Source organism: Dermacentor silvarum, chromosome 10 (genome assembly GCF_013339745.2).
Source record: "Dermacentor silvarum isolate Dsil-2018 chromosome 10, BIME_Dsil_1.4, whole genome shotgun sequence".
Classification (NCBI taxonomy): Eukaryota; Metazoa; Arthropoda; class Arachnida; order Ixodida; family Ixodidae; genus Dermacentor; species Dermacentor silvarum.
Genome location: NC_051163.1, coordinates 9,519,299 through 9,663,477, shown reverse-complemented (window position 1 = coordinate 9,663,477; position 144,179 = coordinate 9,519,299). Strand labels below are relative to the sequence as shown.

Genomic DNA, 144,179 nt, shown 5'->3' with positions numbered 1-144,179 from the left:
CAGCGGCCGCATTCCTATGGGGGTGGAATGAAAAACACTGGTATGCTTATATGCGTAGTTACGTGCACGATAGCAAACATCAGGTCTCCAAAGTTAATACAGAGCCTTCCACCACGGCGTCTAATCAGCAATGTTGTTCACACATGGTAAACCCCCTGAATCATTGGATCAAGATGTGAAAGCAGTGTCTTCCTCCGTTGTTTCTGGAGAGCCGGAAGATATATGTATTCGACGACGATTGGTTTAAGGCGCATTATATACAGCTGCTTTTATTGCAGAAACCACCCATGTATACATTGTTCTATATACGGTCGACTTCCTGTTAACTATGTGTTCCGGAACTCCCGTCATTGCGTTAGTGTCTGAGCAGTCGTTCTGCGTTGAGTGCTACATTCGAAATAGCTCCAGACGCTCCGTAAGGCTCACTACTGATAACTGTTGCGTTCTCATCCTTTAGTAATCAGCAGGAAAGTTTTATTTTTTTTTCTGTTACTTCCTTCTTAATCGCCCGAGTCGTTATATCGCTCTGTCTTCATTTGCACCCTTCCTGCCATAGCTTTTACTTACCCGGCGCTCCCTCGACACGGCCGCTCAGAGTTCCAACAGCCACTGTCTATATATATACAGAACAACGTGCCCGAGAAAGGCAGGGCGCGTCGCGTCGCTGCGAAGCGATCATCTGGGTCAATGCACGCCGCTCCAGCAGCGGCGCGCACGTGACTCTCACGTCCAAATTGCACGCCCGAGACCGCACCGCGCGTCCAAACCAGGGCGCGAACACAGCTCCGCCACTCAACCGCGAAAGCATCAGCAGAAACATGCCGTCGGCTCGCATGCGTCGTAAATTCTTCTGCGGCTCTGATTTATGGCGATCCCCTTTGCGGCTTCTGCGGAACCCGCTTCGCGCGGCTTTTGCGCTCCGCCTGAACGAGATTCGTGCAGCATTATAAAAGCCGGAGCTGAGGTTTCACTTATTGAAGGACTGCACTCACATAGCTGCGTGCGCGTGTGGGTGTATGGTTCGTGACTGCATGGTATCCGTGCGCTATCCAATCGTCATAGCCGAACATACTGCATTAAAGCGAAGCTTCCTTTGTGTTTTGCCCGGTATTTGGCGTTTTTCGTCGTTTTTTTGCCATATACATGTATATTGGTGGATAAATATAGACAACTTGGGTCACTGGGTATATATGTAACGAATAGACAACTTGCTGCTCGCTGCTGTCTGGCCTATGTAGTAGACAACTTGGCTCACTAGGTATGCGGAGGAACTTCGGCAGCGGGTAGGTGAACATTCTTGGCTAATCTCCCAGAATTTATATGCACTGCGAAATAAGGTGTTACGAAGCCTTAAATGAATTTAGATACGTGTCGCGCTTCTCTGTGCACACACTTATCATCCACATTGGTCTTTCGATAAGCATTATAACTAGCCTTCGTTCTCGTGACGCAGACAGCTAACAGCGTCTCAGTGACATCGGTAGCATCCCTTACTGCTGATACCTCACTAACTCAATCAAGCTTCGAGTCTTTTAGACTCCAACGTCCAGTTGGATATGCCGCGTTGTTGTTCTCCCGAACACCGACAGCCTAAAGATCGAGTTCGTTCACCTCCAACCGAAATAAAGAAAACAAAATGAATTCGGTGGCACCCATCTCCCGATGACTGTCGACGGTAATGTTTTTAGCATTGAATGAATATAGCAATGCAACGCATTGCTACCGTTGAAACGAGTTATGTATGAGGCGTGTGCTGCAGCGCGAATCCTCTTTCGTGCTTCCCTAATAGTCAGCGCCATCTGGCACTGCCGCCGCGAAGTCTGGGCGTGGCCTCCGAGGTGTATAGCGCAGGTGCGTGCGAGAAACGCGTCACGTGGTAACCGGGCTCTTCTCTCGCGCTTCTTTCTGGACACGCTGCGCCATCTAGTGGCATTGCCGAGAAGTCCACGTGTGGCCTCCGAGACTAGAAGCGTGGGGCGCCTGTGCCTGCGAACGCTGAGAATCGTTCCCTCGCTTGCAGCACACTCAGTGGCCCATAGTCAGTGACCGAAACTAGGCGAGACGTTCATTGAAGAGCGGCACACACCCAGTGCATTAATGTGCAGCTCGCTGAAGCATTGGGTTGAAAGGCGTTCAATGAAAAGCGGTGCATGCCCAGTGCATTTGTGACGCAGCCTGCTAATGCATCGGGTTGCTGTCCTCGAGGAAACCTTGTGACGTGGTTTCAATTCCGCTCAGTAACAGAAAATTTTAAAGCATCATTTTTCCTCATTGTAGAGCGGCAGATTTCCCAGTGGCATAATATCTATAGTTACACAAGTTGGCATCGAAGAAGTTCATTAAAGAGCGCTACACGCACCTGCGGGTACATAGCCAGTGACCGAAGTTGGCATTAAAGAGGTCCATTGAAGACCAGCACAGGCCTATATAGTAGGCCCATACCCAGTGTGCTTCAAGTTGGCTTTAAAGGGTCTTTTCGAACAGTGGCACCTACCAAGTCCCGCATCTACAGTGACCCATGTCGGCGTGAAGCACGTTCATTGAAGAGTGACACGTATGTACACTGTGCCACGCACTCCATGAATCAAGTTGTTGCGATGGTTGGCTTCGAACCCTGTTCCCTCAGCAGAGCAGCCTGATGCTTGCAGAGCTATATCTTCCGGGAGGTTGGACGGTATTAATCGAGGCTGCGCATAATTGCCGCCCCGTCGTCTCTGAGCGAGGTGATCCAGTCGTTTAAGGTCCAGAAAAAAATTGTTCTCGTGTCGTGCTGCTTCCTCTAAGCGCATGGACTGGCGCTTTCATTTTTCGCACCCTCCAATCGTGTAGCCTGGATTACGCACCCTTTCGTGCTACTGCGTGCGTGAGCAACCACTTGCGTAACTGCGCGTTGCTTTTTTTTGCTTCTGCATTTGTTACAGGTTGGCGCTTCAGGGTGTGCCGGCGGAACGTGCGTACCTAGTCTGGCGTCGTAGCTTATTTTCCGCAACGCCGCACCGCACCACCCGGGTTACTGTGGACCTGTTTGTCACATAGATAAGCGTTCCATAGACCGCTCCTTATTTGCAAACAGCGTGACGTCACAGCGAGTGCCCCTCCCATCTGCCGCACCTTCGAAGTGGACGCTAGTTGGCAAAAAACGTTCATACGATCTGTTTTCTTTGCATAACAGCGCTGCATGTATATCAACTGCCGCAATCGTATTTCCGGTATATTGCTATTTTTTTTTAACTGACAGCATCTACGAACTGTTCTTAGAAAGTATAATCGTCGCCGTTTTAACGGCACAACAGCGCAGCGTTGTTGCCAAGTGCACGATTCGCTTAATACAGCATGTCGTGATGTCGTAATAATGTGCCTATTCTGTCGATCAAACAGCCATAAAAAATTTTACTCCTCGAAAGCGAACATTTTACAACAGAATATGCACATTTTCACGGTGCCGAAATGATACTTCGCTTAAATGACTGGTTTTGGAACAAAAATTATATTTCATTGTCGTGAAGGTACGCCATATTTACACTGTAGTGTAAAACGATACACAAGATGAACTTCGTCTACAACTATTAGCCATACCCCTCACGGCAACTCGTGGGGCCGTACCCATTGGCGGCGCCTAAATTCACATGAGGGAGGAATGCAAAAACATAAGAAACCCCAGGTGGTCAAAACTGACCCGGAGCTTTTCCTTAGTGTCCCCCATAAGCCGCTCTGCCGCTTACGGATGTTAAACACCATAATTTCATTTTCGGCCCTTTTCGAAAAGTACACGAAGAGAAATTGCTCTAAATCGTGACGCAAACGGTTGCCATACTGAAAAAAGAATTTGAGCTATTCTCCATACACCTCCGCCAGCATACGCGACAGATTCTTCATCCTTGTCTTCCTCAGAAAGCCCTAGAGGTGAAATCAAAATGGCGGAAGGTAACAAACACGACTGCAGCAGTATCCACGTCTTTTGATAATATTTTAGTCAATAACTATTGTCTCGGTAGCGATCATAATTTTGTGCGTTGTTTCTGGTATGCTTAGGGATGTATTTATGTCGGCAAGTTTTGCCTGTTATTTGCACATAGCCCACAGCACGCCATAATCTGCGTGTCCTAAATATAGGACACCAGGGCTCAGTGGTTGTCAAAGGCACTACATGAGTTGAATGTACAATGAAGACGCTATTGCTTGTAACAGCTTCCGATTTCTTGTGCTGTTATTCCAGAGGCGCTAAGTCAGCCTGAACTTATGTACTCAAGGGTAAGGGGACTTCTATAGCGAAGTCTCTGTGTATCAAGGGCCCAAATAAGTTTGCTACACTATAGGAAGTGTGCATGTTTGAGGTAGAAGACGATGACGATGTAAAGCAGGATATACAGTTGGCTTTTGCAGGCTAAGGGAGTGGTAATTGCTGCACAGCAGACGAAGAATTCACCGTCTCTGGCTAAAATGCATCCTACAAAGCGACTATAAAGTAGATGGAGGCCATTGAAGTGCAATGGTGAAGGAAGTGTGCTTGTTGGAGGTAGAAGACGATGACGATGTAAACCAGGATACACATGTCCGGAACTGAGGCAACAACACCAACCGAGGGGTCGCAGCGGAGCACCAGAACAAGAGGACCATCACAGCAGGCTTTTAGAACGGACTAGCGCGTGCCATGCTTACGCATCGAGCAAGCGCCGCCCAACTTTATTTTCGTCGTCTTTCGCAGCCGGCACCAAGGTGCCGGCCGAGAACGCTGACCTTAGCTTCGCCGCGTTGCGGCGTTGGTGGGCGCTACTCACAGTTTGCTTTTGCAGGCTAAGGGAGCAGTAATTGCTGCACAATACAGGAAGATTTGGCCATCTATGACGAAAATACATCCGATAAAGCCACTATCGAGTAGATGGAGGCCATTCAAGTGCAGTGATGAAGGACGTCTGCGTGTTGGAGGTAGAAGACGATGACGATGAAACGCGGGATATAGTTCACTTTGTATGCGCCAAAGTTTAGGAAACAAGACAAGACAAGACTAGTTCACTTCTGCACGCTTAGGAAGTAGCAATTTCTGTACAGTAGAAGAATTAGCCATCTATGACAAAAATAGATCCGACAAAGTGACTATCAAGTATATAGAGACCATTCAAGTGTAATGATGAGCCGTGTATACCGAGCGCGAACAATATTTTTGAGGCCTTTGACGCACAAGAACCACTGTCAAATCGCCATAATGCCGAGTTTTTCTACATTTAAATCTGTGATACAGCTGAGAATAATATGCAACTTCGAAATACTTCGAATTGCTTTCTACAACCACTAAGCCCTGGTGTCCTAGATATAGGACATGACGCCATATCTCATACTGATGTGGTACTCTGAATATAATAAATATTTTTATGTTTCTTAGGCAGTAGTAAATGAATACAAAACGATGAAAAAAATTCCGTAAGTTAAAAAAATTCAGGGCTGAAAGGGCTAATTAGTCATGGTCATGTGAACGTACAAAGCAAAATCGTACATAAATACATAATCCCTTACGCGGTAACTCGCCACGCCTAATGACTCCAAAGTGCCTGCTGCCTCCCTTTGCTGCCCTCAGTAGTAGTATAAACTTTATTTTGTACGAGATGGAGTTTAGGGAGGAGGGGAGTGGGATGACCCATCCACTTCTTCCTCAGGCGGCGGCCAGGCCTTGCGCTTTGGTGGCGTCTTCGGCCATCTGGACGACCCGGAGTTGGAGATCCAGGTCTGAGCTGAGCAGTGCAGTCCCCCACTGCTCTAGGGTATACTGACGGGAAGGGGAGGCAATAAGCTAGTGAGTTTTCTGGTCCTTATCAGGGGACATGCCCATATGATGTGACGAAGATCGGCTCTACCTGCGCATAATTTGCAATCTGCTGTATATAGCCCAGGATAGAGGTGACTGTACGTCAATGGGTTTGTGAAAGTGTGCATCTGTAAAAGGTGCAAGGTAACTGATTGCTTTTTATCAAAATTTTTTGTGAGCGGCAGGTTAATGCCTCCTGCCCTGGCAGTTAAATTGTAGGATTTCCTTGTAGGATACCATCCAGTCCCTGCCTGAACGGCGGGGGGATTCGAACTGCTCATCGCAAGAGGTTGTCGTGCGGCCGCGGATGGACAGTTCTCGCGCCGCACTGTGAGCAGCTTCCTTTCCCGGAAGATCGGAGTGCGCCGGTGCCCAAACGAGTTGCGTCCATCAGCGCCGGGTCTCGGGTACCCTGGTCAGAATTTTGAGGGCTTCAGGCGAAATGCGCCCTTTCGTGAAATTTCGTATAGCTGTCTTTGAGTGGCTGACTATGAATTTGGCTGCGGAGGAAGCGTACGCCAAGGCGATTACGACTTCCTCCCCGACTACTGTGTTGTTCCTTTGTCACAAGAGCGCGTGTGAGACCCCACACTCTCGACCTCACTTATAGGTGACGTTGGCATCACAAATGCTTCTCTTGTTAGACCTCGAAGCCTTCGAAATGAGAAGTGACCTAGAAAGCTCCGCAAAGTTATCCATGATTCTCTACCGTGAAAGTGTGTATGGCCGGAGTCTAAGCGAAAGCAGTTTTACACACTTATTTGCTACGAACGAAGTGAATTCTGCAACAGCAACGCCAAATTCACTTCGAAGTGGCGGCCAGGGACCGCCGCCATTTTTTGAAGCTATTTACGTAATCCACACAAAGTCGGTAACGTTAAATATCCAAAATAGTGTGCGAGCGCTAAACGTTATGGGTCGCTTAGCGCTTTGTATATGCGTGCTCATTTAGAGCCCGCCATTCTGCTAACCTTGCTATTAGGCTAAACACGATGAAGTGAAACTGTCTAATGTGGTTGTTGTCATTTGCGTTTAGCTTTCGCTTTCTTCTGTGGTGCTTTCATCATCATCGTCGTCATCGTCATCATCCTGTTTTAATGTCCACTGTAAGACGTAGGCCTCTCCCACCAATTTCGAATTAACCCTGTCTTGCCAGGTGCCAACTGCGGTGCTTTACACACTTGCTTCATTAGCTCAACTGTACTGGAATTTCAGCTCTCAAGAGGCTGGCCATCCGAAAATTGTAGCCAAGCGAAAACAGCAAGAAAAATGCAAGCACTGAAAAAAAGCAGAAAAGAAAAGAAAATGATTCCTGCATGTGGTGGCTGTCGTCTTTCTTCTGAGCAAATGTGTCCCGTGTTTATCTAACGGCTGCGGAGAAAGACGTGCGGAGTAAATCGCTTCCTCCAGGAAACCCGATTCCGTAACCGGCACAGCCTTCCTCACCAAGTTTTCCAGGACCCAGTTAACAGGCTGTCGACGGTCCCGTTAAAACAAACGGCCGCGGTAACTCCTCAGTACTATACACCGCACGTACTTTTCTACGTGTTTTCTTTCTTTTGATTCATTTCCTCCTTCATTTCAAGAAGACGAACAACCCTCGCTTTCTGTTTTCGTAGTGCTCGCACTGCAGTCGGATTCTGGTAGGCAAAAAAAGGAAAAAGAAAGAAAGGAAAAGCTGATGAGAACGAAGACAGGTTCGGGAGGAAAAAGGAAAAAAAAAAAACTGGGTTTAGGGGGTTGGAAAGGGTGAAGAGGCGGAGTTTGGAGAGACAAGTGGCGGTTAAGGGACAGACGAGGATCTTAATCACAGTCCGTCGTGCGTCTCGAAGAAAGCGCTAAACAGCGGGCGCCAATTTAAACAACTGCTCGAAGGAGAAAAAGAAAAAGAGAAAATAAGATGGATTATAAATCGAATCGGCAGCGTTTCTCTCGAGGCTGCCGCGGACGTCTTAGTCTTGAAAAGGAAGCGCTTTGTTTCCGAACAAATCAAATTAACGACGGCGTGCGCTTTGACAGGCGCCGGTACAGGGATATAGCAGCGTACTCGCGGAAGATTTTGCTGCACGTAAATTCAGCACAAATGTTTTTGCTTTGTTCGTAGTGGGCGTCTAAATGGTAGCACCTTAGACGAGAGAAATCGATAAATGGGCCAGAAATGAAAGAAAAAAAAGGTAGCGCGCGCGTAGAAATAAAAAAGTTGAGAGAAATCAAATGAAATAGAGGAAGAAATACAAAACAAGAGCTGCGCAGTCCGTTTATATAATTTACGAAGAACGAATACGTTGCACGGTTGCAGGAGGCACAGTGCTCCACTTTTCCCGCTCTTCCACTTCACTCTCGTAGCTGAAAGCCAGTCAAGCTGACTATAGTTCGGCTTATTTCCTTGGCTCGTCCACTTCTTGCGCTTATGTGCGTTAGATTTTAAATAAACTTGAAACTTTGAATCCGAAGAGTGTTATAACTTTATACCCGGAATTACAACCCTTAAAAACAGAATTTAAGGATTGCTGCATAACTACTGAAGCTGTCTGATGCGTACTTCTAGTTCATGCGCCCGATCATCGTAGCTGTACCGACGCTTTTCGTTTGTCCTGCCAATTCATCGAAAATCCACTTCATTCAGCTTCTGTCACACTAACTCATGAGGGCTGATGCTACAGCTTCAATAGAACTTGTTCTTGGCCTAGTTGGTTCTTGGCCTAGTTGACGCTATAGCTTTAGAACAAAAAAAAAAAAAAAGCCTAATATTGCACTCGGCCACGCAACGCTTGAAACAGCGAAGCTGGGCGATCGTAGCCCAGCATTTTCCGGAAGTACGCGCGAACTTTTCATCTTATTACTCATTATACTGATAATTTTCTTTCGCGCATCTCAGACTTACGGCCGTCACTGCGCGTTGCATAGCGCAGCAGGCAACACCGACACCGCGTTCCAATGCCACACCGCGTTCCAGGAGACTCGCTCCGTGAATGCGTCTCTCTCTCGCTCTCATAGCGCGCAAAACCTCTTCACCTAGCAGAGCACGAGCGTACAAATGCGCCAACTGTGGACGAAGACAACGACGCTCGAACGCAATTATATTTATTTATTTTATTTCAGACATACTGCCAATCCCAACGGGGATTTTAGCATGAAGGGCATACATGTAATAAGTATATTGCACAGGTGTAAAAAAGGTTGAACATGTCACAAATATAAATTGGGAGTAATTACAAAAGGGTGTAGTTGCGCGTACAATGATTTAACAAGCACATAGATTATAACATGTGTAATGAATGAAGCAATTATTACGGGAGTTACAAAGTGCGCGCCAAGTTGGAACGCACGTAGTGAATGAATATGTCATACAGGATTTAATCAATGTCTTTATACAGAGGAAACGGTAGGGTTAGAATGCTACAAATAGTTTATATTTGGGAAATACGTAGGTAGTTTTCAAGAAGTGATACGAATTTATCTTGGTTATGACAAATAGTTATATAAGTAGGCAGACTATTCCATTCCCTTATCGCCTGCGGAAAAAAGGAAAACTTAAAGCAGTTTGTTTTGAACCGGTATTCCTGAAGAAAATGGGGGTGTTTATGACGTGAGGGTCTAGTTTCTGGGTTAGATAGGTATTTGGTGCTATCAATACGAAGCGCATTGTGAAAAAGTTGAAACATCATTTTCTGGCGTGCGAGTTTGGCGCGATTTTGGAGGGTTAGCATTCCGGCTTTTTGCATTAGTTCGGTGGGGGAATCAGATGTGCGGTATTTGTTAAAAATGAACCTTACCGCTTTTCTTTGCACGCTCTCTAGTTTATTAATTAAGTTATTTGTAGGTGGGAACCAGACGATGTTAGCGTATTCAAGTACTGGTCTAACAAATGTGTTATATGCTAGAAGCTTTGTTGGATGCGGTGCTGAATGGAGGCGCCTTTTCAGGAAGAATAGCCGTCGTAATGCAGATGAAGTTACGTGATTTACGTGTGCCTCCCACCTCAGGTCATCTGATATGATTAGTCCGAGATACTTGTGTTCTTTAACTGCGGTTAGTTGGGCGTTGCCGAGTGTGTAAGAAAAGTCTGATATAGTGTTTTTCCTGGTTATTCTAAGCAAAGCTGATTTACCTATATTTAATGTCATTTGCCATTCCATGCACCATTGTGATACTGATTTTAGGTCGTTTTCGAGGGTAAGGTGGTCATTTGGACAGTTTATTTCTTTATATACTATGCAGTCGTCAGCAAAAAGCCTAATGTTAGTATTAATAGATGCGGGTAGATCATTAATAAAAATAAGAAATAAAATTGGGGCCAGGACACTACCCTGAGGCACACCTGATGTTACTTGGGTTATTTCAGATTTTTGGCAATTAATTTCGACAAACTGTGTACGGTTTGTTAGGTAAGCACTGATCCAGTCACTAATTGGTCCTTTACCTAATATTGATTCAGTTTTTATAATTAGTTTTTTATGGGATACTCGATCAAATGCTTTGGAAAAGTCAAGTAAAATGAGATCTATTTGTTTTTGGTTGTCAATTGCTTGTGATACTTCGTGTATTAATTCTGTTAATTGAGTTACTGTAGAAAAACCTGCGCGGAAACCATGCTGGAATGGTGATAGAATATTTTTTTCTCGACGTAGGTAGTAATGTGTTTAAGGATGATGTGCTCAAGCAATTTGCATGTTGTACTGGTTAGTGAAATAGGACGGTAATTGGAAGCGTCTGTTTTGTTACCTCCTTTGTGAATTGGGATTACCTTAGCCATTTTCCATTCGCTTGGGAGAGAACATGTTGTTAAAGATTTGTTAAATATAAGGAATAAATATTTGGCCATCCATTCAGCATACCTCCTTAAGAATTCATTAGGTATGTCGTCAGGTCCAGCTTTCTTTTTGCAGTCTAGTTTTAGCAATAAATTAAAGATACCTGCCTCATTTAGGGAGATGGTATCTATTCTATCCGAACTATGTGAGTAAACATGGCATGGGGTTGTATCGTCGTTTGTGAAAATTGATTTAAAATAGTTATTCATTAAGTTTGCTCTTTCATTACTTTCTTCTCGAGACATAGTATTGCCACTTTGGCTTTTAGGGCTAAGATAGTTCCAAAATTTTTGTGGTGATTTTTTTAGGAAATTAGTTAGCGTATTAGAGAGATAGAAGGTTTTTGCGGCCTTTATTTTTGATTTCATAGAAGTGATTGCTGAAGTAAGGGATAGGCGAGTTTGGAAGTTAGGTTTCTTTTTTAACAATTTTCTGAGTCGTTTAACTTTGCGTTTGGCGTGTATGATTTCGCGGTTTATCCAAGGGTTGTGCTTTTTGGTTCGTTTTATTTTAGTAGGGATGTAACTTCGAATAGAAAAGAATATGATGCTTTTAAATCTCTGCCAGAGCAATTCGATGTCAGAACCAGGTTAGCAATCTGTTCAAAAGAATGAAATTCACATGAAAGGTGAGCGACAACGCTAGAATCATCGTCATTTTTAAAATCAGGATAAGTAACCAGTGATTTGAAAGTTGCTAGACGGTCATGGACTGCGATCGAACATAGCACTACCTTATGGTCTGAGATACCATCTAGTAGTTGGACATCAACTTTATCTGGAGGAAAATGATCGGTCAAAAATACTAAGTCAAGTATGTTCGCAGAAGTACCTTGCACACGAGTAGGTTGTTTTACAATTTGGTAGAGGTTTAGGGTTAACATAATATCGAAGATTATATCAGATGAGGCGGATTGATGTAGCATCGTATGCCAGTTGATATCTGGGAGATTGAAATCTCCTACGAGTATTAGTCTGTTTCTAGTGGCGTAGCGACACAGGTATGTGTGCAAGGATGTTAAAACGTCTATGTTTGATGAAGGACTTCGATACACGCAGCCGACCACGACATGGCTGGAAGAAAAGTGAATTTTGCAGAAAACTGCTTCAACCCCTTCAACGTCGGGAAGGAGCGTGAACGAAATGTCTTTATTTATTAGGATAGCTACGCCTCCTCCTCGCGTTTTCCTATCTTTACGTAAGATGGCGTAGTTTGGCGGCGCTATCTCGAAGTCCTTAACATCACTTGATAGCCATGTTTCTGTTAGAGCGATAAAGTCTGGTTCAAAGCTGAGTATAAAAGATTCCAGCCAGTTTAGTTTTTGGTGGATGCTGCGAGCATTTATGTTCGCAAATTTTATTTTGTGCGTTAGCGGTTGCGTGGACGCAAGGTCCGCGGTTCTGCTTCGGCGTTTTTTTGGTGGGAACTCCGGAAAGCTGGTCGAATGCAGTTTGATTCCTCATCCCAGCTGAATAAAGCATTGTTAATTTTTAGTTTGTCGTATACCAGAGAAACCTTGTCACCGGATGCTTTCTTTACTTTAGCTGCTTTCCACAGGTTCCTTCTGATTTCGCGAACCCGGGGCGAAAAGTCTTCTCTGATTGCGAAGGGTGATCCCTTAAGTTTGGAGCAATTTTTGAGTATCTTATTTTTGTCACGGAAATCTAACAGTTTCAATATCACAGGCCGCACCTTGTTTGTGGTCGCTTTACCCAACCTATGAATTCGCTCTATGGCTACCGGCCCAAGCTTAAGCACATTACGTATTATTTTTTCGTTAATTTCAACGTCAAGATCTTTTTGGTTTTCTCTGTCGTCCTCTGGATATCCGTAGACGATTAGGTTAGAACGTCTAGAGCGGTTGTCTAGCTCGTCTAACCTTCGTTCCAGAGCTGTAACGGACTCTTGCAATTTGCCAAAAATATTCATACATGAGGCAATTTTTTCATCAAGGGCTGTCATTTGGTCTAGTTTAGTTTCGATGGAAGCGAGCCGAGTATTTTTTATTTCTTTGACGTCGTCAGCGAGTTGCTGGATTTGTTTAGAAATCAGGGATAATTCGGGCCCGGGGTTAGTTTCTACATCCCCACAAAGCAATAACAACTTATAGAGGTGAGGTAACACTTGGCAGATTATTTCACACAGTAGCCATGGGCACGGCAGCAAGATCAAGCAAGGGTTATTCGAGCGGATACATGTACCGAAGCGTTTGCTTACCTGTACGATGTAGACAAACGGATTAGTATGCTGCATGTCAGCACTGCTGCCGTGCCCTATGGTCCGTGGAAAGTTGCGTCCGCTTTTTAAGCTCCACAGGATGGATTCCTGCAGCGCCGCCGGTGATCCAACGTAACGGCCGTCCACCGCGCTGATTGTCGACGATGTAGGTGGCATATTAAAATTTTCCTTGGTGTCGATTTGCATCTGCGCAGTCGATGTGTCAGACGCCTGGCCGGTCATCGGTTGCATGGCGTAGATAAGGGCTTGCTGATCCGAAGCATCGTAGTCTACTGGTATCAGCAGCAGGGTGGCGACGATCTGTACGATGTAGACAAACGGATTAGTATGCTGCATGTCAGCACTGCTGCCGTGCCCTATCTATATGGTTCGCATAAGTGCATGATCTGCAGGTGTGGCTGTATAGCCTATTGGTTACGACGCTCGCTTTGGGACCGGGGGTACGCGTGAAGTCCCGATATAAGAAAAGTACCGCCATCCTTTGATCAACGCCGCTTCTCTCTCTCTCCTGTATCTCCGATTGGACGATGATAGCGCGCGCTTTCGCTTCTTTATATTTTGTTTTAACACGAAAGTGTTTTATGCCGGGGTCCACCAAGACTTCACTGACGTATTTCCGTCACGGAAATACGTCAGTGAAGTCTTATGTTCTATGACGTATTTCCGTCACGGAAATACGTCATAGAACATAATACAAAGAAAGAAACCAGAAGAAAAAGTTCCACAAACATGCAAAATTTGGAAATCGAACCCACGACCTCTCGGTCCGCGACGATAGATCGCCGAGCGTTTAACCCATTGCGCCACAAACGCATTTGCAGAGAGCTACACAGACGCGCCTTATATATCTAACACTCCTCCGTGTACCCGCGCTCTTGCTCGGGGCGGTGCCGCCGCCTACGAGCAGAAAAGAGAAGTACTGCATTATGACACTAACGCGCACCGACAGTGAACGCTTCGGTGGTCTCAGCACTACGACGCCTCGATGCCAGCATTCGAAGGGACGCTGGCATCAAGAAGCACTACCAACGCCACCTAGGTGGCGTTCACCGTACTCAGCACAGCGGAGCGTGGCCTCCGCAATTAGCTCTGAAAATGTTTCTGAAGTTGATCGCGGAGGCTGCAATTACGACGCGCTGTACGCGCTGATTTGACTCGGTGACGATTCAGTTACGTGCTTTGTCTTGCGCGTTGTATTAGTGTGTCAGTTACGTGCTTCGTCTTTCGCGTTGTGCTAGCGTGTGCAGCGTAGTGCAGCTTCCATATGCACGACGGTTGCTCATGATCATCGACGTTGGTAGTCGTGATGGAGGAGACGTGCCACCAGGCGTCAGCGTGGGTGCATCAACGCCTAAGGGCGCTTTAGCCACAAAACACCAATAGACATTATATATCAATGTGCAATAAACATTACACTACTTCTGTGAAGACACGTTTCACTTTCGTGTTCTATACCGATTCCTATATAAGAGGGATCAACCACATTTTTTGTTTTTTCCGCCTCAGCGCCATGTCAAAAGTACCTCTGCGCAGCCGCAGTTGCCGGCGCCGGGGGCGGCGCGCGCCCGGCCTGAAAAATTCAACGTAGACTTTCTAGGGGCGCCACCGTCGACTTGCTTTCGCAAGCAAAAAGTAAAGAAAAAACCGAGCGCTTTAGGAGAGGAGACGGCGGAGGGGAGAGTAGATGGCGGTACTTTTTTTATATAGGGACTTTAGGTACGCGGGGTTCGAATCCCGCCTCAGCAAGAAAGTTTATTTTCTTTTATTTCTGAGTAGTTTCTTGCTACGCACCACAAATTACGGCTGGCCTGAACAGCTTCGCTGTTAAAAGAATATGCAAGTCTATAACACAAGTTCATCGATTTGATACCAGTTCTGTGAACATTAATCTGTGTAACGCGTCATTAAGCGATCACCTCTGAAATATTTAATAACTTTTTTTTCTTAAAGTGGCAATGTAACCATGTATTAACACTTGGTATGTTTTTGTCTGTCTACTTTATTTTGTATTTTTCAATTGGCTTGATTGATTGAGTTGTGTTTGATTGCGGGAAGTGCTGCTTTGTTGCTGTTTTTTTATACTGACTGTTTAGGCAAGTTTATAAAATGTGCTTTATTGCCGGGACTTTCGTTCACATCACCTGATGTTATCCTATGATCGCTGAACAATTTATTGCTTGTGGAGAAGCTGGCGACAAAATAGTTGCCAACAGTTCCGATCTCATCCAAATAAATTATTCTCTCACGCGCCTAAAAGCAAGGAACCGTCTAGCCCAGAAACCACAAGACTGTGCCGCACGGACTATCGCCTGATTGTTTCCGACACGTGAGGAGTACGTAAGTATATTAATGTACACTGTGCTCACTAAATGTGACGATTCTCCGTAAAACATCTTATACGGTGGGCTTATTTACGTGGAATACCGCTGAAGGCTTAGTGCAAGTGGGCAGTCCCAGAAATCTTTGATAAGAAAAGAAATCAGACACAGCCTTGGCACGGTGAAAACAAATAGGATAAACCGGAGACGGGGAGTACCATTCAAGACATCTTAGAACCAGACATTCGCCAAGAGAATAACGGCGATCGAAAATCAACTCCGCCACGGGTGCGCTTCGCTTTAGGTGAGCTCCGTTGAAGAGAACGAAAACGATAAGGATTATTGAGGTAAATAAGCAGGTAAAAAAAAAAAAAAGATTGACGGCGATGAAAATCAAATTGAAAAGCTTCCATCCTCGTACGGCACTTCAATTTAGGAGCACTTCTTTATGGCTGGCGTTCTTTAATAATAAGTTTAATAGTTTAATCGTATCTTTAAAGATATAGCATGACAAACAAACTATTGTATTTCGTACCACTCCTGAGGAGAAGTCCCGGTGGTATGTCAATTGTGCTAAAATAACCATTCCATTTCTCGAGCACGAGCCTAAATATAGTCCACAGAAATAACGCAATGAACAAACATCGCAGCCAGTGTGGCTGTATGCAAGATAATATATATATATATATATATATATATATATATATATCAGCTTATCTAATACCTCTATTTAACGGCAAAAAATACACCTGACCGCATTATTCGCCTTATCAAGACTCCTGTGTAATAGGGCGAATGTGTTTTCATTTGCAGTCGCAAATGAAAACATTCGGCTAACGTTTAAGAGTTCCGGAGACATTAGTTTTCCCACTGCCTGCCCTGTGGCTTACCAAACGCACAGAAGCTACAGCTTCTTCGAAACCGCCAAACCTACGACCATTTCGTGATGTGATAATCTTGGTTAGCAATCAACACGGACGACGTGAATCCATATGGGCCAAAAACCGACGTGATAGCTGAAAGTCATCTATTGAACTGCAAAAAAAGAAATCCCTCCCGCGCATGCCACAAAAAGAAGAAAAGAAAGAAAGGAAGCAAGAAATAAATAAATAAAAGGAAGAAACAAAATGAAGCGCTCGATGCTCGCGCATAGCGGCTGAGCATACTGCAGCAAGACACATGTTGTGTCAAGCCTGGTCCAGCGCGCTTGCAATAAAATAAATCGGGATAGTTAGTGAGGGTTGACCGTAGTGAAATGTATAGTGAGGGACACTATACAGGGTCTTCACACCTTCAATAAAAACTTGGAGGATGCTTAAGCTTCGCCTTTAAGAGCAGAACGCGATGGCATTATCGGGACCCATTCGTATCGCATCGTTCGCATACCGCAAGTAGGCTTCATTCACTGCTACACGGAACGTAGGAAAGCCAGCTTACAAAGACCAAGCTTACACCTATCCCCTTAAAGTCGGCTTCACTTTTAAACTGAAATGCATTGCTGGAAAGACGTTTTTCCAGGGGCAATATAAGTGGTCTTATATTAAAATGTGAAGGCCCTAGCACCTTTTTTAAATTATTTTATTAATTGTTTGCGATTGCCCCGACGCGCGCAGGTCTGGTAGAAATGTTTGAGTTTCCTCGTAACAGAATTAGGTTTTCTCGTACATTCAAATTACAATACGACGCCGATTGGTAAACAATCCGACGGCGAATGCGACGCTGAATGGTAAAGTCGTACTTTACCATTTTTCTGACGGATTTCACTGTGGGAAATTCAATTTTTGCTCACCAAGACCTTGCACCACGTGGAGGGCCTGCGCGGTTGATGTGAATTGGATGATTTTCTCCGCCACCCGCGATCACACGCCGGTTGCCGACGCCGGATTTTTTGCGACACGGAGCCCTAAACGCTATCGCGTTTGAGAGTGCTTCCACTACTGTGAAGATGGAAGCCAGCGAAGCTGTGACTATGGTGGGTCTGAAGTAGTGAATATTGATATAGTGAGTGTATTTATTAACATTATTTAATTATATCGAGTTTCTTTGGCATGTTCGTCAAAGAGCAAGGACACCGGCGTCTTGTTTTCGCCCGGTGCGATGGCCAAGTGGTGCGTTTGCTGCGCCAAGTCCACCCCATCGTCATAGACTAGCGTATGAGCCACAGCGTTCACAACCGCGGCACACTGCTCGGCATAGTCAGGATTAGAGCACTGCACGGGCCGTTTTTTTCTGCCCGGGCCCGGCCCGGGCCCGTTTTTACGTTGGGCTGCCCGCCCGAGCCCGACCAAACGCTTTATGGCGAGACCCGGGACCGGCCCGGGCCCGGAAATATTCTACGTTACCCGCCCCGCCCGGCCCGGCCCGCCACCCCTTTGCCTTAGGCCCGAGGCCGGCCCGAGACCGGCTCGAAACCGGCCCGAACCCGGCCCGAGACCGAAAAAGATCACCGCACGGCATTAAAAAAAAATAAAATAAAGAAGAAAATGAAAGGAAATTATTCTTAAGGCATAAATACATGTCATATGCAATTATGAACACCAGTTGAGCGGTGTGAACGCAAATACCAGCGCGCAAAGTAGTACGAATGACCCTACCGAGCAGTATCGCCAGCAGTTTCCTACGGCGCGTCCTTGATGCGGCCTGATCCACTTCTATCGCAGAGCCGCCACAGTATTTTTCCACGTCGGGCGCCTCACTGCAAAGCATGCGCCGCGCCAGCCACTCGTCCCACTCAACGGTATTCAAGTACACTATAGCTACAGTGCCTGGAATATATTCCAGGCACTGTACTATATATATATATATATATATATATATATATATATATATATATATAGCCGAAGCGCAGCCACCACCGGTCGTGAGCGCAGCGCATGGATGGAGTAAATGGAGAAAGAAAGCTGCTCGTTCTTCCATGGTGCAGCGTAATGCGCTGCTGCTAGGCGGCCGGTTGAGAACATGCGTGCAATCATGGATGGACGCAGTGCCATATTTCAGCTGCGTGACGAATTATCTTACCATTCATCGTTTTACCAATTCGCCTTTGAAGAATCAGCAAGTCGCGAACCCGCTTTCACCGTGCTTAAAGCATTAATTACATTGATTTAGGTAAAGAATACAATGGCATCCTTTGGAGTGAGGCGACTTCGGTATTTCTGGACTTTTACATTCTGTTCAAACAGCGCAAAGTACGACGGAAGAAGAAAAGGGAAGTACACAGGAGTACCACTGCTAGATTCCAGCTGCGCCGGGGCAACATGTTTTTCAGAGTCCAGACGCGCGAGGATAACTCGCTGCACGTTTCATGCACACAAACAGAAAGTCCGAGCCCGGCCCGGGCCCGCGTCAAAATACCCAAGCCCAGCCCGGGCCCGGGTCAAAAAGCACATGCCGTGCCCGAGCCCGGCCCGAGCCCGTGAAAAATCTGCCCTACCCGGCCAGGCCCGGCCCACGGGCCGGGCCGGGCTTGGGCTTTCGGGTAAGCCCGGGCCCGTGCAGTCCTCTAATCAGGATCCTGTGAGATCTCTCCCGCTCCTGCTCTCGGCGGCTCATACCCACATATCCAATTAACGCGGGTATGAGCCACACGTGATTTCTTTCTTACCTCCTTTCTTTCTTTCTTGTCCCTGGCTCATACCCGCATATCCAATGCGGGTATGCACCGCACGTGATTTTATTATCGTTAATCGAAATCAAAACACTGACCCTATAAAAAAAGTTTCTGTAAACTGATGCCTTTTAACCGGAGATCATTTAGTCAATGCATTTAAGCATTACTTTACAGACACTGATTCCTATTCATCACAGAGCTCACCATATAGATTTCAGTTCCCTGCAACTATGGACGCAATTTTTTTTTTTTCATGCGACTACCCCTGCCAAGGTTTGTTCAGTTTTTCTCAAACTGAAAAATTCATGTAGCTGCGATGCTGACGGCCTCCAAATAAGACCTATCAAACGTGTCATTTGTTACATTGCACCGGTGTCAGCGTATATGTATAACGTATGCATAACATCAGGTACCTTTCCTGAAAAAATGAAAATCGCAAAAGTAATTGTGTTATATAAGAAAGGTGACAAGGTCGATATTAAAAATTACCGCCCGATATCTATTCTCCCGTAGTTTTCTACAGGTCTTTAAAAAATCATTCTTATCCAATCATTCTTATCCAGCAAGAAACATAAACTAATCACAGACGCTCAATACGGTTCTCAACGAGGTAAATCAACAGAACTAGCACTTGTGGCACAGAAAGAATATGTACTGCAAAACCTCGAAAATAAGTTACTTGTAATCGGTCTATTCATAGACTTCCGAAAAGCGTTCGACTGCATAAATGATGACCTCTTAATACGTAAGCTTGAAAGAAATGACATCAGGGGCCTTCCTCTTCAGTTACTGACATCCTACCTTAGAAATAGGCAGCAATATGTGTCTATAAACACTAGCATATCATCTACACGACCAATACAAACGGGTGTTCCTCAGGGAAGTATCCTTAGTCCATTTCTATTTAACATCTACATAAACGACATAGTTCTTATCGAACGAGAAGCAACATTCAGAAACTACGCAGATGATACAAGTCTTTTTTTATCAAACAACTCATATACAGGCCTCATTGGTGCAGCGAACAATCTCTTATTATTGCCATCTTGTATGAGGCCTAACATCAGCTTCCAGTCTCTCTAAAATACTACTGATGGAAAAAAAAGATAAGCGCTATTGCAAACCTGCCATACAACTCACGCACTGAAGGTCTTTTCACCAAGTACAACATAACGAAAAGTCATCATCTCTACAAATGAACTCGCCTACGCACATACTATTTTCAGGTAAAAGATAGAAGCAACTTAATAACAAATATAGCAAACTCAAAAGCGAATACACCCACATATGACACGCGCAACCATGAAAAATGGCTCATCTCTTTTTTGAGAACAAATTACGGCCATCAAATGGTCGCAAACACCTTACCGCGGCTACTAAATTCTTATCTAAAAGCCGGCATTGACATCCATACCTTGACACCATCGGAGCTCATCTGTCTTGCGTAAACTATCATTTAAATCACCGTGGTACAATGAAACCACGTGTATTCGCAGTGTAATAAAGTGTAATTACTCCATTTAACGATGTAACGCATTGTTTGTTTTTCATTTCTGAAAGTGTTCTTTGCCACCGGTCTGCCAATATGTAAAGGGGGCCAGAGACCATTCAAGGTGCCAATAAGTAGCTTTTACCTTGGCCCCTCCATTTGCTTGTAAATGGGCCCAAAATAATAATGAATGAAAATGAAATGAAATTAATCGGGACCTAATTGACGAGAATGTCATGTTATTGATGTCATGTCCTATCAGTCATATTAGTCATCTGCTTTCACACCTGTGCTAAGGCACAACTGGCGGGAACCGCCACGCACATGGAACCGAAATACTGATGATGATAGTTTTTTCCGCAATCGGACACGATCCTGGGGGAACTAGCATTTAACAGCTTCCCTGTAAAATTAGGACAGAGAGTAAAGGTGCATCATGCGTAACCATAAAGCGCGAAATACAACGGTCACTGTATTGTTTATTGTTTATTGCATGTACAAAAAAAAAAACGGGCTTACAATTATATTATATAGAGTATCAGGAGGTCCCAGAGTAAGAAACTGCCAGGGGGACCTCCTATCATTAGTGGATACATAAGAGTATTAGAGCAGCAAGAAGAGGGCGAACAAACAAACACAACAAAAAAGGGGGGAACGCGTCAAAAAATACAATTCGTAGGGAACAAGTTGTAATAAATAGAAAACAATTAGATAGGTATTAAAACAGCACTATACAATAATATCACAATAAATAATCAAACGCAGGAATATCTAGTAATGCGTAACTAAAAATTTCGCTCTTCTACATATCAATGAACAATCCAAATACAAATTCTTTTACAGAAATATGAAGCCTAACGATACAATAATAGAAGTAATGTAAAGAAAATATGATTATGAAAATGTATTTATGACAAATGAAAAGATGGTTCTGCTAACAGTATTCTTTTCATATTGTGTTTAAAAAATTGCAATGAAAGAGATGACTTAATATTAACAGGGATGCGATTCCAAAGTGAAATACTATAGAAGCGAAGTGTAAATTTTCCATAGTTGGATCTGATTTTAGGTAAGACAAGATTATTGCGTTCTGAAAACCTAGTATTATTTTTGTTCATGAGGTTATCAAAAGGAAGGCTGTTTAATGATATCTCACAATGAAAGAGACGAAATGTAATGAGTGACAAGTTGTGATAGAACAGATGTGTTCATGTGAACTTCTTTATGTGTTACATAAAGAACTGTAGCAAGGAAGGCATTGATGAGTGGTTACTGCTTGCGATGCGAAAAGAATAGTTCGTAATGGTGGATCATAATGAACTGTACTGCAATACAAAATATTTGACTATCTGTAGAAGGTCAAAGCGTGAAATGGACTCCATAACGGCGTTCAGCGTACAGAACTGTAGCACGAAATGCTTTTGGTAAAATTAACATAAGGAAGCCCAGCCACTTATAATTATTCTGGAGCCCCTCTCACTTCGGCGTCTCTTCTAGCAAGATTGTGGCTTTAGGACATAACACCCAGTATTTTTTTTTTCAATTGTGATATGCGACATACTAAAAAGGGAAGCCATGTTGCACTGCTGCAGTCGACACGCGCTTTGGGAAGGCACGTGTAAACATTTATCGGTTCCGTGGACTGTTCTTCTATGATCCGGCAACATATAATGTAATAAAGAAAGATAAATAAAGCGTTACACTTGCTCCACCCGAGCTTAAACGAGAGAAGGAAACGGAAAGGCGACTAACCCGGAAGTGAGGACCGATCCAATAAAGCTGAGCCAGCCACTTCGCCTCAATATTGGGACATCGCTCACAAGACAACCAGTCATTCGCGATCAGGAACAAGTAACGCACTGCGAACAAAGTACGCGTTCCGCTTCCGAAAACAATTCCGCGCGCGTTTACAGGCGTCCCTGGCGAACATATGGTATCCGTGAGAAACTGCGTTACTTGCCGAACGCCATGGGCGGTGCCACCCTTTGTCTTCTGAGATGCACTTGTCAATGTGCCCTGCCTTCTTTCCCACCGTACGCATTTCGAGATAGAGCGTAGCCGGTAACGAAGCGTGATGTCTTCCGCGCTCTAAGTGCGCTTTTTCCTGCTCGAGTGCAAGTGTTCTCACAAGAACGCGATCATCGTGGCTAGACGACTTCCTTCCTCTTTTGAGAACACCGATGCCTTCCGGAACATTGTTCATTGAGCTGCACCCCCCATACACACAGCAAACACACGCCCCAAATCTGTGGCATGCCTACACAAACACACCCACCAAAACTGTCTCCTGCTCTAATACGTTGTTATGGCTGCTGACATAGTACCCATGTTTGAACAACATTTTATTGGCAGTAGAGATTTGTCTTTTTAAAGGTTAGTCAACTCAGTTAACGGAATGCCATCATCTGTTAAGAAGCAACATTTTTTTTTAACGGTAGTGATCGGCTTCAGGCTGACATAAACAAATTCACAAGTTAAAAATCGAGATAGCTTTTTCAGTCAAAATGATTGTTAAACCTATGACCTCTCGCGGCCACAGTACCTTCGAATTACTTACTGCGCATGTGCGGTCACGGGGCTAGTGTTCGTTAGCAAAGTGCACCGTCAGCAAGTTGGCTAAGCTAGCATGGGGGAGACGGGCAGTGAACTAAACTTAATCCTTCTGGCTTTGAACAATATTCTGATTTATTATATTTAACACTTTTGAGTTCAGTTGTAAACGCGTGTGTAGAAGTGGTTAGTTACGTTAGTGTTGCTTAAGTTGGTGTTATCTTCTATTACTTTGAAACAGCTAGGGATTCGCGTAAAATGTTTGAGTGCGTTTGTGTGTCTGCATGTGCCTCTGTGTTCCCTAATGAAACCTTTAACAACAGTGGAAGCGATTGTGAACTTGTTAGTCTTCCTTTTTTTGTTTCATCTGTTAGCATGAATTAGGCCACTGCTGCCTAATAAATAAAAATAATATATAGCAGAACCTACGAGCAAGGTATGGAGTTGAGCAGCAACAGAGGTTGCAACACCGAAACAGGCTATCTGCATTGAAGTAGAGAGTTGAGTATAACGATGGGGGTGAAAATTTTACTGTCTTTGTTTCTCAAATGACGGCAGCAAACGTGTATAACTAAAGTCACCACAAACTTCAAAACAAGAATAGAAAGTTTTCCTTCCAGAAGTACGGGGTGCTTGCGAAGGTGAAAACGCCTGTTGTACCCCGAAGGCAGATTCCGTGGAATCAATTAATTACTATACTCCCCCCGCTCCGGACGAGTGCGGGAAGAGTTGTGTCAGGGTGAGATGTTTTCCTCGCGTCTTGTCGCTATTTCCTGACGTGCTCCGAGGCGGCATGATCAAGTTAGTGAGAGAAAGAGAGAAAAAAAAAGACATCTAGCGTACACCGGCTGGCGCTACCTTGTGCCGGGGGAGGGGTAAGAGGGGTTGAATGGAATTATATATAATAGAAAGAGACACAAGCAATATATATATATATATATATATATATATATATATATATATATATTGCTGCGTCGAGCCACTTTCATGCTTCAGTAAAGTTCACGAACGTGATCAAAATAACTATATATTTATAATTATTTTTATCAAGTTCGTGAACTACCTGAAGCATGAAAGTGGCCCGAGGCAGCAAAATAGGAGCCTACAGTAATCTTCGTAACTGCCTAAATTAAAAGGAAGGCACCATATTTTCGCGGACAGCAGTTCGGATCCTTAGCAGCAAATCCAAGCACGCGCGCACGCACGCACGCACGCACGCACGCACGCACGCACGCACAGAGAGAATGAGAAAAATAAGCCGCCGAGCACGTTTATACTTCCGAGAAGCGCTTCAGTCAACAGCGAAGCGTTCAGAAATTAACGTAAGCTCCTTAATTAAGGAGGAGTGACGCTGCTTAGCAGTATAATTATGAGTACTTTGCGGAAGCACTAGGTAAGAACACATATGATTTGCACATGTAGTGGGTGTTTTATGGAAGCTTAGGTGAGCGCAATTAGTGCGTTTACTTACTTCGGTGGTGTGGTTCTGAATGCAAGAACGCACATACAAAAAAGGTAAGTCTGGACAGTAGTTCTATAAATCGACTGCGAAGCGTTGGCTGTCTGGAAATCGCACTGACTGCCCCGTAAGCTGATAGCGACAAATAATTTATGATAGTGCATTTGAGATTACGAAGCCGCCCTATTCAGAAGGCGATGAAATAAAAAAAAAAAAACGGAAAATATAGCTTTTGCACTGTGATTTCTTTCTCTTCTCTCTCTCTCTCTATCTCTATATTTTATTTTTCCGCGAGCGTTGCGAGCTCGTATGTTAGTAATTAAAAATGTGTACAAACGTGCTTTGTGTGGACGTTACACAAAGAGAAAGAAAGAAAAGTTTGATTATAAAAAAGCCGAAAGATCAGCTTGAGGCACATTCCTCTATAGCCAGCTACTCTGCAATGGGAGAACGCGAAGAACGAAAAGAAGAAGAAAAAAAAACATATTCATGATAATGACGACAGAGGGAAGAGGCAAATTATATAACGCGTAGGTTAGTTTTATTTATGGAATTAATTAATTTATTTATTTATTTCAATACCTTCAAGGCCCAGGGGGCGTTACAGAAGGAAGTGGTATATATAAAAAAAAAGTCATAATGCAGCAAAAATAAAACAAATGGTATCAGCAACGAAAAAACATGTTTAAGCGAAATACAAGATCACATTGGTAAAAAGGTAGATTAGGCAAATACATAGTTTTCTGCGGCAGTTAAAAAATGACGACGTGTCAGAAATATAAGCAACACAGGCGGGTAGGTGGTTCCAATGCTCGCCGTCCTTGCCACAAATGAAAACAATATGGTGTACACAAAAGAAAACATTATCGTATACAGCAGTGAAAAAGTAAGTTTAGGTAAAATGCAAATCAGATTACGAACAAGACAGATTAGGCGAACGCACAGTTTTCAGCAGCAGTTTTAAATAAACACGTGTCAGATATATCGGCAACAGAGGTGGGCAGGTGGTTCCAATCGCTAGCCGTCTTTGGCACAAAAGAGTTAAAGTGCGCATTAGTTCGGCAATATGGAATGCGTACCTTATGGCGATGATCTGTGCGAGGTGATATGAATGATGGCTCAGAAAGAAGATCCTCTTTTAGCTGATGATTGTGGTAATAAATCTTGTGAAAGGTTAGCATTCGCGAAAGTTTTCTACGAAGGGAAAGACTAGGAAGGTTCAAGGTACTTTTCATTGCCGTTACGCTAGCAGTGCGGGAGAAGTTACATAACATAAAACAGGCACTGCGATTCTGTACCGATTCTAATTGATTAGTTGGAGTTTCGAGGCCCGGGTCCCACACAGAGCACGCGTACTCTAATTTCGATCGCGCTAGGGTTTTGTACAGTAGTAGCCTTAATGAAGATGGAGCCATAGAAAAATTTCACCGCAAGTAACCAAGCATGCGGTTAGCATTGTTAACAATATAATGAATAAGCGGCTGCCATGAAAGATTAGTAGTTATATGAAGCCCTAAATATTTATAAGTCGTCACTTGTTCAAGTACAGAGCCTGAAATATGATACGCACTAAGATTCGCAATGGCAGAGCTGTGTGAAACACGCATAACCTTACATTTGTTAGTATTCAATTTCATGAGCCAAGTGTTACACCAACTAGATACCTTATCTAAATCACATTGAAGTATGGATGGGTCTGAAACAGAAGTTATCACTCGGTAAATGACGCAGTCATCTGCGAAAAGCCTGATTGTGGAGTTAATAGAATTTGGCAGATCATTAATATAGATCAGGAACAGTAACGGCCCCAGCAGCGAACCTTGAGGCACGCCTGAGGTAACAGAACATGGTGAAGAATCAGCGTTATTAGCAGTTACGAATTGAGTTCTATTACGCAAAAAGCTCTCGATCCATAAAGGAATGTTAGGGTCAATATTCAGTTTGCTGAGGTTTAAACAAAGTAGTTGGCGATTAATAACAAGGTCAAATGCTTTCCGAAAATTCAAGAATATACAGTCAATGAAAAGTCCCTTGTCTAATGCGTCAGACAAGTCTGGGTGAATGAAATAAGTTGCGTCTCACACGAAAATGTTTTACGGAAGCCATGCTGATGAGGGGAAAAAAACAATAATTTTCAAGGAATTTAACCAAATTAGAATATATGACATGTTCAAACATTTTACATAGGATGCTCGTTAACGATATGGGTCTGTAGTTTGTGGCACAATGAGTATCACCTGACTTGAATATTGGTACCACCTATACCCACTTTCCAGTCTCCGGGCAACTGTCCTGATTCCAAAGACTGAGAAAACAGTGCAGACAAGTAAATGGAAGAATAAACATTTGTATTCTTTAAAAATTTATAATTTATGTCGTCAATTCCAGAAGACGAAGGAACCTTTAGATTACTAATAAGACTTTGTACACCAAAACTGTCAATTAAGATTGGGTCCATTATCGGATTCTGCACCGGATGAAAACAGGGGAGGGAAACAGATGACTGTTGAAAAAAGGCCTTAGAAAAGGCGTCATTGAGCACTTGGGGACACTGTGATGGAGGAATGGCTGTGCCGTTGCTATCGTTAAGAGCTATTGTTTTATGCTTGGGACCAACAATGATGTTCCAATTTTTTTTGGCATTATCAGTCAACAATCACGGAAGCGTGCTGTAAAAAATACGTGCTTGGCGTCTTTCAATGCTTTTCGGTAATCGGAAGCTATGGCATGATATAAATCCCAGTGATAAGAACAGCCGTTCATTTTGGCTCTACGAAAAACTCATTTTTATTGCGATAGCAATTATATGGACACTTCAACCGGATTTCTGCCGTCAGCGTCGCCGTCGCCGTCGCCGTGAGGTTCCGTATAGATAAAATTTTCGCCGTGCGCCGTATGCCCCAGCGGAAGCGTGCGGGGACGCGCGCTATCACGGAGAGCGAACGCACTCAATCCCCCACGCGCAAGCAAGGAAGCGGAAAGCCAGCGCCGGAGGGAGCAGGGGGGGGGGGGGGGGGGGGGGGCACTTCTCTGCCAACAACCGCGCTCGTCGCTCGTCCGCACAGTCTCTTATCTCCACACGGCTCTGACCTTTATGCGCATTCGCCGCTCAGTTTCCGTTGAAGCGATAGACCGCACGTACCTGCGCGGGCGAAGGTACGTTGCGCTGCCAGCGTTTTGACAGTCGTTGGCTGCAGTCATTCAGTGTGATCTATTCATGTTTGTTTGTGCGCGCTCACACCACGCTTGTTCATTCAGTTAGTAATAGTCGGGCCACATTTTCCAACGCACGCTACACATGCAATGCTGCCCGGGTCGGCAGTGCAGCGCTACAGGTGTGTGCCTTCGCACGCGCTGCCCACGGTAAGCGCTTCTAATCAACACCACCGTTTCACACGCGCCTTCTCGTGGTCATCGAGTCTCTCTTCATGTCGGTCTACTTACGCCGCAGCACACCTGCTTACTTAATCAGCTCATGTTTACTACAATTCATATTGCTACCAAGGCCGCTCACCTTACTTCGTATGACATTGCTGTGTTGCTATCGCATTCATTGCTTCGCCCCTAGGGCGAAACTGTGACACTTTTTTTTCTACTTAAAAGGTGTTTTAATGAGGCAGTGAACCATGGGGAGCAATGCTTGCCTGATATGACGCGTATCGGTATGTATTTTTGCACGAGAATGTGAACCTTTTCTTTAAAAAGGCACCAATTTGTTTCCACAGTACAGTTAGCAAAGTTTGGCATGTACTGGTCTAAAAAAGTTTCAATTTCTGCATTATCGAAGAAAAATCTGCTTTCGAGTAATCTCTGATAATTTTGGGATTAGGTCGCATACGCATCCGTTTTTAACCTCAAATTGAATAAAAGAGTGGCCACTAAGACCCGGAAGGAATGTCAATGAATGAACTACATCGGGAGACGTAATTGTATAATTACCACTAGCACGCAGGCCGTCTTCAGGCTGGTCTGTTTGCAGCCCGGTGCCGTTGAGCAGTTCTCGGTCCCTATCTGGAAATTTAATTCCCTTGACACCGCCATGGCTGACGATGAGAATGCGCGGCAGACGGGGTGGGGGAAAATCAGATTGGCCAGTTCACACGGTTTCAGGCCGTGGACTTCAGGCCCAAGTGAGAGAATGTGTGAGAGCCAGTCGCTCCAACCCGAAGTCTCCGGACTTCCCCCGCCTGAACAATATCTCGAGCAAGATAGAAATGAACGGTGTATAGACAGGCAGTGAGGCTAACCAGGGGTAGTTCTGGTTGGTTTCACTACATTTGGGGAAGGGTAGTATGCGGTCAAAGGGAGAGAGTGTAAGGTGGCAAGAAAGAGACAGAAGCACCAACAAAGTATACACCACGTATGCTTACAGCGGTAGCAGACGTTGTTCTTAAAGTTTAGCGCTATAATGCCGAGAAGCAAGGGATGTGCACAATGCTCGATAGACTGGACAATCGTCTGCACTATCAGAACAAAAACTTTCTAGGCCAGTACTCCTAAAGGAGCTGCGCACAGAACGCTATGATTGTGCTGGTCAAGTATTTCGAAGAATTGGAGAGCAGTTATATACGGGTGGAGAAGTCTCCAGAGATAAACGTTCGTTACTTGAGTGAGACAGGCAAATCCATGCGGATGAGAGCACGTGTGTCACCATCGGAAAAATTTTTCTTTTTTTCTGCTCCTTAAATGTCAGCTGCCTTCAGCATGGCACTTGGCCAAAGCGAATGGAACAATACGACAGCTCCGTCTGCTATCGCTACTGCGAAATATTTCAGGAAAGCGTCTCAGTGTAATCGGATATGCATTATTCGGCCAATTATTTTATTCTAACACCGGCTACTCTACAACTACTCTAACCACAGAAAGCGTAACGTATCACTTTCTATAGGCGGTCTTTAGTACCTCCAAATTGCGATTGAAGCGTTTTGATACTCTGGGAGAGAAGTTTATTTTGGATACGTAAAACAATTCCCAATTAATAAATTATTGTACTCTTGTGTACGTGAAAATTAGACTGACTGAAAAAATTGATTGATGCAATTAACGTTTGACTCAAATAACGTTCAGTTGTCGTTTTTTTTCTTCGTATGAATGACCATAAGAGAGGTGAACAAGTTGTCCAAATTTTGTTAATGTGGAGTAGTGTTTTGGCTTTGCGGGGTTCACCCACGCTAACTTAGCGTTGCGTGAATATTCAATTCTCACCAAACCACGTGAAACCGATGTCCAGTAACGCCTACTCTGAGCACTGGTGTTACCTGCTTATTCATATTTCAATCAATGAAACGCATGTGCATTTTCATGTCAATGACTCATTCGATGACGTGTACAAGCCGAGTCATATATGGGTGTGCGTGCGTAGACAGTCATTTTGCTGTGTTCGCCGAATAGCCACAATATTACGTCATCCTGACGTATAGACAAAAAAGGATCACAGGTTCGAGAAGACAGCATCGAAGTCTACAACGATGCAGACTACCGCGCTGTCTAGCGAGCAGACGACACTAACAAGTGGTATACAAATGGGGGTTGGGGATGGAATGAAGTGAAGAGAGTGGTATTAACGAGATTTGTGATCGTGGTGAAGGCCCGTAGGTTGGGATGTCAGACCTTCAGAGGAAGCTTTAACTCGGGAGTTCCTATATAAATACATTGGAATAGAAAAATAGCTTTTTTTTAGGCAACCCTTATACCGATTTGGATGAGGTTTATTGCAATTAAAGTAAAAGTAATATTAGTATAGTAACTTCACCAAGTAATGTTTCAATTGACGTTTATCAGCCTTTATGAAAAATTATAGCAAATTGGTAAATTTCATTAATCTCAACTATTAAGTATATAACTCTGTAACTCGGTAATAATCAACAATATCAAAATGCTGTAAATCTCACTTAGTTACACATTTAAGGCGGACAAAATTGATGTAATATACGCAGCTCTAGAATATGCCATTAATTTGTGAGTAGGACTTTTGCGAAGCTCTCGTAAATATTGTGAAAATTTCACGCAAGCTGTTAATTTATCACATTTCTCTGCTTGAGATGGATGCCCTTACAGATGCCGTTTCAGAAGTTCGATATCTTTGATGCAGAGTTACAGATTCGTAAACTGCGCGCTTCTGGGTTTTATAGCTTGAGAATTTCCAGCAATCTTTTTTTATTTTTTTTCTAAGTGAAAATGGTGCTTCCTAAAGTTCCTAGAATATGACTTCCTGTGTCAAACGCAACACATTTCATTCAAATTCGTCTAGTGGTACTTGAATGAGATCTCTTCTGCATGCACATATATTTGGAAAGAGAAATCCGAGTTCACACTGAGTTAAGGGTTACTTTTAAGAGGAAGCGCTGTTTGGGCTGGAGGCACCATCGTGGGAAAACGGCGAGAGAGAGAGGGTAAAAAAAAAGAGACATGAAAGGCAGAAAGGTTAACCAGAATAACTCTCTGGTTAGGTACTTTGCAGTGGGGAAAATGAAAAGGGTAGAAAAGATGAGTATAAAACAGAAGATATCAATAGAATCGGCTTGGAAAAGTGAAGCCCGTAAGACGTCAAACTGCAGAGGTCTATGTTGAGTAGCCTGTTGTGACGCCGATGTGGTATGGTAACACCATACCCTCAAATAAAATGGGCGAACAAATATGACTTCTTAATTTGTATGTGTTCTCAAAGGCAAATTAAAGGGGATCACCTAGTTTACCTTAGCGTCAAAAATTTGATGCCAAGGTAAGAACAATGTTCAGGCCAGAGTTCTGGCCATGATCGTGTTCGAATCCGTTGGGTGACGCAGTAAAGATACCGCATTCCTTAGACGTTTAGTTAGACTGCTTCACTTGCTAAAACGAATTGGAGCACACTTTACATACCAAAATCTACATGACGGTTCTACACGATGGTTCATCTCCATCGTGTACATTCACTTCCCATACAAAGTGGAAAATCGAACATTGCTCCTCCGAAACCATCGAGACCTTCTCAACGCTGCTACAATACCAGGTTGCACAACCTCTATGATGACGCTGGCTATTCACAACACATTTCATCAGTATATGTGCAGGTTTATTCTTACTTTCTGTCTTGTTGCACTGTCTAACGAGTCAACGGATCATCATTTACATCATCTCCAGTGCTAGCGAGCAAAACGTGCGGCGTGGTACTTCGCTTTCTATAAAAGATGGAACGAAAGCAACGGGCCAACAGCGGTGCTTCATGCATTAAGGAATTACCAAGCCAAGTTTACGTGTCCAGTAGATCGGTTGCAGAAACATAAGGTTGATCATGAAAGTTCATCGACGGTACAACAAAACATGTAAGCAGAAGACGACGCACACATAACGCACCCCCTCCTTTAATATAACGAAAGGAAACGCCCGAATTACTTTCAAAAGGCCGCAGAGTTGCACGCCCCCATAAAAAAGTGCTGAATGATCCGACATTTTTTTAGGGGAGAGCTACGTGTTACACCTAAAGATGTGAGATTAGAAATCATGTGTTCCGAAGTATTGTTATTTTAAAAATAATGTCGGCGTTCTCTCTATTCAATATCAAGCACAACCAGTCCGCCTCAATCAGCTCTTGTTCAGGGCTGATTGCATGGTTCTCGCGTCTTCTGAAGATGCTTTTTCAAGAAGGAAGCTGAAAGGAGAAAACATCTGAAGCTCTGAAGACAATTGTCTCGTCGCCGCAGTAAACGGGTGGGCGGTCTTTGAAAGGACGCTGAAAAGGAGCGACCACACTCTCTCTCCCAAGAAACCGAAGGGGGCGCTGCATCAATTGCTCGACGACGAATCTCGCGGCCACTGACCCAGTGCCTAGTTTCGCAGTTTGCTCGCAGATGGCGTCACACGTTCCAAGTTGGCGGGCAAGACCGGCTCGGGGACGCACTTGCCCACCGTGGGCTTGCCCGTGCTGCGAGCGCGTTGTGTTGCAGACGACACACGCTCGGCGCCAAGTGCGGTGGTTCTTGTGTGTCGTTAGGCCGCGTGCTCCGTTGCTTTGCTCTTGATTCGTGCGGTGTAGTGGCTGGTGCGGGTTTTCAACTTGGCGCCTTCGCACCGGTACGAGGAACTGCGGTGCTGAGGAGGCAAGGATGCGGCCTCTCGTTCGGCTTTGGATACTTTGCGTCACAGGTGAGCCGAACGACTGTTTGCGCCGCCTCCTTTCAATCGCGCGGCCGGCTATGAGTCGCACGTGCGCGCTGGTTCTTCGTCCGAGCGATGAGAAAGCGTTGACATTTGCAACATTAAATGAAAATAATAAATAAAAGAGAGAACGATACATTTACTGGACCAAAGAATCGTAAACGAAGTGTCCATAGTGATAAAATTTTTATTTTTTAATCATACGCAAAATGCACATGAGATCGCCAGAGCAGCAGCGAAACAATCTTTTACACCTGGCTTGCGAGCTGAAGCGTTTGTTACGGGCGCAGAGAATGACAGTCAATTTTTTTCACTTTCGCACAGAGGGTCGCAGGGAAATATTTCTTTGCTACCAAAGGTTATTTGCTACGTTTTTGCGATCTTGCTGTCGATGAAGTAATACGTTTGGACGTTCAAGTTTCGAATAAAGCGATAATAGTGCAGAACAATTAAAATCGTTTATTGATGCGCGTAACAGCAATTAGACATGAACAGATAGGAATTGGCAAGAGTATAAATAGTACTTAAAAACATTCGAACTGCCAAGAAATGAGTCGTTTATTAGCACGAACTGAAGCAGAGATCAAGGCAATTATGAAGCCGCCCCAACCATCACAAATGACAAAAAGCTCAGTTCACCAAATAAATTCATTGATTTCGGAAATTAATTTCGGATGACTTTTTTACTCACTGACCGATATTTTAAGTGACTAACGTTGCGCAGTAGCACTATTCGCTTGTCAATGCTAACTCTTTAGAGAGCAAAGTAAAGAGTCGGGAGAGCGCTTATTTTGGGACGTGTTGGTTCTGAGACATAAACAACGTCAGAACACACAGGAGGAGGACACATTCCAGACGCAAGCCAAGCTAAGGCGCACGCAGGCCCCTTGATATAACGTAATAAAAGTAAGAAACGGTGTAACGTATCAGTACTGTATTATGGGCGCTGAGGCATGCCGTAATGGCGGACAACTACGGATTAAGTAGCTATTACCCTTAGGAGCTATAACTTGCACCTAAACCTAAGTACATGGGAAAAACGAATGTTGGAGCTTTATTGGACGGGAAAAGGACGTAAAACAAGCTTTCCGCTGCACAAGAGCAAGCTGGGGTGGAACTAAAAGCTTTATAAGTTGGTAAAGATTCATAATCGTAACTGAGGCGCCCGAAAACGAAGCCCTATACACGACAGACGCGCCACCGTTTTATTGTTTCTCTGTCTTCGCCTTTTACCAGTCAGTGGTAATTATGCACCTCTACCAACTATCCCCGCTTTCAGTCAGCAGATATGTCATTTCTGGTGACTTCGGAGAACTCGCTATGCATTATTCGTGCAATAGAAAGGCAAGAGGTCTGAAAGGGAAATAGTGCGAAATAGACAACGACGAGAGAAAGGGTGACGGCTAGTACTTCTTTCACTTCAAATAACAGAGTAATTTCATCTATGTCTGATTGCTCAAAAACACTCTACTTTTCTTATATTTGCGTTAACTTTTTTAACTTTGTCAGTGCATTTGAATAATGCGCTTTACCTTTACCTCACGTTTTCTCGTCGGGTCTGTTGTGAGTATGCACCGCAGTCTATAAGATTGTCGTCTTTATCATCATCATCATCATCATCATCACCATCCCCATCATCACATTGCTTGTACTGTGCGCCTTGCAGATACGTAAAACCAACTCGCCGAAGCACACCCGTTTGCGGAAATTGCGGTGTTTCGCTATACCAGAAAGCGCGCAGTACCTGCAACCTTGGATAACTAGAGCGATTGATTTGATCAACAAAAGCGCCTGTGCCGCGCAAAGAGTCACGAATGACTACGCAAGGAGAATACCATATTAATTTTCTGAAATAATACGTGAATCGGTTCAGGACAGTGCTGATAGTATTCGAAATCATTCCAATAACTCGAAACTTCTAGTCGTTTTGTACATCATATCTTTTCCTCACTAATATGATTATTTTGGTAATTAGTGTTTTTAATATAGTTTGTTTAATTTTCTTTTTTTGTGATACATTCACATTTAGGCATAATTACGTCCCCTCTGACCACCCAGTTAGAAACACAGAGTTACACCCATACGTAAATAAAATTATGCGTACATGAAGGTTATGCACAATTGATGATGTGCAGAAGTGTCACTACACGACAGAAGTGCAGTATGGCCAAGTTGAATTTACAAGTGTAATGTGCGCTATCATACATGACCGCGACTAATGCGCTGGGCATGCTTTTCTTTACCACTAAATATTTATGCGTGTGTGTTAGTTGGCCTAAGAATTTATGAAAACTAAAACCGATTTTAGTAGACGCACGTGCTTTTTAAATTAATAATATAATGCAGACGAAAAAGGGCTAATTAATATAACTCACGGTCTTATAACATTCAGCAATGGTAATAAATGTCCCTAAAAATTACAGACACAGCGATCGGCTGTGGAAGTGGGCGACATAAACGCTAACAAATCTGACGATGTACGTTTCCAAGAAGCAACCATCTCAGGTGTTTTCTGTGCCTCTTTAAAATAATAATGAACACTCTTCAGGCTCTCGGACTAGCACGCTCCAGGTGATTGTCGCGAACTCCTAATTTTAGTTACCGACGAAGTCATTTTCAATCAGCTGGTTCTCACCAGGTGGCCTCAGCTAAGAGGCCCGGCGCATGATCAGTGATAGTGATGGAGAACACCTGGCAATGGCGGGTGCCGTTGGCTTCTTTAGATTCGGTGTGGAAAATGTTTACACGACTGCCTTGAGGGCGGCGGCGTCCGCGACATGATATCTTCGAGGACAAGTGCTATTTTGTTTTGTTCGGTATTGCGGAATTGTTTGAAGGGATAGAGAAAAATCATTCAAAGAGAAAAAAAGAATATTACGTTTAATTACATTCATAAATTATGCTTCTACAACAGCAAAAGCGCCATTGTTACGGTGGCGTTTGAAGAGGCTTGATGAACCGGACATTACGTAGAAGGATGGCGACACCGTCCCCCGCACGAGCCCACCATGACGTCACGAATTTTTAGGGTGACTATTCGAGGCTAGGTGATTTTTTAATCAGTGAAAATAAACTAAGGAGCTCTCACTGAACTCGGAGAGCCTAGAAAACCCTTGCCAACTCCACAAAGGCCAAAATACGACAAACTACGTTTAACTCCATGACGTCATACTGATGTACCGGCGCTGGAGGCTTCTGTGCGAAATTAAAAAATTGAAATGGAAGCTTGGCCCTGAATTTGTCTTCTATAGTAATCAACTCGCATAGCAAATTTAAAAACGATAGAGTTTTCAAACAATGATTTGTGACCCTAAATTAATTTAGTGTTTCTCTTTATGTCCCTTTGATATAGCGGCAGCTGGGGACATTTGACTTGCCTGCTATAGTCCAGATGATACGGGTGGCATATAAGATTACGCCTTGATACATGGTATATACGCACACGCACACAACCCACAAAAGCACACATTAGTAATTAACTCATGTCTAGTTAGTTAACTAACTAGAGTGTGTAGTTGTGGTCAGTGACGAGCACGTTTATTATTCCTGTGGTTCGTCGAAACTCTTTCTTTCCGTATTTTCGTCCCTATGGTCCCATTTCCCTACGTGGGGTAGTGATCCAGGGCCCGAATGCACAAAAAATGCTTATGCGCTAGAATGTTCGTAACAGACAATTCCAGGCAATCCGGATGTGGGACAAATTATTACCGAATCTGGTTTCCCAATGACGAAGCGCATTTAAGAGCGAAAAGTTTTGTGAATTTGGTCCCAGATTATTTGTCGCGATTAGCCTGCTTACCGTGCCATTTACTATTTTCTCTCTCACTCTCCTTGTCGAACTGGCTCACTTTTTCTATTAATTTCCAACAAGTGACACGTCTTGAAGAAAGCAGACATATATAAATAATGTATGGTGTCCCAACTAACGTTTGCGAAGCTGTTGAACTAAAAGAAAATGAGTAAGAAAACATGGTGCAAGATACGATTTGAAAGGCCTACAGTGTTCGGTTGTCAGAACGCTGCATGATGACCGAACCCCGCAGATCTTAAATTGTATCTCTCACCGTGTTTTTTTTTTTAATCTTCTTTTTTGTTGAACAGTTTGGTTAAGGTTACAGCTGGGACACACGGTATACACGTTTACCCGAAGATTGCATATGCTATCACTAGTGTAAGTCCCGCTCAGCATTTCCTTTGTTCTCAACAACGCCTTAAATATATAGAAAAGGATGCCCCAATATGTATGTATTTCAGTGGGTGACGCAATAAATAACAGTTATACGGAACTTCTTTCTGGGCTCGGATGTTTATAGGGAACAGGTAACAGCAGTAATAGCGCAACTTGAGTGTCACGTCGAAAAAAAGAAACCGATGAGAAAGAGAGAGAGAGAGAGAGAGAGAGAAAAGAACGAATGTTAGCGCTGCACCCTCAACCAGGTTATTTGCCAGCATAAGGACCTTAATACCATACCATACCATAAGCCTACAATGCGTGCACATATAGCTATATGCACACAAGTTGAGCATGAAAAGAGTCCGTGCCAGTAAAGAAAAGAAACAAGCTTCGCAAAGAAAAGTTATTCAGACGTATCCCTGATAGAACCGGTGTATCTCTCTCTCTCTCTGCTTTTCCTCCATGAAAAGTTCCCGATGGTTCCGCGCTACCTAATGTTTGCTTCCGTGCAGAATCATGATATCGTCAAACAGAATATCTCATGGTCATACTTTTATATATCAAACACGAGAACGCGAATTTCTCGTGTTTCTGTACTTTTCTGGTTGTATTAGCGATACGTCTGTACCACTTTTCGATCGCAGACAAGTTTTTTTTTTGTATTTGATTCCTTGTCGGGATGTGTGTCTGTGACCTGAGGGCATGCGCGCGAATGTGTTCAGTTTCTGTATGGGCTTCCGCCGTCGGATAAATGAGATGATAGCGCACACAGTCCTCCACCTTTTGAAGCGAGCAGATTTCTCCTCTGGGGCCGGATGCGTTTTTCTGTATCTGGCCGAATGCGCGTGCTCGGAAATTTCGCAGTAGCGAAATAAACACTAACAATGCAGTGGAAGCTTGTGCGTTTTGATGACATCTAAAGAACAACAAAACAACATCAACTAGATAAAAAACTGAAATATTTGATTGACCCTTAAGAATATTTGCCTAAGTTCACCCGTAAAAAAGTTTTTGCTGGTCATCCTAATAGTCTTGTTGGTTCATCCGATGCATATCAGTGATAATATTGTGGTGTGCGAAAGCTATTCGCGTATTTAAACAAGCAGCTTCAATTATTTCTGCATAATACTGTTTCTCTATTTTTACCTGAATGTGCACGCACACTCCTTAAAAAATTAGCAAATAAATTGGCAGTCTCGGCCGCAGGCGAAGCATCGAAAGATCTAGCAAGGTTTTAGTGTTGACGTCGAGCTCCTCACGCGGTGTTCTAACCAAAGGTGGGCGCGACATGGCGCGACGTGATACAATTGCTGCTGCAGGACCCTGGCAGGTAGGAAGCGTGTCGCACCACTAGCGTTATGAGGAACACCACCCTCGATGGTGCAGGAGACCGAAAGAAAACCGTCGGTGTTTGTTAGCGCATAATTAAAGGATTGGATAGATTAACGTTTACCATTTCTTCAACTCAGATCAGTGAATACATGTACCATTGCGTGGTATGCGCGAAGCTCAGATACTCCTACCGTGGCCACATCCGTCACTGGCACAAAAAGCGATTTGTGCGCTAGTACACTATTTGAAGTGCACCAGTTTAAGGGACCGCTTATAGTGCCCCGGTGCATCGTCCCACCTGCACTCAGTGCTCACTGCCTTCCTTCTTCCCTCTTTCTATTCCCCCCTTTCCCTTACCCCCAGTGTAGGGTAGCAAACCAGATGCTCGACTGCATGGTTGACCTCCCTGCCTTTCCTCTCCTTGCTTTCTCTCTCTCTCTCCTCATCAGGAACTCCTTGCGGGCAACGCTCGTGCGAGCAGCGCAGCCAGAACGTTGCCCTGTCTTAGGCAGAGCCGATTGACGGGACAGTCACGTTGAGTCCACTTGGCTTTGTCATTTTTGCAGCCAAACGTATTGCGCGTCTATGGAGGCCTCCCAATCTTCCACGCACGGGTCGCGCATGCGTTGTCGATATTGTAGAAGAACTATTTCCAAACCAAAGAAGATCCGGACACCCGAAGAAGAAGCCGCTCATCTTGAAGCGTATCGCGCGGCCAAGCGAGAATCTGCGCGTCGGCGCGAGCCAATTCGGAATACCTTGCCTTACAGCGCTTAGCATTTCCTAGCAAAACTTAGCCAATCCTTGTAAAACCTGAAAGAACCTAGGTCGATCACCAGCTCCGCTGTTTACTCCAGCCTTGCACCACTAGTGCAAGCTGGTCACGTTTTTTGTTACGCATAAGTTCTGACCGGAAATTTCTGATAGGACGAAAGCTTCCGAACATGGCACATCGCTGCTGAAGCTTACATTTGAAAAATTTTACCGTGCTGCATACCGTCCCATTTGCGCAACGGCGCGATTTTTGCGACGTCTTAGTCGTAGGATGTAATACCGGGCCAGCGCAGAGAGGTCGGCACTTCCGCATTTACTCGTTTGCCCATAATTAGCGCGCGGCCGAGTGGAACCATAGAAACTGCTCTTTGCACGCCTCACATCTCTTCAGGCTCACTGACCGCTACCAGAGTATGGTGAATTATTAGCGCTTTATATGGTGACTTCGTTCCACATTGCCTTGATCTATTCATGAGACGTTCCATTGGCAGCGGTTGGTTAATGAATGTAGACAAATGGCACGGTATACTGTAGCTATAGGGATAAACTGTTAGCAATGAGGCCGAAGACAAGAGTAATTACGCGAGACAGATCAGCTGAAAAAGAAAAACATTCTAGAATGATGCGCCACGATTCCCTTAGTATATATAAAGATAACATTTATTATTATCAAGAGGTCTTAAAGTAAAGCTAGAGATTAATGCACACCTCGGTTCGTTAATTTATTTAATTTATAAGCACTGTTGGGGACAAAGCTAAAGCAGGAATGGAACAGGGAAAGTACTCGTACGTCATCTAAAAACATTGAAAGCCCGATCAAAATTTTGCCGTTTGTGAAATCGGGTAAATATAAAATTTTCACTAGCGTTAGTAAACTTGGATATGAAGGGCTTGAAATGTCACAATCCGTAGAACGGTTGTGAGCGGTAAGAAAATTACGCATAGAATTTTTCTTTTTGAAATCTACGCTTCTTCGCGTAGAGCCTCCATAATTAAATAACTGAAAGTCGAGACTCCGATGTTGCATACTACTGCCAACAGAAGCAAAGACATCTTGGCTTTTTAATGAATATTAATGCGCTGCAAGAACTGAACTAAAGAATACATTCAAATCTGCGACACCGAACGTCTCGCCCTTGCACGACGTGAGCCCATGGTGTTTGAACGCATAGTTTCCTATACCCTGACGGGATACCGAAGCGCGCTGCGATATACCGTGGGATTTTCTCGAAGCAGCCTTTACCGTGCATTCATGCGGGTCTGCGTTTTCTTTGTGTGGTCATCGTTCGCCGTGAGTGATGCTGGTCCGTGGTCGGCGATGAATGACCACATTGTCCGGTCGGTATTGCAGTCTAGGCAATCCATTACCGCTCACTCAGAACGATTCCCTCGTGCCCGCGTACGGAAAACGGGAGAAGGTCATATCTCTCCGGGCCTTTCGAATGGAATAACCATGTTGTTGTGCTAGCTTGGAGGCCGTCAGCATAGCCACCTATACCTTGCCACTTGATTTATTTTGCGCTGCTATTGCCGTCTCGTACGACATTTTATTTGGGCAGCTTGCAGATATTCTATCTCAATATAATTGCCGCAGAACCTCTGTAGAGATGTTATGCACTTGCGGCCACGCATCCACTTTTTCTCACGATTGACCGTATAAGTAATAGCTAACAGCCTATTTGGAAGTAACCTACCTTTACGTTCATAATAGTTACATGAACCTGGGAAAAAAAGAAAAAAAAAAACATTTGAGAGCCTATGGAAACGAATAAATCAAAGGGAATACACTTGTTAACGAAGTTCGTTTGTAGACAGTCCTTATAATTCCAAGGAGATTGGCAAGAGAAGTCCAAAGAGATTTCCAAAATCGATAAGATTAGTAATTTTAGAAAGCCATTCTATCTTTTATATTACATTTGGCTCGATTTATCAATGAAGCCTAAGTTAATATACTACAAGAAATATCAGGTGCTGCTTGAACAGAAATGGCAATTCTCGAATACCAAAATGACAAATCTTACCGACAGCAGAAACTTGGTACCCTACAAATGTCGTTACAGAAATTATGTTGTGTGTTAACTGAGTTTAGTTTGCATTTAATATACTTTCCGTATAAGTTCAATTATTTTTTTGCAAGGGTTAGCCAGAGAAGGCGCATAAACAAATTACGGGTCACGAGGTCACGCTTAAGCTATCGCGCCAGCTAATTGGGACGTCATTAATATTTATAGCACTTGCTTGGATCTAGGTAACTGTGTAAAAATAAAGAAGGCTTTTACTTCATTTTGATGGTATGGAAGAGTAAAGTTTCGAATTATGAAAAATTCAGCGCACAAGAGGCCTAAGTATGAGAAAATCAGTCGCGTCACATTGATCAGTACTGCGGTTTCGCACGAAGATAAAATAAAAGCCATGGCTCGGCCGTCATTTGTTGCGCTTGCAGCCACCTATTCTTGCCGCATGAATAGGATTACAATTTGGAAAGAACGCTTTGCGAGCAATAACTGCTTTCAATGTCGTTTCTTAACGGTTCTTTAACAGTCATCGCTGAAGCTTGCGACATACACAGACAATCACTTTATGCACCAACGCAGCATACGCATCTGAAGTGGACAACGTTTTACTCGATGTCATACTTGCACTGATTTACCTTTCAGAGGAATCACGTGACTATTTAAACACGGACGGACTTCAATTTGCAGATCGCTGCCGCTAATAAGAGTTCCCGAAGCTTTCATCGGTTTAGCGAATATGTTTTTTTTTTTGGTCCCATTTTGCAGTCGAACCATATCGAAACAACTGACGAGCTGAACCCAGTTTATTACGGTGATTTAACTGGAACGAATTACGAAACATATTAGATCGAATGCTGTGTTATATGCAACAAGAGCAAGAATATCTGCGTTGGCATCAGAGTTTGTGTGCGCCCCGACGGCGCGGAATTTAATTTTTCGCGGGCTACAAATCTTAATCGGACGACAGAACTGGATCTCTTACTGATATGTTACTTCCTTTTTTTTTTCCCTCCAACACCCAGCCGGAAATGAACTCATTTATCCGAGCGAGCAGAGGAACAAAGAAAATGCGGACGGCGTGTTCACCACTGTAACGGCAGGAAAACTAAGCGTGACGGTTGGCGGACACCGCGCGGGCCTTGCCTCGTTGTGGCTTCGCGCAAAAGCATTTCGGTAACGAAGCGACCAGCGTGAGGCCAACTATTTCGCAGTGTGCTCCGTGGAAATGCCGCCAGCGAGTGCGAGTCATTTTTGAACCTCTACACTCTAAACATTTCACACCTTTATGGGGGAAGTATAAAGGGTGTTTGGTTGTTTCATGGCTAACACCCTCATCTTTAAGAAGTAAGATCAAATTGTTGTCGGGAACCAATGATGGCATCTTGTTTCCCGACTTTTTCTTGCAAGTAAAAATGATGACAGCTGTACGTGGCAGGCGACATAAAAAGTGCATTAAATAAACTTTCATATCTATCCTTGTGAGATTCTCCTGTTGCATATTTCTGTGCGCCCAAGGCTGTCAGAATGATTACGTAGTTTTCAACTGCGTCTTTTGTCATCGGACGTGTTGTTAGAGCTCCGTTGTCGTCCTCTATAAAATTTTGTCAGACCTAACGGTAGGGGCGTTACCCGTATGACAAGAAAACAGCTCTAAGGGTGCAACATTTTTAGAGTGTAGTAAACCGTATCATATTCATACTGTGCTGGAAATATTTGAAGTTTTCGTTTCTTCAGCCGAGTACGCCGAGCGGCAGAGCTTCACGAAAAGCCAGAGGAGATCTCAATGCCGCGGTCTTGACACGCAGCAATAAATATGGAGGTGCACTCCGAGGACCGCACGCAGCATTACGCATTGAGCCTGGCCATAGCCTCCTATATTTTTCGAAAAAATATAGGAGGCTATGGCCTGGCATATCCCGAAGTACACACATGCATGGCTAGCGAGAAAATTTCACTTTCCCAACTCTCGTATGTCCCGGTAAGCGTAATTTCACGGGTGCTATGCACTTCACGTAAACTGCCTTTATAACTGGTTTCAGCGAAGAGAACGCAATCTGTTTGACACTTACGTGTAGAGATCGGATAATTTAATAGCAGTACGCGAGTTCTTCAGCAGCAGTATCGTAAAGGCGGCCTGCCGATAACCACTGATGCTGTCATCCCAAAAAGCGGACGCCTGTATTTATATTATGGACATTAGTCGACTACGGTTTTGACGGACACTTGCTTGATCAAAGAGGCAGAATGCCAGTGATTTCGCAAGGAAGTGGTGCATATCACTGGAAAGTGATGAACCTTAGACATTATGCGCAAGAATGACATGTGTGATTGATCCTTATTTTCTGTACTTCACTGTTTTCTTCAATTGCTTGTTTTATTTGCCTCGACACAGTTGGGCACATCGTACCAAGTGTCTCATCGGGCCCACATACGTTGTTCATAAATTCAAGCGCGCTGACGCTATGTGCCCGTCGTTGTGTGTATGTGTGTGCGTATGTTATGTGTGCGTAAGTAACAAAGGAACTCATAAAGAAACGACAAAGAATGAAAGTGTCAAACTCAAGACATCAGATAGAATTCGCTGAACTGTCAAAACTGATCAACAAGAAGACAGTAAGGGATATTCGAAATAATAACGTGGGAAAGATTGAGGAAACCGTAATATAAGGACGCAGCATGAAATCAGTCAGAAGAAAACTTGGCATAGGAAAAGGCATGTATTCACTGAAAGATAAGCAGGGTAATATCATCAGCAATTTCGATGACATAGTAAAAAGAGCGGAAGAATTATATACTGACCTGTACAGTACCCAGACCAGCCAAGCTACTTTCATTCGAAGTAGTGATGAACAGGATACAGAGGCTCCTTCTGTAACTAGCGATGAAGTTAGAAGGTCCTTGCAAGACATGACCACGGTAATGTTGCTGGGGAAGATGGAATAACAGTCGATTTAATAAAGATGGAGGAGATATCATGCTTGATAAGCTTGCGGCCCTTTTACACGCAGTGCCTCACGATTTCAAGTGTACCAGAGAGCTGGAAGAACGCCAACATTATACTAATCCATAAGAAGGGAGACGTTAAAGAATTGAAGAATTATAGAGCCATTAGCTTGCTTTCAGTATTGTATAAGATATTCACCAAGATAATTTCCAATAGAATCAGGGCAACACTTGACTTCAGCCAACCAAGAGAACAGGCTGACTTGAGGAAGGGATATTCTACGATGGATCATATCCATGTCATCAATCAGGTGATCAAGAAATCTGCGGAGTATAATCAACCTCTCTATATGACTTTCATAGATTATGAAAATGCATTTGATTCAGTAGAGATACCAGCAGTCATAGAGGCATTGCGCAATCAAGGAGTACAGGAGGCATACGTGAATATCTTAGCAAATATCTACAAGGATTCCACAGCTACCTTGGTGCTCCACAAGAAAAGTAGAAAGTTACCTATCAAGAAAGGGGTCAGGCGAGGAGACACAATCTCTCCAATGCTATTCACTGCATGCTTAGAAGAAGTATTCAAGCTCAGACTGCGAAGGCTTAGGAGTGAGGATCAACAGCGAATATCTCAGCAACCTTCGGTTTGCAGATGACATTCAGCAAGAATGGGGACGAATTACAACAAATGACTGAGGACCTTAATCGAGAAAGTGTAAGAGTGGGGTTGAAGATTAATATGCAGAAGACAAAGATAATGTTCAATAGCCTGGCAAGGGAACGAGAATTCAGAATTGCCAGTCAGCCTCTAGAGTCTGTAAAGGAGTACGTTTATCTAGGTCAATTACTCACAGAGGACCCTGATCATGAGAAGGAAATTTACAGAATAATAAAATTGTGTTGGAGTGCATACGGCAGGCATTGCCAAATCCTGACTGGGAGCTTACCACTGTCGTTGAAAAGAAAAGTGTACAATCATTGCATTCTACTGGTGCTAACATGTGGGGCAGAAACTTAGAGGTTAAGAAAGAAGCTGGAGAACAAATTAAGGACCGCACAAAAAGCGATGGAATGAGAAATCTTAGGCGTAAATTTAAGAGATAGGAAGAGAGCGGTGTGGATCATAAAGCAAACTGGAATAGCCGATATTCTAATTGACATTAGGAGAAAAAATGGAGCTGGGTAGGCCATGTAATGCGTAGGATGGATAACAGGAGGACCATTAGAGTTACAGAATGAATACCAAAAGAAGGAAAGCACAGTCGAGGACGGCAGAAAACTAGGTGGGGTGATGAAGTTAGGAAATTTGCAGGTGCAAGTTGGAATCAGCTAGCGCAAGACAGAGGTAATTGGAAATCGCAGGTAGGGGCCTTCGTTCTGCATTGGACATAAATATAGGCTGATGATGATGATATTATTATTGACAACATTTTAAAATTTCATTCTGTATATATTGATTACACATTAAAATGTTGTGGAAAAGCGTGTGACGAAAGTTGCAAACATTTCTAATATCATTAAATAAATCATAACTTGTTATCCGAACTTGCTAGTCCAGAATCAAGGCGTCTATTTCAGCGCAAAGATGGACGTTGTCTTGCAACCGTGGTTTCAAGTCAGCGCTATAGTGTTGAGGCTTTCTGTCCTGTAGACCCGTCTCTTGCGCTGTTTCCCGATATCGCTTCACCAGCTATGCCATCTACAAACGGTTCTCATTGTCAACATTTGCCATACATCGCTTGCTTTACAGAAGCGCGTGCGTTCACTCAACCACAGTCCTTCAATCATAACGAGTTCCGAAACTCGGTTTCCAACAGTGGTCATGCGCCGGGTACCAAACTGCGGGGGTCAACTGATTGATACGCCGCCACAGAGTGACAAAGTGACATTTTGCGTCACCTCTCGTCAGTTAAATAGTGCTAAAGAAAAGCAAATTTCACTTAAAAAGATACGTGATTAAATACTTCACTCATTTGGTGTTTCTTGAAATGTGTTCACAGCTTTATTTATTTGTCTGTTGTTCTGCAGAGGTGCGTGGCGTATTATAGATATTTTTTGTTATTGTTGTTATGAGGCGACGAAACAATCAGCATATTTCTGCAGTGCTCGCCAATCACTGTGTTCAAACTTTAAAATATGGAGACTAGGAGAGATTCACAAATGTTACGAAAAAAAAAAAAAAGTTGGGCTCTTGCGTTGAGAGCGCGTAGGCGATTTTAGTATAGAAAGTGGAAATGCTTATTCGTTTTTTTAATTAACGTGCACTGTGATGATGGCACGGGAGAATGGATCCGTCAACCCCTTTTGGCGTAAGAAAAATTAGAAGAAGGCACTTCTGTAATCAGACTGCAAACAAGCTTCTACACAAAACATTTGGCAGATTTTCAACAAAAACACTATATTATAAACTGCATTATAGCGCGCTTAATACGCCCGATATAGCTTACATGTATACTTGCACTAACCATACCGCAAAACGCTGCATGCAGTCTAATTATTGTATGTGTTTTTTACTACAATCTTTATATAAATGACATAGGCTTTGTATGGGAATCTTGTATATTGTGTAAAAACTATACGGAAAACAGAAGTCACGTCAAAGCTCTTCCTTGCTGAAACTTTCCAGTACAAAAGTGGCTGAAATTGTGTACGTAGAGTCAACCAAGAGCACACCAACAAAACATCTTAAAAGCACAAAGAGACGTGGCGTATAAGCAAGAACAAAATATAAGAACGGTTGGAGTAGAATGACTGTACAAGTTCACCGCAGACCTTGCCTCACCGAGCACCGACCAACCAGATATGGTGCATAGAGCTGCACCTCCAGCCTCGCTAATAATAAAAAGAAATCAAAGCCCCTTTCTTAAAGAAAGATGGTTGAACGCGAAGCTTTCACCCAGCGACCACGCAATGAAGCCAAGAAATGCTGAGCGACCCGATGCGATGCATATGGGATTTGATTGCTTGTGTAGGATTGTGTTTTTTGAACGTTGAAGTTGAATGATAGACACATTTCGTTAAGTTGCATAGCCTTCATTTTAGATCGTGTAGCCGTTGATTACACGCACACACTTACACTTTCACGGACTGCATGCCGTTGCCTGTACACGGGATCGGCCTTACGAGCACGATCGCGCTCGCGCTTACGTTCGCGTACGGCAGCCTCTTCTTCTGCCGTGCGCTGCACCCGCGGCCTAGCCATGGTGACGGCCTGCAATGCATTGCGTGACGCGCGTAATGCAATGCAGATACATACAGTTCGTCTGGGTAGCGTGGCGTTGCAGTTCCCATTGTTCTTATCGGTACAACTGCGAATGTAAACTAGTGTTCCACGATTGTGTGCGCAGATGCCCAGATAGTTCCATGGTGTAAGTTGGCTTTCCTGCAGTGCGTTTTCGGCGCTCACGGACGATAAGAGAGACATAGAAAGCTTCGCTTAAAAAGAAAAGAAAGTGGGCTTGTCAAGCCAAGTCCACTTGTCGAAATTTTGGCTCCTGCTTCCATGTTGTTCTCATGTTGTTCGTCGTCTTGGATTTCCATCTCCCGCCTTCCCCGTGTTTTCCCTTCGTTCGGCAGGGAACATGATATAAATAGGCTGATAAAAGTGAAGCTTCTATGCAGATATTTGATAACCTCCTTGTTTACTCATGTGGCATCAGCAAGCGGAGTTCGACTAAGATAGAGAGAAGAAGAAGAAAGAAAATGGCAGGCAGGTCGGACATACGCGCGTCCGGTTTGCTACGCTATGCAGCGGGAACGGAGTTATGGAGTGAAAGAAAGAAGAAAAAAATCGTAGAAGAGTCTGGTGCTGAGCCTGTTGGTACATACTTGTAGAAACGATGGAACCCAGCCTTTAAGACGCAAACACCAGGAGATTGTCCGCCTACTTCTCTGCTGGTGCTTGCGTCTTAAAGGCTTGGTTCCATCGTTTCTACAAGATAGAAAAAAGAAGGATAAAAAGAATACTGAGGGTTACGCTTGATCCGCAGGTGCAATACGGGAGTACGTTTGAAGTTCGAATAAGAATATGTGGTAACGCAGTGTCCGGAGAAATGTTACAAGGCTAAGAAGCTGAAAATCCACGTGACGATCGAACGAACTGTAAGAATCTTGTCTGAAGCAGCGACGACGCCAGACAAAAATAAAGAGTTGCGTAGCAGGGCTTGTTGACGTATTTGTTTTAGAGCGATAGCTCTAAAACAAATACGTCAGGTACAAATACTCCAGGTACAAATACTCCAGGTACCAATACTCCAGGTACAAACCCAGAAAACGCCTGGTTCTGTAAATTTGGCCTTGAAGCGCGGCCAAGGTCAAACTGGGACTTAGTCTGCCACTACCAGCGGTTGCTGCGTACGCCACGTGGGCGCCATATCTTGAAAGCGATCTTGAAAGTGCGCCGAGTGCTGGTAGCTTCGTATGCGCTGTGCTTTCGACGCTTAGTTCGAAGACGCAGCATGAAGGTCAATTCGCTCGCTGCTGCTGCCGCGCCGAAAACATTCGATTCTTCCTTCACTGGCAAATGCCAATACTGTCGGGAGGTGGCTGACACCTTCCACATGGTTTGGGCTTGCCAGCTCTACTCAGCTCTTCCCCCCAACCCTAACCAAACCCGAGAGGAGTGGGAGGCGGCCATGCGTGGTTGCTCAGACCTTAAGGCCCAAAAGGCCTTGGTTCGAAGGGCTAAGCTGGCGGCTGGTACCAATGGGGTCCCGGAATAGGGACTCCACCCATTGCGAAGCCCCCTAAGGGCTCCACCTCTCTTTTTGTTTTTAATAAAGACTTTCAAGCAAGCAAGCGAGCAGCGTCTGTGTGTTGTCGTGTGGTGCAGTTGTCGATGCGGTAGTTGCTGACGGCGCCGAGCAGCGTCTGTGTCCTTTCCCAAAGCAAGCAAAACCGTGCTATCACTCTACAAACTTGGTTTAACCGCGTTCAACCACGGCAAATTTTTTGAACAGTGGCACGTACTTCGCAGCGCGATTGGCACGTAGTCGGCGTGCGCGAGCTGTTATCGGACTCCAGCGTTGTCCTTGGCGGGTAGCATGCAGACAAGTTGTTTTGCTGCCCACGAAGGCGATATCCGAGACTCGGCGTCAAATTGCGTCCTGTTTCTGATCAGTGGCCCGCTAACGATCCCCACAGCGCCAGATCGCGCCGTCCTGTTATTACTCCGCGCGGCTTGCTCTGCGTTTGCTTTCCCCCCAGCATTTGCCTCGACGAATGTGAAGCTGGCAAATTAGCAACTGAAAACGAAGGAAGATGTGGGCACCACAAGCGCTTATGTTGTCTCCACATCTTCCTTCGTCTTCGTTTTCAGAGCACTGTTGCTTATATGCCATGAATCATTACCAACTCGCCCAGTTTTCCATCTTCTTCGGTGAATGCGAAGGTGCCCATGTCGAACGTGCTCACCGTTAATTGGTTGTTAGTACTCGCTCCTCTCTTTATTGGATTCTATTCAGAAGATGTTGGCGCCTTTAAGCGGTGCCGCCTACTTTTTTCATATAGAACTAATATATCCTAAAAATTAAATCACAAGCAGACACTGAACAAAAGAAAGGTAACAAGAACGAAAAAATCAGACTCGAAGTCTGGTGACATATATGTACCAGTTCACAACATAGGTCACACAAAACACGCTGGAACGTAAAGTCAGCTGATAAAGAAATTAAATACAGAAAGCATGAAGCCAGGTAACAGAGGTGTTTTTCTTTGCGACGCTGACGTCACTCTGCCATTGTTTGATCTAAAACACGGGTGTTTTTGAATATCGTTAGCGTCAAAATGTGGCCGCTGTGGCCTGGATTCGAACCCGTGGCCTCCTGTTTATTATGAAACTAGCCGCCGCAGCCGCGCGTTGTAAGATATGACATTTGCCGCTATTTTGTCGTGGCGAGCTAGGAGTTCCATCATTGCCATCATATATGTGTGTGTGTGCGTGTGTGTGTGCGTGCGTGTGTTTGTGTGCGTGCGTGTATGCGTGTGTGTGTAGGTGCAGCACACATGTCGGAATCTACTTGAAGCGAAACTTTAGCGAATCAGTTAATGGGATAGAAGTAACTCGCCATTGTAAAGGAGTCAGTAGTATAGTTTGCTGCCAATTCATTGGGATTTGCGGATTTCCAAACACCGCGCGTGGCGTGAGGACTATGAAGCTACGCAATTTTCGTTTGGCCGAGCTTGACCTAGCAAAGAAAAGCTTTTCAGTCGTCGTTCGTTGTTGGTGGGCCGGTCACTTGGTGACACACGCCTAGGCGCCGCGTGTGGTACGAGCCTATTAAGCTGAACGTCTTCCTCCACCCTTCTGTTATTAGACTCTAGCGGCCTACAGACGTGTCCAGAATGACAGCGCACGTTCGACGGACCTTCATTGGTGCGCTATGTTGGCCGCAAGGAGGCAGTAAACGGGCTGGCAAGCGTGATGAGTTTGCTAGATTGAAGTTGCGCGAAGACAACCTCTTTACTAGCATCGCGGTCAAGTGAAGCTATCAAGGGAGCGGACTTTTTCGCAAGCTGTACACGAAGGCTAGCAATACAGACGGCCACGAACTTGGTATGCAGCGACGACACTGATAATACAACGCGCACAGCTACGTGCTCGAAACCATATGCAGGGCACGTTTTTCGTGACTGCGTGGCCACGAGGATGCATACGTTCAACGGCGAGCTGCCTTTGGTCGCGTGGCCTGATGTATCCGAATGGCGATGGTTTTACTCGATTGCGGTGTGGCGAGGCTAACAGCCTTACTTTAAATCAACAAATAAAACCGCAGAATTCGCTCGCTCACAAGCGTAGTGGCATCACTAAGTTTCAGTTATTGGAAAACAGTGTTGTCGTGCAGTTAAACCTCTCTCTTAACTATTCATGTACGCATAAAACACAAACTACATACATCAAATGATCAGCAATTCATAATGCTCTTAATCCTCTTGCTCCTTTGGCTCACCATAAATCGATGTCGTACCAAAGAAATTGTGTTGTTTAGTTGGTTTTAGTTGGCTTTAGTTTGTGGCTTTAGCTTGCTCAGCAGCAGAACGCCACATTTAGGGAATTACCGCTTGAGTTGCAACCGTACTAAGGCATTCAGCGTTGCTTTATTTTTGTTGAGTCGTTGCTGACGAAATATTGGTGGCCTAGCTGGTTGGCCATTATTGTTGTAAATGATACAAGCAGGCAGTGTTTGTCTGCTTTGGTGTTCGTATATGCATACACAAGTGCGCTGTATTCGCAACAATGTATGAATCTTAAATACAGAGAGTTGACATAAGTTTAAAGCATGCTGCCGATGCTGCAGAGTGGACGCACAATGAATGCGCCCAGTTTCTCGAGCGTGGTAAATGTTCCTTCAGTGCAACTCCCCCTTTCACTCCCTAACTTAGCTGTTTCCTTTATTACAGGTCTCTTGGCGAACGTGTCCCGCTGAACAGTTCAACCAAACCCACAAATGTGACGCTTTGAGAAGCACAATATATAAGGAAAAATTGAAATTCAGGCGAGGACGAATAGGCTTGTTACCGAGCCCTTCGATATGGGCGCTGAAGAGCAGTACTAAGTCAAGCTTAGATTATATTTTAAGAATAGCAAATCTGGCAGCCTAATCGTGCCCGGAGGCTTGGTTAAGGTGGAAACGAGGAAAAAATCGGAAGGCGGACTGCGACGTCGCCTTGATAATTTTGTACCAGTTCAGCATGAAGTAATGGATGTTAGCAGCAACTGCTTGGGGATAGTTAACTATTTGTCCTTAAAGACAGAAGGATGACACTTACGTCAAAAGTGCAGATGATCAACCGGCTCACTTTTTGATAACTTTCCTGGAATAAAGACGTCCCAAACAGGCAGATACAAAGTAAAGTCCGCGATGTCGCACGAATGATACCGCTAGCGTGGTTCGGGCGCGAATTTTCGTATGAAGTTCACCCTTTATTTTGTCATTACTAGATAACCGTTCATCAAAGAAATGCCAGCTGGTTTTCCCACGAATAGTTTACCAGTGTAAACGGATTTACCAGAGTAAACTGAATGCCGGGGCGCGCATCGAGTATCAACATAGCATGCGACCGAACGAGCCGGACCGAGTGCCAAAAACGCCCCGATGTTCTACTCCCACGTGACCCTATTTTGCGTCATGACGTCGCGACACACACTCTTCCTAGAAAACGAAAGCGAAGCTGCTTCGCCGAATAGCTTTTATAGTAAATTATTTACGGCGCTCTGACACTTGCCAGCATTTCTTTTTCTAGGGTTTCTAAGTCTACGATGTTCGTTTAAGGCAAAAAATTGGAGGACGCTTAAACTTCGCCTTTAAGAGTAGAACGCGATAGCATCGCAACGCGCGGCTGTATCTGGCAGAAATGCTGGAAAATGGGTTTGTGTTTGAGTTTCCTCGTAGCAGAATTAGGTTTTCTCGTGCATTCAAATTACAATCCCACGCCGAATGGTAAACAATCCGATGGCGAATCCGACGCCGAATGGCAAAGTCGTACTTTACCATTTTCCCGACGGATTTCACTGTGAGAAATTAAATTTTTGTTCACCAAAACCTTGCACCACGTGGAGGGCTTGCGCGGTCGGGGTGGTTGGGGATTATATCCTCCAGCACCCGCATCACACGCCGACGCTGGTTGGCGACGCCGGATTTTCTGCGACACGGGGCCGGGCCCTTAACGCTATCGCGTTAATAATGCAAAGTCCAACATGTCACGTCACTACTGCTTCAAACGCCCATTTAAGGTTATTTAAGAGGGAGGTCATCATCATCATCAGCCTATATTTTTCGTCCTGCAGTGGAAATAAAACATAGGTTGATGGTGATGATGATGATGACCTCCCTCCATCCTACGAAGCGGTTGCATTTGATTGCAACCGGCGCCTTCCACTGACCTGAGAATAGCTCGCCTGCCTCGCGTTAGCGAGTTCGGAGGTGACTCCGCGTAATCGCAATCAGCGACAGCAGCAACTACGGTGCAACAACTAAAACGAGCAGCCTCGATTTCTCTCGCATTAACCCATTTGCGTCACGAGGGCGTACCGTTGTCAGGGAATACTCTCCTCCCGCCGGCAATGCAATTTGCGTGGGCGCCTGTAGTGGGCGCACGATGACGCGCGGAGCGCGTGTGGCCCTTCGTGGTCGAATGCGTTGATGGGCCTCGCAATCGGCCGGGCTGTCGAGCGCAAATAGGCGATTGCTCCCAGCGTCGCAAATGCTGTGCAGCGTTTCCGAGGCTATATATTATACTTGGGCCAGCTCCTTAAACGATCACAGACACTGATTTTCGAAATTGTAGACTCCACGACACGCTCCGCGCACGTAACAGTATCGTACTTACGAGGGAAAAAAAGTTTCGCCGACGATTACGGTACTCCCTAATGCGAATTTCGAGCGCAGATGTTTAGGTGTTTTGAGTTCGCGATATATTGTAGCAAAGAATCTGATTCTGAACGACAGGGCCCTCTCGGCGGTGGCGCTGAGCCTCTGCTCGGGCAGTTCGTTTAGCAGCAGCGGCAGACGAAGCATTTCCACCGGTTGCGTCGCTCATTGTTCAGAAGGAAAGCGGGAACACGGGAGCACGGGAACGCGCGGCTCGTGCGGAGCGCATTCTCTAGCGGCGGCGGCGCAGGCGATGTAGCGCATGCGCAGTGGGTCCGAAGCCCACGCCGGCGCTCACCTATTCGCCATACTCTCCTCCTCCGCTTTCCTCCTCCCGCTGCGCTCCGCGTTCGCTCTTTCATCATTCGCTGCGCTCGTTCGCTCGGTTACGCCGAAGGGCCCGACGCTCAACGCAGGAACGGGCGCCTGAGAGCGGCGCTCTAAAGATTCTGGGGTATTACGTAAGAAAACGACGATATGATTTTGAGGTACTTCGTAGTGGCGGTCTCCTGATAAATTTTGACAATTTGGGGTTATTTAACTGACACCCAATGTACGGTACACGAGAAACATTATCACATTCCGCCCTACATCGCAACGCAGCAGCCGCTACCGGTAAGCGAACCCGCGGTCACGTGCTCAGCAGCATATCGCCATAGCCACTCAGCCACCACGGCGAGCACTTTCATTTCATGTGTGCACTTCATGACACGGCACTTCAACCAACTGCGGGCCGCAAAATATAATGGTCATCTGTTTTTCTTTATCGTCAACAAGCGCTGCAGGCACATTATTGTGTCCGGTTTGCTTTTCTCATTTCTTGTCTGTTGAACTTTGTACATAAAGCGCACACCGTTATGTAAATAAATAAGTTGTAAGTTCGCGCTTCACCTTGAGTATTATGCTGGACGTATTCAGGACGTCGTTGAATTCCTCCACATTGGCAAATTGTGTAATTGCGGAATTTTGAGCCAAATACAGAGGCCGTAACAGCCCTCTTGACCAATTAGAACCGACAAGATGGCAGATTTGACGAGAGAGAGAGAGAGAGAGAGATTTCCTTTCCTCTCATTGCTCTCTATCTCTCTCGACATTATGGCGGAATTTGACAGCGTCCGGAATAAGACACCTGCCAACCTCTGAGCTTTAAATTCGTAAGATCCCGTGGACACGACACTGAGAAGGTGAAGGGAGTGGGGGGGGGGGGGGGGGAGGGGGGATGGTACGTATGTTTCAGAAACTTGCAGCATACTTAGAACAACAAAGACCGGCAAACAACATATTGCTTTTAAAGCTTGGCTTTTCCCGCTGTTGATTATTTTGCCTGCCTCCGCAACTTGTCTGAATATACTTACTCCTAAGCAGCTACCCCTCTTGCCTCCCTTCACCATCGCAAGACTTCCAATGGAAGGTTAAAATGAGTTTGAAATCAAATGAGCTTATTTGCCACCATGTACAACAAACTGATGGCAGGAGTGCAGATAAAAACTGCAGTCATGCAGCTTGACTAGCCCGCGCAGCCCTTAATTAAATATATGTTGACATCGGCGTGATACAACGCACACAACACACAATTTTGAAGATTGATGAGCAAAGCTTTTCGCCAACAAAATTATTTTTTCGTAGAGTATGACGCAAAATTCGTAAGGTCACAAAGTGAGCCCAAGTTCGTAAACTTTACAAAAAATTCGGGAGAGTTGGCAGGTATGAAAATAGTACCCCTTGTCTTGTCTTCTCGTGTCTAACCTGTTCCTTGTTACGTCTTTAAATAGCCGTCTATATCCATGATGTTTGTCCAAATAGCCCCCCGTCACCGCATTACAAGTGCTCCAAGAACGCTGTAAAATAAAGCCGCCCAGTGTTTTCCGCCTCCCCTTATTTTACAGGCAGATGTTGTTCGTTTAAGGGTTCATGAACAATAGTAGCAGGCTAAGAGAAATATTCTCGATACCACCACACCGTCAGCAGGAGGCGAAGTCCAACGGAGTCAATACAGGAGAGTACTCGACGCGGAAGCAGTACGCCCGTTGCAAAATCGGGTCCCTACTTCTCCTCGGGCGTCCAAGGCGGCGGCTGCAGAGAGTTACCCGACCGCGTTTTCTTCCTTTATTTTTTTTTCTTTTACACCGTGGGCCGTCGGTGTGCGGTCCACTTCGCGTTATCGCATCTTCGGCCCCGAACCGGGTATAGGCCGCCCATCTGATCGAGAAGGCACGTCGGTCGCAGAAGGACCCGTTCGCGACAGCTTCCTGCATTTGCAGCAGTCAGTGAAAGGCGAAAGAGAGAGAAAGAGTTGCGTCGGGATCCGTCTCATGCAGTGACCGGGAGTGCTATTTTAACCATCGTCAAATACCACCGTATTGTCGAATTCACCATCTTTCCCAGTTCTTGTTGGCCAAGAGGACTGCTACGGCCTCTCTGATTGGCTCAAGATGCCGCCATTGAGGAATTTGTCATTGTCGCGGAATTAGAAGGGGTCCGGAATATATCACCGCGGGTGCAGAAATGTGGCAAAATTTTGACGTGTTTCAAGAAGACAAGCTGTTAACGAATCGCCTGGGGTGGAAAGTGCTGTTCCGCTTCTTGAGGTAAAAACGTGAAGAATAGAGCAGTTCTTGCGCAAGCAACTACAGTGGTCATTTGGCTAGTCAACGGATGCACGCTCATTGAATTTATTTAATTACATATATAGGGCATGTGGTGACAGAGCGGAATTAAAGCTATAGGCAGAAATATGAAGTCCTCTCTTATTGTGTGCAGTTGTTGGAAGAAAAAGAGGCCGGAGGAATTTCTGCTGGCTGTTATACTTACCTGTATAAGCAAAGGCTGATACCTGAACACCAGCCAGCAGAGGGATGGAGTAATGGTGCTAAGGATGTACAGAATCGGACCAAGTATAGAGAGTAAAAGAATCTCGAGCAGAATAAAGTCGTGTTCATATCTCGGAAATCTTGAAAGAAGAACCAGCTTGGAGACCTCCATCCCAGAAACTTGCCCGTAGGCACACCGCTGTTTCACGTATATTCCTATATTGTTCTCTACAGACCGTACAGCTGTCGAATGCGCTCGCTTTCTCTCGATCAGGACGACCGCAGTAGCAGCTTCTGCAGGAACTGCGCAGGAGTGTAAGGAGTAAGCGCGCCGCCGACGTAGTTGTCGCGCTGGGATGACTGCGCCACTATAGAAAACAACGGGGCAAACAGAAGCGGCTGTTTACATTAGCCAGGGTATATAGCCTCTCTTGAAATGCGATCATGTACTGCATATTTTTTGCTCTGAGATTTCTCAGTCAAAGCAGGATTATATCTCGGATAGACGATTTCGTTCGTTTGCTGTTTTCTTTTCATGACCAACCTAGTGCATGAGAAGGAGTCGGTAACCTCGGAGACCCACTTTCGGCCGCCATATTTGCGCGGAGGTGAGTTAGCGGGTCTGACACTCTCGCGCTTGCCACCCGCTGACAGCATCACGTGCGGTTGGTGGTCGTGTACTGTCACCTCAAATTTATTGCGCAATTTACGCTGTTCGCAGTTTACTCAGCGAACTTCGCCTTTTAAGCAAATGCTAGCGTTTCTTCAACTGCAAAGTAGTACAGTGGAACGCATAAACTGGAGAGATTAAGCCATTAAGGCACTAAGATGTAAACTAGGTATACCCTTGCCTGCAGTAAGATGTGTTTCAAAATAACTTCTTCTTGGGCGAGTTGGTGTTTACTGAACATGATACTTAGTAGCGCAAAACTCGAAATAAAAGACAACAGTGAAAGACGAGAGGAAAGGAAAGACGAGCGCAACACAACTGTTTATTCCGAAGCAGGGCTTGCTATATATATACACAAACATACGCATGCGCAAACGCATAAAACACACAAAGGGCGCCAGTCAGCCGAAGGCAGCGTAGTCACATTATATGCTTAGCAATCTCATTTCCGAATCATAAAGTGTCACGGTCATTTGACTAACGCAGACTAGACCATTGATTTGAATGTGGTAGGCCTCTAACAGTTCACGAGCGGTTTTGTTCTTGCTTTTGCCTAGGATCCTGACATTAAAAAAATTGCCCGCCAATCCACCCTGTGAAGGAGGTTGGAAAGCGAAGCTTTTTACGCCACCCTCACGGTGACTGCGGCGCACTTGATATTTCACGCACTACAACGTAACTTTAACCACGGCCTTTATTATTATTTACTTCACAACAATGTTCACTACTGCTTTATGATCGGTGTGATATACACTACTAGACTACCCCATAGTGGGGTAGTCTAGAAAATGAACCGAAGCAGTCACTAGGCTGGAAGGGTTTCGAATGACGTCAACCCTCTTTCAAGCAGCTGCATAAGCTTTGCAACAGCTGCAATCTAATCTTACGGACCGCGCCGAGCCTGTTTCCGTTGTTTGGCCGCAGCCCTTATCATCCATCATGTCGGCTCATCACTTTGAAGCTTGTTTTTGTGGTTTTTCTTGCGAAAACGAGTGCTTAATTGTACGCTGAATGCCTGAATTCAAGTAAGCTATACTGCTATACCTGCAATTGTTAGCGGTTCGTCGGGATCGTTTTTTGATTACAACGACGGACACGACACAACCCTTGGCTGGTAGAGGTACAAAGCTTCGCTTTAAAACAGCGGTTCACAGTCGGGACAAGACCTACAATGCGCAGACAAGTGCGCGGTAGTATCCTTCTTTAAGATTTGCGTGCTCTCTCATTCGGTCGTTGACGCATGAGACTGACTGGCGCCTTTTGTGTGTTTTATGCGTTTGCGCATGCGTATGTTTGTGTATATATAGCAAGCCTTGCTTCGGAATAAACAGTTGTGAGTGTAGCGCTCGTCTTTCCTTTCCTCTCGTCTTTCACTGTTGTCTTTTATTTCGAGTTTTGCGCTACTAAGTATCGCGTTCAGTAAGATGTGTGTTCTCTGAAAGCCGAACGGTCTGATTGCTCAGCTCATGAAGTGCCGTTAAAGGCATTCTGATTCTCGTTGACTGCTTTTGATGCATGATGACCTTGTGTTATTTCTCTCTGTCACACACACAAACACACGCGCAGATCTTCAATGCGGTAGCGTGCGCGCGCACTGAAGACGTGCACTCAGTTCCACGTCAAACACGCCGACATTTCGTCACATAGTAGGCCAATCGCGATACAAAATTGGAAAAATGACTGGATTTTACGTGCCCGAATCATAATTCGATTATGAGGCACGCCGTAGTGGGGGACTCCGGAATAATTTGGACCACCTGCGGTTCTTTAACTGTGCACCTAAATCTAAGTACACGGGTGTTTTCGCACTTCGCCCCAATCGAAACGCGGCCGCCGTGGACATGATGCAAAGAACCGCATGGGCTGTCGAGATGGCACGCCGAAGAAATCGCCTTCGCAATCTACGTACGAGCTCGTCTTTCGCCGCGTCGTTGAAAATTCGCCTAATTTTCTTGGTTTCTGCGCTCGTGAACTGTTGAGAATCCGAACCGTGAGAAGTGCGTAAGTCATTTGCAATGCATACGCTCTCAGATACGCTAGGAGACAAGGCGTAAATGAGAAATGCAAATGAGCTACTGCAGGAACGCGTCACTCGTTTCGCGATGGAAGCCTCGGCGCGTTGTGGCTTCGGCAAGAAGACCACAAACGACGCGGCATGAAATGCGGGCGGCCGGATCGAGCCGACAGTTATTTGTCGCACCCGTCACACCGCCGCACACGGCGTGTCCCGTGCAAATGAAAACGGTGAGAACACGTTGTAGCGCAAATTAGAGAAACACAAGTCAAATCAAGACTTATTCACAACAAGCACGAAGCACAGTGTTGAAGTACAGAAGTATACTGGATACCACGAGCACTATGCTCACAACCGATCTATTATGCATTCACTGCAAGACAATATACAAAAATGATGCGCATGCGTACAATTATTCATGGAAAATAACAGGCTCTACAAAAAAAAAAAACTGCATTTCGCGTATAAATAGAGACACGCTGCAGGTGTATCACTGTCGCGCTATGTGCCTCGTTACTCCAGATGATATGCATGTAAAGTTCGCGTGTGGTAGTTTCGTTTGCATGTGCCCAGAATCTTCATCTTGGAAAACTGAAGCTAACATTTGCAAGCAATGCAGTACACAAGTAGACACACGCATGCTGTCTTTATGCTTGATAGAAAGTTAATGGAAGTAGCAAAGAATATAGGCAATGCATGCTCGTCCTGCGTAGCTATATCTAAAAGAAAAATTGAAAAAAAAAAAAAAAACACCGTTGTGCATGCCACGCAGGTACAGAACGTGCATGAAAGTTCACCCTGAACACCCGACATATTATTCGTTTTTCTTAGAAACACAGATGCGTCAAAGGAAAGAAAAATGTGGATTCGCTGCCAGGCGAACATGAGTGTGGGCTCTTCACATGCACGTTTGTCTCTACACCGAATAATTCTTCCTCACTATCTCTCTCTCTGCATGCACGCATGCATCTGAACTTTAAGACAAGCTCAAGTCTAATTCGAAATGAAGTGATTATAGTAAAGGGAGTCCCCTCACTACCATATGAGCAACACTATAGTGACGGGGTAATAGCAGCCAATACGGAAGCCGCGTAACAGCGCCTCTTCCCTTTCGTGATTCGTGGTGCCGTATAGAAAAATACTGAGTTCGCGACTACGAGGCCCTCAATTCGAGCCCCGTGTACGTTATTGTGTTTTTTTTTAAATTTTTTTCCTTTTGAATTGTTGCTTCTTATTTAATTGCTGTTCGCGTATTTTAGGTCGCAGGAGGTTAGGTTAGGTGACGGGGAATTACATGACGAGTCCCCTAACCGTAGTGACTACCAATTCAAAGATAATTTTCGCACAAGTTGTAACACACAAAAAAGAACCATCATTCGCAATACTTTTCAAGCGAAGCTTGTATTGCCTCACTCGTTTCGGCGTCGGTGTTGTTGATATTAGTGTACGAAAAAAACGTAAGCCGCGCGAAAATAAATATTGCTCATCGGGTATCGAGACCACCACGCTAAGCGATTCAGCCAGTGTCCGTTCGTCATACGCACCTTTTAAAGCAGGGTTTTATATGCACGGAAGAAGTAGACGCGGCGCCCACAGCTGGCGCGCGCGATTACGCTAGCCCAGCCAATCACAGGAGTCCCCTCCCTCCGGAGGAGGGAAAGGGGGTGATCACGTGCTCGCTCGCCTCGCGCCCGTCGTTTCCCGCCAGTTCAGGCCCGGCAGTCAGATGGGGAGGCCGCGTTTGGTTCGTTCTGCCGAAGAGCAGGCTGCGTTGAAGGAACGGCAGCGACAGCGGGCCCGTGAACGTCTCAAACGCTCAAAAAGCTAACCAACACCTGCCCTAAAGTTGGACAAGCTTCGCGTACACCCCTGTTCCCGGTAGGGGAGGAGTTTTAATTCTTTCCGTGAAGCTTGCCCTACGGGATCAATGCTTACTTAAAAATGAAAGCGTGGAGGCCATCTTCGTGCGGAAATCTCAATAGTTTCTTAACGATCTTTATGTTTATGAGTCAGCGCCTGTAACTCTCTGTCTGTTCCGGTAGTAGCTTAGCAACACTCAGCATCCTTTCTCGAGTAGACCATGTTCCTGGGAAGAGCCACAAGAGGTAGTGAATGTCAACTGCAGGTGCTAAAGCAGCACAGTTTGGACAATTTGGATCCCAGGCCCAGGCGAAAGAAAGTGTAAGGGTAGGTTCAGCGCGTATCCTCCGAAAAGAGATTTGCTCCACCCGAGAAAGATTACAGCGAAGGAAGCAGACACTCGGGCGGATTAAAGCGCTCGTGTCCCGACGGAGAAGAGATTTTGGGGCTAAAGGGATAGAATGGAGGCCTGGTTCGCAATCCTTGGAATAAACAAAAAAGCTGAGGAAGTTGGCCGTGAGCAATGGCGTGAAAAGGCAGGCTTACAAAACACGGGCCACTAGGAAAAAGGCACCCAAAAATACGTAGTTAGTGCTGTCCGTTTTGTTTCTCTTGTGTACTTGCTCAGTGTACGCCACCCTTTTTTGCATTTTCACAATAATTTGAACTTTATATCACTGCAGCAGTGTGCCGAAAAATTCAATATGCGAGAGAGAGAGAGAGAGAGAGAGCAAAACAAAGACATGAAAGGTTAGGAGGTCAACCGGGCGAATATTAGGTTTTCTACCCTACACGCACAAGCGCGTCAGTCGACATAAATGAAAGTTAACAATGCGCGCACAGAATATAACTCACTGTATGACTATAGATGGTCGCTATAGCCGTCCTTCAACCTGCCTGCTGTCATCCAACTGTTATCGCTTTTCTGCCTCCTTTTCTCTTTTCTTTCCGTGCTTTCTTATATATTTACCGATTTATTTTTAACAGCGAAGCTGTTTAAGCTATCCGTAAAACCGTGCTCGTCGGTCGAAAAAGCCTCGCCTGCTCCTACTCCGCCAAGCTCCGCCCACCTGATTAAACACTGCACGCTAACTGCGCCCGCGGCGGGATTGTGACGTCGGCAACTGACGTCGCTGCGTGCCACCTGCTCTCCACTACGCTAAGATCCGCCCACTTGCCTAGACACTTGCGCCTTGCCTCGCCGGAGCCCCGTTTGGCGGAGGCTGGGCCTGGTAACAACCTAAGTACGCGACTTGCGTGGGCTTCGCAACGTCTTCCGGGAATGCTATGCGGTAAGCAGATGTGGAGGCGGAGCTTGGTCGTGACGTCAGCGATAGTATAAAGCTCGGTGTCGCCGCGCTATACCGGCCGTTGTCATGTCGGAAGCGTGTGCTGTGCCTTTGCTTCGCCATAGGTAGACCTAAACGAACTCCGGAAGAAGAGACCGCGTGTAAAGAGCGATAGACTTGGTAGTGCTAGGTGCCGATCAGCTCCGCTGTTTCTTTAGCCTTGCGCCACTAGTGCAAGCTACACTAACTTTTAAGTGCGAAGCATTTCTTGGCGTACATATGCCACTTTGACAGTATCTATCTATCTATCTATCTATCTATCTATCTATCTATCTATCTATCTATCTATCTATCTATCTATCTATCTATCTATCTATCTATCTATCTATCTATCTATCTATCTATCTATCTATCTATCTATCTATCTATCTAGCCGCCTACGTCTTGGTGCTCTCATGGTCGTTTCGTTAACTTGGTAGGTACCAAAATTGGCATAGTATGACAAGAGTGTATGACGAACATAAATGATAGGTCATGACATGAATGGCATGACATGCGTGTCATGTAGGCTATGAAACAGTAGCCCTAAAATGACAATGACCCAGCGAAAAAAGATTAACACTCAAAAAACACTGAAATGGGTTCTGACGTGGGTGAAGGAAGCACTAAAGGATGATGGTATAAGTCAGTCAGACCCAGCAAAAATCACATTGACTCAGCGAAAAAAGATTAACACTCAGAAACAACTGGAATGTGTTCGGACGTGGGCACTAAGTGAGAGAAACACTAAGGATGATGGTAGAAGTCAGTCATGAGCATTGACCCAGCGAAAATGACAATGACTCAGCGAAAAAAAGGTTAACACTCAAAAACCACTGAAATGGGTCCTGACCTGGGTGAAGCAAGCACTGACGAATGTAGGTAGAAGTCAGTCATGAGCATGACTCAGCAGAAATGACATTGACTCAACGAAAAAAGATAAACACTCAAAACCAATGGAATGGGTTCGGATGTGGTACTAAGTTAAGGAAAAGGCTAAAAGTTGATGGTCGAAGTCATAGTCATGAGCATGACTGAGACTTTCGCCTTAATGTCAATTAGGGGTAGCAAAGGGACTCCTGAGGACTCATGACATGCGTGTCATGTAGGTCATGAAACAGCCGCCTACGTCTTGGTGTTCTCATGGTCGTTTCGTTTACTTGGTAGGCTCCCCGCACACTGCTTCGCATAACATCGATTCCCACAGAGTGTGGGATCTGCCGGCTTTTTTTTCTTTTTTTAACAAAAAGCACGACATTCGCTTTCGTGAATTCCGCTACATCAGATCTCCTTTTTGGTGACTCAATGGAAGAAAAAATGTGATGTGATCCGTCCCCATACATGTGTGGTTCTGTGATGGTTCCTGCTACAAGTGAATCCTTAGTGCCAGTTACACAGCGGCGATGGAATTCTAGAATGTTATCATTTTCTGCGTACCCGAGTAGAATGCGCACCCGAGTAGAATGCGTACCCGAGTAGAATGCTCACTGAATGCGCACTTCCAGAATCAATGACAAAGGAAGCGTGCCTTCGCATATGCCTACTACCTTTACTCGTTGCATTGCAATGCCAGTGAACACTTGTTTTGCTGAGACAGCCGCGAAATCCCTGTCTCTTATCGGGAGTGGAGCAGACGCGAAGCAGAGCATCGTGGAGACTATGTTTCTGTTTACCGCAGGTCAGGTTGCGCCGATTCTGCAGATGTTTGCCGTCTCCTCTTTCTGTGCGCTAACCAACTGTCCACGCTCTGACTGCTCGATCCTATGGCTGGCCTTCGCCTTACTAGCAGAAAGAAGCTGACTTGTATGGGGCGTGCATTAGCGCTTGCTATCTAAACGAGGTGCAGAATCCATTTACGTTCCCTCTACGCTGCTGAAAGGCAGGAGGAGGAGGAAAGAAAGGGAGAAGGCAGTTATGTTAACCAGAAAAGCGTCATGGTTGCCTACCTTACGCTGGGGGAAGGGCTAATGCAATTCGAAAGATTAGAGAGAGAGAAATATGGGAAGGAAAGACGTGGCGAATTGACGCACGCACGCGGACGAATTTCAAAAATACTCATTCGGGGCATGCAGACCATTTATACCGTTTTCGTTATTTTTGTATTAATTAATGAGGAAACAGGAGCAGGCGCCCAGGCGAGCTACGCTCCATCGAAGCATCGCCGCTGACGCTGTTCAACGCTACACAGTTGTTCGGATGTCGAAGAGTGCGTTGATTGATTCATAGATTAACTTCATGTTTATTAGATCGTATGACAATCGACTGTTCTGAGCATTAAGGCGACGCCAACATTAAGCAATTCCACGAATTAATCAGTGCGGGCTTCGGCATCAGAATAACGTTATGGCTATTTTTTTTATTATATTTACCCTCCGGGTTTAAAAGAAGAATTATAGAGGAGAGCGGCTAACGTAGCATCAAGAATAATGTACACATTAAGAAGACACAATAGAAAAGTGTGCCGAAGCTCGATTTGGTTGATCGATTCAGAGATTCACTCAATGTCGCCGTGGGTTTAATTCTCACGCTATAGTACATTGTCATACAAGCAGATATAAATCACAGCACTACAGGATCTGAGTACTTCAGGACGGAGGTTGCAGAGTTTTCCAACCATTGGTAAACAGGGCGGATCTCATTTCTTCGAGAGTCGCTCTATAGCTCTCGCCGCTATCTTAAGGGCGCGCACGAACAAGGTTGCCCTAACATCATCTCCGAAGATTGAATGCGTTCTAAATAGTCCGCTTATATTGTGGTCCTTCCACTTGGTTATTTTTTAACCCGGCCGTGCGGGCCCGTCTTCGCCAATGGTCTCCCACCCACAGCGCAGCGTTAAACCGGCCCGTCCGCTACACTATACGGTTAGCGACTGGCAAGACGCGGCGCAGCTTCAATTCACTCAAGTCCCGCAGATTCGCGGACAACACAGAGAGAAAGCGAGAGCAGATGGAGGCGTCAGCCTTGGCGCTCGGATCACAAATTGCATCCGGTGCAGCCGCGGCAGCCGGCGCCTTCTTAGAGAAGCGATGTTCATGGACGGGCTCAAAACGATGCAGCACTCACCCACGCGTATTGCAGGCGTCGCGGTTACAAGAGCATCTGAATTCAAAGTGGTACAATGCATTCTTTTAAAATAAAAGATTGTGACGCGTTCTGAATCTCTGTCTCGGTGTCTTTACTTTTCTATGGGCACCTGAACTTCTTTCAATTTATGAAACACCGGATCCAAAGAACTACTTTACACACACACACACACACACACACACACACACACGCACACGCACACGCACACGCACACGCACACGCACACGCACACGCACACACACACACACACACACACACACACACACACACACACACACACACACACACACACACACACACACACACACACACACACACACACACACACACACACACTTTTATGTAGCACGTATTCAGCAACAGAAAGCTTTATAGGGAGTTTTTCACGTTGCTTTACAATTTTCATCATCGACACTTGTAATCTAATTATAATATTTAGGAAGATGCATAATTAATTAAGACTAGTAATGTGATTAGGTGGAATGCAATAAACAATCAGAGTATCTCCAAGCGACGGCAAACAACATTACCTTGGTTCTGTCCAGCTTCATGGCATTTGCATATTTTTAAATTTTGATGCATGATTGTTGGGACACCCTGTATAAGGGCAACGAAAATTTGGCTAAGTAGTTTAAAAGATGCCTTCGAGGAGTTTATATAGCCTATATCAATGTATATATAAAAAAAAGCGTTTGTATTGCTCGTGGGATGGCCGGTAGCACTGCGTTGGCCAATCAACAAAAGTGGATGGGATACGACAGCCTAGGCATCGGACCAACCACGTACCGCTCTGCAGCGCGAGTTGCTCCTGAATCTGCCAGCCGGTGCCTGTTGTGGCGTCAGTGCTGCACATTTTTATTGAGAGAGATTATAAATAACGCGGCTGCCGTCGTAGATACGATCCCAGCGCGTCTATATATAGTTCGCGGCAGCGCGGTATTGAGCTGCGCGGAATGCTCTGTCCGCCAACTCTCGGTGCGACGCCGCTTCGGAATCCGCAGCCTTGTCGAGTAACAAGAGGAACCAACAAAAAACTGTTAGACACAGGTAGGAAATGTTCATACGCAAACAGTGACTCGTAAAGAGTCACAAGCCCGGCTGTCGTCCGCCGCGTTTCGTCAACCGGCATTTTTTTTCGTTTATTTTTTATTTGTTAGACGAAAAAGGAGGACGAGGTTTCCACCGATGCGTTTGATTCTCGACAGTTTCCAAGCATCTGTCCCTGCCGCGCTTCGTAAATGTTTTTTTCTTTAGCACTTCCGGTTAGGCCAGGAAGCTACACGCAGCCGAAACGCGAATTCTTTGGCGACCAAATGTGCCGCTGGAGTCGCATCTCAGTATCGGAATGGAATGAATATGAATCGAATAACGCAACGTATTACAGTGATACGAAGCGTTGAGTGATAAACACGTGACTGTGCGTCAGAACCGTACGACCCGTCGGAAAAGGCTATTTGTGTAATTATGTGTTACAAGTAAGTAATACTACTAATATAAATAATTTTGCTACAACAATGTCTTAGTGCGAAGCAAAAGGTAGCGTGCAAATGTTGTGGCAACGTGCACTAGTGGTTTGAAGAAGTAATATTTACTACAGTTTACGACATTCCTAAACACAAATCCATGGGAATCCTACATTGAATCTCAGCATAATCACTTACACGTGACGAAATCATATAAAATTGATTATCGTTGCAAGGACAAACGGGGTGACAGGAAAATATTAAGCATTTTACTTCAAGACCAATAAGCGTGAGTAAAAGAAAACGTGAAATAGCATATAGCCGTCAGGAATATCGACCTCGTAGAGAACAGGGACGTACCTGCATGATCGAAAGAAAATAATATGCGCTAATACAGGTAGCACGCAGCAAAGACGTCGTCGTCAAGCACACCTTGTTGTAATTGATAGTTTTTGTTTAGTTAGGTCACGAATGGTTAACTCTAGCAATTCGGAACCTCGGCTCGGACACTGTCGTTCATGATTCCTGGAACTACAACACACGACCGTCTCTGAAGGCGGACACGTTTGGCTCAGTATCGCGACGCTGCAGTGATTTCGCTCGATGTTGTCGTGCGCAGTAAATACAACCCACGCCATGCTCAGCTGGTTGCGATTGTCTCAGCACGTCCCACTCTGTGTTTTAGCGTGTCGCAGTGTGTGTGGGTGTCTGACATGCTTCGCTTGGGGTTGGTGTCTGTGCGCGCAGGAAGGCACTATGATAGATACCGTGTCCGCGTAAGAAAAAAGAAGCAAATGTAGAAGACGCGGCGAAAATTCGAAATTTCAGCCACAATTCGAAGTTGCGAAGCGATAGATAGATCAAATGTCGAGAGCCGGAGCAAGGGATACAGTTAGTGCAAACTCATTGTCATAATCATAATCAGCTGATTTTTATGTCCACTGCTGGACGAAGACCTCTCTCGGCGATCTCCAATTACCCCTGTCTCGCGCTAACTGATTCCAACTTGCGCCTGCGAATTTCCTAATTACATCAACCCACCTAATTTTCTGCCGTGATTGACAGCGCTTCCTTTCCTTTGGCAACCGTTGTGTAACTCTATGATCCACCGGTTATGTGCCCTACGCATTACATGGCCTGCCCAGCTTTATTTCTTTCCCTTAATGTCAATATCCTGGTTTGCTCTCAGATCCGCACCGCTTTCTTCCGGTCTCTCAACGTCACGTCTATCATTTTTCGTTACATCGCTCCTTGCGCGGTCTTAACTTGTTCTCGAGCTGCTTTGTTAAGCTCCAAGTTTCTGCCTCATATATTAGCAGCAGTTTGATTGTACACTTTTCTTTTCAACGACCGCGGCAAGGTCCCGCTGACGATATTGTAGAGCCTGCCGTATGAGCTCCACCACTTTTTATTCTTCTTGAAGTTTTCTTCTCATGATCGGTGTTTCCTGTGAATAATTGACCAAGATAAATGTACTCCTGCTCATATTCTAGTCTTTAGAGGCTGACTGCCGATCACGAATTCTTGTTCCCGTGCCAGGCTGTTCAACATTACCTTTGTGTCCTGCATATTATTCTTGAACCCTACTCTTACACTTTCTCGGTTAGGGTCCTCAATAATTTGTTGCAATTAGTGCCCAGCCGTTCCAATACCACAACGTAAATAAATAAATAAATAAATAAATAAATAAATAAATAAATAAATAAATAAATAAATAAATAAATAAATAAATAAATTTCTTACCTCAACGCTGTCATCATCATCTTCATGCTCCTTGGATAATATACACGTCAGCTCTACTTTGACTACACCCATGCGTTTCGCGCTTGGCACGATGTATGCGCCGATACGCGAAGCCTTCAGGATCAGCCCACCTTTAGGCGTACGCTGTAATCGCTCCGAGGTGATAAATTCTTATTGACGCGCAAGGCGCACATAAATGTGCAGATGAAGTGATGTCCCTGCAAGCACTACATGTATTGGCGGCAACAAGCGTGTATTGAGCGTGTCAAAGCAGACGCCGCCGACGACTCCGGCCAAGTTGAAGCGAGTCAAGAGCCTGGAACAGCTATCGCTTCAAAACCAGGCTGATCGAGGCAGGACTGGGAAGGTCCTCAAGGCGCGCGCACATAGTCATTATTTGTGAATTCTTATACAGCTGCAGACATTTTTGTTATCGCTGAGCACAAAGGACAATCGGCCACACCTAATCTCTGAGACAAAAAAATCAGGGTACCTTAAAGGTGAAAGAATCTGGCCGAGGAAGCTCTAGACGCGTAACTGCGTGCTGCCACAAGTCGAGACCTGGATATTGTGTACCTTCACCACCGATCCTATACACCAGCTCAAAGTGCGACTCATAATCCAGTGCCACTATTCTCCTGCGTTTCGTTTTCCCTGACACACACACACACACACACACACACACACACACACACACACACACACACACACACACACACACACACACACACACACACACACACACACATATATATATATATATATATATATATATGTAACTAACTAACTGTAACAGACCATTTGTTCTACTCAACATAGACAGTATTCACAAAACGTTATTACGCTAGAGCGTTGCCTAAGAGCATATGTCATCATACTGTGATGTTGGACATGATATTAGCGATGACGACTGGCCAATGACAAATAACACTTGCGAAGGAGGAGCTTCGTGAATTGGACACAAGATTACCAGCTTGACCCAGCTTTTTCTTAATCCCAAGTGCAATCCTATCTACTAGCGCGTGCTTTCTTATCTGCACAGCTGTCTTTCTATCTCTAAAGATGACACCTATCATAATCATTTTAAACATCAGTATTGATGTCATCTCCATAATTTATCTTTACGATCAGTATGCCGCTCTTCTGCAATATATAAGGGCTATATAGTAGCCAACAATCGGACAGTGGCTCGCGACTGGACGACATCGTTCTGCGCGCACACACAGAAGAAAGTCTCTTCGATTAGCAGGATTCCACTTATTCTGTCCTGAAAGTGAGTTCCGATTCTGTGCTATTGTTAGCCAACGAGAAAAAGACGCGATGCTGCCACGTCAATAAGCCGATAAGTCCTTCCGCAGCCATGCCTAACGTTCGTGCAGTTTCCTTCTCAGTCTCCATCTTTCCGTCTTTTCTATCCTACCGCACCAGTGGTTTGCTCGAGTTTGTCGTCGCCTCCCAGTCGGCAAGCCAAATCAACCGACGGACAAGGATATCGATCTGGCAAAGCCACCGTGCCGTTATCTGTCGTGGTTCGCGACCTGTCTTTTACCCGCGCCGGAAGGCGGGACGGCGTTTCCGGCAAAACCAGCTTCGGGATCGAATAGGATTCACCGGTGGGAGGGGGAGATGACCCGTAACACGGAAAGAAGTTACGGGCTGCGCCGTCACTTCAAGCTCGTTAGTCCAAGGGTCCGTAACGAGCCCTCGGTAACAAAAAACGGCCACACATCGAATTGCTCGCCTTTTTCTTTCGGAAAGCACGTCGAAATCTTTGATTTTACTTTTAGGTTCTTCGTGTTGAACGACTACGCATTGATAGATGACACTGACTTTCTATCAGCGTCGAAGCGGTACCTTATGTAGTCTTTGCGAGCTCTGCGAAATGCTTCGTGCCGAAATTTCATGCAGCACTTTAACTGTCGGCGGCAGTTTCAAATCAGGGAAGAAGATTTAAATTGAAATGACCTGCCAAAGGTTGTTTTTTAGTGCGTGCAAATTCTTTTTCCACTGACGTACCGGCAACTTGGTGACATTTTCTTTAAAATTTGTTCCTTGTGACCTTGCACATCCTTCACCTCATGCTTGAATCTTTGCTAGCATTATTTTCTCCTCACCATTTCTCGTTTTTATATCTAGTTCCGCGCAAGTTGTGAAATGATACGCTTAATTTGCTCTAAGCGTGGACAGCTGGGCTAGTTCGTTTTGATTAGCATTATAAACATCGTTCCAGCGCACAATTAAACACGGACGAGAAGAGAAAGACAACAAGAACGCCGGTTCCCCCTCCCACCCCTTTTCTATTTACCACTAACTTACTGTCAAGATCAAGTAGCGGAACCTACATCACCAGTGCCTCATTTATCAGTTTTGCTATCTTATGTCGCCTTTGTAGAATTATACAATTATACCTCCAGTTGTCAGAGTCAGTGCATTCATAACTTCTCCGTTCATACACATCGTTCCTGCAATTAACTATAGTTTCTTTTTATTGCGATAGCAATTATATGGACACTTCCACCGGATTTCTGCCGTCGGCGTCGCCGTCGCCGTGAGGTTCCGTATAGATAAAATCTTCGCCGCGCGCCGTATGCCCGAGCGGAAGCGTGCGGGGACGCACGCTGTCACGGAGAGCGAACGCACTCAATCTTCCACGCGCAAGCAAGGAAGCGGGAAGCGAGCGCCGGAGGGAGCGGGGGGGGGGGGGGGGGGGGGGGGTGCGCATTTCTACTCTGCCAACAACCGCGCTCGTCGCTCGCTCGCACCGTCTCTTATCTCCACACGGCTCTGAACTTTATGCGCCGTGCATTCGCCGATCAGTTTCCGTTGAAGCGATAGACCGCACGTACCTTCGCCCGCTGCGGCGTATATGCGCTTGTTGCCAGCGTTTTGACAGTCGTTGTCTGCAGTCATTCAGTGTGATCTATTCATGTTTGTTTGTGCGCGCTCACACCACAGTTAGTAATAGTCGGGCCACATTTTCCAACGCACGCTACACATGCAATGCTGCCCGGATCGGCAGTGCAGCGCTACAGGTGTGTCCCTTCGCACGCGCTGCCCACGGGCAGCGCTTCTCATCAACACCACCGTTTCACACGCGCCTTCTCGTGGTCATCGAGTCTCTCTTCATGTCGGTCTACTTACGCCGCAGCACACCTGCTTAATTAATCAGCTCATGTTTACTACAATTCATATTGCTACCAAAGCCGCTCACCTTACTTCGTATGACATTGCTGTGTTGCTATCGCATTCATTGCTTCGCCCTTACGGCGAAACTGTACTTCTTCGGACGCGCGAGAGGCCGTGGGGGAGGGGGAGGGAAGGGAGGCGACGTTTAGCTGCGGCACCAAGTGCCTATTTATATCAGAGCTCCAGCAACAGTCACCAACGCCGCACGCATTTTGAGCTAACGCGGGCAAAACGCCGATGGCGTCGACAACAGTTCTGCGTGTTGTTGCTACCAAAGCCGCTCACCTTACTTCGTATGACATTGCTGTGTTGCTATCGCATTCATTGCTTCGCCCTTAGGGCGAAACTGTGACATTTTTTATTTACTTCAACAATTTCACTTGTACCCTCTTCCATCGCTGACGTATATCAATAGAAAAAAAAATACTTCGGGTCCGTGTTTTTGGTCGTCAGGCTGGGATCGTCCACGTATTCTCTGTTTACTTTTTTTGCGGTTCTATATTACTGTACAACTTATGAACAGGTCGTAACGCGTCGTTGCGTGTGTGTACTGTCACGCATTATGCGACGCTTATCATTACTCGTTAGTGTGCCCTTAAATTGAGACAGAGCTTACTGTACAGAGTTGGTGGACTGAATCCCGAGCCCGTACACAAGCGCAATTAACATTGTGTTCCCGCGGAGGCATTGAATGTGTTTCGGCTTCTCCTGAAGTTCATTTGGGGTTCAGAACAGGACGGATCAATGGAATATAATCGGACGAAAAGAATCCTTACACAATACGGCCCCTCGTTGCAGAAAGAAATGGAGTGAAGAAAATTAACAGGAAGTTCTGTGTTTAGCTCAGAAGTGGTTCTTGTAGCCTTTCTTGACGCCCGTACAATGCTCCAAAAATTAATGAAACGTACGAAGCTTATATATGCCTTCTACTCTAAATGCAAGTCGATCGATGGCGAAGTTTGTGTGAATCACCAAAACGTATACGGGGTGACGTTTTCAATATTCAGAGTGCACTATCCTCTATCTTATACACGAGGATTTTCAGAAAATTGTTCCTGATACAATATTCAAATCGTACGCAGAAGCGACTACGCCGTAGATTGCTTAACTGTCAAATTAAAACGGACCATCGATATACGCAAGCAGAAAGTGCACCGAAATCCGCGTTAGGTTGGGTTGGTCGGTCGGTGGCCGAATTCATCAAGTTCCTCACGCGCATAACAGCTATTCGTGATTCTTTGGGCGGGCCTGCAGTATTATCATAGACAGCCCAAGACTGCAGCTGCAAAAAATGCTTGTCAAATCAAACCAAATTTGTATAGATGTGTAAACGAATTGCGTTCTCTTATTTCTGTGACGTCACGGAACAGAGCATTTTTAATCAATATCGGCGTCTCTTGAAGTAACTATGTTTTGAAGCTCGGAGGCACAGATGGCAGGTGTAGTGCTGTTTTGTGGGCGGAACTTAAACTGAGTTCTTAGACTGTCACAGAGTACAAACTAGAAAACTCTACCTTTTTTTCCAATAAATATGGCGGCCAGTGACGGGTATAGTTTGACGTATAGGAACATCGTTTATTCGGCCAATGAGAGAAGCCGGAGCTTCCATTTTCGCTGCACGCATTTCGTGGACGGAAACGTAGACACGGTACGCGTGTTCCAATCTCGCCGGCATGCACACCGACGAGGCTTAATTTCGAGCCGACGTTATTAATCTGGGATCCAACGAAAGGGATTAAAGCGGAGCTTCTCGTACCGTCCCCGTGTCGCTTTCCTTTTCCTCATTACGCCTTGAATTGCTGCGGAATCATTTTCCATTTCCTCTGGCTCGCTCAATGTTAGAGTCACCGTTTTTTTTTTTTTCGTTCTTATCTTTTTTTTTCCTTGCGCGTGCTTTCTTACATGTTCTTGTACTGACCGAAGGTTATTAAGGACTTGGACTGCGCTTCCTCAATTGAGAGCGGCGTAACCTGGTGCTTGCCTAGCGCTACATGGCCCATACCGCCCTTAAGTTTCAAGAAAAAAAAGAGAGAGAGAGAGAGAAAATGAAGTGGCCCTATAACTACCCTTTACTATTCCTCCGGTATTATACAGTTTTGAGGTTCTTACGGACGGGAGCAGCGTGCGCTTCATTTAATCCCTCCTTAAGCACTCTCTAAATCACTGCACGTATTTCTATGCCGATTATAATGGTTTTCCATTTTACTTTCCGCCAACTTCTTGCACATTATACTGAAATTCTGAGTCAGTCTTATTACTTTCTCTTTGTGGAAGCCAGCCGGAGTTCAAGTACACTCGTTCGAACAAGCCCTTCTAACTTTAACCTCTCTCCTTTGTCCTTTCTTGCCTCCCGAATATTTAATAAATTCTTATTTCCTCGTACCGCGCGCAGTTCGCAGATGTTGGCGCACGAAAAGAAGTGATTAGTGATACGAAGGCTTCGCGTGAGCATGAGATTCACCGCCAAGGTATGCAGATTAATTTTTCATTCTTTGTTTGCATAAATGGACGGTACACTGGAGATAGCTGGCCGCAATCATTACGGTTTCTTTCTTTCTTTGTCCCTCAGGCGTCGTGTCCCACTGACTTGTTTCGCACTTCGAGCGAAGAAGCAATTAGCGAAGCGCGTCGGATGGAAGTAGCTGGCTCAAAGTGAAAGCATTGAACACGCCAGACACGGCCGAAGAACCGCTTTATATCTGCGCGGTGCACGCCGTTGCAATTTGATAGTGCGCAACGTTGTCCATACAAATGAGAAGAAGCTATCCACTTACGGCAAATAAAATGCATCGCGGATATGTGTTTCCCGTGTTCGGTTATGCAAGCGTTGTGAGGCTCAGGCGCACGCATAATTAATTTCGGCGTCAGTGCACCGGTTCGCGGATGACTGCTGCGAGTTTTCGGAAGCAAAACATTTGTTAAAGCTTGCGTTCCTTGCGTTTTATACTAGACTGTGCCAAAATTCTACTATACCACGGCTGAACACTACATGATATGGCAGCTGGGTGGATTGCATAGAAAATGTGAGGTGGATAATTTTTAAATTGAGTTTACGAACACGTCAAGCTGGATTTGAAATGTGTGTTTAGTTCTTTAAGCTATGCTCTCAGTCTTTTACGCGTTGTTATTCCACATTCCATCTAAAATGATCGCCCGAGAAACTGCACAGCGAATACGCAGTTGGTTAGGAGTGAGAGAAAAGCATTCTTTAATGGACGTTGGATCTGGTTGTTTAGCCATATGTCTGGCAAGCTACTTCAGCTGACGAGAGTGGCGTAAGAGGTGACATCGTTTACACTCACGCAACACACACGAGCGCACGCATTAACAAAACTAGAGTCTCTGGTCGAAGCCAGTGTCTCGTAGAAGGCTAAGAGCGCTTTCATTTCGCGCAAAGCGCTACCAAGGCTACAGAGCTGCCGTGAAAACTTAAAGCTGGTTTTAGAGTATCCATTGAGGCCGCATGGTGCCTATACAGACGTATAAAGGAAAGAAAGAGACTATGTACAGCTTGCATCACGGGCGAAAAAAAAAAAAAAAATGTCGGAAGGAGAAATCACTGGATCAAATGTTACCTGGGTGCGCGTTAAAGGTTTCCCACCTGGGGCAGTCAATTCGACGCGTGGGCGGACCTATTTGCTTTTTCCCGTCCACAGGAAGCAATATTTCACCTTCTCCGCTGGCGCGTCCACAAAGTGCACGGTTGCCTTCCGTGGGCGCGGGAGTAATCTTCCGTTGGTTGGTTTTGCTCTCAACGGGATGCCTTCCTCTCTAATGGAACAGGTGACAGAAGCAGAAGATTCCAGGAAGGGTAGTAAATCAGACCGTTTCAGGCAGGCTCTAAAATATAACGTACGCTTCTTTTTTTTCTGTTACATTTCGCAATGCATCCCTCCTACAAAGTAAGAAGATGTTTAAACAGAACTGTTTTTTGGTCTAGTTGGTGTTCGCTGAAGGACACGTTTTTCGCCGCAAATTAAGACGCACACAAAAGGAAGAAACGTAGACATAGACGCCCGTGCCGTCGTTTAGTGGTTCTTCTTTTTGTGCGTGTCTTAATTTGCGGCGAAAAACGTGTCCTTCAGCAAAGTGAAAAGACATTACGCGAAGTGCAGCGCAAACGCGGCACGAAAGATGACAGATGAGACGAAGGCATCGCTCTCCTCTTGCGTGCCCTATTTGCACTACACCGTCTCATGAATCAATACAAACTAGCAATACCAAAGAAAGAAAGATGAGGATATCCCAAGTATCACATTTTCGTTTTCTTCGAACTGATGTGGCAAACCGTACTTGAAGTACAGTAGGATTGCAGAGCTCAAAGTAATGACGGCACACTGACATACCCAGACGCAAAAAAAAAAAAAAGGTAACGAAACACTACCTTGAAGGAAAATGAGCAGCAACAAAAACAACGGCAAAAAAAGAAACCAGAAAAACGTACAAGCACAGATACAAGGCACGAGATCTTCCAAGCTCAGGCCGCGGAGTTTAACGCAGATTTTTTGCCACAATCATTTATAGATAGAGCTCTTAGCCAAGCGAAAAGAAGAAACGATGAAATTTCTGCCTTTGCTTCCCCATATATACTATAAGAAGAGCGCAGAACTTAAAACAGTGAATGACGGAACTGGTGAACAGTCTCTGAACGTCTCAAAAAGAACTCCTTTCTTTGTCCAATTGATTGAAGAGCAATGTTTGCTGGGACAAAAGAAAAGAGTAAAAACAATAAGACTTGTGCTCTAGATGACTGGCACGAAAAACACAGTGGAGACTAAACTACGTGAAAACAAAAGAAGAAACATGCACAGAGCTGGAACCGTTGTTGCTGTTCCAAGGCAGCGGAACAAACCCACATCGTCAGATTGTGTTGAGAATTGCGTCGTAAGAAAAGCAGAAAAAAAGAAAGATCAAGCTAGAACAAAGCTATTAAAAAAGAAAAGATCGCGTAAGTGAATAACGGCCTTCTAAGAGAAGAAAAGTACGTACAGGCTATTAAAAGTCTATTAAAGAATTTTACCGTTGAAAAGATGGGGAAGTAACTACTACTAGTGGAAATGATTTACAATTTGACAGCGAAATCTGTCCGAGCTTGTGCGCTCTAACTTGCTATCCTACAATGGGGAAAGGGAAACGGGGACCGAGAGGGGGATGGAATGCGATGATGACAAAAAATACCGGTGTGGTGAAGCTATAGTCGCCTATAGAGCAGCATGTTTAAACTTGAGGGTAGTTCTGTGTCGTGTAAAACTTGTAGCATGGTCCGTATTGCAACTGTAGTATAAATATGAGGTGGGAGCAATGAACCTGCGCTCGTAAAGTATATTCAAAAGCCATTCACAATGGGTTCAGTGGCATACAAGGTGGCATAAAAGACTGCGCGCATCAGTCGGCGCCGTCGCTTGCAACGCCGTCCTCAGCCTCCTCGCTGGCAGCACACTGTGACAATATACACTGAGTGGCAGTTACCCTTTCCCACCGCCCCTTCCCTCGTAAAATAAAATAGATAGAAAGATTAAAATAAGAACGTTATGTCCAGCGCAAAAATATAAAAATAGGTAAAGAAAGTTAGCACGACAATCTTTCTTTATAACTGTCGAAAACAATAATGCCAAGGCGAAAGCTCCTTCCGAAGCCCATCGCGGACCGGTCCAGGAAAGGTACCATTTCATCTTAGCTCAAGTTAGCATTAAGGCGTTTTAAGTAATCTTTTTTTTTATCATGAGTGATGCAACTGCAGAGTATACGAAGTGCTAAATTTATTCTAGTGTATTATAACAACAACAAAAAGGATACACCGCCAGATAGAACTTTACCAGTAAAAATTTGGCAGTTGAATGTGACACCGTGAAATTGCGATCATGACCTGCAGCCGCCTTGTGGGATAGCATTGGCTATCTAGTGAAGAAGGAATTGAATATTTACTGAGGCGGCGAAAGTTGAAATCAACTGTTCGCCATAAAGTATAACACTTCTTTTCCATCTTCATGTAGAAGATCTTTAACGCAACAATAAAACAAAGAGCTCAGAAATTCGACAGCATCGGAAGCTGCCGGGAAAGCTAATTATGTCGATGTTTCTTACTTCGCGAATGTTATAATTCACGTTTCTTGTATGCATCACACATTTACCCAGATAATTTTCACTCTCTGTTCTTCTAAGGTACGCAAAAAAAAGAGTGTTCTGCGAAGATGAAAGCGCGCACAATGACCTATCAAGCGACTTACCGACCGACCTAAAAGCATGCACAAATCAGGGATGCATTTTGTTAGTTATGCAGTTATGATGTTAACGGGAGAGAAGAAATATCCTGGGCCCGGAATAAAAGAAATGATGGCATATGATGACACAGCTTACGCTATGATTCTAAGCCTTCTATCTTCGCAGTGAGAATTTTTTTACTGACGTCACAAAAAGAGATAGACGCCTACGCCTTTTATCTTAATCAATTGGTACAAGTACACAATTAGCTTTGTACAGTTATGCACTCGTTTGCATAGAGAAGCGAGTATAGAAGAGCAGTTCATGCACACACATCATTTCCACATAAAAGTAAAGACAACACAGCGACGTTACAAAGAAACTCTCAAAGCACCATTGCGAATGACAGTATCACATAACGTACGTAGTGACAATACAAATAAAGAACGCTTTTATGGAACAAAATGTTTTCTACATACGTTAAGAGAGAGGGAGAGAGAGGGGAATATAAGGAAGGCAGGGATGTTAACCAGTCAAGAGTCCGGCTGGCTACCCTACGCTGGGGGAAGGGAGAAGGAGAAGAGAAACAAGGGAGAGAGAGGATGGGGTATGGAGACGTAACAATGCTGCTGTGTTCAAGAATTGTTTTTTTTTTTTTTTTTTTTTTTTTGCGATCAGCGCGCTCCTACAGAGGGATGGAAAACGGCTTTGCACTTTATGTTCGCGCACCATCCTTTTACGAACAGACATGCCCCGCCATTACTTCAACACTATATCAAGCACTCGGGCTTCATTTGCCGCGTTGACGAGGTCGCTTGATCTTTCCAAGAAGAGGCCACCGTCCAATTTCTCGGTTGGGCGCCTCGACACGTGTGTAGACTTCTTTTTCTTTTTTTTTTTTTTTTGCTGTTGAAGATCTCTCCGGCGATCTTGAGCTCGGCTCAAGCAGGGGCTCATTCTCTGTGAGTGCCGCCTTTGTAGACGACGATACAAACCGCTTATGTCTTTCCGCTCAGGCTTTGGCTGTCTACCAGCTGCTTCTCTCTTTTTAAATCTTTTTCTTAGAGTTCGCAGTTTGCCCCTGCTTGATTAAGAGATCCTGATGCTTCTAGATTCGTGAACGCAATAAGGAGATCCTTTATCTCTTGTTTCGTTTTGATATATTTTTGTCACTGCTTGTCATTTGCTTTTAATGCTGCCCAAACACTGTTTGCTAGCGGAAGATAGCAAACAGTGTTTGCTGCCCGAACACTGTTTGCGAACGTGGAGAAGAGAGAACATGATAATAGAAGACAGACCAACTCAAGCAGGACAAATAAATAGTGAACCACATTCTTCGTATGCTGGAAGATGGTGGCTCATCGTTCTCCAGCTAGGTCTGCTTTTCTGCGAAAGAGAGCTGATGATCTGCACAACATTTTGTTTGCTGCACTTCGAGCACGAAACACCACATAGAGTTTTATTTGGTGCGTGGTCAAGGGTCGGCAAACAAAGATGGCTACCATAGTCGAACAGGAATATAACAAACCTGTTTAAAGCAAACTGTTATCTGCATATTACAGGCGAAGCTTACTGACCAATATTATAGCGTATGATCCACGAGTTGGATTTACAACAACATCAACAACTATTCGAACGGTGTTCAATTAATACGCAGGTCCGACACATTCGCACGACGTAGCACGAAAGGTAATTCTCCTGCTGGGTAGACGGAACAGCGCTCTACAGCTATGTAAACATCTCTTGCACACGGGAATTTCTTAAGGATGTTCTATTCTGCCTGCCGAGGCAAGCGCCCGTGGCTTATTGGCAAGGCCACAGACCTCTGTGCTAGAAAGTCCTTTGTTCGAATCCGGCCGGCGGACAATTACAGTGGAGCTGTTAAGGGCTAGGTTCCAGGAGATCGCGTCCGTGTACACGGGAAGTAGGCAACAATCTTGTGGCGTCTCGTTTTATGGCATCTCGTGCGCTTGGTATATACCGAAATTGGCATGGAAGGGTACGACTGTATGACTAACACGACTGATAGGTCATGACATCAATAACATCACATGCTCGTCAGTTACATCACAATTAACGATAATAAAATCACGTGTGGTGCATACCCGCAGCCAAGGACAACAAAGAAAGAAATGGAGAAAGAAAGAAAAAAGATGGAAGGAAGGAAGGAAAGAAAGAAAGAAATAAAGAATGAGAAAGAGAGAGAGAAAGAGAGAAAGAAAGAAAAAAGTCGCAGTTTCGCCCGAAAGGCGAAGCATCGATTGCGATACCACATTAGTAGACAGCTATACGAAATAAGGATAGTAGTTTTATCAGCCGTGTAAAGTTGTAAATATTCGCTTGCTAACTAAATAAACAAGCACGGTGTCACGCGCGCGCAGGTAAACATGAACACATCTAGCTCGATGATCGCGGAAACTCGTCAAAACGCTGGAGTGAGAAAGCGCTCCAGCAGCGACGGGTAAATTAACCTTCGCGCTGTCTTTCGTCTCGCTTCAGCGCGAACGTCGAAGGCACAGTGCATGCGAAGCTACCGGAACTCGGCGCATGCACTTTGTACCCATCGCAGATCGCTTTGAAGATGAGGCCCCCGTGGTCGCACACTTCGGCCACATAGCAGATCGCTTTCAACATACGGTGCCCGCGCGGCATCTCCGTCAGCAGCAGCCGCAAGAGCAGGACGCACCCCCCCCATCCCCACCGTATCCGTCGCCTCCTCCCTGTGCCACGCGAGCGAACGAAGACCGCGCGCTTTCGGCCGCCTTCCTCTCTCGCGTGCGCGAGATTAAGCTGCGGTTGCCGGCTCACGCTCGCACGCTTTCACTCGCACACACAGCGTACGGCGCGCGACGACGGTTTTATCGCCCTTGGACTTTATACGGAATCTCACGGCGATGGCGACGGCAGAAATGCAGCTGGAGTGTCCATATAATGGCTATAGCAATAAAATGATAAATAAATGTAAATGAAAGTGGATGACAAAACAACTGGCCGCAGGTGGGATACGAACCTACATCTTCAAATTACGCGTGCGATGTTCTTAACAGTTGAGCTACTGCGGCACCGTTTTCCTATCTTCATTCCGGGGTATTTATGTCTGCATTTATGTCCACTACATCCACATCCTGGCTGTTAGTGGTGGCGCTGGCTAACACTCCTAGGATTTTTTCTAGCAGACAAAAATAAATATCCCAGAAAGTATATGGGAAAACGGCGCCGCGGTAACTCAACTGATAAGAGCAGCGCACGCGTAATGCGAAGATGTGGGTTCCTATCCCAACTGCGGCCATTTGTATTTTTCATTCAGTTTATATGTCCATCTATTTGTCACTTCTTTAATTAAATTAAGAACTACTAGTAATTTTCCCTATGATGTCCTTCTTGTCATTGTAAGCATGTGTAAGTAAGCATAAATAATATTGTCCGCCAGCTAGATTCAAACAAAGGACCTCTAGCTTTGATTATGAGAACGTGATTCCAAAGTACAACATTCGCGTGCAAATTGTAGAAGCAGTGCGGCGAAGGCCACATAGGTCAAGCTTCAGGTGTTAACCACAGGCTTGCAATCTTCGACACGTGGGCAGGGGTTATCGATTGCCCCGTGCCAATGTGTCCCAGAGCAGGGGATGATGGGATGCTGCTGTGCTCGTCCCGATATTTGATGGCCAGGCGAGACAAAGCCACTTGGTTCCTGCCTTTCAGGCGCGGAATCTGCTGGGGTGAAGCAAATGCCCACATCTTGCGTCAGCACTGCTCCGAAGCGTCAATCCAAAATCGATGACCCTTCTTCCTTGGAAAGCGGCTCGGATGATCAGGTTGCCGAAACGAGACGCCCCCAGACGTGGGGACAATGGAGGGGTCGCCTTTGAATAGCACGAGGGCGCTCTTTTGTCAGCTATAGGAGCGAGCTGTTTTCGTTGCCCGTGCAAGACGGGCACTAAATCAGGCATTTTGTAATAAAGTACTAAGTTGGCCGCACCTTAAGTGCAAGCAGCGTACTGTTTGCTGCAGATGTGGTTGAACGGGAAAATGGGGTGCTGTGCAGGGAGCGCCGAGTTGGGCTCGCTCCCGAGTTGTGTGAGAGTTGCGGGCGAGCTTGCACGACGATAGTCGATGAACGAAGGCAGCGCGTACGTGCAAAGGTAGCAGATGATGAAATGTCCAGAACAAGTCACTTATGGTAACCCGAAAGCAGGCACAGCTTCGCTGTTTTAAACAGAGAGAAGAACGCAAGCTGCAGTGCGTCAATGCAACTAAGTGTTGTCAACGACACTAAATAACATCGACGCAACATCCCAGCGTAGTCAGGCCACGGTTATCTCACTGCGCCTTGGTAAACAGTTTCCTCATTCGAGGGAATTATAGTTTTACTGGGGCAACGTGAACTAAATATATATTGATGGTTATTCCACCACTGATTATTGCAAGCACAATCAATTGTCACAATTAACTGCTTTCGTTTTATACCTAAACGTGTGTCCTACATAAAAATATTTGAAGAGTTCTACCTGCGACGCCGGAGAGCAGTTTCAGCACAAACGCAGTATTGCTAATGTAGTGAAGAAGAGGGACGATGCAATGGGGCATCCTTACCAGCGCTGTCTAGTGGGTCAGTCTCTCCAGCGCATCGCTCGGACTACGTCGCTCGCGCTCGCGGTTCCCTGAACTAATCGAACGGTCAACCCAAACGCTTGCGTGCAATAAACGCCTTTACAAGTGGTGGAGAGTGCTACGCTCCAACGCATTCTGGAGCTCCGATCCCGTAACCTCTCTTCAACCATGTCTCAGGACGAATCTCAGTTGACTGTGTCTTCCATCGACCTTCGCACCATCGCTTCCGAGCAGCGCAAGGACCCCTGGATTGCGTCGCTTATAGGCTGGCTCTCTGATCCATCGACCAGGTCAACAACCCGCGCGTTGCGCCGTCAAGCTCACCATTTCGCCGTTCGCGACGACCTGCTTCACCGGCGCAATTACAACTCCGACGGCCGCCAGTGGTTGTTAGTAGTGCCCCGCTGCCTGCGTTCCGAAATATGCGCAGCTTTCCACGCCGATCCCCAGTGTGCCCACTCTGGCGTTTTCAAGACTTACCAGCGCCTTCAACAGCGGTACTACTGGCGAGGGATGTACAGCTACGTTCAAAAGTTCGTACGCTCTTGTCCCGATTGCCAAGGCCGGAAACCTTCACCTCGCCTCTCTCCAGCTGGGCTGCAACCTTTACATTGCCCCACCCGGCCCTTTGGGCGCGTCGGTATAGATTTGTACGGGCCCCTTCCCATGACATCGGCTGGAAACCGCTGGGCCATTGTGGCGGTTGACCACCTTACGCGATACGCTGAAACTGCGGCGCTTCCGGCAGCTACAGCGCGTGACGTTGCCTCCTTCCTGCTTCGTCGATTCATCCTACGTCATGGGCCACCCCAGGAGCTGCTCAGTGACCGCGGACGTGTCTTCCTCTCCGAAGTAGTTGAAGCTATTCTCAAAGAGTGCCACGTTGTTCATCGCACAACAACGGCGTACCATCCTCAAACCAATGGACTCACGGAACGGTTCAACCGTACGCTCGGCGACATGCTCTCAATGTACGTCTCCTCCGACCACACAAACTGGGACGCCATTCTGCCCTTCGTCACCTACGCGTACAATACCGCTACGCAGAGCACTACTGGTTTTTCGCCATATTTCTTATTGTATGGCCGGCACCCATCGCAAACCATCGACACAATGCTACCATACCGGCCCGACGCATCTGAATGTGCGCCCATTTCTGATACGGTGAGACATGCCGAAGAGTGCCGGGACCTCGCCCGGGCTTTTACCTCCAATGACCAAGAGCGCCAGAAGAACACTCGCGGTGACACCACCTCTGCGCCCACCTTTCTTCCTGGAGCGCTTGTGTGGCTCCCAGTTCCTTCCGCTGCACCTGGTCTGTCCTCCAAGTTAATCCCTAAGTATGAAGGCCCCTACCGCATCGTCGAGCGTGCATCACCCGTCAACTATGTGATAGAGCCCGTTGAACCATCTTCCGACATGCGTCGTCGGGGACGCGACATTGTCAACGTCGAGCGCCTCAAGCCGTATTATGATCCCCTAATAGTGACGAGCTGTTAGGTCGCCGGACGGCTCCCTTTTAGGAGCGAAGCTCCTTATAGCGGCACCCGTTCGTCGTCGTCGTAGTGTTAGTGTGTAACCAGTCCGAGAAAAATGAGAAAAAAAAAATTCCGAAGTTGTGTCCGTTGCGCGGAATCGAACCAGGGACCCCTCGCTTCCGAGCGGGCGGCGTTAGCCCACTACGCCACGAAGCGCACATAGACACACGCACCACGATGGCAATAAATACCCAACATTAACGAAAGGCCGCGTTTCTAGCGCGTTTCTAACGCGTTTGTGCTAGCGCGTTACGGCCCGTGTAAGACGCTGGTGTAAGACGCTGTGGACTCTCCGCCTTACCTTCAACGCGTTTCGAACGCGCTGCCCAAGGCGGTGGCAAGTCAAGTTCAAGTCGAGGAGCGTTTATGAATACGGGGGGTATACTTTCTCAGCAGTCATGTGATGGCGTCGGCAAATGCAGTGCACGTTCCGGCATGTGTAAATGGCTGCGTAAGACGCTGTGGCTGCTCCCCCTTACTAGAGAGTACTGCACGTTTCTAACGCGTTTGTGCTAGCGTCCCCTTAAGCGGGTGATCCGATGATTCCCTCCGGAGCTTCGACCACTCATCATCATTCACCCCGTGGATATGATGTGATCTTTTTTTCGTCCCCGGGGTAATTGTAGTGAAGAAGAGGGACGATGCAGTGGGGCATCCTTACCAGCGCTGTCTAGTGGGTCAGTCTCTCCAGCGCATCGCTTGGACTACGTCGCTCGCGCTCGCGGTTTCCTGAACTAATTGAATGGTCAGCCCTAACGCTTGCGTGTAATAAACGCCTTTACACTAACAACAAACACTGCACGCACACTTTTGTAGAGCACGGTGAACAGGGCACTCTACCAGTGGTACCACTGGTTCGACAATGTGGCTTCTGTACCTGAGAGCACGCGCTCACCTTGACATCAAGGAGCCATGATCGCCTAACAGGCACACGAAGCCGGTACTTTGCCTCTGCCGCGTGTCATAATACCGTTCACCACTGCGGCTGTCATTTCAGCTGGACTGGCTCATTCGGTAGCGCCTCCGGGCGAGCAAACATAAGCGTTCTCTGCAGGGGCACCTCACTGAAACACACTGTTCCTGCTTTCTTGACAAGTATGCAGGGACTGTAAGTGCTGTAAACAATACAGCAAGCAGTAAACTCCCTGTTTAACCGTTTCAGCGTAAGCATCTTCGCGCTGTGTCTCACCGACATTATACGTCTGCCTTAGCAATATGTAGAGTGTTTTGTGAGTGAACAGGTGCCAACACATTTTAGCACGAATTTGTTGCGGCATGCAGAACCCGAGATCCCGGGATTTCTTCGTATCCGCAGCCAACAACTCAACCAATCAGCAGGAACTCAGCGGCGTGCGCCGCTGAGTTCCTTGCAGCACCACCAGATGGCGCTCGCCTCCGCTCATCCGCGGCAGCGGCGGCGCCGGCCGTGCGCGGGGGATAGAAAAATAGAAAAGAACCAGAAAGCTCGCCTTCGCGCATAGCGTCCGCCGCAAGCGTTTCCCGGTTAAGATTACGGTTGCATAAGCTGCAGTTGCCGGGAAGCGGCAGTTGTAGCATACAAAACAGGGAGTGACGTAACTACACTTTCATATGTAAAAGAATAACCTATCTAGCAATTGATTTCATTTGTGTTGTGATAGCGCAAATAAAAGACCGCGCATATTTAGCACTACCGAAGAGCAGCGCGAACACGATGAGCGGTGAGGGGAACAGCAACGTCAATATGCTCAACGGCGTCGTGCTCAGGCTAGGCAGGACCCAGGCTACGTCACATTGGTCTATCGGATCAGGTGATACCACAACTTCTCTGGCCAACCGCCTTAACAGCATGGATTCCTTACTGGAGCTTTTACTTTGTATATATGCATATATATACACAGGGTGTTTCAGCGAACACTCTCAAAAATTCTTAAAGGTTGCCTGTGGCAGGTAGCACAATTCTAGTTCATGATCTGGTCTACTCGAAGAGGCGGATATTACTTGCACTAGAAATTGACATGCATAATCGAATACTTAACAGCAATTCAATAATGAGGTTTTTCACTAATTACCTGATGGCCCATATTGCAATTTACAAATTGCAGTCGTGGAGTTCGCAAGGTGGATTCACTTGGAACGAATTCTCATGATGACACCAGTTTCGTGATATTAATTCCCGAACTTTGAGCAGAAATGCATCGGCGTTCCAGTTACGTTCTTAACAAAACGTCGCTTTATGCATTGAAGCACAAAATTAACTGGAACGCCAATGCATTTCTCCACAAAGTTCGGGAATTTATATCTCGAAACTGGTGCCATCCTGAGAATAATTCTAAGTGGATCCGCCTTGCGAATTCCACGGCTACAATTTGTAAATTGCTATACGGGCCATCAGGTAATTAGTTAAAAACTGAATTAGTGAATTTTTGTAATTAGTCGATTATTCATTTCAATTTTTTGAGCAAGTAATGTCCGCCTCTTCGAGTAGACCAGCTCGTTAACTAGAATTGGGCTATCTGCCACAGGCAACCTTAAATAAATTTTGAAAGTGTTCGCTGAAACACCCTGTATATATGTGTATGTGTGTACAGAGAGAGAGAGAGAGAGAAATAGATATATAGATACTTCCGCTTCCTATCAGGCAACAAAAGTGTCAACTGACCGTGAATGGAAAAGCAACCGATATTTTTTTTTCTCGCCATGACAGATGTACTTTATCGCCTTTTTTCAGCGGTCCTCCAAGCTCTCTCTGCCTTTTTTTTTTACCTATCTCCACCTTCACGGTCTCTCGGAAGGCACCTCGTTTCTTTCGGCGTCTTCAACCGCATTCTTTGGGGCTGGGAATCGATCGATGCTGTCCGGGCCCCTTTGTGTCGTCACCATCATCACCACCGCCAGCAAAGCGATGCGAATCCCAGGTGCTATGATTTACGGACCTCTCATTAGGAGCGGCTCGGCCTGATTTACGATCGCCATGTGTCCAGTGCCTGAACGTGCCGGCAGTATATAGCGGAACGTAAACCGCCCTCTCCTTTCTCCTCTTCCCGTATTTAATCGGGCGAGCGTGAAAAAGGCCACTTCGTTGTACACGGGATTCTCAAGTACGCCTTAGGGTTTCTAAACAATGGGCTGTTCAGTCTGAACAGAAAATGCGGAAAGCCTCCCACGTGCATTCTTAAGTACCAACACAAACACTCTATTCTTGCTGCTGCGGCTACTTATTGTCTGAAATTGTGCAAACCCTCTCCACTTTTGAAGCGCGGTCGTCGACGCTGGAGAGGTAGTGGCGCCGACTCATCGAAAAGATGTGTTGCTAGGCCCATCATACGCAATCATTCTTTTCCAAGTGGTACGGCTCTAATATTGATCATAAAAGGGACTAATAACTATGTATCTAAGCGAGACTATTACAGTCACACCAGTAACTTTTGTTGTAATAAAGCAAACGAGCAAACAAGGAGACCACGAAATAATCACCTATTATATTGCTTAGGTTGCGCTTGTGATGCTTTTATGTTCTCTTTGCTCGAGCAATATTGATGCCCAGAATGTCTAGCATGTTAAGAGAAGCATAACTGTGATTAACCCCACAAAGCCCAACAGCGTTGTACATAAAAAAAAAGAAATTACCTGATTTGTCTACCTTTTTAAAAAGGACACCAAAACGAAAATATTAGGCAGAGTTATATCGACATAAATTATTCGTCTACAAGTCTGTCATGCTTTTCTGTCTAGTGCGTAAGACATTGCCACTGAAGGTACTGCTTCTGCTCTTCAATTCGAATCGCCCGCGCCCAAACGGACGAGATGACGTAATCTTCGCGTGACCTCCCTCTTTGCCACACACTGAGAATCAGCCAGTGCTGACGTCCCATGATAGATAAAGCAATCTAAAATAAGCGATGCCAGCCGAATTTTCGTTTTTTTTTTTTGCTTTTTTTTCGCTAGCCAAAGCTAGATTGTCGCTACGAAAGACGAGTTAATATAATAAACTCTGGGGTGTTACGGGCCAAAACCACGGTCTGATTATGAGGCACGCTGTAGTGGGGGACGCCGGATTTATTTGGCCACTAACGTGCACCCGATGCGGGGCACATGGGCGTTTTTACATTTCACCCCCATCGATATGCAGCCACCGCGGCCGAGATTTGGTTCGGCGACCTCATGCTTAGCAGCGCTACGCCGTAGCCGCTAAGTCACTACGGCGGGTGAATGGCGAATTCGTTATTGTAAAAGCCTATGCTTCAATCTAGCTCGACTTAATATTTTCCTCTACTGTTCCTCTGAAAGGGAAACCAAATATTATTTAGGTAAAACATATGTCGTACAGCAAAATATTAGTTATTGATTTGCTCTTACCCAGAACTGAAGACTCGCTATAGGGTATACGCAAACTTTGAGTTTTGCGTTCACTTCTCCACGCTGAAATCAAATTGGATGCATTGAAACGAGCGTATCAGAAATGATAGGCTGGGCTTAGTGAGCTTAAACCAACCGATTTTAAAAAGATGTCTTGCGGAAAGACAACGAAAGTATTATGACCAGGCTACTGGTTTGTGGAGTTGAACCAATGGTCTTTGTATGTACTGATGCAGCGTCCGCCATTTGACGAAGTATACTGGGTGTTTAGGCCTAACTGGTTCTTGATATTCTTGTCCGCGCTATTCTTTTTTTCTTTTCTTCGTATATCGGCTCAGTGTTTGAATCCCAACAGCATGAGCGGAACAACACATACAAAGAAATAATAATTGTTGCCATATTATTACCACACTTGTTCTCTTTTCCCTCAACTCACAAGCTGTCTAGGATTGTATTCTTGCGGCAACGTCGTCTGAGCAGTGAGGAATGTGCATATCTGATTGTTTGCCTTAAGCCCATTCGTAAGCACCTCAGAAGCGGCTCGCGTTGTTTGTACAACGCATGGTGCGGGTAATTCCGGCGGCTCCTTTCGGCCATTACACCCGAACTGCCTCTTGCTCCATCGATTTTCCGAGTGGGGAGCACAGAGTACCCAGTATTGTTACCAGTAGATAGCAATAAGAAAGTACAGAGGAACAAAACATCAAACAGAATTCCACTGCTCCCGCGAGAAATCGTAGCCACCTCGAGTGCGTTGTCCGCTCCTCATATGTCCGGCATAGGGGCGAAGTGTCTGTGGCAACATCCTGCCATTGCGTCCACTCCAAGAGCATTATGAACTACGCCGTAGTCGAACAAAGTACACGTTTCTGTGCTTGCTTAATTCTGACGTTAATCCGAGGCCCTGTATCCCCTGCGGAGGTGTCTTGCCTCGCGGTTCAGATTGAAGTTGTGGGACGATATTCCAGCCAGTGAAAGCACGCAGTTCAACGGCCTTTCAAACGTTCGTGCGTGCTTTGGCAGTCTGCATGTGTGACGTTGGTTAAAGCGAGTTTGCTTGTTTTATCTTACATGCTGGCGTTACAACTTGCGGTCGCCGTCTTGTTGTGACGGTTTCGTCCAGTGGTCGATTTTGCGTTATCTTAGAGGGCTTATTACTTGGCGACGTGAACAATCTAAGCAGCTATTCTAAATTAATCACTTATGATATAATATAGTAAATGTGCTGATACGTTAGCATGTACTTAGTTCAATCAATCAATCAATCAATCAATCAACTTTTATTTCCTTTGGATAGGAGGAGTACGGAAGAGTTCTTTTTACAAAAAGAAAATGTCGCCTTTCAAATGAGTATGCAATTACACTCAAAAACACCCGAAACATTGGACACAAAGGCAAGAAAATTCAAGGTAGCGCTGCTTTAATTTCTCCTTAAGCCTTGCCAATGCTTTGTTGATTTTGTCAAATAAGGCTTCGAAGGCTGAGACAAAATGTGTGTGCTTGTGTGTTCCCACTCTCAATCGTCGATACTGATCAAGTGACCACAGTTTCACATAATTGCGCAGAGTGAAGATGTAAAAGCAACGTAAGAAGCGACCACAACGACAGGCCGTCGCTAACAAAATCAACAGAGTCCTGGGAACGTAGAGATGAAACATGAATGCCACTTCATTACGAAACTTTATATTGGCAGTGCACAACGTTGACTGTTTGAAGGAAAATCATTGGCATCATACGCAGGGGCTAGGGAGCCCACAGGGGACTTAGCAGTGGCTAAGAAAGGACACCGCTATTCCTGATTTTTATCTCGTTAAATAGCGCAAAACGAGAGAAAGGACGGCAATAAAGGTCGGACGAAGAGAAGGGCTGACTCCAAACTAGTTTTTATGCTTCAAGAGAACACATATTATATACTTTGAGCAGATGCGTGATTCCATAATGACCCACACATGTTGAAACCATGCATCACAATCGCAAGAATAAAAAAGACGTTGTCAAGTTCTAAGTGGGCGCACCATTTCCTGCGTATTCAAAGAAAAATAACTCCTTATATGACAACGCTATGGAAGGTTTACTTACAGCTGTTACATTTTCTGTCATGACGGCTTTTATCCTAGCCCCGGTCTCGTGCCCTGCTGCTATTCTAGAGACGGCAGATAAGCCTCTCCAGGACATCGCGTTCCAAGTTGAAACATTTAAAGGCTTGTTTTCTGACATTTCTGTTTGCTTTTGCAATCGGAATTTCATTTTGCCTAGCACAGGTAATTTATATAGATACACGAATACACCCGGAAACGCCTTTTTTTTTCCGGTAGGAAACTTCGCGTTGATTCTGACACCTAGTACGCATCATTAATTTTTAATGATGGACTCAGCCTGACAAGCTCACCGGAAGATGTCATCTGCTCGCAATGACGTCGTCAGTTGCATTAGTCCTACACACAGTAGTGAGATGAGGAATTGAGAGTGACCCCGCGTTGACTGCGAGCTGCTACATAACTTAAATGTTTCTCGTCATCAATCATCATTCTTCATTAATTACCCATTTGACGTCGTGAAGAAGCCGGCGACATACTGTGCTTTCTGTCAAGATTTCCTATCCGTATAAATGAATGAGAGAATGACTCAATCAATCAATGAATCAGGACCTCTCAAATTCTACAACAGTTATCGCGTCTCTTCTAGGCATCAGACCCTAACCAACGGAGCAGTCAAGAAAGCCGCGTGCGTAGGAGTTTGTTTTTCGTATTTCATATAGGGAATGGCGTAGCCCAATGCTTTATCCAAGAAGCTTCAAGCTCTCCCTATTTTTCTCTTCGTTTGTTTGGAAAATATTTCTACTTTTACTGCTAGAAAGCCAGAAGTCATAAGGGAAAGGCAGGGAGGTTAATCAGGCTGAGCCTGGTAGGCTACCCTGCATTAGGGAAGGGTTAAAGTAGATTGAAAGTGCAAAAGGCAAAGAGAAGTTAACACTTTGCACACACAGTCAAGCGTTCGTCGCTGAGGTAGTCACAGACGGTCATACAGGCTGGTGCATTTAAAACAAAACGCAACAGGGCCTTCGTAGCCTTGCACGTAGCAGAGGAACGAGGTCACGGGCCCAAGATCTTCTCTGCAAAAGGTCTGTCGTCTAAGTGCTCCAAAGCTGTCCGAAGGGCATTCCTCTCATTGTCGTATCTGGGGCAATCACGTAAGATATGTTTGGTGGCTTCCTCATCAATCCATGTGCCGCAATTGGCACTGTACGCCATTCCAATTAGGAATGAATGGGCGTTTGTAAAAACTTTTAATGCTTGAGAACCAGAGGACCATAAGTAGCCTGTAGTGCAAATGGTTTCCAGCATAAGTAACCTGCTTACGTGCTACCCCCCTCTCTCTTTTCCCCAATGAAGCAAAAAGAGAAGAAGAAAAGCAACAAGGTGGTTACATAAGGAAGCACTTTTCTGCATCCTTTTCTGTCCCTTCGTTCCACTGTCCTTAACATTATTCCTAAAAACAATTACTATTCAGCGCATTGAGACGACTGGATGATCGTTCCGTGTCCGTGTAGACGTTACTGAAACACCTCGCCGAACGCTTTTCTGCTCACAAAGAAGAGAAGGAACTTTTGTGATTCTCGAGAACCGCTGGTCTGAGGGAGTCTCTTCCGCTTCGTGGCGCCGTCCGTGCGCGTACACCCATTGACTGCATCTTCCCTTCCTCCCTCTATCTTCTTTCTATTCCCCTTTTCCCTTCTCGCAGCGTAAGGTAGCCAACGAGACGCTTTCCTGCATAATACATCCTCGTCTTCTCCCTTTCCTTTCTCTCTCTCTCCCCTGGCAGAGCAGTCATATACACTCTTGGGGAAGCATCGTCTGCTGCATATAATTCGCTGGCGCAGCAGCCAGACGAAGAATGTTCTGACGTTATCACCTACTGCAACATTTTGCCAGGCATCACGCCACACCGACACCGCTCGGCTTTTCCCGTTCCAGAAACCTTCGCGACGTGTTCTCCTGTAGCGAAATAAACACGACGGAAGACACGAAGAAAAAAGAAATCCCAAGACAGCAACGACACGAAGCAGATTGCGCGCCATCCTTTTCTTTTCTGTCGTGCTTCTTCTACCATATCATCATCATCCTTTCTCTCAGGATATTTTTTCGCTATCACCATTCTCTGATGTTTCTCGGTTGAACGACGTCAGTCACGCGATCCCGTCGACTGCCGCAGCGCGTGTAACGCTTCTCGCACCACATCCTTCAGTTCTTGGTCTTCCCCACCGCACCCGGTCTTTTGGCTGCTTTGTAAGTACTACCCAGACATCTCCTCCCCGTGTAAAGGCGTAAGAGCAGGAGATTACTGGCCGAAGAAATGGCTTAGGCACACGTACTAACTCTGTCTATAGCGACTGTTCTTTTTCTTGCTTTTTGTGTACGTTTCTACACACTTGTTTTCCTTCGCTCCTTCAACGCTCGACTCATCGGTCGCGTGAGATCTCGCGCGGAACGAGACCACGCCTCTTCCCACGGGGACCAGCACGCCGATTACTTCCCCCTTCGATCTTTGTTCTTAGTTTTCCTGTTTAGTCGCGTCCACTTTCGGAGCATTGGCGCCCGTTGACTGTTCCAATCACATCGCGTTCTAGATTTTGCGACCAGGTACTATTTTTTCCTCTCTCCGGTTTCTGTTCTAATTCACCGGTGGACGAGTCTTCCACACTGATGACATCATCAGAAACAACTCAATTCAGGCGGAAGTTGTTCGCAAGTCTGGAGGATTTAAACCGTCGCAGTGACTGTATTCTTCATTTTCTTGGATATATTGTTAGATCAAAAATCATCACATTTTCTCGCACGCTGGGCCACTATAGCACTTTTGTTTCGATTGATATATACTGAAATATTTTGTTCTTTGCGAATTCTAATTCCCATATAATCGCAATTTACCTCCCAAAAATTTTAACATCAACCACAAATTCCGTGGACGTTGTGGGTACTTGAATATTGGGCACATAAAGCGTAATGCTTGATGTGGTTGTGAAATAAAAACAAAATGAGACTAGTACTTGAAAAGTGCCGGTGAGACATTTCTGTACAATTCCTGACTCTATTAGGCCCCAGAAAATTTTCTTGTTCAATCACAGCTGACCATTTCAAGTCTCCGTATTTCTGTGAACCTTTTGTTTTATTCTTATTAGGTTAAAGGAGATAAATTTTGCTAAAACAACAAAACAACACATGGACAGTAGGTACTTGTCTTAGTAGACACATGGACTTAGTAGATCTGTCTGGGCAGAAAAACGTAGCACGTTCCGGAAGAGGACGATCGATGAAGTGACCGGAAACACTTCGGTTGACCCGTGGGTTCATATTGAGAAGCCAGAGTTCTCAAACGTGCACCAAAAGTGCGGTGAGCGTGCCTTTTTGCATTCCCGCGGCCCACCAACACACGACCTTGAAATTGGCACCACCACGTCATGGCAACTGATTACCTCAAGCAAGCAAGCAAGCAAGCAAGCAAGCAAACAAAACAAAACAAGTATAAAAACTTTGAAAAATGCGAGTTTGGTACGCACGTTGTAAGCTAAAAACTTTACTTGACGCATTTTGATGGGAATGATGTGCGACAATATGCACGGGTAGAAGAGGTGTCCCTAATTTAAAATAAAATTCAGAACTGGCCACCAGCACCTTAGTTTCACTGACGTAACGAAAGAACTGTAAAAGATTGTGCACCCGTAAGCACGTAAGATTGTGCAACATAGTCTCTAGCAAATCTGCGGACGTGGAATGAACAGGGAAGTGGCGTCGCATAATCGCTAGCCGAGTGCGTGGAACGGATACTTCTCCGTGGGTTTAATAAATAAAAAGCAAGTAGGTCTACATTCTAGCCTGCTGACTTTAATTTATTTGGCTTAATATTATTTTGTTGTACTGTCTGATCTGAATTCTGGGTCTGCCCTGTATGTGGCTGCCACGGTCAGCCAGGCCTCGTCAATCATGTCAGTCCGTCTACCCATCACCGGCGTTCTTCTGGCAGGCCGAGTTGCTAAACGGGCGTTCCTCACTCTTCCGTAATGGGAAGTTTTAGCTCGAGGCTTACTCCCATTTCCCTGTTGGAGAAGGTGTGTATCAATCCCAGCCGCGGCAACTGCATTTAGATGGGGACAAAATGCAACAAAAACACCTGTGTACCGTGCAGTTGCTGCACGTTAAAGAACCCCAGGTGGTTAGAATTAATCTGGAGTCCCCTCATACGGTGTGCGTCATAATCAGATTGTGATTTTGGCACGTAAAAATCAGGAATGTATTTTTTTTAATTTTGCAGGGCAAACTTCAATGAAGTTTGTTGCAATTTTCCAAAGTGCAATTTCTTAACTATAATTAAAATAAGTGTCGGGAACTGCTCTTCCTTTCTTCCTGCGGGGGGGAGGTGGGGACAATTTTTCGTTTTTTTTTTCGTATTTAGATATCATATAACATCAAAATTTTGTGAAATGCACATATAACATTATTTAAGGAAGACTAATTAGCGAACCTTACAATTTACATGGAATTATTACATCGTTTTCTTGTGTGTTAAGGTTCAAATAAAAAGTTCAGCGCGTCTAGAGAACATAATTTTCAACTGTAACTGTCCTAATAACTACAGTTTTCATAATTATGATGATATATGAGGGATTTCAACAGTTTGGAAGCTTCACTTTTTTTTTCAGTTTTCCTACTTTTACTGATTCGGCAAAGAATGCAGGGCCTAAATAAAAATTCTGCTCCCAACAGTCATCCCAAGTTTTTTACTGTAATGTATCTTTGATCACCGAATTGGATTTAGTGGTTACAAATTAATATACTGCTGTGTTTCGCGTGAATTTCAAAAAAGAATTCCCAGGGTAATACCTTCTCTTGTCGTCTATTTCGTCGTCTATTTCATCTTTGTGCACGGGTAACATTCATCTGCGAGTGTGCGCACACTGACGTTCATTATCTCCTTCCCATTTTTCCTCCTTTCAGCTCTTCTCACGTGTAGGGTATCCAACTGGACGCGGCCATGGTTAACCTTCTTGCCTTTTCTTCTTAATCTCCCTCTTTCTCTGTAGCGCAAGTGGATTATTTTTTTCATCTATTTTTTTCACTATACCTTCCACGCGGATAAACATGAATAGTTTACACGTACCTAACTGCTCCATTGTTTTCTTGTGATCAAGTCAAATCAAGTAATTTATTTTCGATCCGTTTATAACCGATCCGTTTATTGGACATGTGTAATATCACTTCTGTGTGTCTTAAATGTACGGAAATTTGTATCTTAACTAAGTATGTGAGTAGCGGCTGTTCCACATTATATGGCGCATATTGAATGTTCACAATAAATATTTCATTGTCTGCTAGCGGTGAATGCGCCGGAGCGCTGAATAATTGTTTGCAGGATCGTCGGCCTCCCACAGGCTTAGCAGACTTGACAGGTGGAGGGGAAGAATGTTTAAGAAAAAGGAAGTGAACGAGACTTTAACTTTGACAACAATAAATGAAGCAAACAAATATGTGCGGTTGGTAGCTTCAGGCGGATCTATAGGCTTGTAAGGAAGTCAGCAATTCCTGCACTCGAGCACCACTTGCCAAATGTGGTACAGTCGGGAGCCAGCCACAACGTATTGTATTGTATAGCCACCATTTTTAACTTGTATCTTGGAACATATGAAAATAGAGAGAAAATGCACAGAAAGACACAGTGGATTTCAGCGTTGTTTGTGCGGGCGGCTACATGTAAGGGCCATGCGGTGTGGTTAAAAGAGACCCGCGGTTCGACAGCAACACGGCGGCGGAGAGTTATAGCCGTGGCTTACGGAGAGCCCGTAAACGGGTTGACTGTGAGTCGGGGCTTCCGCCTTTCGGTTCGCGGAAGCAGTGCCGTGGCTTTCAAGTCAACCCATCGCCACTGGACCGCAGTCATGCCGAGACATTCCGCGAACGGACCAGAAGTTCCAACGTGGGTGGAAGTGTTTTCTTTGGGGGACTGCGTCTTGCAAGGGTTGTGAGACATGAGAGCCATTCAACTGCAAAGCATTTGTGGCAACGTTGTCGAGATGTTGGAACTCTGGATAGTGTCACCCTGGAGCCCCGTTGTGTGCACACTGCGCGCGCCGCAGTGTGATTGGACGAACGATGGGGCGAGGGTGATGTTGGGGATGCGTTTAGGTACGTGCAGTGCCGTTGGACGGGAGATTCGGTGTGGATTCGGCTAAGAAGAAGAAGCCTAAATTGTAAGGTCATTGTAACTCTTGATTCGTAGTCTTTTGATGTCTGTGTAAATAGTTTCTATTCTACGCTTTCATATTCCATCCTAATAAACACTTAACCACTTGCAATCAGCGTCACAGCCTTGCCTACTGTAATGTGACTTCGCAACATCCACAACACCTTCAAGTTTCCCTCAATGACATCGAGGCGAATATCAACTGAGGCGGTAGAGAGACACATTCAGCGTTTGGTAGCGAAAGCTCTTGCAATGAAGCTTTACGCAATGGGATCAAACGTACAGTGCCAAGTTTGAATGATCATCACCTTTTCCTGGTGATAACTCCGGACGCGGTCCCCAACCCTGTCGACGCACAGTTTCTTAAGCTGCCGTTGTAGTCTAGAGCTTGCAGCTATGTTCATGAACATAAATGTTCCAAAAGTGAAGATCATCAAAAAGAAAGAAAAAGAGAAAAAAGGAAAAAGAAAATAAATGCAAAGGTCAGGTGGCATTTCAAAAGCCTGCTCCAAATAAATAATACAGGATATACTACGTTAACGCGCTAATTCAAATGTGCTATCAGGAAACATGGGAAAAAGTATTTAATTGTAAATTTATCAGTGATACATATTCCCCCTTTTCCTTACCCACAGTGCAGGGTAGCAGACCGGACACTCGCACGGTTGACCTCCTTGCCTTTTCTCTCCTCGCTTTCCTCTCTCTCTAGTTAAATATTTATGTAGTAATCATCCAGTAAATTTAATGTAGACCCGTGCGCATGTGTCACGTCGCGGAAAAGATAATTGTGTCTTAGCGCACCACTACTACACGATAGGGCGACGATGCGAAAATAGCTTTAAGGTCTTCAACAGATGTCGCTGCAAAAGGAAGTGAGAACGAAGTATCGACATGCACGGCAATCTTTTGCAGCCACGAAAGACGCGTGTTTCACACCCAAAGCGTGCACACAACAGCCCTGTCGTTGCCTGCTTCAGCATCGGTGACTGGGCAGGAATAAAAGGAAGGAGGTTATCGTACCTCGGCAGCCGAGCGTGCCTTGTCCATTTGTACAGCACCGCCTTGCCGTCACCCGAACGCTCCGCCATTGTGGGTAGCCCCTGAGGCGAAACTGAAAAAAAGGCGTGCCGGAGCTTCTGCGCAACCCTCCGTGCCGTAGTACGCGCCCTGCTCTGAAGTCCGGAAACTGTCGAATGTCTTATCTCGTTTCTGCAGTTATCTGCATTTTTCTCCTTTCGACTAATTCCCTGCTGCACTTGTGCGCGCGTGTGCTTGCGTAACTGTATTTTTATGTATGTGCGCTCGTGTAAATGTGTTCACGCTTCCGTGCGTGAGCATAAATAGAAATAGTTTGCTCTGAGCAAATGTAAGTTGCCGGTAGGCGGTCGAAATAAGAAGAAGAAGAAAAAAAAAAAGGCTGTCTATTGTTCCCGTCGTCTTAATTGCGGAGCCTTGATAATTGTCTCCGTTCAAGGCGTAGGTGCACTACGCGTTTATGTAAGTATTCTGACCCTATTCGTAAGTAGTACAAGCGAAAAACGGTAGGGTGTTGTCTGCGTACTCCTGCTAAGCTCTGCGCTCCTTTCAGTTTTGCATCGGTGGGTTATACCCGCATGAGAGGCTGGTTATCGACGATGGAGGATTGTGCTGGGTGCTTATTAAGGGATTGCGGTCAAACTACCAATGTCGGCATTCCTTATAAACCTCGTTGTCTTGTCGCTGGACAGGACGTGGTACAATATATATAACTGCTGAGATGATGCGAGGGGCCTTTATTGTACGATAGCCTGCTGAATATAAAAATTACACAGGGCGCTACACGAATGAAACCGGCAGTGAGTACTTCCGCGTCAATGTTTGCGCGTCAATACCTTCACCTGACTGAGCGTCAATAATTATTTGATAAATAATCCGTTACAACGAGTCACAATTATCGCTTATTGACCGTCTTGTCAGTTATAATGAGAAAGGCCACGTTGAACAACATCAGAGTGATATGTAATTAGGGAGAGCTACCTATCGCTGAGTTGTTTTTATTTTTTCAGAGCTTGGAAATTATGTTAAATGTTCATTACGTGAAATTTCCATTTCCCTGATATACCACATATAAACGCCAAAAAGTAAGCTACAAAAGCTTAGATCACAAAGATGTATAGGAGTCTTTGTAAAAGTCTGGCAAGTAGCGACTAATTCACACGTCGCCACATTCAGCAGTCAGTTACAAATATATAGCCAACTGCAAAATATGAGATAGTGACAAGCATTGAGTAGAGTAGACAAAAGTTATTTACACGATGTCCGTACGTTCCGTGCAGGCCATGAATAACAGCTTTAAAGAGAACCGACATCATTTACACAATGTTGGTTTGGTTTCGTGTAGGTCATGAATAATAGTTTGCATATTTGATCCATCAGGAGGGCGTAGTACTTATTTGATTTGCTCGTTTCTTTTAATTGTGCGCGAGTTTTCGAAGCTGATTTATTGCTGTAGCACATGTGTGTGGCTTCACTTTACCATTGTTTAATTATTCAGTAATACGTATAACTTATAAGAACTCAGAAACAAAATAGTCACCACCATTTTCAACCACAACTAAATGAATAATTAAAAGCGTTCCTTGGCGTCTTCAGAAAAAGAAACCCCTCGAGTTTTACGTGACATAACCACGATCTCATTATCAGGCACGCCGTAGAGGACGGACAGCGGAATAATTTCGAACACCTGGGTTCTATAACGTGCACCCAATGCACAGTACATGGGCGCTTTTCATTTCACCCCCTATTATCGGAATGCGGCCGCCGTGACCGGGATTTGATCCCGCGACCTCGTGCTTAGTAGCGCAGGCGTCTTAAGAAGGACCCATTGTTTGACAGTGCGCGGCGACAAAAGCCCACTTTCTTTCGTGTAGCTTGTTTCTTTTTTTTTTTCTTTGAGACACGCTTCGACAGTTTCGCTACTTTCTCGTGCGCGGCACGCTTATCTCTGCGGGCGTGTCAGAACATTTCCGTTTTCACGCACGGGTGGACACTCGGTGGTGCGTTAGCTGGCCATGCGGTCATGTGGCGACACGAAGCACACGCACACAAAAGTGCCGAGACGGCGGTGAAGGTACGGCATCTCTGTTTTGTTGTGTTGTCCTTCTTTCTGAACATACTTTCTTCTACACCACCTGTTGCAGATAGCGCATTACTACTTGTATTAAACCCGTTACGAGATGACCGTGTCCTATATCCTCCTAAGACCCCTTGTACAATACATTGCACCCTGCCGTCCACATTTTTTTCTGAAATAACTATGAAACGATTTCTCAAGATTTTCATTCTTGATATGAAGTACGGTGCATGTGTAACTGTAAATAAGTGGTTTACTCATATTTCTGTCATCCGCTTTCGGGAAATTTGACACGCAATTGATCTACATCACTGGGTCGTCCCAGACGCCCGAAAGCAAAATTGAAGTGTATTTCGAAATCACTGAGATTGCGTAAAAATAACAGACGTGGCAGCAACATGACAATGTACTACATGTAGTTCCATCTTCATCTCAGCGTTTAAGCAATGAAATGCAGTTTTTACCATAGCAAAGGTCAGGAGATAATGGAGGTAGTTATTTTTGACCTACATGAAGACGCAGCTTTTGGCATCTAATCTTGGTACTTATATTTTAAAAATTCTTTTTCAAGCTCTTAACAGTAGACAATAAAAAACACCTTGAAGAGTCATTATATCTCACAGTTGTGCTCGGGTCTCAGAAGGATATGTATGCTGCGAAGTAAACGACATACATTGGCGTTGCAGCGGATATTTCTCCCGAAAGTCCTCCCTCCCACGCTGCGGTGCAAAGAGAATTAACTGGAACAAGTACGCCCCAACCCGCGCACACAGACATTCTCACAAAGACAAGCCTTTGAGATGGTAAAGTGTTTTTAGAAGAGGTGTACAGACAATCCATAGACTGCCTATGATCATTTTCATAAGGGAAGTGTATGGTTAAGGTTGTTGATGTAAGGAAAGCGAGCTCGTCTGCAGCTTACTTCCACAACACTTTTGCCTCTTATTAAAAAAATCAGCAACAATAACAACAACAACCGTGCACAAAAAGAAATTCACGAGCTATTCCACTCTGTGAAGGTGGACGACCAGCGAAGCTGTTTAGCGAACGACACAGTGGTGACACAGAATGTTGAACAAAGGTACGAACATATTTATTGTCCTAATCGGTGGTCATCGTGACGATAAGTATGCACACACATTCGCACATATCACCCCTGTTATTAAATGTGTCTATCACGTAAGACGGACATACCTCCTTAAGCAATGGCTCATACCTCCGTAAACGCGGCTTCCCCATTACGACGACAGAAAAGTGAAATTCTGCGCTGGAATGATGAGCGGCAACGGAGTCAGCTGTAGAAGACGACGACGCAAGCGCGTGAGCAGTGGCACGAGCGCGTTCGCACGGTTAAGCTGAGGGGCGCCAACCCTTTCCCCTAGGTCGCCTTATCAGGCGCACACTACGTCACGCACTACGTCATACACTCAAAGATACATATCGTTTTAGACACGGGTGGCGGTTAAACCAAGCTCCGACACGAGCGGCATTATGCGTTTGCTCTTGTTGGCTCTTTCACACTCACATTTTAGGGGAGAGTTTTTCCGCGCGGACACCATAAAATCCCGGATTCTAGCCATAGACAGCATCACTGTAAAAGAGCCCGAGTAGGTTCGAAACAAGACAGAAATAAACGTCGTCGGCATCATGTATTTACGCTGCAGACCCTATAGCTCTTACCGGTACGATATCGCTACGGACCAGAAACAAAATGGTTAAAGTGAAGCAACATAAAGGCTGCTTCTATTTAATCGCTAATGGAAGTAGCGGAATGGATATCGAGTCCGTGCGTCGGCAGCGTTTTCGCGCCCTGCGCGCCAAATCCAGAGCGATGGCGAAGTTAGATTGGTGCGCGACCCGCCGGCTGCCGTGTTGATGTCTCGGACACCCTCGCCGGCCGATGCGGCGTGCGTACACCGAAGGCGGTCACCGGAACTTACTTCCGGCTCGCTTCGGGGGAACCCCCTCGCCCCGCCGTGACGCTCGAGCCACGCGGAAGCACTAATGCACACCGCGTTATATACGCGCCGGCGCTCTTTGATGCTGCAGCGGCGAGCGGTCAAGCGCTTAAGCAAGCGTGCCGGCTGGGTACTCGTGTTTCGCCTCTCTCGTTGTGGTTTACGCCTGAGCGGATCAAAGCCTGCTAGTCAACTAGCTGCGCTCACGCTCAGTCTTAGCGCGCGATACGTTCAGAACCGTTTATGCAAATCATGGCTATGCTAGAACCACAGATTTTCCCACAAAAATAACTCGACGGAACCCTGGCGCTTGTGTCTACAGGAGCGGCAAGCAAGCACTGCAGTTCATCAAGCAGGAGAGCGATGGGGGAGTACGTAGATTTGCCGAAACGTCCTCCTTCAGGCTTCAAATCAATATGTGGCTTTGCAGATTCATCATTGTCAACAAAGTATTGCGTCATAAGTGCAACGATTTGCAATAATATTTCCTGCGCGCATATACTTGTTGCATTCACGCGTTTAGAAAAAAAAGATGAGGACGTCTGCTGTGGTCTTGTTGCAATGACAAATGTACCACGAGTCATGTCCATACGAAAACTGAAGGCATTTCTAAAAGAGACGCCCAGCTTCAAGAGACGCAGTAAAATTGCGTCTTCATTTCTTCAAGTTTCTTCAGAAATGTGATTGTGCCACACAGACGCGTTGTTTCGTACCACATTTCGTAGGGACATGTTTCGCTGTAGTCATCGTTGCTCAGGCCTGCCTTTTGACCGTAGTGCATGGAATTGAATGAATGAATTATCTCGTTGCTGTCCCAAATACTTGTATAAATCTCACGAAAAACAATTATGGGGTTTTTAAGTGCCAGAACCACGATCTGATTATGAGGCACGCCGCAGTGGGGGACTCCGGAATAATTTGGACCACCTGGGGTTCTTTACCGTACACCTAAATCTAAGCACACGGGGTGTTTTCACATTTCGCCCCCCATCAAAATGCGGCTGCCATGGCCGGGATTCGATTCCGCGACCTCGTGCTTAGCAGCCTAACACCATAGCCAGTAAGCAACCTCGGCGGGTATATCAATCTCATATACGATCGACTTTGAGTATCGAGTGCCAATAAATATTGCTTTCGTGAGGCTTTGCGCTCTCAAAGAGCTTCAAACAGTACACCTATCGAGAGCGCTCAGAAATTCGTATCACGTGGCGAACTGCACGTAACGTAGCTTTAATTAGGCCGTGACAGCACCATCGTGATAAATGAGTCCCTTGTGCGCGTTGCTTTCCACTCACTCGCTTCGGCCAACGAATAAGAAACCCACGTTAATGAAAAGAAAAGCTGAGTGGCACCATTCCGCCTACAGCTCGATCTCACTTCGAGGTTGCGATTTTACTTGTTCTACAGTTGGGGGTATAATTCTTCTGGACATAAGGTTCCAGAAATTCAGCAAGACAAATCTCAATTTGCGTCCTGAGGCCCTGCGAATCTCCAATCTCAAGCAGATTGCCCGAGGACAGCATGGAAAGGTATCCAGGAAAGAAGTACCTTTTTTAGCGAACGAATGCGGCGCAGCAAACATTTCCGGTTTTTCTTTCCGCCGGGACGCGCTCTCTTTAGTAATGCCACCAATTTCACGGCAAGATGCCGCTACACGGAGAGGCCGCTGCTGTATAAAAGCTTCCTCTGACATTGCTCGTGTTGTAGATACGAACGAGGAGGGAGAGAGAGAGCTTACTTGGCCCTCGATTGCGCGTGCGATCTCATTCAAGTAATAGGCCCGGTCACGTGCCGCCAGAAGGAGATACAGAATAAAATCGCGTAGTGACGTAACCGTACCGGTTTCGAGGTTGCTACGAGCAGCGTCCGCGTGTATTATGCTCGCTTACATCATTGCATCTTCTTTCCTCGTTTGTCTGGGATACTTCATTTGGGTTTCGCCTTTCTGCCGACCGCCGTATAGTCGGTGGATTGTTACTTGTGGTGGTATTCCTGTTACGTATGCGAACACTACACAAACTAGAGTGAACATAATCTGGCTACCATTTAGAGACACCGCGCTCACTTGCTTCAAGAGGAGAAAAAAGAGTGAAAGGGATGAGAGGGAACACGTGACTACACAACACTTCACAGAGGGAGAACGTACGCTACAGTGCGAGTTGGCTCTTGTCACGAAACGAAACTCAGAATGTAACTCCTCTAAAGCGTGCGAAAAAACGAAAAATAACAAGTGAGAAAAGAGAGAATTAGCAGCTTTTAAAAATTCCGTCGAACAAAAAAAGGTAAAGAATGTTTAGTTTGAAATCAGTAAATTGGTTTTCTAAAGCAATACACTTTCAACGGGGAATGATACAGACAGCTAAAAAGAGATATTGAGAAAGCCCGAAACGTGATTTCGAGAATAACTTGTTGAGAAGACGTGACCATTGCTTTTCAACCGGGAGGAGAAGTAGTCAAAAGGTAGTAAGGGACTTTAAGGACAGAAACTTGTTTATTTTGCGGCACCTCGAAAACAATATGGCTTTGTGGTTCTTTGAACACGTAAGTATTGGCGTCGCTGCTGTAGGTCCGAGTCCAGACCGATCTGTGATTCCAAGCTAAAGGAACGGCATATAGGCGCTTTATGGAGGGAGCTGTTACGTGCTTTGCCGCACGACAAAAGCAAGAGAACATATGCTGTATTACACACGCGTTGCCCCGGTTCGTTATAGCGTGCCTTAGGGAGCCGAGGTGACCTCAAGATCAGCAGTGGAAATTGTCTCTGTTACCGCACTTTTGCTTAAGGGCCGAACTAGCGCTGCACAGAGACAGAGGCTGTACGAACAACGTAGACGGGGATGAACCCCAAGGGCGTGATTAACGTCCGACCTCATCAATTAGGCGTCGATGCGGGTCACACTTCTTATCTCGACACGATCTACAGGTTCAAGCAGCTTGACGCTGTAATTATGTGGTGCAAGAAAAACGAAAACCTTTTTGCGATAAAATGGACCGAAGCAAGTCTGCGTGTTTAACGGCGTTTCGCATGGATGGATTATGGAACATTATTATGGAACGCGCAGGCTGCAATGTTTGCGACGCCGACCTTATCTCGGGCCCCAACCACCCTAGCAATATATTATCGGCGCCCCACAAACTAAATGCATGTTATAGAGTTACGGTCACTACACAATAACTGGCCCGTCCTGCGGCTACTGATTGACCGTGCCTAAGAACCATTTAACGTTACGCGAAATTCAACGCTGCCTTCTGCGGTGTCTACCGTGTCTAGCTGTTGTGTGTGTGTTTGTCTGCGCTGCTATAGCATGAATCTGTACCCAACCCCTCCCCCCCCTTCATTCCAACTAGCCCAGATCTCCACTATCTTGCTACCTTCTGCTCTCCCGCGTAGATGTGTACACGACGGTGACTTCACAGCTTTAAGCATTAGCGTTCATTACTTGTTCATTTGCATAGCCTTCCAATTTGTGCCTTAAGCGGTGGTATGGGAATGCGCATTAACTATCAGAGATTGATATGTCATCGAAGAATATTCAAACCCGGTTATGACTACTGCAATACTGTCGACGTGATTAGGTGAAGGAGAATCAGGATAAAAAGAAATAGAAACCTGATCATGATCAAGTAAACTAACACAATCACATGCAGAACAGCCGTCTTAACAAAAACATGATTGAATTGAGACGTTGAACGGAACTTCCTGCATATTTCCGCACAGCTGCTGACCGAACAACTTTCGAAAATCTTCATGCACTGACACAAAAAGCCATGTTAGTTGGCGACTAGAGCCGAATACAGAGAGTTTAGAAACGCAGAAGCAACAAACACCTAAACCTATAGGTGATATTGCGAGGTGAATTACAAGCTACAGAATAACGTAAACCACGGGAATATGGAGCTCATTGAGCCGCAGATTTGGCGTTCTAAAGTGTAAAAACAGTTGCTCAGTGTTCGGTATAAATCAATTTGTTTACGAGGTATAGACGTCTTATCGAGATTGCGGTTATCGGGATAACGCTACAGACACAGCCTATGGGACGTTCCTCAGCTGGATTCGCGTTAACTCGTGCACCCACTCGACATTTTTCTTTTCCTCCTCGCCACGCGCGTGATCGCAAACCGTGCACGGCTGCAACGAGTATCCCCGTCATCTATCAGCTTCAGAAATCTAGATCATCTCGTTGCCTTTTCCCCGTGATCGAGTCACGCCCCTCCCGCCACAGTCTCGGAAAGAAAACGCGATGTTTTTTTTTTCCCTCTCGGCGCGCGCTAATTGCTACAGCGCGGCCCGCATTGAAGCGTGCCGGCGCCCCACCTTTCGCGTGTACGGCTCGCGTAGTCGGGAGCGTTTGGCCCCCCGGGCGACGGTGCCGTTTGGTTCAGTGCCGCGGAAGCAGCGGCTTGGGAAACCGAGGAGCCGCGCGGCGGAAAGAGGCAAACGTGGCAAACGCGATTTTGCGACCCCGAAGCTCAGCCCAACGCTTCCTGTGCCACGTTACGCAGAGCACGCCGAGAGGAAAGTAAACAAAGCGAGAGCCGTTATATACGTTCGCACGCAACGGCGCACCCCGGAGCATGCCAACAACAGAGGCGAGTGAAAGGAGGAAGTCGCGCTAGAAGAACGACGGACTGAAAGAAACAAAGTCGGCCGCAGTTGGGCTGCGTCTTGTATAACAACGGAATGAAGAATGAATCGCAGGATTGCAAGTTGGCAAAAGCTACTTCTTGCGTTTCATTTAGCGACGAAAGTCAATGAAAAATAGGCTAACAAACATCCGACTTTCGTAGCATTATCAATGGCAAAGCAAGCGTTAAAAATAAATTAAGATAAAAAAAAAACTTTTACCCCAACGATGTCCGAATGATATATAGTTTATAATTGATGCTCTGTAAAACTGCTAGCGAACTGCCAGTGCTTACTGCACCCCATCTTATTTTTGTTGTCCATTCTGTCATTCTTCTTGCGCTGTTAAATAATGTACGCAAGGAACCAAGCAATCCAGAATGACTTTTCTTCGTTTAAAATAAATTCTCGAGTTTTACGTGCCAAAACCACGATCTGATTATGAGGCATGGCCTATAGTTGCGGATTCCGGATTAATATTGACCGCCTGTGGTGCTTTAGCGGGCACCTAAATCTAAGTATAGCAGAACTTGTTATTGGGAGAGTTGGTACATATTAGCGAACATTGTTTAACTGGGCGAACAAACGGACCATAGAGACGGCATGGACTGCGCCCGTCCTTGTTCCATGCTCTTAAACAATGTTCGCTAATTCAAAGTAGACGAACATTTTTTGTATTTCGCCTCCATAGTAATGCGACAGCCGCGGCCGGGATCGCTCCCGCGACTTAGAGCTCGGCAGCCCAACGCCGTAGCCACTCAGCTACCACGGGGTTGAAAAAAAAATAAAAAAAAAAGAAAACTGTCATGTATGCGAGACAGAGAGAGAAAGAAAGTTGAGTGATAACTTTTTTTTTCTTTTTCTTCTTGGACGAGTTGGTGTTTACTTGACATGATACTTAGTAGCGCAAAAACTCGAAATACAAGATAACAGTGAGAGGCTCGTTTTTCTTTTCCTCTCGCCTCTCACTGTTATTTTTTATTTCGAGTTTTTGCGCTACTAAGTGTCATGTTAGGTTGGGTGAGCTGGCTTGTTGCTCATTACAAGAGGCTGGACTATAACAACTTTATTTAGGTCTTGCAGGACGCCAGAGGGTGGGGAACAATGGTTCAATAGCAAGCACAAAAACCTCGGTAACTTGGTTGTGGCATTACTGTGACTATATGTTGGAAATCTTTATTAAAGCTACAGTAGATAGCGGTGTCCTTTTGACGTGGTTAAATAAATAAATAAATAAATAAATAAATAAATAAATAAATAAATAAATAAATAAATAAATAAATAAATAAATACGTGAATATTTCCTCCGCCTTCAGGCGCAAGCTCCTCGCCCCGCAACCGAGTCGTGCTATAAATGACAGTTCAATTATGCCGAGGGTGATAACAGAAGGATTGGACGACACCCTATAGGAGACTCGGGATGGTAGAAATGTGAGACTTCGTTAAGTGCCGCACGTTTATCACCTCATATAAATAGATGCTGTCTAAAAAGTGAAACGAATCCAGGAAGGAGAGCGAGTAATCTGGGCGTGCTGACCTAAATGGCGCCTCAAATCTGAAGGCACTGTTGCAATAAAGAAAGGGCGAGCCAAACGATTAATACGAGTTCGACGTGAAAATTAGATGAAAGATATCGTCTGTTGTCGTTGCTTGCTCTCTCGATAACTAACACAATACGCATTGGTGATAGCACCGATGAATGAGCATGTGCTGCATATATTAGTAACAAACAACGTTGCCGTGGTAGTAGAATTAGCGATGCAGACATACACGGAACTGCGCTAATAAACAGTGTCGAACTGCCTCGAGACAAAATAGTGCTGCAGAGAGCATCGCCTTCCTTGTCGCCGTTTACTTTCGTCCCTGTCGTCAGCCCGAGGACAGAGGTGCGAGCGAAGACCGTAGCGATCAACCCGAGCGATAACTCGTTCAGAGACGGGCGCGACATATTTAGCGACGTCCTTTCTGTACGGCTTGCGACGACATGCATCGTCAGTCGGCCGAGATGCCCCACTTCAATTTTTTTCCCCTACAGGTTGTTCAACGCCTCAGAACTGTTTGTGTTAGCCAGCGTGTCCCAGCATCCGAAACGTTCCACTGCTAAAAATGAGGCCGTGAGTTGGATTTCTTATCACATGCGAAGCGCTATATTTACCGTGCAATCTAAAGACCAAGGCGCTTGATTCTGTGCTGCTGTGTCGTCGAACGCCGAAAGGAGCCTCATCCACCCAATAATGTAATTCGCGGGTCGTAATTCAGCGTGGTGTGCGTGTAACGTTGCTGTTGCGTGCACATAAAAGGATTCTTTCTCCTTTTTGTCGCGACTCGTCTTCCCCTTCTAAAGCTTCCATTAAATTCAGGCGGTTCCATGACAGGACTTGCGATGACGACGACATAGTGCTGTGGCGCTCTTGAAACTCACCGGTCTGTGTCGTCTCTCGTGACTGAATGACGAACGTTCGAGCGTGTACGTGCAATGTTTATTTGTCCTTCGCTCGTTCCACTAATCTTTTTGTCTCGTTTCTCCCTAGTTCCCCCAAGCGTAGGGCAGTCAAACGGGGTGGTTAAGCTTCCTGATTTTAATTTGTAGCTTCTTTCTGCATCATCATCAGCATCATCATCATCAGCCTATATTTATGTCCACTGCAGGACGAAGGCCTCTCCCTGCGATCTCCAATTACCCCTGTCTTGCGCTAACTGATTCCAACTTGGTCCTGCGAATTTCTTCAGTCCTCCACCTAGTTTTCTGCCGTTCTCGACTGCGTTTACCTTCTCTTGGTATCCATTCTGTAACCCTAATGGTCCACCGGTTATCCATCCTACGCATTACATGGCCTGCGAAGCTCCACTTTTTCCGCTTAATGTCAACTAGAATATCGGCTATCTCCGTTTGTTCTCTGATCCACACCGCTCTCATCCTGTCTCTTAACGTTAGGCCTAACATGTTCCGTTCCATCGCTCTTTGTGCGGTCCTTACCTCGTTCTTGAGCTTCTTTGTTAACCTCCAAGTTTCTGACCCATATGTTAGCACCGGTAGAATGCAATGATTCTACACTTTTCTTTTCAACGACACTGGTAATTCGATGTAAAACTAAGAGTTTGATTCCACTTGAAGGTGCAGTGTTGCCATCCTCTTTCCTTCCACTTGTCAAATGAGCAGCAAGGACTCGTTGCACATTTTGCACGTATTTCAGAATGTTTAGATATTGCATTTTGCTGCAAGAAATATATTGACGGTAATTAGTTATGAATTAAGGTGTCATACTGCGTGGTGGTATTCGTCCGTTACGCGCTGCTCTCCTCAGCCGCGATTCTAGATGCGGCACTAGATATCCTCACATGAATCGTACTTGAGGTGCACGCTGGCTTCGACTAAGCTCTTGATGTGAGGTATTCACATATGTGTCCGCAGGAGGATGGCGCCATCAAGTTGAGCTTTAACTAAGAGTGTTTCCCAAATGTATCGTAAGCGTTGACAGGCTCACATCTACACTCGGCCTACAGAGATGGAAATTTTATGCTTTGTAAAAAATAAAGGGCACAGCATCATCGCGGTAACTTTGCTGTGGTATGTTGTTCAGCATTGCAGGCGCTTAACTTGCTTTTTTTGTCGTGGAAACAAAAAGAGCCTGTATAGGTTGAACAGATGCAATAGAGTCAACATGCACGTAATCACCGAATAATTCCCACAGAAATTGGTAAGATAGTGAAAGCACCGCAAAAACAAGTCAAAATTTTTGTCGCATCTGTAGTTATCTCAAAGCGAGTCCAATTGAGCGGCTCTACTCACCCGGAAACTATAGCTCAAAACAAGCTGAATATTATTTTATCCATATGGAATGTATTTAAAGATAAGCTTCGTCTTATTTTAAAATTGTACATTGTAGTAAAATGCACTGTCACTCACACACATGGGAAGGTGACTAAAAAAGTGAAAACAATAAGAGGGAGCTCAAAATTCTGTTTTCACGAATGATCAAACTCTTTCCCATGCGAAACAATTATTGCGACAGCTTTCGAGTTGCCCTTTCCGTCACCGTCGATAGCTGAATCGAAACGGAAGTTGTCTAATCCATGCCACCTGAAAATGCTTCCTTGCTATGGGACAGTTGTTCCTTCGATTAAGAAAGCCGCGTACCGTCAATAAGCCGCCCTTCCCCTCAACACAGCGACAAGCGGCTCATAAATTTTAAATCTGTCTTCGCCAGCGGAAGCACGCAACCAAATCCGCCCGTAATATAAGCAACCGGCCACTTTCCTGGGTAAAGCAGCAAGCTAATGAGTCCATTGAGACGCTGAGATGACCGCGAATGTTGCTGCTTTCGGTTGCCTAAATGCAATGCGCTCAGTCAAGATGCCGTAAAACGTACAAGGAATCGAGTGTCTCGAGGCACGGTGCTGGCCGTTAGAGTAGACGTGACGGGAATTCGTGTCTGCTTTAATGCGAGACCACCGGAGGTTGGGGGCGACGAGTCGGTGACCTCAGAGTGCCGCTTCTGCGCAGCAGGCGGCCTACGCAAAACGACAGCGCGGGGCCAAAATGGCGCAGGTATAATTAAACTCCAGGGAGAAGCGAGCCACACTTTGTGCAGTTAGATAATTCATGCAAATATGCTTCCCCCTCCGCTCCTCTCCCTCTTCGTCTGCGCGTCTGCCACATCCCGCGCCGCTGATTCTGCACTCGCATTACTGGGCAAATCTGTGTCGCTGGAGCGCGTGCCACGTTATACAAGCGCTAAGCCCATTGAGTGCGCTTCGACTTTGGGGACAGCCAACGGGAAGTTGTGTGCAGAACTTAGTGTGTGAACACGGCTTAATCTTATATTCCTGCCACACCAGTAGTTTTCCTCCTCGCTGAAATCGAGTTGAATCGAAATTTTCGACCGCGATCGAAGAACGAAACGCGACTGAGGATAGCAGGACCGAAGTGGATGAAGGTTGTTTGCACAATACGTATTTAGCAGTGCTCGATCCCTAGTTTGTAGGAAGCCACCGAAGCGCTCTGTGCGCTTCTTGAATCCACGTGTGATTGTATGTGAGCAAGCATTCATCCTCGAGTGTTCGCACGCATCTTTCTTTCTTCTTATCTTTATTTACCCCCTTTACACTTTTTAACGCTTAGGGCAGCCAACCGGGAGCGACCATGATCCACCTCCGTGCTTTTCCTCAACGGTTTGTTAAAAAAAAAAGAACCATCTGCATTGAGTTCAAGTTTCACTCGCGTCACTGACGTAGACCTTTCACGGCTTGATTAAAGTTTACCACAGTATTTTAAACCAAATGCCTCAGTTATCTCTACTTTAAGCTCTTTATGGCGCGCTAAACGGCTGCTTTGCGATGTCTTATTGTGTCGGACTGGCGGAGTCGTAAGACTAGCATTTAACATATGAATCTAAGTGGCGCACAAACGGCACTCTGTAATAAAATCAATATCGTACTGTGCTATAATATTGGTGTGCCTGATAAACTACCGAGTGTTCAAAATTAAGCTTTACGGAATTTTAAAAGTTATGCTACCGCCTGTGGCAGGTAGCATAACTCTTATCGTTGAGCTGGGTCATTCGATGGGGTTATTCAAAATCGAAACACATATTCAACTAAGTAACAAAAAATCACTAATTAACTTGTCAGTTAATCACTTTACGACACATATTGCAATTTATACGAATTGTAGCCAGTAAGCTTGTCAGGCGTATCCACTTAGAATGCTCTACTCCCCCTTTCCCTTACCCCTAGTGCAGGGTAGCAAACCGGATGCTCTTCTGGTTGACCTCCCCGCCTTTCCTCTCCTTGCTCTCTCTTTCTCCACTTAGAATGAATTTCCAGAATGCCACCAGTTCGGAGATATGCGCCATCAAACTCGCCGTAAAAATGCGCTGTTGCTCCAGCTTACTTTTTTTACCAAAATGCCGTGTTATACATTGAAGCACAAAAGTAAGTGGAACGCCCATGTATTTCGTCCCGTACTTTGAGAAATAATATCTTGAAACTGGTGTCATCCTGGAAATTCATTTCAAGTGGATGCGTCATGGGAACTCACCGGCTACAACTCGTAAATTGCGATATGTGTCACAAAGTAATTAACTAAGAAGTTCATTAGTCATTTTTTCTTAATTAGTTGAATATGTGTTTCGATTTCTCGTGCTATTAATATCCGCCCCTTCGAATAACCCAGCTCAACGATAAGAATTATGCTACCTGCCACGGGTGATTCTAAAAAATTCCGTAAAGCTTCATTTTGAACACACTGTATATAACTCCTTATAAGAGTACAAGGTTGAGTAACTCTCGCATGCAATCTTTCGCACCATCTGACGCAGTTTTTATCTAGCAACACATTCGTCGCTCCGCAAGATCCTTCCTGCTTTATGCGTTGCTATGATTACGCACCGAACACCCGAACGTGCGCTCACTCACAGCCACACTTCGTATTTGAGGAGCGGCCACACTTATTAGCGTTAAAGCTTCTCGGGACTAAGCGGCTATGGAATCCGTTGGGACGGTGCGTATGCCTGACACCGCAGGTCCCTGTGGAGCACATACCGAGGCAGCGGGGGTTTTGGGTCGTCGCTGGTGCGCATAGCTGCGTCGCTGGGCGGAGAGTTCACCTCGAAACAAGGATGTAACACACATGCAACCGTCGCTAAGCAGCGTTTACCGCCACCCATGACCCCGCACGCCGCAGGCGCAGCTTTGTTCCCATTTGGGAGGCAACAAAAGCGCCCGAGGCAGGACATTATAGAACGCCAGTAGCAAGGCGCAGACAATTAAACGTTAAGGGTCCCGTTCACTAACAACTGTCCCTTCCTCTCCTCCCTCTCCCCCCAGCCCCTTCCTCCTCCTTCAGCCTAAATAAAAGTAATAACTGAGAAACCACAGGACGCGGACAACGCATCAATCACGCTGCGAGCGTGTTCTCGAGCGCGTGTTCGCCTCCGCATGCGTGTGTTTTGCTTGGGTTTATTTCGATGCGTAGCAGTATACGCAGGGATTTTTTTCTTGATGCATAGTTGCATCCAAAGATAGGAAGCTGCACGCTAAAACCACGTTTCTCTGGGCCCTTCTGCTGCTTCTAGGCTGATTTTAGTCGAAGATAACTAAACTGATAATCTCCTTGCATGTGTACAGGAAAAGTGACAAGGCGAAGATAAACGAATGGCCAACCATATTCTGACCTGCCAATCAATTTTCTTCCTTCGTTGTGGCATCGCACGAGCGTGATCACGTGTCTTTATATATCGCGCTTGCGTGTACACGAGAGCTATATTTGCCAATATGCATCTTCTATAGGCGCCTGTTCCCAGATTGCATGCAACACTTCAATCAGAAGTTACTGCACGGAAGCTGAGTGGAAATATTTTACCCAACATTATCACGCCGTATGACTCCTGCTCAGCGTTTATCGCGTTAGGCTTATACCCGTGCCACACGGGCGCGCTTAATGCCATTAAATGTGTAAAGCCTTAAATTTCTTAATGTCATTATATTTCGGCCGCTGCTATACGCGCATACTTAATGATATTAAACGTCGCGATGGCGATAGCTGCAGTGAAACGGTTAAGTTTGCTTGGCAATCGTAATAACATGAAGAAAACATTATACAGGGAGCAAACATTTAAGAAATGGCGCGAAAGACATTAATAGGCGTATTTTATGCAGTTTACTTCAGGAATGTCATTTTTGCACCACGGCCTCGGTGGGGACATTGGGAACGAGAGTACGCATTCGAAGGCCAATCAAGGTCGTGGTGGTTGTGAGAACGCACTACGCCGGGAAAAAAGAGCTACTTTCAAAAGGAAGTGAAGAATATATTACTTGTTCTTCGCTACAGATTCGTTTAGTATCGTCAGAATGTGGAGACATTGGGAACGAGAGTACGGATTTGTTGGCCAAGTGAGTTACGAGAACGCACTACTCCGCGATTGGCATTAAGCTTTAATGGCACTAAGCATGTCGGTGTGGCACTCCGTGAATGGCATTAAAGCTGAAGGCATGGACAAGCTAATGCCATTTTCCGTTGGTAAACGATAATATCGGTCGTGTCATAACGCCAAAATATTAACTAAAAGAAGAGAGAATAATGCCGACTCTACCGACAACCATTTCTTTTATAAGACTAACATGTTGTCAGGCACGTATTGTTGCCATGTGTTGCGTATAGTTAGCCAGAAATTAGCGGCCAACGCAGTTTTATTTTCACACTAGGTGCAGAACATCGTACCTTTCTGGCTCAGGGGGCCGAGTTTATGGCAACTACTCAATAATGCTAAAAACTAATTATCTCAAGCCCACGGCATATAGCTTTCCATTCAGGGACTGGAGCGCATGCGATTCGCACATACGTTGTCTTATATAAACAGTAGGATATATAAGGTTACTAAATATCTTGTATTTGCGGTTGTGCCTACATTCTAAAACGAGCGAAACTTGCTCAGCCCTTGGTAGAATTCGTCATAGGTACACCGAGTGTTTAGTGCTGTCAAAGCAGCTTAATCAGATGCTGCATCGTATATTGTACGCGCATATTATATTGTATGCACATCACCGACTTGCCTTCTGAGTGAAGTAAACAACGCGGCCGACTGCTTACCATTCTATTCTACGTCTACCAGTGAAGGCATTCGCCTTAAACGGACGAAAAGTCTACATTGGCCACCCCCGCACAGGATTTTCTCCCCCAAGAGCTTGCGTTTCAATGTCAAGACAGATATCCTCCTCAAGGGTAAGAAGAACGCGCACTCGAGGATAACGACGATATCCTTCTCTGCGACCTACAGTCCAGATGCCCTTAAAACTTTCCCTGCGTTTGAAACCTAGGTCGGTGGCTACTATTTATAGAGCGGGCAACAAAATAAGATTTTCACCAGGGCGCATTAAAGAAGAAAGAAAAAAAGAAAAGAAAAAGACGAGTGCATAAGAAGAGCTCCTGTACAGCGCACACCGGGAACAGGACAGGAAACGACGAAGACCTGAACAGCTTTCTTTTTTTTTCTTTCAATCATTGATCGATAGATTGGTTCTTTCATTGATTGCTTCAATTATTCGCCAATATATTTTCAGTGTGCATGAACACCGACGCAGCTGCAAACTAAGACCGCAGGACGCTTCTCAAAGGCGACGTCCCGGTTGTTACGGTTGTTGCATGGCTCTATGCATTACTTTTCAATGCGAACTTTATCGTAAACCTGAGTACTCTTCCGTTGTCGCAAAATTCAATACAAATTTTGTTTCGGTACTCCCCGCCTTTCTATGCATCCTTCCTCTCTCTCTCTCTCTATCATTGTTTTGGTATTCGAATATGAATAAAAGTTGAACCGCCTGTCGTGAATAGGGACCTTGCCGCATTTTGTCTCATCGTGTAGTTTTTGTCGTGTTTTCTTTTCTATTCTCGTGCCTTTTGTTGTGTTTTTATTTGCGTGTGCCGGTTCTCTTTTGTTACCTCGTGTTTTTTGATGCGACGTTTAGCGAAATTCATCAATCAGCTTTCTAAACCCTAGCATAGTTCTCATTTCAAGATCGGCAAGTCCGCCACGCGTACACGGACCCTAAGGGCTATGCGGCTCAGTTGCACGCTGCTATCGTTGCCACTGGGCGCCGTTGCGTGGCCTCAAGCATGCAACATTCATTCGCAGAGCGCGGGTGGCTCTTAATTGCGGAAGAAACAGGCGGTTTCCAGCGGCTCGCTTCGTGAACGCACATGCAGCGGGAGGAATGGCTCGATGGTCGTGCTCCAGATACGAGACACGCTCGACCAACCGACACGCCGTGGACGTCGACGCGGCGCCGTGAGCATCCTGAAAAGGAGCGCCGGTTCAAAAGGAGCGGCTCGCGCGCACCGCCTCATATAGGAGAGACTCGTCTTTTTTGCCGGGGGCTGCATGTGCCAAGGCCCGGGGCCGTACATTGGCGGGAACGCCGCGAGTGTGGGTGGCTGCCGCCCTTTCGGGTGCCTCGCTTTTCTTCCCCCGTAAAGGAAACGAGAGAAGAAAAGAGCCGCTTCCGGCGTCATGGGGTGCGAGAGTTAATTCAGGAAGCATGGCTCTTGAAACCGCGAGCTGTGGAAAGCGTGTTGGAAAGAGAGAGAGAGAGACAAAAGAGAGTGCGCCTTTGTGTGCGAGGGTTCTAGGGTGTCGGGCCGACAACAGTCGCTATACTTCGGGCTTATTTAACCGCGTGGCACATAAGAAATGTGCATTTGTGGTTGGGTGTGACGGGAAAAAAAGCTGCATAATAGCAGCTCTACGGGCCCCTAAAACAAAACAAAAAAACAGCAAGCACATGCATGCAGCGGAAAACAGCTGTACATAAAAATACATATACACATGTATTTCAGTAAAATAACCCTAAGAGAAAAAAAAATACGGTGGTTTTACGTACCAAAACCGTGATCTGATTATGTGGCACGCCGTAGTGGGGGACTCTGGATTAATTCTGACCCCCTGGAGTTTTTTAACGCACACCCAATGCATGGTTGGTACACGATAGCTTTTGCATTCCGCCCCCGTCTGAACGTGGCCGCCGCGGCTGGGTTCGAACCCGCGACCTGGAGCTCGGCAGTGCAACGCCAAAGCCACTGAGCTACCGCGATGGGTAACAACGTAAATAACGGTGTGTACATACACATATATGGATGAAACAGAGAACCATATCAGCAATATACGGTTTCTCATGTACAAATTTGCTCATGAGAAATCGTATTCAAATGGCTTGAGTGATAGACTTTTGCTTAATCGCAGATGCTTCAGAGCGTGCCATATTGTTGCCGTATTTTTCAATAGACCTTTAAAGTACTCTTGCGAAAAACGCTTTATTACGAAAACGTTTTGGTCTCACCTCATGCAATCCGCCTTTGATCACTGAGCCAATTATTTTTGGTGGAGAAGCCGGCAGTGCACCATTTACTAGCGTGCGTAATTTAATCCACATAAAGCAAATTCAAAGGAAAACAAACACATGCAAAAATTTTTTTCACACTGAACGCCTTTGCATTATGCTATCTACCGTATCCCTATGTTATGTGTACAGCTAACCTCACGGCGATTTAATGAGCTTCGGAAGTATATCTTTCGCTGTGCTTTTTTGTATTTACTATATTAAAGTATTGTACTCCTACAATGCTTGCTATCAGGATTTGAATAAATGAATTAATCAAGCGCTTCTCTACAAAGCATACGCCGCATCATGGCAAGAACTACGACAGGACATAAGACAACACGAGAAAAGATATGAGAAGATATGATAACAAAGGAAACGTTATTTTTACGGCGCAACATGAACTTTTTTTTTTTAGTTTTGCTTTCTGTTATACGAATACTGCAATATATATTTCTGCCGCTGATTATTATTCATTCTCGAAAACCCAATACTATCTTTATGTTAACTGTGGCTGCACGGAAAACCTGCCGAAGCGACTCGTGAGAAGCAAGATGGGCACGCATGTATTTTCTGCAATTAAACTCAGCGCGTTCTATGATATCCGTTATACGCGTATAAGAGGCCTAGCGGGCGTTTTGAGGCGTATTCTAAATAAAAAGAAAAACTTTCAGCTATAGCTTGACATACAGAACGTTATGCTGGCGCTGCTCACTCATTTTGTTTTCTCCTTATATTTTTTGGCGAGAAGAGGATCGAATATATATATTTTCTTAAATACGTAAGCTTTAAACTTGAGCAAGCAACTAAACAAGGCTGTCCGATGATGAATGGGCACTATAAAGGAGTAGCTTAAGAACTTTGAGAAACGATGAGCCTCCATCGCCTCGACGCTTTTATGACATTTACTTTCCGCTCGGACAACGTCTTTTTTCGAGGACTGCTTTTGAAAGATAGCTTTCAGTAGGCACACAAAGCTCATATAAGACAGTATTTATTTCTTAAGCTTTATTCTGAGCGGATACAGCAGCGTTCAACCCTAATATCTCTCTTTTATTGTTTTTTTTTCTTTCTTTTTTCTGAAATGAGCTAGAAAAAGCGCTTAGATGACGCCATCGAGGTTTTAAAGTTACGGCGATCGTACCACAAGTTTTCTTTTTCCTCGCTTTAGCCATCGTCCTTTGAACACGATGGCTGTGTTGACACAGCTTCGACAGGATTGCCTTCATTTGAGGTCGTTTGCCGCCAGACCATTGAAAAGGACTTTATTACAATTCTTCTGAAATGAAGCAATGACAAGTCTTACGTTGCTCCACAGTTTTTTTTTTCTTTTTCTTTCGGTCACTGCGCCTTGTATCTCTAGCTGAAGCGTGAACCGTGAAGACCAGTCGTCCGAACGTCGCCAAAGATACTTTTTTCTTCTTCTCACTTAGGCACGCCGAAAAGAGATATTGAAAACACGGCCGCAAGTGCGACGTCACAGCAAAGTCATCAGGGTTCTCGCCTACGGCAGCCTTTCCAGCGCACTTGTCGCAATAGACTAGCTGTCTTTGATGTAGCTCAGACGGCAACACTTGAGTGAAGTGCGGGTTTGGCCTGCTTGATAACTCACCACCATGGCCGCGGAGTCCCAGGTAGAAAGGGACGCCTTTAGAGTCTCCCCCTTCCCGAGGAACGTTCACCCACAACACTTGCAACTAGGCCCGGCGCGTAGCCAGGGCCCGAGCACTCATCAAGACTGCCCTGCAGAACCCAGAACTCGCGTCCTTTGTCGACGCGGCGCAGTATCCCGGCTCAAACTCGTACGCGGCCATGGTGGTTGACCCCCAGGGCAAGATCCTGAATACAGCGTCTATCCAACACTCGACGGCGTCCGTCGCAGAGCAAGTCGCAGTGGCGCTTGCTCTGTGCGATCCTGGGTGCACCCAGATCTTCACGGACTCCAGGTCGGCGGCGATGGCCTTTCTCGCCGGCTCGGTGTTGGCCGAGGCTGCGGCGGTGCTGAGGACCCGCAAGCCATGCACAGCCCGTCCCGTCACCACTTGGTTTCGGGCTCACATGGGCCGGAACGTCACTCCCGGCTCAATCAACCCCAATGAGCTGGGCCCACGACCAGGCGCGAGGTATCGTCAACCACGCCGGTCCGAGGGGCCCGGTTTCGCAGGGGATCGACCGGACCATCGACCCGCTCCTTACTTTCCACGACATCACTGCTCACTACCAGCTGGGACGCAGGCAGTTCCCGGCTCCTCACCCGAAGCTCGGCAGACCCCAGGCCTCGGTGCTGAGAATCCTGCAGACGGGCTCATTTCGGGCTTCAACCAGCCTGAGTCACTACGCTCCGGATGTGGATCCCCGCTGCCCCGACTGTGGCGAGGAACGCTCCACCTTGAACCACATGCTGTGGCAATGTTCTACATTGCACCACTCGCATTTCAACAGGCAAGAAGACTGAGAAGAAGCCGTCAAGAGCGAGGACCTTCAAGTCCAGCTTCGGGCTGTCCAAAAGGCCTGCGACAGGGCTGAAGATCACGGTCTTCCGCCCCCGGTGCAGGTGCGGCCCGCGACTACACAGTAAAAACTTTTACTGTGTTCCGGCCTTTGGGAGCCGGGAGGCGGGAACCAAGTGGTGACGTGACGGGCCGTGCATGGCTTGCGGGTCCTCAGCACCGCCGCAGCCTCGGCCAAGACCGAGCCGGCGAGAAAGGCCATCGCCGCCGACCTGGAGGCCGTGAAGATCTGGGGGCGCCCGGGATTGAACAGAGCAAGCGCCCCTGCGACTTGCTCTGCGACGGACGCCGTCGAGTGTTGGATAGACGCTGCATTCAGGATCTTGCCCTGGGGGTCAACCACCGTGGCCGCGTACGAGTTTGAGCCGGGATACTGCGCCGCGTCGACAAAGGACGCGAGTTCTGGGTTCTGCAGGGCAGTCTTTATGAGTGCTCGGGCCCTGGCTACGCGCCGGGCCTCGTTGCAAGTGTTGTGGGTGAACTTTCCTCGGGAAGGGGGAGACTCTAAAGGCGTCCCTTTCTTCCTGGGACTCCGCGGCCATGGCGCTGAGTTATCAAGCAGGCCAAACCCGCACTTCACTCAAGTGTTGCCGTCTGATCTACATCAAAGACAGCTAGTCTATTGCGACAAGTGCACTGCATGCGACAAAGTAGTCCCTTAGGACAAAATCAAGTTTTTTGTCTGTCTGTCGCTTTCGGCGCCATCGTACTTCACTGGACCTGTTAATTTGCTGTCATGGCCACAACTGCTTCGTAATGGCGACTAAACTGCAGTAATTCCTATAATCATCTAATTGCATTTAACGTATGCTAATGTGTGTCAATGCAGGCCATATATTTTGTCGCAGAAAGCGTTTGTTGATGAGAACGCAGTTCGGACTCATTTAGAAATGGAGTCTATAGAATCTTTCTGAATTACACATACATGAATTATAGATCCTCAAATGCACAATTGTGCGCTTCTATCTGTGTACCTTTTAAGCACTCGATGAAAGGAACACTTTACATATAATATGCCATCTGCCATATGTGTTATGATGTCCCTTCGACATCATAGCGTCTTCACCATTCTTCACAACTACAAGGTAGCCAACCGGAGATATTGTCGGGTTAACCTGCCTGTCATTCCATTGCTTTATGTCTCCCGCTTTCTCTTCATGGCTACACGTATAGTTGTCAAAGAAAGTGTCACATGTAAGAGGCCGCCGGTGGCGCGAAAAAGAAGAGGAGCACGCGATGCCTGGTGTTCGGAACGGCGCGAGCGCGCGAGGCGCACGAACCGAGGCATAGTCGAGAGATGAACGGCGCTGTCCGTGGAGTTTCAACGTGGCACCGGGTCAGGAAGGTCGCATCTCCAGCTATGTTCTGGCGACGGGAGACTTGGGGGTCTGGTTGAGTCCGCGACGCTGGCCGTCCAAGGTGTGGCCGTCGACCTCGGCAAGTTCGGGCGAGGCTCCTGGACGGGCCGCAGCTTCTCACGGCAGGACCAGGCACCCCAGACAGGATCCCCCTTCCGCGGCAGACCGGCACGTTCGATTCTCCTCGGGACGCCACGTCGGCACTCACGAAGAGATTGCGACGCATCCCGACGCTAGGCCTAGCCAGGTGGGCCTAAGCAATGCCGAGCGCCATCGCTGACGAGCTGACGAGCTCATCACCGACGAGCCGACGAGCTCACCGCCGACAAAAGAGACAACGCGAGGCGTCGGCACCTACGACATCCTCAACGCTTCGGACGAGCCCGACACGGACGCGACAAGAACTTCAAGACGACGATCTGTAAGAGACGATCCCGTTTCCGATTTACGGCGCAGTTAGGCCGGGGCCAAGGTGGCCAGACTTTGGCGAGCAAAAGCTAAGACTGACCGAGAGACTTTAAGGCGGAGCTAGGCTCCGGAAATGAGATAGTTGTTTTCTAGTAGTGTTGTATTTAGTTAGAGATTTGGATGTTCTCTTAAGTAAGCTTTTTCGCTGAGTTATGTCTAGTTTTGCGTGCCTTTAGTTGTTTAGTTGTGGTTTTAGTGTTGTGTGTCGCGTGTGTTCACCGTCCCTGTACATATTAAATCCTCGTTTGCTGTGCCGCCAGTCGTGTCTCTCCTCCATCGAGAGTAGCGCATGCACGCAACTCCCCACACTCCCAAGTAAAGGTGACAAAATATTGGCGAGCCTGCCAGGATTGATACGGCCCAGTCACCGATAGTCGGGAGTTGTAAAGATGGAGTTGGAGCGGTTGGCGGCAGTAGCAAAGGATTTGAACATGACTAAGGAGGAGGCGATGACATTCTTTGAATATGCTCGGCAAGAACGGGATAAGCAGCAGCAACAAGCACGCGAAAATCATGAGCGCGAGAAGGAAATTTTAGAGTTGAAGTTAAAGTTGGCAGAGATGAACTCAGGGTCTCGCGAGGGGTCGATTTCCCCCAGGTCGGCGTCATCCGACTCGACTTCGCCCAGGCCCAAACAGATTTGCCCAAGGAAATTGATGGCTCCCTTTGATGAGCGCAGAGATGATTTAGATGCGTATTTACATCGCTTTGAGAGAATAGCGGTCGGGCAAGGCTGGGCAAAGAATGAGTGGGCTAGCGCCTTAAGCCTGTGTCTAGTTGGTGAGGCTTTGAGGGTGTTTGGACGGATGCCCGCCGAAGAGAGCTTAGACTATGACAAAGTGAAAAACACTTTATTGCAAAGATTTCGGCTAACTGCTGAGGGCTTCCGCGAAAAGTTCAGGTCATGCAAGCCGGAAGACGCGGAAACTGGAAAACAGTTTGCATGTAGATTAACAAAGTACTTTGAGAGATGGATGGAGTTATCGGAGGCCAACAAGACATATGAAGGGGTGCGGGACAAGGTCGTAGGAGAACAATTTCTCCCCAGGTGCAGCGACAGTCTGGCGATATTCCTCAAGGAGAGGAAATTAAAAACAGTAGAGGAAATGGCAGCGCACTCAGATCAGTTTGTAGAGGCGCAGGGTCTAAGAAATTTAGGAAAGAGTGGCAAGGACGCGCCAATGGCAGCAGTAGGGGAGACGAGGAATCGGGGTCCAATGAACAGGCAAGGGACGCCCCAGAGATGTTTTCTTTGTAACCGGCTGGGACATATAGCAATGAACTGTCGGGCGAAGGATAGTAGACGTGGTCCACCAGTGGTCTGCCAGCTATGTCAAAAGAGAGGGCATGGAGCGCACGAATGCAAATCAGGATACGCAGACAAAGCTGCATGTACGATGAAAGGTAAAGAGGGTGAGCCGAGAGAAAAGAACATGCCCGTGGTGGAGGGAGAAGTTCAAGGACGCAGGGCCACAGTTTTGAGAGACACGGGGGCGAACACAGTATTGGTTAGGGAAAGTCTGGTACCATCCGAGAACATGACCGGCTATTTCAAACCAGTCATGTTGGCGGACAGGTCTGTTAAGTATTTACCACAGGCGCGAGTTCAAGTATGAACACCGTATTTCAGAGGAGTAATCACAGCTAGGTGTGCAGAAGATCCTCTGTTTGACTTGATTTTGGGAAATGTACCAGGGGTGAGAAGGGCCAAAGACCCAGACCCTAACTGGAGGAGGACAGAGGATTTAGAGTAGAGGAATAAGCCAGAAGCGCCAGAAGAGGAGACACCTGAAGTAGAGGTAGCAGCGGAAGTACGAACGCGAGCTATGAGTAAGAGTACTAAACCCTTAACACCATTACCGGTCACGAACATTAAGGGGTTGAGCATAACAGCGGCCGAATTAAAGGAATTACAGGAGAAAGACGAGTCGATAAGAAAGTGTGAACAGAAGATAGGAGAACGGGTACAAAGGAAAAGGAGTCGGACAGTAGCAGAGTTTATAAGGAATAATAATTTATTGTACCGGAAATGTATATTTAGTTCAGGTAGGGAAGTATTACAGTTGATGGTTCCGAAGGAACTGAGGAATAAAGTAATGAAGTTAGGGCATGATAGTGTAACGGCAGGTCACCAGGGAATCAAAGACACGTTACAAAAAATAACAGAAGATTTCTTTTGGATCGGGGTACAGAGCGACGTGAGGAGATACGTCAGGGCATGCGATGTATGTCAAAAGACTATGGCTAAGGGGAAAAACGTGAAGAAGACTAGTGTTTGCATGATGATTTCTGAAGGGAAGGACACAGAGGTACGAGATAATGCCCGTGACGCCGTAAAGAAGCTCACGACTATAGAGAGCCCTTGATTCAGGTTAACCGGGATAAGAGGAGGGACAACATCCCGATCGAGGTCCATATACCCGAAGAGCAGAAGAGAGTAAAGAAAGAAGTAGTTCCACCTCAGAAAGATAGCAAGTTGATAGGTGCAGTTGAGTCCAGGGAGCATCATGCACCAGACACGATGGAACATTGGGACTCCGAGAAAAAGGGCGAAGGAGATAGATACCCAAATCGCCCTAAACGTGTAACGCGCAAGCGCAGAAGATGGAAAAGAAATAGGGCAGGTGCAATGGAAAGAACGAAAAGGAAAACCATGTCGGACTGGCACGCGGAAGATTGCAGAACTTGTAAATGTGTATAGAGAGGAAAGAAGTGAAACAGTACCTATGTAGATATAGAGTAGGTAGAGTATTGTAAAACATGCTGTGATGCAAAGTTTATTCATGTAGAGTGTTTTGAAACATTGAAGTAGTGGACATTGTGAACAGCTGAGTGAAATGCATTAGGTGGTGAAAAGTGCATAAAGTGAACTCTTAAACGCGGTGAACAGTGCGTCTGGTGAACTGTGCGCAACAGTGTGGTGTTGTGTAGTGCATCGAGTCTTCAATGAACCAGCACCAATGTCACTACGAGGAGTCACAGCCATCACTTGAACGCCAAGAGTGAGCAGTTTCTTTAGAAAGAACTCTTGAAGAGGGGGCCTATGTCACATGTAAGAGGCCACCGGTGGCGCGAAAAAGAAGAGGAGCACGCGATGCCTGGTGTTCGGAACGGCGCGAGCGCGCGAGGCGCACGAACCGAGGCATAGTCGAGAGATGAACGGCACTGTCCGTGGAGTTTCAACGTGGCACCAGGTCAGGAAGGTCGCATCTCCAGCTATGTTCTGGCGACGGGAGACTTGGGGGTCTGGTTGAGTCCGCGACGCTGGCCGTCCAAGGTGTGGCCGTCGACCTCGGCAAGTTCGGGCGAGGCTCCTGGACGGGCCGCGGCTTCTCACGGCAGGACCAGGCACCCCAGACAGGATCCCCCTTCCGCGGCAGACCGGCACGTTCGATTCTCCTCGGGACGCCACGTCGGCACTCACGAAGAGATTGCGACGCATCCCGACGCTAGGCCTAGCCAGGTGGGCCTAAGCAACGCCGAGCGCCATCGCTGACGAGCTGACGAGCTCATCACCGACGAGCCGACGAGCTCACCGCCGACAAAAGAGACAACGCGAGGCGTCGGCACCTACGACATCCTCAACGCTTCGGACGAGCCCGACACGGACGCGACAAGAACTTCAAGACGACGATCTGTAAGAGACGATCCCGTTTCCGATTTACGGCGCAGTTAGGCCGGGGCCAAGGTGGCCAGACTTTGGCGAGCAAAAGCTAAGACTGACCGAGAGACTTTAAGGCGGAGCTAGGCTCCGGAAATGAGATAGTTGTTTTCTAGTAGTGTTGTATTTAGTTAGAGATTTGGATGTTCTTTTAAGTAAGCTTTTTCGCTGAGTTATGTCTAGTTTTGCGTGCCTTTAGTTGTTTAGTTGTGGTTTTAGTGTTGTGTGTCGCGTGTGTTCACCGTCCCTGTACATATTAAATCCTCGTTTGCTGTGCCGCCAGTCGTGTCTCTCCTCCATCGAGAGTAGCGCATGCACGCAACTCCCCACACTCCCAAGTAAAGGTGACAGAAAGAAATCCCGAGGGCTCAATTCAGAGTTCCTTGCTCGGTTGCTGTGGTTTCAGCACGAAGTCAGTATGCGGTTCGCATGCAGTTTTTATACATCGCTGCATTTTTTTTTTTTGAAACAACATAAACTCTCAATACCCGTTAAATAACATCCAAAGGAAACTCAAGAAAAAGTTTTGCGAAGCCACAACCCTACTAAAACGATTCTTCATGCCCTCCGGGAACTCCGCGCATTTTTCATAAACTTTCCGTAATGTTCAAAGAAAATAAATTTGGATGCATATGCTTTATCATTTTCTAACAAGAATATTACGGAAAGCACGAAGAAATATTGAACCGCATATGGAACGCTTAAGTAGAAATAACAAAAGGCTGAGCATAAAGGAAAAAAAAAATCTGCACGCTGCAATTTGCTGGCAGGTTTATGGTTCTGAGCGCCTGTATCCCGTTTCGATTTTCATTAGGCAACGTTGAGCATAGCGTACATACACTCCGACGGCACATCTTTTATGATTATCTCCGTCTTCTAAGCTTGCTTATCGCCTGAAGGCCGTACGAACTGCTGAAGTAAACCTACACCGTTCCGCATGAATAAAAATAAAGAACTGTGTGCTCTCTGGCGCACTCCTTTGACAAGAATCGCGAACATCCAATATGCTTTTATCGCGACTACAGAGATGCTTTTCTCGATTTATAGATTTAGCATTACACATGCTGGAGAGAAAAAAAATTTAACGAATACGAGTGTGGTATTCTTTTCGGTTTGTGGGTGGTCGTGCATTCATTCTTTGTATTCTTGAAAAGTATATATAGGCGACCGGATATGTATCGTTCTTTGCATTTCGCGTGGCAGGCGTACTGCACGTAGTTTCTTGTTAAAACACGATTTCCTACATTCACCAGGTCTCCCTCTAATGGTGAGAGAAGAAAACTTGAAATAAATAGTTGATCTCGAACTTCAATGGATTGCGCCGGTATAGTATCTCCTGCACGCAAGGCACATAAGTGTCAGTAATATGTTGATTATGTCAGGAAAATAAATGTGTTTGTGTAGCCCCTGACACATTTTGTGCTGAGTTTCCCCCGATATCTGTGTGACAAGAATGGAAATAACCAGTTAAAAAAACGCTAGCTGTGGCCAAATTTTATTTTTGCTGGATAAGTTAAGGGTGTCTGAGCATTTGGCAAAAAAAAAAAAAAACAAGGCTGTGCAAATGATTTTTCGTCGTAATCACGAGAAACCCAAGGATGTCAATTATGCCATTGAAATCCAGATGTTAGCGCGATTGACAGCGCTGGCGTCGTTCCTTCTTTTTCATTAGTGCCGGAGCATTTGCGCTGCTACGTCATCATGTGCGTCGTTGACTATCTCTAGCTATAATTTCCCGACTTATGTACAGCACTTCTTGATGGCCACACTTACACACGCGAGAGAGTGATGTCTCCGTTCCGGTGTTTCGTGCAGTGGCTACTTCGACTTGCAGTGGCTACTTCGACGCTCACAGAAACACTCAGTGCTTGTTATCTCAACTAAGATGAGATGCTTCCTGCTTGCGGGAGACAACACTCTATCTCGAACTCTAGTTTCTTATCTTACTCCCTTCCCCCGCTTCCTCAGGGTAGGGCAGCAAACCGAACTTTCGGTTGTGGTCATCCTCCCGGCCTTTCTCCTTTCTCTATCTATAACTGCAGTAAGTAGTTCCCCCGGAACATTTGAGAACAGATGTCCCTGAAGACTCAGCACGTTTCCGAGGACCTCAGTGTTTCCCGAGAAGTTAGTTTCCGGAGAACTTACACTTGTTTCCTTCGCTATTTTCAGCTGGATGAAAATGTTTCATCTAACCTCCTGCAACTTTCAGCTGGATGGTAAACTCTTGCGGGAAAATATAGCGACAGTTTCGAAATTGGACTTCCTCTGAAGAACTCGAGCTCACTTGCTTGCTGTTTCCTTCTCTTTTGAGCGCGCTAAGTCAGGACAGTGCGCGTGATTCTTCCCAGAAATCAATAGTTGGGTGACATCCCGTCTGATCGAAAAGCAAATTCCTAATAAGAGAGAGAGAGAGAGAAAAACGGAATGCCGACCAAATTGGTGTTAAACAAGTAGTGTTGTCAATTGACAATGCCAGTTTGGTAGGTGTTCTACTTTTTGTTTTATGCTCTCCGGGGCCGGTGCCCCGGGCGGGGCCCACGACGGGTCTGGTCCGATGGTGGCGGAGACGCCCCCCCCCCGCTTTAGGGACATACTCTCCACCTTTAACGAAGTCACAAAGCATTATCAACTTGCTCGCAGGCCACTTCCCTTGCCCCACCGAAACCTATCACGGCCTCAATGGGTTGCGCTTAGGTTATTCGTATCCCGGCCTCTCGATCTATAGTCGTTTCGCGGAGGTCTCCCCTTCGTGTCCCGACTGCGGACGGATACAGCGATTTTAACCACATGTTCTGGAGTGCCCCTTGTTACAGCACCACACGGATCAATAGATCTCGCAAAGACACCTTTTATTCACTGATTAAGAGTCACGAATGGTTCCATCAACTCCGAGCAGTCCACAAGGCCCTCGATGCGGCGGTGAGGCTTGGCCTTCCCCTCCCGACATGGGAGCGGCCCGGCGGTCCTCGCTTCATAAAAACAGGGGGGGGGGGGGGGGGGGGGGGTGACTTCTTCAGGACCTCATTGAAGTTTACTACCTCCCTTCTAATAGCGATTTTTTTCAGTTACCAGCAAAAAATCCGAGGAAACCTAAGCACTTCTTATCAGTTGTGAATGCGAAAGCATTAATGTCCAATTGAACACCTCTGAGCGGTCCTTCGAGTTTTGAGATGTGAGTAATGTACCATAGCTGTACGTGCTGCCAGAGCCAGCAAGCAGCAGCAGCCTGCCGTGCCAACGCTTGCATGCCACCGACGTCCGACGTGACGAGAGACCGAGGAAGCATCAGCGGCCCAAAGGCCGGTAGGCATGCTCGCGGCAGCTAAGCCCAGTGGGGGTGAGGGAGAGAGCATCGCCTGAAGAGAGACACGGATCGCGCGCCGGCTTCAGAGGCGGAGACGGCGTCACCCGCACGCGTGCGTCACTTGAGTGCCTCGCGGACGACAACCCATCTCGCCCCGCGGCGTCAGGTCGCCGTATCTGCTCCGTCGAGGCGCGCTGGTGACGTGGCGTCGCGGCGATTCCCACGTGGCGTCGCAGCCAGTGGGAATTTAGGTGCCGTTTCGCCGCTACAGACGCCGGCTTTTTCGCTAAATGGACCATTTGATGCTTTCGCACAAAAAATCATCAAGTCCGTGGAAATTTACTGCTGATGTCGCTTTGCTTAACTGTGGATCTCACATCTTGCTTGTTCAACAGCCCTTCGCCATCTTTGTAGCCTGACTGTACTTTACTCAAACGCCATCAGCGCCGTCAAGAGTGCTCTGACCTGCGTTAGAAACGAGAGAAAAAAGTGCTGTGTCGAGAACAAAGGTGCGAAAGACAGCGACAGCTTGCGTAACTCTGGGGCTTTGCCTTGCTTCCTATTTATTTTCTTGGTTTCATTTTGTGCCTGAACGATGTTGAGAATAGCGGGCTCGCAAAGCGTGTATTGTGTAGCGCACAACTCTTAAGCATGCATTATAGAGACACTGGGCTGACTATACACGGGTTGCGCGACGCGTGACCAGGTCTTAGCCGATACTTTGCTTATTTATGATACCTCAAAGACCCCGCAAGTACCGTTTTCTACATAAGGGGTGGACATGGTGGCGTTAACAAATAGAGACGTGACAGTGGTCCATCTTGCGCGTTGTTAGTATAAGCAACGATGTATGCAGGAAGATCATTCCAGTCCAGCGGTTACTGATCTCTTTCTTGCTTTTTCCTAAAAGTCTTGTCTTGGCTGGCCAATACGTGTAGACAGCTTGCTCGTCATAAGCTAAGCCGACAATAATTAGCAAACAAACAAACAAACAAACAAACAAACAAACAAACAAACAAACAAACAAACAAACAAAACAACATAGAAACGAACTACAGACAGACAGAAAAAAATAAGAATTGATACCACTATAATGATTCTCGCATGACTGTTTTTAATGCGTAAACCGTATCCGCAAAATATATTGTTCACAAACTGTGATTATTCTTATGTCCAGATATATTTCTTTTCTTTCTACCTCTCCTTCCCCCCATCCCCAGTGGAGGGTAGCAAACCACATTTTCTGTTCCGGCAAATCTCCGCTGCCTTTCTCCTTTCTTGCGTATCTCACTCTATCTATCTTGGATGAGAACATATACACTTTAATACAGACACAGACGAAGGAGGTCACATATTAGCGATTCATAAGCGCCATGGATACAATGAGTGCAAAAGAACGTAATCGATCGCCAAGCTCCAGCGTCGAGTGCTCAGTAACGTACCGGCTAACCATACAGCAAGGGTCGTCTTTTAGTCGCTACTGCGTCTCTGTCGCATCTTGTCAGCGCTGCCGGCAGGCCGCCCTCCTATGTCAACCTGACTGCCTCTCGGAGCTTCTTCCACCCTTCAGCGAGACTCTGCATTCCTTTCTTCAGAAGATCAGCGGCGAGGAGGACACGTTTGCACTTTCTCTCTCTCTCTCTCTCAGTCGCAACCTATTTCTATCTATTTCTTCCCCTGTCATCAGCTACGAATAGTTGACGCTTCGGCGAAAAAAAAAAAAAAAGATAAAAACGGCCGGCACTGCGCCGACAGCTCCGCAAATAGTCGTGTGCGCTCCCTTGTTTTGCGTATGCTAAAATATGCTACCAGCAAATGCGTGCAGCGCTGCGAAGTCTGCGCTAGGACCACGAGCCACTTTACGTTTGGTGCTGCGGTTCTAATCAAATAAAACGTTTTTTTTTTTATCTCCACACGAGAAAGAGAATGACGGCGACGCGCGCTGTTTACCAAAGATTTACAGGGCCCTGCTTTCTATTGACACGCGTTTTGCAAACAAGTAAGCGTACATCTTGCATAGAGAAAGGCCTCACAATACATTAAGAAAAAAGAAAAAGTGAGCGCAGAGCAGGGAATATCACACTTACATTTAAAAATTTAAGCGGGCTCATTGGCTCCCCATGTTGGACTTAGCATGGGATCACTTCGTGGTCACATGCGCATTTTCCAAAATTCGGTACATTTAAGTAAAAAAACTGTTCATGTACTCTTCTGGTTTTGCCTGAACGTCGTCCTATCTTGACTCTAGTTGCAGTACTGGGTGGATTTATATAGTCGGTCATGTTGCAGTGCAGAGTAGGTGGAAGCGAGTCACTTAGCTGAGTGCGTTACTTTGAACGGATTCATGTACGTATAAATAGCTAAAACTTTGTCGTACCTTGAGTACCGTTCTATATCATCAGTTAGTAACTAGTTACAAGATATTTTTGCACGGAAATTTCCAATTTTTTTATTCGGTGCAATCATCCATTGGTTTTGTAAACCAGCCTTCATAAATATATGCCCCTATATGTTGGTCACTTTTATTGAAGCAGCATTTACATTGGCTAATTACAACGGCTAACCTTACAGTCAAAAAACGACTTGGCCATTTCAACCGTGAAAACAAGCAAATGACGGCTGTTTAAAATAAAAAAAAAACAGTATCACATGACGAACGTGTAATAAGCAATGTATGTAGTAATTACCTTGTCAACAAGAACATTTAAAGAACATTTAGAACTATTAAAATCCCGGCACTCAGATATAATCATTGCAATGGCGGCTGAAATATTTTGGACACTTTCATGGATGTTATCATGACAGCTTCCAATAATCCATGTATAAACGCACTCGCGCACAACGGTGCTTCAATTCTGTTTTCTTGTAGCTTCTACAACGCTGCACATTTTTGCAAGGCACGACTTAGGGGTTCCCGCTGTTTTATTTCTTTTCAAACGAGTGCTCGCCACAGCCTGGAAACATCACCGCCTAACTCTGCCCCAACAGGTTAGTGCCCGAGGCACCAGTCTTTACGACCGGCAAATCGCGTTCCCCGGGTGAAGGAACCAGCACTGTCGCCGATGCTGTCATGTCGCATGAGCCTGAAGCTAATAGCCCTGCAACTGGGAGCACTTGCTATTCCATTTTTTCCCGTTCATTTCTTTCGTCTACTGACATTATTTTGCTTCGCTTATCACCTTCGACGAGATGCGCTACTCGGCCTAGCGTTTCACTTCTGTTTGTGGCTTTCAAAGTGGCGTGACTGTCTTTGAGGACATGTCGCGACCAGACTTGAACGGACACGCGAGGGGTGTGAAGAAACTGGCAGTACACTAAGAGCATTTCGCAGTCGCCGCGCTGATGTGAGAAACATCGGCTGCCGCCGTGTCTCTGCGGCTGCGGCGGATATTTGGCACCCATCTATAGCCAAGATAGTCTGATGCCGTCTGGAATACGTCATTTGTGACTTCTCCCAAATTTGCTTACCGACAGGCGCTCAAGTCCGTGAAGCTGGGCGACAGACCGCTGTCTGGATGATAGGCATGCAAGCTTCAAGCCTTGAAGGACGTTTACACACCAGATCCCGAAAGTCCTGCATCGTATTATTTTTCTCGTTCGGAGCTGCCAGAGGATTGCGTACATGCATCTGATTCAAGTTTTGCTCCGAGATCAAGAAGTGCGACGTAGAAAGTGCACCGTCTGACATGAGTTTGTTAGTGCCACGTGGAAAGGCTTGCCGGGTGTGATCATCAGGTTTTCGTTAATAAGCTTTATCTGCTTGCTTTATGCTACTACTTCAGTGATTAATAGTAATAATAATGACAATAATAATAATGCAAAATTTTTCCATCATGCCGCATGGCACACGATGCAGGAGGCCAGAAGAAAGAGATGGAAGATCAGCTTGACAAGGCTGCGAGCACTCTTGCAGCAACAGTAAAACAATCGGCTACATATTGACAAACAAACCTTTGGCGCTTACAAAATATACATGATCTAATCAGTACAATGTACAACTGAAAAGTCAAGTTGAAATAATGAAATCAAACAAGGGAACGTAACTAATTAGTAATACAAAAAAAGTGTACTCAGGTACGCGTGAGAGCTTGCATTAAAAAAATGCCGTAAAATAAACATGAAGAAGAGCAATTAGAAAGAAATGCAACATTTCCAGAATATTTAGGAGGGTTTCAACATTTCTGTGCGCATGTCTTCCAGTTTTATGGAATTGTTCAAACAAAGTGATCTTTTCATCAATATGAAGGTATTGCATCGCGCCTAATTTAAACACAGCTGAACCTGCTTTTCACAAAGCAAGAGGCCACAGCGTGCGAGCACCTGCGCTTATAAATGATAAATGGCCCTATGCTCGAATTAAACTGAACTTTACAAATGTGCGGCCAAAGAATTGTAACTGTCCTATGTAATTGATTTCTGGAAATATGTATGAGCGAATGCGCCCACAAATATTTTATTTATTTATTTATTTATTTATTTATTTATTTATTTATTTATTATTTATTTATTTATTTATTTATTTATTTATTTATTTATTTATTTATTTATTTATTTATTTATTTATTTATTTATTTATTTATTTATTTATTTATTTATTTATTTATTTCAAAATACTGCAGGCAGCAATGCCTGCATATAGTTCGCTCGAAACCACCTGTGTTATTTAAGTTTTTCGTACTATGTTTCTGTCTCCTCCTTTCTAAAGAGTAGGCAGGCGTTGTGCCCCTTCCGGTGGCAGTTGCCAGCCTTGCTCTTCGCTCTCCTTTTCCTGTGTATATGTTTTCAAATAATAATAATAATAATAATAATAATAATAATAATAATAATAATAATAATAATAATAATAATTATTATTATTATTATTATTATTTAAGAAGAAGAAGAAGAAGAACAAGAAGAAGAACAAGAAGAAGAACAAGAAGAACAAGAACAAGAACAAGAAGAACAAGAAGAACAAGAAGAAGAAGAAGAAGAAGAAGAAGAAGAAGGAAAATTTCTGCGGAATCAATTAGGATTTCTTATGATTAGAGCGTCATTTCAGTATGATAGCGGGGAAAACATCCGGAATCACTGGGGTGCATGCGGAGCATTAATTATAATGAGGGTGCGAATAGGTCACAAATGTCGATAATTAAGATTGAGCCACATGTGAACATGTTCGGTATGCATGTGTCTCATCAAGCATATCCTCATCGCTGCCCCTACCACCATTAACTCTCATTCCTCCATCATTGCAGATCATATGAGGGCGAATGAGTGGAAGTAAACGCGTTACCAGACAAACATAAATTTAGTATGACTCTATAAGGCCCTGTTTGCCTTATATCGTTCGTTAATGTAAACAAGTAACTTGTGGTGACTGCTGTTTCCTCATTAGTTCTAGTAATGTATAATTTTGTATCGTCGGTATTAATCTCATAACCATTTTTTTGTCATGACGTTTACTTTACCGCTAGACAGGTTTTTTTGTATACAGATCATCAGCACAATACAAAAAAAAACCAGGCATGGACTACGATTTCCAAGATCATATCACTATCGACCATTGCCTACGCTTTTCTTGTTTTGTTGTGATGGTCCATATGAAAATCCTGCCTACCGGCGAAATAAACACTTGTAGAAATTACAGCGCTGTGCGCATCTTTTTCATGCCTCACTTTGTCATCGTGGTATTCCCTACGCCGTTCCCCTATGTGCGATAAACAACTTGAACAACCAAGAAGCCTAACTCAAAACGTTGATGTTTCTGCATTTTGCTGCGGGCCTAGTATAAATGGCGATTCAAACCTCGTCCAGTTGTCGAACCTTTCACTTCTTTCCCACGGCAGCCAACGAGCAAATGACTTCAAATACGCCACCGTTTTTTCTTTTCTCGTCCATTTAACTGCAGCCGTCACCCTGCTGTGCTGCTGCCGATGGGACGGCGGCGCCTGCTGGGCCGCTTCCACGCTGCGAACGTTACGCACAAGCCGGGCCAACAACGGTGGCGCTGCGAGCGGTTCCGGGGCCGGTGATGTCAGCAGCACCGCCTCGTGCCAAAATGAGGAGGTGTCCGAGTGCGTGAGCAAGCTGGACTTGCTCTCGCAGAACAAGAGCCTCGCCTTCGCCACAACCGAGGCTGAGCTGAAGCGAATCTGCGCGTCAGTATATTATTCCATGTCCCTCTATAGATTCCTAACACTCGTATTCACGGGCAACTCTTGACTCAAAGCGCTTCCTCGACTGCATGGAATGCAGGAAAGCGATACATGCCGATTGAGTTGCACGTGCAAAAGAGAGATTTGGAAAACAACGATGTTGTGCTTAAACCATATTTTGTAAGTTAAAATTGCCCTCTTTTAAGACTATATCGGGCGCGTTTAAGAGAAGTGATATACATCTACATTATCTGGTTGCAGAGGTACTAATTGACAAACGTGACTGCCGCAACATTTACAAAGCCTTGGCATTTTAGTCATGTGCCTCCTTTACAGATTCGAATGCCGGAATCGAAATTCTATGACACGCAGCTATTGTAGTTCGGATTTCTATTGTAAGAGCAACAATTTTCGTTCAATTCGTTTCAACTGTCGCATAACCAAAGCACCTCCACGATTCAGGTGTATACGGATACGGATGTTAGAGGTGATCTGAAGCTGTTGGAAAAATAGTGGAGAGAGGTAGCAGAATCAACAAATAATGTCCTGAAAACACTTTCAAGGTGTGTGGCAGAGAAATCTTATGTTAATATAGGTAGATGAGAATTCCGGCAAACTTTGAAGATTCCTGTTGCTGAGCACAAAGTGATGCACAAAAGGCGGAGCACGAAAACGCTCGTGTAACGAACTTTGGGTGCAGTTCAGTGAACCCCAGGTGATTAAAATAATCAAGAGCCCTTCACTACAGCATGTCTGATTGCCCTAGTTGCTCAACCAGATGAAAGCTATGTACCATTACGCGTGCTGTTGTCCGCATTCACGTTTTTAAGCAGCGTCTAAGATTACATAATGACACCTATTTATGTGGCCTGCAGCTTCGAGGACTACTGTGCTCTTTACGTTGTTCATTTCATTGCAAAGTGAGATATTTTCCTTCGCATGCGTCCCTTCGCATGCGTAGGTTACATACCAAATGACAGGATAGTATGGTTGCTGCAGGACACTATATTGCGTGTTGTAATATGTCCATCATCATTATAAGACCATCGTTGAGTGACAGCTTTGGTTCATCAGCCGAAGTTTTTGTCGCAGATAAGAGGTTTACCGTAGTGCGATTAAAAGACAGGACGAAAGAAGACACACAAGGACACACACGGAGCAGATAAGAGGGTCTGAAGCCTTCGAAAAGTGGAAATATGTTCTTCGTACATTTTAATCCGTCAAAAAGCGTATGATGATGTCACGCCTGTTTGCGGCTTCACTTGTGCACATGCTCATTGACAAAGGGGGAATTGATTTACAGAGCTCTCATTGTGTTCTACACGCGCATTGTGCAGCCACCTGACCGGCGCCATGGACTGCGTGAACGCATTCACCCACCGCTGCTTCAACGAAAAGCAGCGCGAGATCTACAAACGGCTCACCAGCGGCGCGGCTCAACTCATCGAGGACTTCTGCCGGGAGGGATCTCGGTTCAGGCTCAGTGAGCAATCCGCTTTCTTACATTATCCGGGTTATTCCAATGATGTTTTTTTGGTTGGGCAACTTAAATGTACACATCTTCTTCGTTCTTCCTAACAATAGATTGCCATTTGTCGGTTGCCAGCGCTAATATTGCCTCTATCATTTTTGGCAGGCACCTATGCTGACGTGTTCTCATAGCATGCGAATCCCTTGCCTTGTGAATGAGGACTCTGACTCATTTGTCCCCCCTACTGCAGCCCAAGCAGATACGCTATTACAGTGTATATCAGTTCTTTCCTTCTCTTCATGATGAATCGCGGTTACCACAGAGAGGAAATATTAATTTTTGTCCTTATGCCCCACGGCTATTAAAAAAACTATTGCACGTTGTCAGCCTGCTCTTTTTAACACTTACTATTTACTAATTCGACACAGCGCGCAGCTGTAACTGCGCAGCTCAACCGTAACGCTTCTGGTAAGAACACTGTGTCTTTTTACAAGTTTGACAATGGTGTCTATTGTGCTTACGAATGTCAAGGTTTTGTAGAAGAGGATAAAAAGCGAATGTTATGAGTATGCAAAAGTCACATTGTTGTTCTCTGCTTGGGAAACCGTACAGCTGTTTTGTGTAACTCCACGAAGAACTCGTGCTTAGATGTGTTGACCACATCACATCTGCTTATTTCCTGTCCAGCGAGAAACAATTTATTCGATAGTAAGTCTATATTGCATTGCCAAAGAAATCTTTTTATATAGAAGCAAGCCTCTGTTCATAAACAATTAAAACTTCAATTGTTAGTCCGCTGTGGATTATGTGGGGTCAAGTTCCGGACACCTTTACAGTCTGCCCAGCACACTACACCGCACCATTTTATTGCCGAATAAACTGCCTAACGCCATTTTGCTGTGATATGGGATCGAGTACGCAAAGGTCTTATCTCCAAAGACTTATTTTAATGTCATGAATCACGTCAAAATGAGACAGTGAACGACAAGTATTCATTATTCCCGTAGTCATAGATACGTACCACCCAGTCCTATTTCAGTGTTAGGCCCAAAAGAATTCATTATCAGAGTACACCCCCAATTACAATGTGTAGAGTTTGTGCTGCGTATCATTCATCTAGAGCCTTCAAAGAGTGATTTAGGCATTCAAATAATAATGCCGAAGGCCGTTCAAGTAAACACGCACATTTTTAAATCATCAGTGTTTTTTCTTTACTGCTCCAGTAAGTGTTTGTTGTTTCCTGGACACCGAAGTGACCTATGAACCAATGACACTGTCCAGACAGTCCGTGTCATTTGATAGGAGGCTGGAAGGATTGTGTCAGCTAGGAGCTGCGAAGAGATGGGTACCGAACGAAGTGTTCGAAACTCTGAATTACACCACGTTGCTTCAAAACTTCATGGGCTTTTCACGTCCCATTCGCGGCGAGCGTTATTTTAGCAGAATAGTTTCGGCGCGCATTCCGCACGTTCCGGGATGAATCGAGCTTTCACGGTGTTCTTCACAGACCAGGACGTATTTGAAATCGTACCTGCAACTTTCCTCTCGGTTAGGAATTTCGGCAACGGACGCTGTGCGTGGTGAATGGTGCACTCAAAAAGCCATTTTATGCACGTCGATTTCCATTAGTGCTGTTGACTTCATCCTGACCTTGGCTGTAATGGGAGTTACTTTTCTTTGTGTGCAGCCTATCTGAAACACTCCAAGTGCTACAAAGAACTGCAAGATGACTACAACCAATGCGCCTCGGTCTACATGGCTCAGCGGGCCGAGCTTCAAGGACAGGCGCTCAGCGCTCAAGACAAAATTCGACATTCGTGTTGGTAAGTTTGTACATTTAAAGAGGATGCTTGGTAATTTCTGTGCCATGTAATGTAAAGCTATTTAACATGCGTATGCATGAATATGTGCGATGCCCGTGCATATCATGTTCAAATTAGAATGTTTGATATAAGTTTTCTTTATAAGACCGCTCATAGTGGTATTCACATGCTGTGTACCACACCTAAGTAATGGAAGAAGCAAAAGTTGCCGCATCTTTACTGATCTCCCTAAAGACCACACTCTGTCATTTATTCCCTCAAAACATAGAGTGCGCTGGCGACTTCATTTCCGGGGTTATCCAATTACTCCTAATTTAATTAGCTGTACGCAAGCTAGGGAACTTTTCAAATTGAAGAGTGCTCATTGCAGTTTGAGGTAAAATAGAGTAAGCGCATTTAATCTTCAGCTCTCTCGGAATGGAGCGAAATATGGGACTACTGGTTCCTCTCGCAAGAGTAGTTGACAACCTTTCATTGTTTCTGCAGCGTTCGAGTGGAGTGTTCAAGTGAATAAAATGCTTAAAGCCCAAACCGCATCAGAGCGATTTTGTGCGCGACGGCGACGAGCGAAGGCTTCGAGCGACGAAACGAGCCGTCGCGCGAACAGGTAGTTCGGTCTTGTCGCTCGATCGCTCGGTTCTGGAAATTTAGAATTCATTGCTCGTCGCCCGGAAGTGCTATGAGCGACTAGCCACTAGCGCGAAGCCGGAACGGGATGTGCATCAGTCAAGTACTACTGATTGTCGCATGGAACAAGTATATAAACGACTAAATTTTGGTACGTGCAAGGATAAGAACCTATTGCAAGACCTTCAGAAATATTTATGCCGCTCATTACTGTAAAACACATCAACTTAAATTAATAAATCACGCGTCACGCCAGTTTCGGCGCGTATTTGCATGCGCTCATACCGGCAACACCGGGGAGACGTCGCTCAAGGTCGTCGCTCGCATGGTGTACGACTTGTAGGCGACGAGCGAACGCAACAGCCGTCTCCATCGCGTCTCTTGTCGCTGTCGCGCGCAAGATCGCTTGCATGTGGCTTATACTTAAATGCTCACCTTTTCTCTCTCGCAGCCAAATGGACGGCTACAAACAGTGCGCCAAGACAGCTGTACTCCTGCGCTGCGACGTGGAAGCAGCTGAGCTGGCCGAAGACATCATAGTCAAGGCCGGCGGTTACCTTGTGTCTACGCACTGCTCTGGATACCGCATAGACGAGCCCAGTTGCAGCAGCTGCTCCACACGGGTAGCCATCGGGCTGCCGGCGATTCTAGCAGTAGCTGCCTGGCTGTACCTCTTCTCAAGAACAACCTAGCTGCCGTCCTCCGTCGGTGGGCTGCGCAGTCACAAGGAACAAACCACGCTTGATGCAGTGCAGATCCTTGCGGATATCTGCACTGAGTGACTGAAAACTGTGGCCTAAGGCCAATGTGCGCGTAGTGAGCTTGAGTAGCGCTAGCGCTTTCTGTCTTCAGGACTTCTTGCTATCGCGAGTCTGCGAAGCTTGCCCTTTCATGGTTGCCAACTGAAAGCGGAGCGGAATCAAAGTTTAGCAACGGCTGACCACGGCTTCATTCATCCCTGCATCGTCCGGAAGCATGCACAGCCATAGACGCCGCCGTGGTGAGGGGGCAGTGAAACGACGACGCCCATCGGCGAGTGCATCGTGGAAGACGGGAGCGAGCGTGTTCTTCGCATCGCTGACCAGAATCGACGCTGGCGCTGGAAGCCTTTATACTACTGCTTTTTCGGCGACCACATATATACCGTGATTCATCTGTCATCGTTGTCAAATCAGTGGTGTGCCACAGAAGAAGCAACGGAAAGTCCAAATCTTTATAAGATCGTGATGACTGACAGCTTGAATTTGCGGACAAATGGCTATTGTCCGCTGTCGCCGTGCGTGATGGACACTGATGTGGACGGCAGACACGTTTTTAAACCTCCGCTAAAGAACTGTTCCATTTTGATGAATTTGTCAACCCGGTGACCTCTCTTACACGACCACCTCACTGATATAGTTGTTTTACTGTGGAGCCGAGGGATCGTGCTCTGTAACTTCAGTTTGAACAAGGCATCACCTTTACAGGAAGCCTGTGTGGGCACTCGAATACCGTCACTACTTAACCCGTAAAAGTGTCAACGTGGCAACAATCTAACATGACGTGCAAAGTTTCCAGTTATCCCGTCCCAGGGGCAACTAATGGTCTACTTCCAGTAAGTTCAAAAAAGCAGCTTTGCTGTAAAAGTCAAGAACATGATATTCTGGTAATGAGCGACCACGCAGTAAGCACTGAACAAGTGTACAGCACAGAATGACTGAGGAAAGGGTGCCCTAGCCGTTATTACGTTTGGGAAAGCAGTGAATATATTTCAAGCATTGGAGTTCCAACATGCCAACGCTCCAAGTGAAATCGTTGAGAACATACTAGTTCTGAATGGCACTGAGCGTCATATTGGGCAAGTCTGTTTCTCTATGCTCATCGGAGCAGTTGTTAAGATCACAGGACGCAAGTCATCAGCGTGTTGAAATGATGCCCATGCCGGTCTCTTGTCGAATTCTGAGCCTGAGACAACTCATTGGACCACTGGAAGCGGTGGAAACACTGTGAGAGAATATAAATATTGTTACAATATATATACCGCCCGGAATTTCGATTGCCTCAAAAAGTGTCACGGGGTAAACGGCAGTAAATCTGAAGAGTTCATAACATTTCGCCCTTCGGTCGCAAGAGTAAAAAAAAAAGTAGAGCTGCGCTTCTCTCGCGACGTCAGTAACTGCGTGAGCACTTCAGCGCACTCTCCGAAAGCCTACACTTGCGGCTTTCGACCCTGTGTGCGCCAGTAGTATTTCTCAAGTATTGGGGACTCTGCCGCTTTGTTTCAAAGTCTTTGCTGATGTGAGAGAGATTAATGGCGACGCAGTGTGGGCGCTGTGGCGAATGCGTTTGTGCGAATGGGGTGAACCAGCAGATTAAGTCTTTACTTTTTGCTGTGCACCAGAAACGGAGGTGTTCGACGTGCGTTGGGACACGAGAAATTACGCGAGCGCATTCTTCAGCTCGTCCCCTTTGAACAACCCAAGATGGCTACCATGATGCTAGAAGAGCACTTAGATCATGAACGCATAACCTGGTGTAACCATTTGTGGCACAGAGAATTTCCTCCATTCTTTGCACACGACGCTCAGCTTCAATGGTGCTGTGAGCATGAGGCCGGCCATGTTGACTGGGGCCACTTGAGTTGGCGGGGAAGCCTGCTTACGTAATTTTGTGTGCCCGCTTCGTCCTGTTGAACGCGGTCCACTTTCCCTAGTCGCAACGGAGAATATGAGGACTCGTTTGGCAGGGGACTTTTCGGAGACTGCCCGTTTCGCGAGAATCACAGTGTTACGTAGCTGCGTCGCTCCTGTGTGAAGTGTTGAAAAAAAGAAAGAAGGAACTCGACAGACCACTTTTTATAGTGTCTCCCGATGAAAGCTGTAATCCCCTTTTCCATTGCTGTTGTTTGTTGCTTAAGTACTGGCTGTTACGCTGTAGCTGAGCTGTTGTATGGGTCAGCATTTGTTGTGTTTGCAAACGAGTTTCTATTGTTGAACGTTTACCTCCACTTATATCAGCTTCTTCAGCGACACCTTTCTCCAGTTGTGAAAAGTAGATTGTCAGAGATAAAATGATAATTTTACTGGTTAAAATTGATTGCAATAGGGAAGATTATTGTATAATAATTGCTGATAAAATATTGTTTGAAAAAGCTGTCTAATTAGAGTTTTGGGTATTTACATTAGCGTGCAAGTTGCATCCTGCCAAAATGAAGCCTGTCAACGCTCGAGGCAGATCAGCTTAGTAGGATTCCTGAGACTGACACCACTTTCGAGACATGCCTCCCGAATGCGGGACAACTCTGCGTCGCCGTGCATTTCGTCACTGGTCTTAAGGGTGAATACGTCGAAACTGGGGCTATTCCTAGGATTTCTACTAAGTGGACGTGCCTTAAGTACTGACCGGTTTTAACTCCGAAATTTCAGGGCGCACGCTAATCTTACTAACTACATAGTAAATTGGTAAATGTAGTCATAGCGTGCGTCGATGAAAATCGAACAATATTTCACGTGCACTGCTGCTGGGAAGTATGACAAAAAAGTATTTTTTTCTAAAATCGCCAATATTTATTTATTAGAGACACTCGTTCATGACCTTGCCTAGAAACCTAAAGAGTCATTTTGTGCAGAACAATGAGAAGGATAGTTTATTGTTTTGTTGTTGCCTTTGTGCTAAACAGCGGTGACCATGCCGTTTTCCCAGATTTTAAACACTTCGGCTTAGATTTTCTATTTTGCACAACAGTGGCTGCTAAGTGTTGATCTAGGCACGCTTCTAGGAAAACAGTGTTGGGTAGAAGCTGTTAAGAAAGAGCTGTACAAATACGTGCTGCTTACGCTGAGACCTACATTTAGTTTCAGTAATGAAAGTCATGCTTGTAAAATAAAGTTCAGGTCATTATTTTGTCGTCTCACTTCTGTAACTATATTATGTTCAAATTCATTTGTATCTAGCACATAAGAAGAATGCTACGAGTGGAAAAAAAAACCACTAGTATCAATTTCTCTCTGTCGCGATCACCAACCAAGGCGAGAATCAAGGCCTCGTTGTCATCCTTTTGAAGGCGTCACCCGAAAAGTAAGTGTCTACTTCGAAATCTCCGCAGAATTAAGTGATTGTTGTGGCTGTGAACTTGTTCATTCCGTTACCTGAACATGTTCACAGCAGGTTCTCACAGCACCCACGGTCATTTTCTCAATAACTTCTTTGAGATGTGCACAACATCCTACTATTCCGCTACACTATATAGATATTGTGTTCTCCTGTATACATGCGCTGTGCGTCGCACTAAACTTCACAAACTATCAAGAGCCAAACTTGTGCAATATAGGTTTAAATTTCTCGGTTCCCAACTCGATGTACATTGCCAATAAAGTATGAGTTAGAATTTCGGTGGTAAGCCAAACGTTCCTTTACAGATAAGCGGTTAAAAGGAATCGAGAATGGTTCTTATACGGCGGCAGGGGCGGGCGGCTGTGACCGCGGGTGTGTGGAAGTTTGGTTGGTATTGGATGTCAGTCAGAGAACACCTGCAGCACAAGCTGCTTCGGGGCCCGAAGCAGCCACATGATCAGGCCGTCAGTAGAGCCGGTGCAGCATGCAGGAACATGCGTCTCATACAGCAGATATAGTACAGAAGAAAAGTAGAAGAAAAGAAAGAAAATTCCACAATCGCGGAAGCCAGGTAAAGAAGTAAGTTATGTATGCTCTGGAGTCGGTCAACGTAAATCCTAAGCACTCCACAACGGCGTCTCTCACAGCCTCCGTGCTGCTCTTGGTCGTTAGAGATCATGGTACATTCAGTTAGTCCACCAGTATATATATCGCCCAAGAAATGAGAAATGCGGAATTCTCTCTTGGGGCACAGGACGTGAATGTAGCTGTTACCCTTACGGAATGAGCAGGGCGGGCACGCCGTGGAAGGCACAGCACGACTTCAATTGGTCACTGTGGCCGGTGTTCCTTAGAAACTGCAGTAGCGCCCGAATAGCTTTGTGCGCCAGCGACGCATGCGGCCAGGGTCCAGGAATTTTCATTCCAGCAAATGTTACACTCAGTTTCGAGTTACACTCAGTCAGTGTTACACTCAGCAGTTTAGAGCGGCCTGTAAAGATATGCGCTGGACGTGGCCTTGAGGGAAATTCTCCACATGTGGTTGGTGGTTTCTTCAGTACCGCAGGCGTGAATGCCACACCAAGCCATAGGCGGTATAGCAGTGTTGCATTTCCGCAGAATAGGCTAGTTGGTACTTGAAGCCGGAACAAGGGGTCCAGGATGCGTACGTAGGTGGCAGTTAGATACGCTGCAAGAGCTCAAGGAAGCTTGGGTCATTATCTCCCTTTTATTCTCTGTCCTTATAGTTTCGTAACCCACAGTGTAGGGTAGCAATCCGCACGCTCGTCCGGTTCACCTCCCTGCCTTTACTCTCCTTGGCTTATCTCTCTGTCTACACTTACGGAAATGAAGAGAAGTGCAGCACACCGACAAATGTCCGTGCAAAATCAAGGATTGCATTTCGCGAGGACCTTTTATTTGTTCCACTATTTTCTCCTTTCGTCATTGGCGCGACGAAGCAGCGCCCCCGCAATTGTCGGGATTGGCCACTCATGGGGCTCTCAGCAAAACCTTTTGCACCGTAACGCGTGCTGGGATGCCCCTTGGTCTTAAGGGGCAACATTGAATTGTTGATGGAGACAAAATTTTCTCCTTTGAGGCAACTTTTTGTGGCATAGCTGCGACAGACCACACGAAAACTGCATAACTTAATTTTTGACAGTGATGGCTATCAAAATCGCGTGTCAGATATTTTGAACTTAGATAACATTTTAGCGCCAGCAGACGCAGACACCACGGGGCGCTTTATATAGCTGACCATGGGGCCCTGCGTCTCTCATCTGCCTCTGTCGATCTGCTGGCGTTAAAATGTTATCCAAATTGGAATGCTTCGGTGAGATCCAAAATTACAGTAGCTCCAATTCCCAAGAATATGCATCCCGAGTAAAACAAGGAAAGGCGCAAAGCACGCGCACAACATATTCAATCGATGTACTCCAATAACGCTAGGTACAATACGTACTACACGGACGCAGCTGCGTATGCAGAGGCTACCGGGCAGCGCTACCAAAGGAGGTACGCCCTGGCAGTCGTGAACGCGATCAGCCAGCAGCA

General features: G+C 45.7%; 1 protein-coding gene across 1 annotated transcript; it reads left to right on the top strand.

The window, feature by feature from the left end:
- The first annotated feature begins 32,185 nt into the window (after positions 1-32,185).
- LOC119431259 (uncharacterized) lies at positions 32,186-141,911 on the top strand. The gene is made up of 5 exons (XM_037698734.2): positions 32,186-32,402; positions 133,865-134,114; positions 135,449-135,594; positions 137,270-137,405; positions 138,484-141,911. Exons 1-5 carry the CDS (start codon positions 32,363-32,365, stop codon positions 138,722-138,724), a joined length of 813 nt encoding a protein of 270 aa, XP_037554662.1. The 5' UTR covers positions 32,186-32,362; the 3' UTR covers positions 138,725-141,911.
- The last annotated feature ends 2,268 nt before the right edge of the window (positions 141,912-144,179 follow it).

Bases quoted from the DNA above. Each gene is read 5' to 3' on its own strand.
- LOC119431259 (XM_037698734.2), top strand. From the start codon at position 32,363: ATGCGGCCTCTCGTTCGGCTTTGGATACTTTGCGTCACAG. The intron at 32,403-133,864 runs GTGAGCCGAACG...ATTTAACTGCAG, and splicing joins TTGGATACTTTGCGTCACAG to CCGTCACCCTGCTGTGCTGC. The intron at 134,115-135,448 runs GTCAGTATATTA...CGCATTGTGCAG, and splicing joins GAGCTGAAGCGAATCTGCGC to CCACCTGACCGGCGCCATGG.